The following is a 144179-nucleotide window of genomic DNA, read 5'->3' as shown; positions in this document are numbered from 1 at the left end:
TTTTTTACACATGGAACTTTGGGGGACATTCCAAATCCAAAGTGTAACAGCAAATACAATATTCAATCCCCTTAAAGTGAAAGTATATGTATTTGTAAAACAAAGTATTTGAATCAACAGAGAAAAATCTCAATAAGTAAAACCTCCCCAACTTTTTCTTGTATGTTAAGGGGAAGATTTTTAAAAAATATTTTTTAGTTACAACATCTTTATTTTGTTTATTTATTTTTATGGGGTGCTGAGGATTGAACTCAGTGCCTCACACGTGAGAGGCAAGTGCTCCACTGGTGAGCCACAACCCCAGTCCCAGAAGATTGTTTTATTATTCAGCAATCTTCACTCTTATCTTCAATTATTAGCAGAGTATAAAGACTGAAAAGGGAGGTGTTCAACAGTAATGGTACGCCTTCAGACTGAAGGACTTTATTGATCAGGAGAATCATTTTTATGAAAAAAGAAATTTTAAAATAGCATTTTCCCTGATTTTATGTACTTAATACATTTGAGCAATAATGACATATACTATATTGAAAAGAGGAAAAATAAAAACTCAAATTCTTCCTTAACTATTACTGAAATATATAAAATAGAAACGACTAGATTAGAAATAATATTGAGAGCAGTCTTTTAAGAATTATGTTTCATTGGCATTTTAAGAGTCTGCTGAATTCTTTGAAGCAACAGTGATTGAGTAGTTGAGAAATGTATTCATTGGTAGCCAAATATATTAGTTAATGTTTATTTGTTTTTATAAATACAGTTTTATTTTCTTTGTTATAAAAAAATAAGGAAACATGTTTTGCTAAGTCAATGGAGGGAAGACACTTTGTGTGCAGTAAACAGAGGATGCTTTGATACTCATGGGAACATCAGCCTGGTGTGACAGCTTGTTCAGGTATGTTGTTGTAGAGTTTCTAAAATAAGTCCAAGTAGTGGAAGTGAGGAGTTGGGGTTCCTCAAGGCCTGATGTGTACATTTTATTGGGGACCAGGCTGATATTAAAATAGCACAGTGACAAGTCCAAAGCTTTTTACATCAAAGACCTACCCAACATGGTCATGGTAGTTTCCATACCAATTTCTTAGGTGGTTTTGAGTAGTTTCTATTATTTGTCCAAGGGAGGTGTATTGAAATTCTTTTTTTTTTTTTTTGGAACAGGGAACAAGACAAATGAAGCTGCCCTCTGAGAATGAAACAATAAAGTCAGTCTAAGAAACTATATAGTCAGTGTGAGAGTCTAAAGGACTTAACCCCAGACCAAAGTACCAGGTAGAATACATTAACTTTACTAAAGAAAGGGTAAGCCTCGTCTATGGGAAATGGTCATTCAGCATACCAGAGACTAATTCACATAAATGGGGTCAGTCTGTGCCTGTCCAAATATCATCAAGGGCCCCCTAAGTTCACACTGGAGTGTGATACTATATTACAAATTTTTGGTGGAAGCACAGCAATATTTGACCTGTGTCAGACACTTCACAGACTACTCGGTAACTCATGGTTCAAGTATTGGATTTTATATATCCCTTTCAATGATGTCACATTCTTGGACATTTGGGTTATCAGAAGTTTCTGTGATTAAGAGCAAGTTCCCCATGAAAATCAAAGTGAAACAGGAAATGAGATGGTGTTGTCTAATTTGATTTCAAGTTATATAGGTCTGAGAAGTTATATAGGTTCCACGGACACACTTAAGTAAGAAATTGTAGAATGAAATATGTTACATTTAAAAAATTACATGTGTTGCTTTTCTTTTGGTTGCTATGTTATGAGGACCTTAATATTTATTAAATTATTCGGCCTTTGCAGCTTAATGAAAGAAACCGTTAGGTAGTTCTTTCATCCATTTAGCACTCAGAAAAACAAATTTGAAGCCACTAAGGGCACTATGGGCTGAGAATATTTGGGAGTCTCTGGTATGGATTGAGTGTGGTCTGGTGGTGATGGTCCAGACCTGACTCATCCTTATGGTAGGTTTAATTCTTATTGTGAAGATGAAATCATTCTACTGTGTTTCATTTCAATAAACAATGTATTTACATAACTGACTCTTTCTGGTTCCCATTCCTCATCACTAAGCATCTTTCAGGGTCAATGTCAACTTCCTTCAGAGCAAGGTTACTCTGGCCTGAGAACTTGGATGTTCAGGCCATGTAGCAGCTGTACTGCAAATTGATAAACGAGTGCATTTGTTATAGTGCTGTTTCTCTTGTAGCTGTTTCAAACAAAGAGAATTAAACTCTTGGACAATAATGGTCTAATAAATTTTTAAAAAGTAGCATCTGATTATATATGAGTCTCAAGTTTCTTTTGAGGCTAGTGAGATGATAAATATTTCTGAGTTTGGAAAGCTAAGTATTATTTTCTGGGCCACAGCATTTAATATGGCAATGAGAATCTCTGAGACTCCTTGAAATGCCAACAGGCTGACCTGCTTCAGAGCCTACCCTCTGCCTTTTTTTCCAGTTTAGTAAAATCTGGAGCAAGACTGCCTAGATTCAAATCTGGTTACCACTATCAAATTGTGTGAGCTTGGCTTAATTATTTAAACTAGCCATAGCTTTCTAATTTACAAATGATTATAGTTTATTTACTTCTGAGGGTGGTTGTAAAAGGAAAATGAAATAGTATGAATTCTTATAAAATGACTGGCACAGGCACATATGAACCCTAAATTAATGTTATTTCTTATTTTATTTCCTATTATAAATATTTATTGTTTATATTCCTGGTCATATTTTCCTTTCATTTTTTAAGTCTGTACATTTTTACAATTAACATTAAATCCTAAATTAGACATTTTATGAAATTCCTGACTGCAACCCAAGTCTGTGAATGTCACATTCATTTGAATTTTCATATTCCTCTGTGGTTAGGGAGACTCCTGGGACCAGTTGTGGAAAATTAAATGTGAGGAAACATGAAAGGGTGAGTTTATGAAAAGCCTACATGTAATTCTTCAGTGTTCTCTTCTTCAGCAAATAAGGAGAATGTGAATTACAGAAATTATAGTTATTAGATAGTTGTAATCATAAACTTGCATCTCTTTATAACTTAATTGAATAAATTCACCTGCTAGCATATGTGGGAAATATATTGTGATTGAGAAATAAACACTTGATGTGTTAAGTTCCTGGGATTTGCTTATCTGTTACCATATATATCTACATTGGATACATGTATAGGATATATAATAGATCTCTCTCTCTCTCTGTGTACATATATATGTATACATATATGCATAATATATTATATGCATAATATATATTATATACATGATGTATATAATTCAGACTTAAAACTTTACCAAATTAACATAGAAATATAAATATACAATTTTTTGTGTGTGGATAAAAGATTTCCAGTTGAAGTATTATGTAGAAAATAGGTGGAATTTTTCAGGAGTTATCAATTATTTGTCCTTTTTCATGTAAATATATAGGACAATAAATATACTCTTTTGCCCAAAGTATGTATTGATGGAAGCACAAAACACCTGAACACTGAAGAAACATGCATAAGGCAAAGATGGAACTATTAATATTTTTTCCCAGAGCAACTGAAAGTAAAAAAGGAGCTCTCTTAAGCTTTTTGAGAAAAATGTTATGATTAATGTTACTGATAATTTGGCAAATTTTTTTCCAAGTTTATTTTTTTGGTAACTATACTGACTTGTTCTTCTAAATTTGCATCAGCTTAAAATTCAGAGGATGTGAAGTAAAATTGCCATTCTATGTAAAATTGCCATATTAATGCAAATCAAATAAATCTTGTCTTGTCATTTATAACATGATTAAAGGAGAATTAAACTTATTTCTCTTTCCCTTGCCCCAATCTCCATGAGAGAGGAAGCTATAGCAAGAGCAGAAAGACGCCTTCTAAAAAAAGGCATTTAGGAATTTTTTCCTGCCAGGTGCTGTGGCTCATGCCTATAATCACAGTAGCTCAAGAGGCTGAGGCAGGAGGATCACAAGTTCAAAGCCAGCCTTAGCAATGGGGAGGCACTAAGCAACTCAGTGAGACCCTGTCTCTAAATAAAATACAAAATAGGGCTGGGGGTATGGCTCAGTGGTTGAGTGCCCCTGAGTTCAATCCCTGGTACAAAAAAAAAAAAGAAAGAAAGAAAGAGAAAGAAAAAGGAATTCTTTCCCTCTGATTAATCATACATTTAATTTGACACCTTGTTTGAAGTGTGTTCTGCTCCAAAATCCTGAAAACAACAATATCCAAACTATTCCTCAGAATACCATCCAGTAGAGAAAAAAAAAATCTCTTTGAAATGAGCATATATAGTGAAACACAGGGAAAAATAGGTTTTAAATTTAAAATAATGATAAAAACAAAATACAGTTTATGAAATCAGAAGTTTAAAGTGTGTCATTTCAACACATACTTCAACATCCTTCCATTGTTATTCATGAATTTTATTATGAAATTCCTTGGCTTCACATGAACTAGTTTTACCAGTTCATTCCCTGGATCTGCTTGAGAAATCAAGTACTTGTGAAGTATTTTGCCAATTATTACTTAATATTATAGATTTAATTTCCCCCTCTTATATCTTTACTTGTATAATTCCCTTAACATTTAAATTTATAGATAAAACGTTTTCAACTTTAAAAAAAAAATGGTAATTACAAAACATCTAAAGTACTTAATTTTAATTTTTTTCCACATTTTTATTGGTGCATTGTAGTTGTACATAATGATGGTATTTTATTGTTACATTCTTATACATGCACACAATATAAAAATATAATTTGACCAAAATCACTTGCCAGAACTTTTCTGTAAAATACTTATATTTATAATTATAGGGAGCTCAATATTTCCTCTTGCACTATTCCATAAAAATAGAATTTAAAAAGTCAAGTATGACAGTAGTTTAAAGTTTCCATTGAGCAAGCAAGTGGGGAGGGGTTAGGTTTCTTGTACAAAATAAGACTTTCTGACAGTAATTTAAACAATGAATTAAAGTATTCTCCTCTAGAAGCCATCAAATTGTAAAATCACATCTAACTCTAAAATACTACTTCTAAAACTACTAAGTGTAAGTCATGTTTCAAATGTGTCTTAAAAGATCTGAATTTAAAGCTCATAACTGTCCTCAAATGTTTTAACTTTGAAAAAGACTAAATAGAGTTGATCAACTAATAAACATACAATGAAAATAATAAAACTAATTTTACTATTATATTTAGAAAGGCTGTGAAAAAGAGGTTCAAGAAAGTGGGATTATGAAGGGTTGTAGAAGACAATTTCAGTGTTCTATGGTATATGAGCATGTGTAAATGGAAGCAGATCAATCTCTGGCATTTTCTGGAGGGTCTAAGGGCAGGGTCTTCTGGTGTCCAACTCATTTATAATTTTTAAGTGTTTATTGCAAATGACACTTTATATGTGTTTGTGCAAACTGCAAAAACTTAAAAGAATTCTATAGTTTCTCGCAAATTCTAAAAGCAAAGCAGCATAAATGCAACATCAAATAATTTAAAAAATTATATAAAGTACCAAATAGTTTATAGATAAAATGTAAATTTTAGGTATATCTCCTTCACACTTTATAAAACTAAACTATATTATAACAATTATATCATAAAACTAAATAAGACCTTCGAGAGTCATATTTTATGACTCTCAAAAGGAATCTAGGAATTGTTTAGATGATTAGTTTCTGTCTTTTTTATTTTCTCAAATAACAAAGTTGAATAATAAATAGAATGGAACAATTCCACCTTAGCCAAAAGGTTAATCATCTATAAGGACAGAGATTTACAGTATAATTCAAGGTTCTTCTCCCTCTAAATTGGCTTGTTAACACCTCTTCCAAATGCCTGGCAGGATCTTTTGTTACTAAAGCTCAAAATATCCTATTCTAATATCAGTGAAGAACTCATGAGATTAACTCATGAGAAAACTTCAAGTGTTCAACTAATTACTGTAATTGATCTGCACAGATTTGTTGTGCAAAGGACAGTGGCACATTCAATGACACCCAGTATTTACTGATGGTCTTCCTTTATTTTGGAAGCAGTTGCATGGTATAAAGAGAGAATTGTTCCTAGCTACATTACCTGAAGGCATGATTCCTGTGTATTCATTTGTTACAACCAAGAATACTTTGTCTCTCTGTCTCTCACACAGACATCCTTATCTGATAATGAGGGGAAATATTATCAGACTTTGATTCATTAAAATACATAATTTTCATATAATTTCTAGCTTCTTTCAGAAGACATAAAAGAGAATGTTTTGGAAAGCAAAACATTATAAATAAAAAATATTTCATGATTCTTCAGACATTTAAAAAATGTATCAATAATGGGGCTTGATAATGGAGATAAAAACAATAATTTTAATAAATGGTGATGCATAAATACAATTTTTGTCATTCTGCTTCACATACTTATTAAATATTAAACCAGATTAAATTAAATGCCCAATTTGATTAATTTAACACATAATTACAGATAAATCATCAACATTAGGGAGAGCAATGGCTGCGCTGCTCATGAGTGACATACCATCTACAACAGAGCAGGTCAACATGTGATGTTTTGCGGAGTGGTCTGTGAACCATTTACAATAAAACCACCCAGAATATCACCTAGACCTCCCAAAGTCAGGATCTCCAGGTGGGGGTGGGGCTAGGAATTTTCATTTTTAATATTAGCTCTCAAGGTGATTCTGAAATACACAAAAGAAGGGCATAAGGTAATTTTGTTTCTCAGGGAAAACTTAACTCTCAAAATGAAAACAGAGGAATTAATTGTCACTTCAAGTGCCTTTCATCATATTTGGCACTTCCAATATTTCAAGTTTTTCAAGTTTAATTGCGATATTTCAAGGCATAATTTCATAGGTTAAGGTTAAGATAACAATATTCTCTTCAATCAACAGAGAAGAAAACTTTGACAGATGTATGTAAATTGTTTCAAATGCTTCCAAATTAAGAGGAGCCCTGAGATTAAGAGTAGAATTCAATATTCCTAAAATTCTAGCTGCATACAGCATTTAATTCTTTGCCATTTAGATTCCTATGCTTCCATTTTCTGTAACACCATTACGTCAAGATTCCAGAGTGTGGTTCAGAATTGGGGCAAGAATTTATCAGACCAATTTAGGCCATAACCCCAAAGTGTCTCAAAGTTCTATTTAATTTGACTGTGACAACTAACCTAACTATAAAACTTCAAGAGCATGTGAATAGCCTCCGAGAACCACATTTTGACGTATTTCAAATCAACTGCAGACTGAGCTAAAGACTTGAGAATGTATTTTCTTAGACTTGTTTTTGGTAGGTCACGTATAAGTCAGCCAGAACTTCCTAACAGGTCTGTCTTTTGCTGTATTGTTTTCTCTGGTTGGTGACCATAGTTTCCTGGTGTTGCGTTCTGCTTAACTCATTGCTAAAATTTTCAAAAAATACCCATTTCTTCAACTGCTTACCTCACTACAGGGCATAATCAGTATTAGAGTTATAGTTTAAGCACAGAGATGAATGATGACCTATAAATATATATTTTTCAATATTTTTTTCCTTTTGATGGAGCTAGTTAGAATGTGTTTTTTGAATGCACAATCAGAACAACTAATGTCAATTAATTAAATAAATACTAGAAATTTCTGAAGAGTCAATTGACTGCCTTTGTGTTTAAAGTATTATAGATTAGTGAAAATCTTCCCTTATGCCCTGGTGATATATTCACTGGGATCATGTCCAAATCAATCTTCAAAAGAGGATTGTAGTACCAGTTCTTAACTCATGTTTTGTTTATTCAAAAGGTTGATAGGTGACATCCTTTAGAATAGTCATGCAATACAGTAATATCATTGAACACATTCATTTTTTTGCTTATTTTTCCCAACTACATCCCGTCTTTGATGCTGATCATTTGTGTTGGCTCATTAATTGAACTTTCTTTTGTTCAATAAAATCCCCAAATGCTGATGTTGAATTGCCAGAAATAAGAACACTGATGATAGAAATGGCACCAGAGAAATCATTGCTATTCTTGGCCACAGACATTTCCAGTCTGAACAATAGCTGTTTTCTTCATAGCTTTCACCAATATCATATTGTAAGCAGGAATTTAGTGAGCTCAAAAATGAATGGAAACGGCTGCAAAATATGTTGCAGGAATCACTTGCAGGTAGGCAGGAAATTTGGAATAGATCAGAACAGAAATGTCTGAGTTAAAAGACAAAAGCGCTGACATATCCTCTAAAATGCAGTGTGATTCCACCAGCAGCTTAGCCGCTATTCTCCCAGTTGACTCTGAATCTGTTTCTATATGGGGAATAAAAAGGAGGTCAGAAGATTGGGCTATTTGATGATTTAAAAAGTATTAAGAATACAAGTTTCTTAAAGCTAGAAATATTTTAACATTATTTTTCTCAATGTTAGGAAGTTATTACATTTTAATTTTTGTATATTTTTTGTTTGTTTGTTTGTTTATTTGTTTATTTATTTATTGGTGCGCTGAGGACTGAACCCAGGGGCACTTTATCACATTCCCAGTCCTTTTTATTTTTTTTTATTTTTAGACAGGGTCTCATTATTTGATGAGGGTCTCCCTAAATTGCTGACACTAGAATCAAATTGCAATCCTCCTGTCTCAGCCTCCTTAGCTGCTGGGATTACAGGGTGCACTACTACACCCAATTTACCTTTTTAATAATTATTATTTAAATTAAAAACATTTTATTCATTACAAGTATCCAAGTGGAGGGTTAATTCTAGAGTCTGATGAATATGAATGGTAGAAAATTGGGGAGATTAGAAATAGTATTCTTGTACATAGCTATCCATCTTCCCTGGCTGTTCCTTCAAGGCACAGTTGGAGGTGACACATCCACGAGAAAATGAAATCTGAGTCTAAAAAAAATTCAGAATTATAAGTTTTATTGAAAATACCTATGACCTAGGTAAACTTCTTAAACTTACTCCAATCTACTTTGTCCTTCTCTTCAGATATCTGAAAAGCAATAGCTACTCCTCCGATACTCTCTTCCAATCTTAAACATTCTCAACCCTTTTCTGTCATTCTATGAGGTTTTTCCCAGTCTCCTGTTTACTCCTTAGCAATCTCTGTATTTTGAGAATCAGGATAATCTGTCTTAGGCTTTCTCCCTTGGATCTCTATCATTATCCCTGGAAAAAGGATACAAATAAAAATTCCCATTATTGGATGATAATAGTGTGGAATGGTATTGGGATGATCAGAAAGATGGACTATACACTTGTTTCTTTTTTTTGGTTCATTATAAGTAAGAACTTCTTGGCCTAAAATGTTTAGCTCCAAAGGCTTTTTAAAAAGTAAATCAAATTGAAGTAAGTTTTTATTTTTCAACTTGATTAAAATTACAAAATAATTTGTGTTCCTTACTTTTAATTTTTATGACACATTTCCTTACACATGGTAAATGCTAAATAAATAAGCATGGAAGTGAATTTCATGCTATGAAATAAAAATAATAAGACTGGAAGCCAGGTACAGTAATGTGTGTCTGAAGTCCCAGCTACTCTGGAGGCTGAGGCAGGAGAATCGCGTAAGCCCAGGCATTTGAAAGCAACTTGGGCAAAATAGAGATATCCAATCTCAATCTTCATCATCATAATCACTGGAAATCTGAATAAAATTTGTGTTTAACTTAAAATTTGTCTAATTTGTAAAATGGTACATAAACCTTGCATATTGTTATGATTTCACATCTCCTTTCCATGTGACATACAAATCTACTTTTGATCCAACTATTACTCGTAATAGAATTGATAATACAGTAAACAGTAGCAGCCACATTTTTATAAAATACTTTCGAACCCAAAAGAAACAAATACAGGATGTAAACAGGATGAAGCTTATGATAGAAAAAGAACACAGCATATATTATTTTTTCTGCTAGAATAAACATATATAGTGAGAGTATTTTGTGGAAATTTCCAAATTCCATAAATCATGGATTTTGTCTCCCTGCAAAATTGGTTACTAGACATTTGCTAGTGTGCCACTAACTCTAAGTCATGTTTCTATCAGATGTTGCATAGAACATGATGATAGTGATCTGTGTAGAATAAGTCACACTTCTCCTAATTCCCAAGGTTATTATATTATTATGTTACTTATTCATAATAAAATTACATTAAAGTATTATATTCATTAAAGTGACAGGAAAACGTTATCATTTTACAGGCGACTTAAAAACAGGGAGGGAAATGGAGATTTCAACATGCCCATCCCCTTTTCTCCTTGCCTCAGCCCTGCAGTGACCTCAAACCCTACCTCACCAATCTCTCAAATTCAGGTTTCTGCTGTGTGGGAGTCTCATCAGTGAATGTGCTTTAGCTTGCTGTTATGGTTTGGATGTAAGGTATCCTCGAAAAGCAATGATTGGGTTGTGATAGTCAACTAACCCAATCAGTGAATGAATCCCCTGATAGGGATTAACTAACTGAGTGGTAACTGGAGGCAGGTAGGGTTTAGCAGGAGGAGGTGGGGATTGGGATGTGGTTTGGGGGTATATATTTGTATGTGGCAAATAGAGACTCTCTCTGTGCTTTCTGATCATCATGTGAGCTGGTTCCCTCTGCCATACTCTTCCACCATGATGCCCTGCCTTACTTTGAGCCCTGAGGAATGGAGCTAGCCTCTTATGGACTGAAGTCTCTGAAACCATAAGCCTGTAAATAAACCTTTCCTCCTCTACAGTTGGTCAGATTGGGTCCTTTTAGTCACAGTAGCAAAAAGGCTTCCTAAAACACTTGCACAAACAGTACACGTGGACTTCCAACCTAACTGTACAATGTCCAACTCTCAAGCTGGAAGTTGAGCTTCTTCACATTTTATGATGATCTTAACGTTTCTCAGGTCCATTTAACTACCCCAAATTGGAACTGACTTTTCACATTTTTTGTAAGTTCACACTAATTGAATATCCTTCTTGTTCCCCTTACTTTTTTATAACTCCAAGGAAAAGTGAGAAATTCTCTGCAAGTTTTCATACAGAAAACCCACTTAGAGTTGTCCCTAAACCAATCACAATTATGACCCTTTCAGAGAGTTATAAATTATGGAAGTTGTTTTAAAATTAATTGATTCATATTCATGTACAGTTTACCATGACACTTAAGGCAGTGTTTCTCAAAACATTTTTTTACATTATTGCCCTTCTAAAGAGAAAAATTAAATTAAATATAAATTATTCCTAATGAGAGAACTAAATATTAAGATAAATCATGTTTGGTTAGGTAAGATTTAGGTAAGATTACTCCTTTGAGGGCAACAAACCATTGCAATATCTAAATATTTTTGTCACCCAAGAAGCATGTTTTATCCTGTTGGCAATGCCATCCCTTTTGAGAATGCATAGGTTACATTAGCAGTACTTTTGGGGGGCTAAACATGTACTTAACTCTTCATGCTTACCTCTGAACACCTATTAGTTTCCCTAACTTAGAAGACATGTCTATTATTAGAACATGTTAATTATACAGACATTACATACATTTATTGAACTAGCAACTTTTAGTTCTCAGACTGTGTTAGATACCTAGTTAATTTGCATTTACTTTTTGTCCTGAGAGGATGTGTTCAATAAGAGTCACTAGACATATATGGCAACTTATATACAAATGAATTTGATGAAAAAAAATTAGCTTCACTAATCAAGTTTTCAACCTCAGTAGGCATCTATGACCTGTACATATCATGTTGGAAAGCAGAGCTATTGAACATTGTTGTAGAAAGTTCTACTGGATAGACTGTTCTAGAGTCTCACTACTCAAAGTGTGGTCGATGGACCAGCAGTGCCAGCATCATGTGGGAATTTATTAGAGAAGTAGATGAGTGGTCTCTACTCAAGACCTACTGAATAATAACCCTCACCTTTCATAAGACATCTTGGATTTCATATGAGGATACATCACATGATGAACCTTGTCATAAGACTATAGAGTGCTGTAAAGAGGATATTTTTGAGTCTATCTTTAATAACTTCCTTGTAGGTGCATAAGATTAAAATGTGCTTAAGTTTTGAGATGTAAGCACCTAGAGAAAGTACACTGTATGAGCTTTTTTCATTTATTCAATACCAGTAAAACAATTAAGTCCTTATAAATTTATTTTAATGACAATGGTTATTATATATTTATAAATTTCCAATTCTTGAGTAATGAAACAAGTTACCATTTTCTCTATTTGAAAATAAAAGTCTTTTAAGCTCTGAAACCAGGCCTATCTTATGGGGACACTCAGAAATAAAAAGGAAGGAATCAAATAAGATCTCAAGAAAGTGCTGCTAATTGCAAGGTGCCACTTTTTTTGAATCATGAAAATACTTACTTTGTTCAATGGGAAAAGGTTAGTATATCACAAAGATAGCTTTCTGGGTGAATGGAAACTAGATATCTATATTATCTCATTACATAACAAAATGTAATGAGATAACTCAATTTTAGAAGCAAAGATAATAATGTGCATTCACCATTACATATACTAACCCAAAGATATTCAATATTATTTTAAGTTCCTAAAAAAAAAATCAATTCCCAAAGGTACCCAGCCATTGACTTGACACCTTTGCAACTAAGAAAATCTTGCTTCACATACATTATATGACATCTCATGGCTTATTCTATTAATAACAAATTGCTTTTATGACAATGAAAATTATTAATGTGTCAAATATCATAATTACTTCTGGGAGAATTTTTTTAAGTGGATCGTTTGACTACAATCACATTCTACATATTTTTTTCTTAAATGAAAATGTTCATTTCTTCACAAAAAGCCAAGATTCTATGGTAAGCAGTTCTTTTAAAGATGTATAGGGCTTACGGTTCAGACTGTGAAGATAATTAGAAAGTTCCATAAATGGACTAGCCCCGAATTCCAACTCTTGAGATAAACCAGGGATCCAAATAAAATAAGATAATCTGGCTCAAGCTTTACAAAAGCATGCCAAAATTCCATCTTTAACTGTTTAAAAAAAACACAATATACTTTATGGTGCCAAAGAGAAAATAATCACATTATTTTCTGATGAAGACTATGGTCCACATCTTTCTCTCAAGTGAGATTAATTTTATTTTTCTTCTGGCCCAGTTTCTTCAGTTGAAGGATTACGATCTACAAACCTAATTATTGAAGAAATTGTTCAAAGCAAAATAAAAAATTTTGAACTTCAAAGATCATAAAGCCTCATAAAGATCTTGCCCCCTGCTTGCTTACTCTCACAGAGGTCTTTCCCCTTTTGTTACATTTGATTCTACTTTCTAAAGCCCAAAGGCAGGATATTAGCAAATCTATGTGGGAGGAACCCAAACTCAAAGGCTTCCCACATGAGTCTGCTGTACTAACATTTTACCACTAGGAATTTATTAGTTTATCAGAAATCATGTCGTCTCCAAACATCAGAGTTTTAAAGTCCTGAAGAGACTTTCATATGAAATCTGCTGTAGTCATTCTTTTATCAGATTGCTTCCCTCCAACTGTGGCAGGTTGTATGAGTATTGAGGAATGTCACTGGGAATAAAAATGAGAGGATAATGCCAGAGCCTGGAGACAACCTAGGGATGCCAGGGAAAATAGTAAGGGAGTAGAGAGAGAAGGAAAGGGAACAGACTCAATGTTTATGGATGACCCAACTTACATTTGGAAGCTTTTAGATGCACTAGAGCTTTCTACATTCTCCATCATTTATTTATATATATATATATACACACACATATATATATATACATATACATATATATACATATGCATATACATGCTAAATATATACATATCTTATATATATAACTTATATGTATAATTTATAATATATATATATATATATATATATATATATATATATATATATATATTTTTTTTTTTTTTTTTTTTTTTTTTCCCTGAGCTAAGTATTGGACTCAGGTTCTCACACATGGTAAGTAAGCACATTACCACTGAGCCACACTCCTAGCCCTAACACCACTGCTTTCAAATCTGACCAAGAAGCTTGAATTCAAAATCTGAAGATTAGAAAATTTTGAGGACAAGGCTTTTTAACTAAGTAGATGATATGTTAATTCAAAAAGTTGTACCAAGTTAAGTACACAAAGCAACAGACTTTTCATATGCTAACAAAAATACTTCAAATAAACACTATCTTTTTCTACTTTTGATATTCACAAGGAAAAAAAATTTTCAGTTTAAAAAACCTGCTAACAATTTTCTCAGTATCCATTTTTTTGTGGCCAGGCTAATAGTTGGATTGTAATTCATATATTTATAATTTCATAAAACTTTAATTATAAAGATTATCTTATGTAACTAAAGACAGTACTCATTTTTCATAATTGTTTCTATTGATGCTTCAGGAAAGTGGTTTTTCTTTTTTTAAAATTTTTAATTAGTGCATTAGAGTTACTCAAAATATTGGGGTTTATTGTGACATAATCATATAAGCATGGAATATAAATTTTGTCCAATTTACTCCCTTGTAGTTTCTCTTACCCTACACTCCACCCTGCCACTGTTTACTGCTCTTCATTCTATTTATTCATAGATTTTCTTAATTAGTGCTTTATAGATACACATAAAAGTAAAACTTACTGTGATATATTCTTTTATGCACATAGGATAGTTGTGTCAATTTCATTCCACAATTCTCCCCTTTTCTCTTCTCCTCCCTCTCCCTAAATCCTCTTACCCTACTCCACTGGTCTCCCTCCCATGGAAAATAATTTTTCTAAGATCACAGAGTAGGTAAATGTATAAAGACTAATATGACTGAATAAAAATATGGTAATTAAAACTAATAGTGATTTTCATTCTAAGAGAAAGTAAAATTGTCTACAAATAAGTTATTTGCAGGAATCACAAAAATTCACCTGAATAAAAACAACAAAATATTAACTTAAGACTATACAGATAAATTGCTATGTATAAAACCTTGCATTTAAAAAACCAGGTGTTTTCTGGATCTTTTAGTATGATTCATTAGTATGATGTAAACTACCTTCCATAAAAGATTAATAACAATAAGAGTATTTTTAAGCATTTTCAGAACAATATTATATAGTTTGTGCTTGAATAGAAAATTGTAAGCATTTATTTTGTGCTCAGATTCTCATTAGTTATTAAATCCTGCAGGAATTCTTATAAAATAGATGTGCTGTAGGAAGTACATTAAATCATTTCTAATTAGCACAGGACTTATGTGCTTATATCAGCATTTTTAAAGGTCTTATATTTCTAGACAACTAAAACTTGGCTAGCTAGCATTGTGTTTCTTGGATTCCAAAACTATATCCTAGGGAACATAATAACATTTTAATTTCTACATTCTCTCACAACTCTACAAATACCTGACTTGATTGCACAATTTAGTGATACAGTGGATTGCATAAATTCACTTTTAAATTTAAATTATGAAATGTCAGCTAGAAGTATTCAATACAAAAAAGGAGAAATACTTTGAGTAAGATTATTTAAATTATATTTTCACAGATTATTTAAATTATATTAAAATACACTGTCCATTTTAAGCATATTTTATATTAATATATTTTTCTTTTAAAATTTGTTTTAATTCATATATAAAAACAGAAAAATTAAACATTTCAATGGGGTACCATGTGATGTTTCAATACATGTATACATTTTATAGTCTTTAAATCAGAGTAAATATATTATCTCCTCAAACAGTTATGATTTTCTTATTGTAAAAGCATTCAAAATCCTCTCTTGTAGCTTTTTAAAATATGCAATGTATTATTATTATCATCATTAATTATTATTATTATTTGTGATGCTGGGGATTAAACCAAGGACCTTGTGCAATACCAGGAAAGCACTCCATTAACTAAGCTATATCCCCAGCCCATGCAATGTATTATTATTATATATAGTCACAGTACTCTGCAATAGCACACCAGAACTTACTTCCATTTAACATCAATTTAATACCTGCAGATTACCCTTTCCCCATCTATCCCTCTATTGTGCAAGTATTTTAAACACAGTATTCTACCCAAAACTGTATGAGTCATATCAATGTACTATTAAGAGATGATTCAAGTACAATTTGTTTGGACCCTATTTCTGTTCTGCATATTTTTTCTTTCTTTTTTATTTTTTGGGGATAATTAGCTCAACCTTCTTTCCCATCATCTCTCCTCTTCTTTTCCTCCTTTACACATTTATTCACCTGGTCACATACTCACTTTAGAATTTACTTGTCGCCAGAAATATGTTACATTTTATGACTTATTATTCTTAGAAAACTTTATTCCAAGGCAGGTAGGCATTCAGTCTTACAATTTTCCCTCTCTCAAAAAGGGTAGAGAATTTTGATTTGAATAGTACAAAATTCAGAATAATAAAGAGAAGCAAAATGTCAAGTCTTCTTGATGTGTGTAGTCTTGCCTGCTAGGGAACAAGCTTTTAAATAGGGGGATTTAATATAGGAAATTTGCTAACCAGGTGTTGGAGGGCTTAACAGCAAAGGGAAATACTAAAATAAATGGATGAAGTAAGAGCAGGAAGTAGTTGCCACCCCCAGGGCTGGGAATAAAGGGAAGAGATTAGGGTTAACAGAACCCAGGAGCAGACCTCCAGTGGAGGCCACTGCCTGAATGCAGCTGATACCTCTGGGCAGGAAAATGAAGAGGAAAAGGCTGAATGCTGCACCCAGCTACCACTGATGGGGTGTTAATGACAGGCATCGAAAGCCAACAGGAGGAAAGAAGTCCCTCCTCCTCTCCACCTCTCTGTTAATCTCCCTCTAGTTCCTTCCATTTGTAATACCTAACAAGAAGCCAGGGGTAAAGAAGTCTGACAAGTGTCATTTGCAGAGTTCAGTTCCAGCTTTACAGAGTACACGGTTGAAGCATAGATTTGGAACTTAGTGACAAAGGATAAAAGCCCAGAACAATCATAAAGTAGTTAATTGGCAATATTTATCACGATTCAAATATATTTAACAGAGTCCATTTAAGTCTCATTTACAATAATATTTGTAACTACCTATTTAATACCAATAAAAAATTTTTTAACTATGCAGTAGCAACATTTGGGTACTTAAGTTCATACACTTAAAACTCCTATGCATTATTCATATTCAATTCTTCATTTTATTGAAGTTCTTGAAATGAAAAATTCAAAGATGGTGTTATGGAGAAGAATGAACTTTAGATTTTGCACTTGAAAAAACTAGATTTTAATCTAGCTTTTGTCCCTAATTAATTGATTTTGGACAAATCTCTTAAAAAAATCACCGGAACCTCACTTTCCTCATTGTAGGTTTTTATTTGATGATTTCTAATGTCATTTAAAGATTCATTCATTGAAAGTATGAGATTCAATGAAGTATATAAAAGTAAATTTATTCTTTTTTCCTGAACAGTGCAATATGCTATAGAATTTACACACGACTTTAAAATGTTACACAAACTACGAAGAAATGTTTGATCAATCTATTTGCTTCCAGATACGTATGCTGCTTTAGAATATAAAGCTAAAAAAAAAGAAAGGATTCTCTTTAGTAATAGCACTTTGTTGAAAGAAGTGCTTAATTGTAGTAAAATAGAGTCTTTGTTTTGTACAAAATTATTGCATTATTGCTAAATTAAGAGAAAATGCAATTAATTTTTCCCAGAGTCAGAAGGACTTTGTGAATTATTGTCTTAATGGTGCTTTTCTTCATAAATGTTATGATATGGTAGGGAAATGTGAAATAGTTTTTAAAAAACTCAATAAATTGAAACTAGTGAATAATCAATCTGGTGTACATAAAGGGGCTGAGATGTGGAATAATTTAACATTTGGAAATCTTGCCATTATTCTGGAATGTTAAAATAAAAACCAAAGTGACATTAGCAAAATGTTTCTAAAACAAAACAATATTTAGTAGAGGAACAAAATATTGGAAGGACAGACTACACAAACAGAAGAGAAAAACCTGGAGTCTTTATGCTGACCCCAAGACATGATGATTCTGGATTTTATTAAAAGGAAGAATTCATGGAGCATTTGGAAGCAATCTTTCTGCTATATTATGCATTCATGAGCTATTTATTAGGGTAGCGTGGCTACTCTTGGTCACTATACTCTTTTAAGGGTGTAGACAAACTGGAAAATCTCTGGCAAGAATGAAGAAAATGAATAAATGGCTAGAAAATTATGGCCCAAAGAAAAGTCTAAGGAATCCTGGTGATTATAACAGAGAACAGCTCATGGAGCAGTGCGATTGTTGCAATTAAATGCCATGAAGTATTTTCATGAGATCATAAGTAATTAACATCTTCATACTAGTACTACCTAGAACAAAATGAAAATTTAATGAAAGAACATTTTCTTGTATATATACCCCCACATTAAACTTATGTTTGCTTTTCCTCTTCTTTAGTGATGGAAGTGCTAGAAAGTTATGTTGGTACTCCTTAGGAGAGTAAATTCCCTTGACATATGGAAATAGTTCTCTCTCTGTGTCTGATTGGAGTAGCTTATTTGGTTTAGCAAAGGGACTACACAGACACCTTCTATGTTTGGATGGTGTTAGATTCAGGATATTTATAACAACTCTTAACAGGTTAGGAACTGGAAAGTTCTTAATAAGTGGGTGAACTGGAAAGACGGGATGTACCTTGGTTCTGAGTTTTGAGAGTTATAAAGGAAAGACAGGTCACCCTTAAAACCAGTGTCCTATAGATTCTGGTTCAGATCGCAAAGATAGCTCCTGAAAACATGTTTTGAAACGGTACTCCTGGAGTTAGAGCAGTGGCTACAAATGGCTGTGAGAATAGCAGGAGTTATTGTGTGAATCTGAGCAGTGGAGATTCTTGCTCCATGTTCATTCTGAGGCTGGAACTTTGGGAGATTCATGGACTCAATCACCTTAGCTGACTGTGGAGGTCCAGTTGTGAACAGAGACACCAAGTGGTGGGTAGAAGCAATGGCAGCAGAGGATGGTGAGAAATCAAGCTTTCCCACTTAAAGGGGAGGTGGAAGCCTACCAAGAACTGGGCTTTCCTTCTAATATGAGGCTGTACTGGAGATATTATTGTTTTTACAGACAAGTTGGAAGAGTAGCTATAATATTAATAAAATTATTTTAAAGATAAAGGGAATAATTTAAAGTTTTTAAGTCATGATAAATTGAACATAATTATTTGCTAATTACTCCTGAAAATCATTCATAAATAGCCTAGATGAAATCTAATCATCTCATTTTTAACTCTCACAGTTCCATGGAACTCTACTTAAAATACATCAAAATTGAAATTTTATGGATTCAGTTGGACAGCACTTGCCTAGCATGTGCATGACCCTGGATTAGATCCCCACCATGCCCCCACCCTCCAAAAAAGGTGAAATTTATATTTATGTTGCATTTTTGACAAAGATGTTTCCTTCTATAGAATATGAATTCTACAAGGACAGACACATATATTTCACCTTTGTTTCTTTGACATAGGCTCATAGTAGGCTTACCATAGCTCATCAAACTCTATCACAATGATATTTAAAATGCATTATATACATTGGTTGGTATGTTGCATATAATCAGTAATTATCTAGAGATTAGATGTCAAAGTTGAATAAATTATTAAAGTTGAATAAATTATTAAAGAATGTCTCACAACGAACATCCTAGGCCCAGAGAGTATCTCTGATGATATCTTCCTAAACATTTAAAGAAGAAATCTAATAAGAAATAATACTAAAGAGATACTTGAATTCTCCCAGGAAAAGTTCCAAGTTGTTTTTTAAGTTTAATATTCAAATCTTGTTTCCAAACCCTGGAAAAGAAATTATAAGAAAGGAAAATTACAGACTATTCATGGATATAGATGCAAATATCTTCAATAAAATATTAGCATATTAAATTCGGTGTATATTTATATATACATAGATACCAATACCAGATGGATTTTTTCCATATGCAAAGTTAGTTTAGCACTGAAAAACTAGTCAGTGTGTGTTTTGGTTTGGATATGGAATGTCTCCCAAAAAGCTCATGTGTTGAAAACATCGTCCCCAGTGCAGCAAAGTTCAAAGGTGGAGTTTTTATGAAATAATTGGATTGTGAGGACTGTAACCTCATCAGTGGATCAATCTATTTAGATTAGAATGGACTACAAGGTACTAACTCTAGGCAGCTGGGGTATTATTAGGAGAATTTAGGTCACCAGAGGCATGGTCTTGGGGACTGTATCTGTCCCTGGTCACTTCTTGTTTCTCTTTCTCTCTACTTCCTGACAGCCATGAGCTGAACAGCTTTTCCGCACCACACCCTTCTGCCATGTTGCTTCTGCCTTGGAGTGGCCAAACATGGATTGAACCCCTGAAACCATGAGCCAAAATAAGTCTTTCTTCCTATAAACTATTCTGTCAGGTATTTTGGTCTTAGTGATGGAAAGCTAACTAACACAGTGTAATTTACCACATTAAGGAAAAAAGGGAGGAGGGGAAAAGGTTTGCATTAGCAGAGTTAGAATAATCTTTTGACAAGATTCAACATTTACCCATAACAAAACTTCAAGAATATTAGTAATAGGAGAGCAATGTATTAATCTTTAACTAATTCATAAGATTTATAGTATCTTATAATAGTACAAAGAGCATAAAACAAAAATTTTACAAAATCGTAAAATGATTTTAAAAAGTCTAAGTAATTTAACAAATGTCACTCTCAATATTTCATTCAACATTGAACTACACATATAGGCAGTAAAATATGACAAGTAAAAGATGGAATATTTGAAAAGAAAGAAAATAAATAAAACCATTATTCATAAACATAATAACTATGTGTTTGAAAATTATAAAAAAATTATAAAGAATTAAAATTAATAGTAGTTAAGTAAGGTTACTAGATGTATTGTTAATCTACAAAAAATATTTGTATTTCAGCAACAAAACAATAACAAAAAGTGAAATGGAGAAAAATGGTATCAATATGTTAGCACCAGGAAACATGAAGAACCATGAACTAAATCTACCAAGACATGCCCAACTCTTATACACTAGAAACTAAAATTCTGATTGAGATTAAAGAAGACTAAATAAATGGATAGATATTTTTATTGGAGGATAGAGTATTGGAAGGCACAGTATTATAAAGTTGTCAATTTTATCCAGAATATGTGTAGATTCAATACAATCATAACCCAAAATCCCAGAAAGTTTTATTTTAAAATAAAATACTGGTAAATGTATTCTAAAATGTATACAAAAAAGACCAACATTAGATAAGTCAATAAGTGTTGATGAAGAAAAACAATGATATATCCTATCAAATATAGCTATAGTAATTTAGTCAAACTGATACTGGTAAAAGGATAACCAAGCTGAACAATGGAGCACAATAGAAGTCCTAAAAATGGCCCCTACTTACTGTCATCTGCGGTGGGTGCTCTGAGATATGTACATGCCATTTCTCCCATAGAAAATGAAAAAGTTATTCTCTCAGCTGCTAAAAATGTTTCTGGAAGAAGGATCTCAACTACCTACTCTCTGGGGATTGTCTTGGCTCCAGAAAACTGACTCATTTAAGCTCACACCTACTTCTGGGGTTAGCCTGCATCCAACATAGGGTCATAAAGACCCAGTCCCCTTCTTCAACCAAAGAAATTTCTAAAAGGTCCTAAACCTGTCTGTGGAATCCATGAAAGGTTTTGTTTGGACAGCTTCTTTCAACTCAATTTTGTTTTCTGCCCTGGTTCTTTTGTTTTTTTATCTCTTTTACAGTTGAGGAATCCCAAGAATATAACTCTTTAATAAATGTCTGGCAAGCTAATCTTCATCTCAGAATCTACTTCATAGGAAAGCCAAATTGCAGCAGTTAGTGCCAGGAGTGTTCAAAAAAGCAGATGCTAAAATGTGATTTCAGAGCTAGATTGTCTGCTCTCTGGATGGAGGATGAGAACAGACTATTGCAAAGTCAACCAAGTACTAGTCCCAGATGCAAATGCTGGGCCAGATGTCAGCCTCTTTGCTACGTTGAAATAACAGGTGCATAGTATATAGCCATTGATCTGATCAATGCATTCTTTCCCATTCTTAGCTGAAGAGAGGATTATAAACAAATTGCACATACTTGGAATAGACAGGACACATATAAACATTTGTAATTTTGTCCCTGTGCTTTGTTAATCTCTTGCACTGTCATGATATAGTCCAAGGAGAACTATACTTCTGGATATCCCACAGAAAGTTACATTGCATTATGCCACTTTCCTAACTTGAATGGAAAGCAAGAAGTGACTCATGGATGGGAAGCTTTGATAAAACCCACATGTTCTAAAGAATGGGAAACAAACCCAATGAAGATTCAGGCACCCAATACATCAATAACAGTTTTAGGGATTCAGTAGTCCTTTACTCTTCAAAGCAAACAAGAGATTATTCCACTCTGTCCTACCCAGGAAGGACAAACCTAGATAGACATATTAGAGTCAAGGAGGTACTCAGATGCCACATGTAGAAATACCTTGACTTGTATGGTGTCAGATTTTCATTGCTGTGACCCAAATACTTGACAAGAATGCCTTAGATAAATAAAAGTTTATTTTGGCTCACAGTTTCAGATGTGTAATCTATCGTGAGCCTAAGTCCATTGCTCTGGACACAGGGTGAGGCAGAACATCATGGCAAAGGGTATGGTGGATGAGCCTTGCTTATCTCATGGTGGCTGGAGAGCAGGGAGTTGGGGGGGTGGAAGAACCACAGGGAAAATGAACCTTTCCAGGACACAACCCCAGTGACCCAATTCCTTCAGTCACTCTTCATCTGCTTACATATACAACCCAGTGAGTCCATTCAAACTAGGATGGACAAATTAAGTTACAGCTCTTACAGTCCAATCATTTCTCCTCCAAACATTCCTTCATTAACACAGTTGTTTTGGGAAAACACCTGATATCCAAATCATAAAACTCTCCCCCAGCCCCAGCAAAAACATGGCCATTTCACAATGTGAATTGCATTTAGTTCGTATCTAAGAGTCCAATAGTTTCAGCAGTTCCTACATTGCACAAAAGGCCAAACTCAGAGTTTCAGTTAGATTCAAGGCAAACTCTTGGTTCTGAGCCATAGTGTAAAATTCAAAAGCAAGTTACATATATCCAATGTATAATGGCACAGAGTAAATATTCCTATTCTAAAAGGAAGGAATGGGGCAAAGAAAGAAGTGATGGGACAAAAACAAGATCACACCACAGTGAGGCAAATAGGCCTCTAGCTCCACATATAGTATTTAAGATACATGGAGGCATGATGTGCTCTCCAAAGTTCCATTTCTTTGGCCTTACCAGTTTCAATCCACATGACTTCTTTTTCAGCTTGGCTTTCTCTGTAGCCAGGAGCATTCCTTGGAATATGTTTCACATTACTGGCATCACTTAACTCCTGGGGTCTGCATTAAAGCTTGGGATTCACCTTCACAGCTTCATGCATCATCCAATTCCCTTGGGCTTCCAATCCTGCTACTCTTTGCCTGGCCTCCCACGCTTTCCTTTGAAATCTCAATGGAAGTCTCCATGACCTCTAAATCTGGGACCCCACACTCCTGCAGAACCAGCACCATGTGGATTACACCAAGGTTTACAAGTGGCTCATGCAGTAGCTTGGCCCTCTGGCATTCATAGCAGCCAAGAAGCAGGTGGGGGAATGGGACCGACCATAAGGAATATGCTCCCTTCCAGGGCATGCCCCCAGTGACTCACCCCCCCTAGCCATGTTCCACCTACCAATACTCATTTAGTCCATTTAAGCTGGCATAGAATCGAGTGTTATGGCTTTCACAAGGCATAATCTTTTCAACTCTGAACAGCTATAATGCCACTTTCTGAGTGGCTGAGCATTGTGAAACAACTTTGTTGGACTCTGGGCACAGGCAGGGTGCTGCCAGAATATATTCTCAAAGTAATTTCCCCTTTTAAATTCTGAGCCTGCAATGAGTGTGGTCTTGCAAATTCCTGAGATGCCCTCAAGTCATCTTCCCTATTACTGATGGGCAAAATACTTAGTATCTCTTTAATAGTTGTAATCTCTTCAATGATCACACATTTCTTAGCCCTAGTATTACATGAGCTTTTCTGGTTAAGCTACAAGCTTTTACATTATTTCAGCTCTGATTTCTGCTCCTGATGATCCAAGTAAACCTGGCTAAAAATTTCCAGCAATACCTATTTTACAGCCTGAATGCTGCCATGCCAGATTAATCAGTGCATCACTTTTAAATTCAGCCCCACACAAAGTCTCAGGATATGGACAGACATAGGCAAGTTTTTTGCCAGAATGTAACTTGATTAGCCTTTAGTACCTTTCCCAGTAGAGTCCTTAATCCTCTCTGCAACCTCATGAGTATAGTCTTTACTATCTGCATTCATACTGACATTCTGGTCTCTGAGTTCCCACTAGAATCACTCATTAAACTTTGCTTACAAAATCTTGAGTTCTCCAGCCTGAATCTTCAAACTTTTCCAAGTTCCTCCTGCAAACCAGTAAAAGAGACTTCTGAAACACACAGACTAGTCACAGCAATGATTCCAGTCTCAGAACCAATTTCTGTGTTTGTTAACTATGTGTTTTTGTGACCAAAATACCTGACAAGAACAACCTAGAGTAGGAAAAACTTTATTTTGGCTCATAGTTTCAGAGGTTTAGTCCATGGTTGACTGAGTTCATTGCTCTGGGCCCAATATAAGGCAGAATATCATGGCAAAGGGCATGTAACAGCTGAGTGCTGTTGCATTCATAGCAGCCAGGAAGCAGGTGGGGGAATGCGACCACAGAGAATATGCACCCTTCCAGGGCATGCCCCCAGTGACTCACCTCCCCTAGCCATGCTCCACCTACCAATGCTCATTAGTCCATTTAAGCTGGCATAGACTAGAATGTTATGGCTCTCACAAAGCATAATCATTTCAACTCTGAACATTTCTGCATTAACACAGGAGTTTTTAGCAAAAAGCTAATATTCAAAACACAACATTGGGAATACACTTTTACTTGTATATAGGAAACACAAGAGCCTTCCACCTTGAATAGAATCACAACATGAAAGGGCTCTGTGGCAGTCCTTATGGTCCTCAGACAGACTGCGACATTTATCCCTATGATACTTAATGTATCAGTAGCAATCGATGCTGTGAAAAGTTTATGGGAAGTCTCAAAGGGAGAATCATAACATAGAAACTTAGGGTTCTGTGGCAAGGCCATGTCATCTTCAGTGGATAATTATGTGTTTTGAAAAGTGGCCTCTGGTGCATTACTCTACTCCAGTGGAAACGGAGTGCTTTATCATGGCACATTACCTTGTGGCCAGAACTGCTCATCATAGATCTGTCAAATCTAACATGAATGAGTTCATGTAGCAGTAATAACCCATTGCTATCATCTAATGAGGTCATATGCTGGCAACAATACATGTGAAATGGAAGGGGTACATCTTTAGGATCAAGGATGAACAGATCTGAAGGCACAAACTAGTTATCTGGAAATGTAGTTCAGATTCCCATGTCACTCACCACTACTGCACAGAGCCTCTCTCAGCTCACACTATGGCCAAATGTGAGAGCCATTATAACAGGGAAGAAGAACAAGTCAAGCTTGATTCCAGGTTAGCATATGAGGGAGAATCTTTCTAATGGGCAAAATGTTGAGTAAGTTCCTGGTTATTACCTGGTATAAAAAGACAAATGGCTCTAAATGAGAGCTATATGTATGGTTCATTGTCAGTGGAAAATGTCCAGTTAGGAGTTGGGAAAGGTAAAATGGAAAGATTTGCAAAAATGTATCCTTGAGAAACATTTGAGTGGACATATGGAATTGGGTAGTATGCATGAAAATCTTTACATCACATGCTAATGAGTATGAGAGATGTTTATCAAGAAAGACTTTCAAAACAAGAAAGTAGACAAAATTATTCAGTCAGTTGACACCAGGGAAACTCCGTCATCAGCCGACTCAGTGCTGGCATGATGGATACATAAATGAAATAGTCATAATGGCAGGGATGGGGATATGCATAAGCCAAGGAATGTGGGTTCCCAATTACCAAGAATGAACCACTCCTTCTATCAAATATCTAGTCTTCCAGAAACAGAAAACAATATTCATCCTTCTATATAGCATATTTCTTTCGGGGTATCTACTAGTAACTGGCAGACAAATTGACTGCATAGGGAACACTGGAAAGGGCCAATGATTAGTTTTGGCAGGAAAATTCAGCATAAGAATTTGCATTTTTTATGAAGGGTCTCAATAAACACAACTGAAGAGGGTCCATCAGCATGAGATCATTTATTACATTGCATCAGACAGGAGCTACCTCCTGGATGAAGAAGGTGATGTGAGCAGGACAAGAAGTATACTATGGACAATGCCCTGCTTCAAAATTAAGGACACCCTCTCCCTAATCTGCTAAGAACTCAGTGCTAGAAAAGCTTTTAGTTGTCACTCCCCTTTGGGTATTGCTCAAGGCCATGTTTCTTTTTAGGAGCAGCCTAAAGACTGATCAATGATGAATTACAAAATTGTTCCAACTCAACATAGTGCTGAGCAGCCATCTCAGCTCCAGAGTGCCCTGTGAGTTTTGTTGATGACTTTGTTGGTACTGCCTTTCAATATGACTTCTCCCTCTACTCAATCCCATTTCTTTCTCCTGTCTTTCATAGATATTGATTCTAGAAGCATTCCACAATAAATACTTGGCATGCTAAGTTCTGCTTCATGGTCTTTTTTTAAGGGAACCCAGCACACACAAATGAGAAAAATAAAATTTTAATTGGGATGATACCATTTTTCAACGAATAGTACTGTCTCAGTTGTCTAATGAGTTGGGAAAGAGTGTTTTGACCCTGACTTCAGCCATACACAAAAATTAATACCAGAAGATTTCAGACCAAAAGGTCAATGATAAATCAAAACATTTTAAAAGGAAAACATGAGAACATTTTCTTATTCTTGGAGGAGACAAAGTATCCATATATAGGCCATAGGAGATACTAATGATACTAGAAGATTTAAAAAGGAATCATCTGAATTTAAGGACTTCTGATCATTGAACAATACCTTTAAAAGAGTTGAAGGCAGGTCATGGAGTGGTAGAAGATACTTGTATGTCTCTGACAGTGGACTCTTCAATGCACTAAGAGTAACAGTCCAACAGAAAAATGCCAGATATTTTCCAACAGAGGATATACATAGGTGCTCCAGTTCATCAGTCAATCCAGATATAAGTTTAAATAAAAAGACATTATGGAATGGCTAAATGAGAGATAAAAACATTGAATATTAAAAACTATACTGAGTAACTGAACTATTCATACACTTTTGGTGTTTGTGTAAATTTGTCAATACTTTGGGAAATTGTTTAATAAAATTCACTGTAGTAGTATGTATGCCCCCAAGTAATAGCACATGTATTCATCAAGTATTTGTGCTACAACATTCATATCAATTCTTATAGTAGTCCAAAATGTAAACCACCTACATGTTCATCAACATCTTAGTGTGAGTAAATAAATTAAAATATATTCAGGCAATGAAATACTAATCATTACTTAGGATTAATAATCAAGTTCATCAATATAAGTTAATCTTACAACACAATTTTAACAAAAGAAGCTAGACTCAAGTATATATATACTTTTTGATTCCATTTAGATTAAGAACACATAGTATACAAATGATTCCATTTTTATAAATATCCTTAACAGAGTATAACTATATATTATATAAATGGCTCTGCTAATTGTGATTTTATATATCAAGAAAGTGATTTGTTGGGAGATGAAGTGAGTCTAACAGGAGATGAAAGAAGAACTTCTTGCTCTATCAGTGCATTGAGTTAGTGAAGATTCATTCATCTGTTCAAAAAATTGACTTTCTGTATGTGTACTAAAGTTCAATAAAATTTAGAATATTTTAAAATCCATGCTAATTAAAACTACATAGTACTGTTCCAAAACTTGAAATTTTGATTAAGGGGCCACAGTACAGATAAATCCAAAAACGATTTTTTCCTGACAAAACTCTGAACATAGACTCGTATAACTGTGTTCATTCCCTATACCTACCCCAAAGTGAACAAGAACTGAGGGAGAAAATCTCACTAACTTAAGATGGAAACAAGAAATTTAGGTTCAGAAATTCTGATCTGCTTCTCAAAATTGCCATGTATGTTATTGTTACCATAGAAGCTAAGAATTTGGATTGTATTGTGAGATTATATTGTATTGACCACTTCTGTCAACTTCTTCCAAGTTTGTTTTAGATATCACTTTATATACTTTAATTTAGCTTTAGATTCTAAACTGTAAATCAGATTTATATTTAGGTATATATAAACTAGTCATTATATATATGTAAACATACATATAGCATGTATTAATATATATGCACATATTAATAGTATAAGATTACAAATCCTTAGGCTATGGTAACTTGTTATTATTTTTTTGTGGAAAATCCTAAATTAGCACTGATTGTGCATGAAACCTGGGGAATATTACTTAACTTCCTTAGATCTCATTATTACCACCTGTAAAAATAAAATAAAATGGTACCTAATTAATAATTCATATGAAATCTATGTGCCAAAAATATAATATTGTATCATAAAATAGTTTCAACAATAATGGTCACTTTTTTGAAAGTATTACTTTGACCTAGGTACTTATTGTCTTGTGTCTGTTTTTTCCTTTATAAAATTGTATTAGCATGCCTTATACACAATTTAAAATATCATGCTGTACCCCATTGATATGTATAATTATTGCATGTTAATAAAATATTTTTAAAAATTTAAAAAACAGCAATGGCACAACCATAAGGATTTTGTGAGAGTTGAATATGTTAATGTGTAGACAGTACTAATGTAATGCCTGAAATAATGGAATCCCTTCATTAGTTATTTGTGTTTGTCAGATTTCTGTGGCTGTGACAAAATACCTGAGATAAACAACTTATAAGCAAAGAAGATTTATTATAGCAGATGGTTTCAGAGGTTTAAGTCCATGGTGAGTTGGTTTTGTTGTTTTTGGGCTTGTGGCATGGCAGAATATCTTGGCAGGAAGTGCATGGTGGAACAAAAAAATACTCATTTAATGACTGCCAGAAAGCAGAGAGGGAGAGAAAATGAAAGAAACCAAAATCCCCTTCACTGGCACACCTCCAATGACCCGACTTCCTTCCACTAGGCCACACATCCCAAGATTCTACCACCTCCTCATAGTACCACAAGTTGATGGTCAAGCCTCCAAAACATGGTCTTTTGGGTTATACTTCCAAACCATAGCAGTCTGGTATTGTTATTTTATAGTTATTCTGGTCAACTAGTCAATCTACAGTGACTATTTCTTACATTTCCTCTATTCTCCAAACCTCCACTTTCCTTCTCCCATTTTCCTACCTTATCAGATAATAATTCCTTATACCTAATAGATAAAATGGAATTCTCATCTCTCATTCAACCTGCAGATATGGCCATAGTCTCCACGTTTTCTGTTATACTGTGTGCCTTTTTAAAAAGCTTCTTCCTCTCTTTTTTGTCTCCCTCTTTTCACTCTGCTCACTAACCTTCATCTTAGACAGGGTTTAATAAGAGGAAATTCTCTAAAATATGGTATTTATTAAGGGTCTCCAACCTTATATGTTAAATGGCTAATACACAGCTATTTATTACTTTGGCATCTGATGCTTTACATGAAGTCAGCAGCACAAACAATAGAAAAGGAAAAGTGTACAAAAGATGAGAGAGAACAAAACCGAACTAGAGCCCCTGAGGAGAAGCTGGACCCTGTATCCGTCTCTTCCCACCACCGAGCCACCACCTTTGATATTGTGAGTGACCTATAGAAGCTGGACTCCTTTGCTATGGAGCTATACACATGCCTGGCCCAGGAAATTAAGCCGGATGAGGAGACCTGGCAGGAGTTGAAGGTGTCTCACACCAACAAGGAGGATCAGAAAACCACATGTGAGAGCTGCCCCAGTGCAGGATATTCTTAGTGGACCTTCTGAGCATGGAACAAATAAGGCTATTGCTTCGTACTGCCATCCCGTCTCACACAAAATGCCTCTTGTGGTCTGGACTCATTTTAAACTTTGCAGGATAGGAATTAACAGAACATTGCAGTTTGCTCAAGTACCACAGTACAAATTTAACACAACCCTTCCCCAAGGAAGATGACAAAAATTCCATCAAGTTCGAAGTGCGGAGATGGCTGGGTGATGTGTTCCTTCTCCATGAAGTCTGGCTGTGTTTCCCTGTGGTCTAGAAATCTATGAGCTTAGAAAACAACAATAGTTGTCTGCTACTCACTATTATAGTTGTTATTACTTACCCCTAACATATGCATATATCCACAATGGAGAGTAGTGGAATATCACAATAATGAACGCTCCAATTTGACAAAGGGAAACTGAGGAAACATAGCAGATGCCAACCTCAGAGCAATGCTGAGATCCCAGTGGCTGCATGGGTTGATTTCTTTCCTGACTCAAGGAGGATTTTCTTGGTGAATCCATGATTTTCTTATACTTTGTGGATCCTGGGGGGGTTCTTGAAATTTATACCCAATCTCTTATTCTCCATGACTATTTCTAAATTGAGAATTGAGGAGTATTTCTTCCATGGAGGAAGTATCTCCTGCAAAATGAATTTTTTGCTTTTGCAAGTTTGGAAACCTAACTTTAAAAAAATAATATTGTTGTTAATAGATTCTAACTTATATGGAGTTTATTTTGGTTTCAGTCTGAAAATAACCTAATTTATTTTTTCCCCAAATGTAGCATTGATTATTCAATTATTTATTTATTAATTCATCTTTTCCATGGTAATTTAAAATGTCACCTTTATATAAATAAACTAAACTATTACATATACATGAAATTATATGGACCCTCTATTTTATTGATTCTTTTATCTACAATGCAGTGGCTTCAGCCAGGGATGATTCCCTCCACTAGACCTTAAAATAATTTGTGATATCTAGAAATAATTCTGTATTTTATTTTTCCTAAGGAAATTCAGGGCTCACTTTTGTGAGCTAAAAAATAAGGAAATAATATCTATATATGTGTATGAGAAGCTAAAGTAAAGAAATATTTATATCTGTGTATGAGAAGAGCTTTTTAGGTATTACTTTGTACCTGACCAACCTAAAGCCCTCAAATCAATAATCCCCTGTTTACTCTCAATATGATAATATTATGATAAATTGTGAAAATAAAGAGGCCTATTTTTTGAAGTATATTTCTGTCTACATGTCAATATAGAGATAATAAAGCATGTTGCTTCAAAGCCAACAGAAATAAGATTAAGTACACTGATTGTATTCATATATTAACCAGTTTCTTCTAAAATTGTAAACTTTTAAGGTACTTTCTCCTTCTTCTTAGCTTCTCATTTTCTTCTAGAGCAATTTTCACTTAGAGTTACAAATTTGTTAAAAATAAACATTTAAATGTGCATGACAAAATCAGGGAGGCTGCAGTAAATGTCATCTATTGCAAATTTAAAAATATACTCATTCATCAGACCCAGTTCTGAAACAGTCAGTATTGCATTTACCTATTTTATGAAGTACACTGTCACTGATTTGGCATCTGGTTGAAACATCCTGTCATGGTTTTCAAATGGAAAGAATTAACTCAATCAATTGCACATATTTTCTCTATGGATTATACTCACCAAAATGGAATGGAGATAAATGAAGAATTTTTATTAAATAATAAATAAATTATTGTATATGGAAATTCCTCCATTTCTTTTGAAAACACGCCAAAATAAACACACACACACACACACACACATACACACACACACAAACACTCACACATTGATTTCCTAATGAATGTAGACTCAACTGTCTTTTATTACATTTGTTTTACTAAATATAATATCATTATATTATAATAGAAAAGAGATAACAAGTGTGGTGGTGCACACCTATAATACCAGCAACTTAGGAGGCTGAGGCAGGAGCATTGCAAGTTCAAAGTCATCCTCAGTAACTTAGCAAGGACCTAAGCAACTTAGGGATACCCTGTCTCAAAAAAGAAAAAAATATGGCTGGGGATGTGTCTCAGTAGTGTCTCTGGGTTCAACCCACATATGAGAGAGAGAGAGAGAGAGAGAGAGAGAGAGAGAGAGAGAGAGAGAGAGAGGCAGGAAGAAATAAATATGTTGTTCTTATAACATTTAAGTATGTGATTCATCTAGAAATTTCCTGAAATCCATGAACAGAGATTTATATGAAATAGCTATGATTTCTGACGACCATGCTATAAATTTCTTGTAAAGATAAGTGGATGAAATATTTTTGCATTCATTAAGTGGAAAAGATTCCCTAGGGATCCTCCATACAATTTTTCCTCTTTACTCCCAATATAAAATACAAGCCTGTCTGTACCTCAGTAAATTCCTGAACTCTGTTTTTGTATTTGTTTTGGGGTTTTTTTTTTTTTGCAAATACTTGTCTTCTTTTCTGCCATGAGGTTTCTGGTGGACCAAGGATTCCAGTGCTATGATTACAGGGCTATTGTTTGGATCTTGAATGTTTCCCATAGGCCCATGGGGTAAAAGATTGTTCCCCAGCCTGTGACACTATTGGGAGGTAGTGGAACCTTTAAGAGGGGAGACTTACTTTCAAGAAGTTAGGTTGTTGGGAGTGTCCCTTGATGAGGATAGTGAGTCCCTTTCTGTCTCTCTCTTTGCTCTGGACTACCAGGACATAACTCATTCTCTACCACATGCACCCCCCATGTTGTACTATGTTGTCACAGGCTTAAAGCAACAGGGCCAAATGACCTGGACTGAAACCTCTGAAACCATGAGCCAGAATAAACCTTTCCTCATGTGAAGTTGGTTTTCTCAGTCATTTATTTACCTCAAGAGAAAGGTGACTGATACCTGCAATAAGACCAGTAGAGGTGGAAGTTCCATGAATAATGTTGTTTGGTGTTAGCAGCCATTCTTGTCAATGCTATCTTTATTATGTACAAAGGTATTGAATAAATATTATTGTTATAAGGCTAGTTATCTATTGAGGATATACTGATGGACTAGCATTCAAATATTTTACAGAATTCATTATAGAAGAGATTTAATTGTTTGTTTGTCTGTTTTGTACTGTGGATTGAATCCAGGGGTGTTTTTACTACTGAGCTAAATTCCCAGCCCTTTTTATTTTTTGTTTTGAGACAGGATCTCACTAAGCTGCTGAGAGTCCCCCTTAATTGCTGAGGCTGGCCTTGAACTTTGATCCTCCTTCCTCAGGCTCCTGAGACCTTGGGATTACAGGTGGGTGCCACTGCACCCAGAAAGACTTAAATTTTGAAATACTCCATAAACAACTCCTTAAATTATTTGTGCAGCTATTTGAAAAAACTTAAAGGAATTACTATTGCACAAAATGGAGAAAACAATGGACTATTATTATAGAATCACAATGTTACTATCAGTGTCATTCATTGCATTATTTGCTTAATGTATTTTAATGAAGTTTTTTAATATTTGGAATAATTCAAAGTCAACGTTTTCCTCTGCTAATCACACTTAAAAGCAATATGGCCATGTTTTAACACCTACTTAAGATTCCTCAGTGGATCTTATTCTTCAGAATGAAGTAAGAATAAACTCTAATATATGTTCAGTATTCTCCATTATTTGATCTTTCTTACTTCTCTGGCCCTAAGGTTTCCCATTTTCTTTCTTAAAGTTCTCCAAGCACACTGATGTTCTGACTATTTATTGAATTCATGCTCTATTCAAATGTCCACATGCACCACTATCTTTCTGTTCAGAATAAAATATCTGCACCAGAAGAACTTCGATCCAGCTCACTCCTAATTATGTTGCAAGATCCCTCTCACTTATCTCCTTTAAGAAGTCTTCCTGAGTCCCCCCAACTGGTCCATGTGCTCCCAGAGTGCATGGACTCACTTGTGATGACTCTTCCTATGCTGGTTTATAAACATCCTTTATACTTTGCCTCATTTTACTTTAGAATCCACTTTTTATGAGTTTTTTATATTATGGATATTTGACCCATCATAGATATTAAAAAATATTTTTATTAAAATGAAATTTAATTGAAATGAGCTATGTGGTAGCCCTTCAATCTTAATGAGTAATGATCTTTTTCTTTTAAGTAGTGTTGCCTGATATATTGTTCAAGCCTTCTATTGTTTGCATCTTCATAAACCATCCATAACTAGATCCTGGGTTTTATTAAACTATGAAGGAAAGTATAGGAAACTACTTGAGTTGAATTAATAAAGAAGATAAATGGAACATACGGATAAGAGATGGATCATCATCAAAATTACAATGAATGATTTTGTCTTGGGATAAGAAGTTTTCACTTGGGACTCTCCACTTTGACTAATGACCTCCATGAATTCTTATGGAATCTCCAATTGCCACTTGATGACCTATATAAGATGTTGAAAATGTCAGACCTCGTTTTTTATTAATATTTGTAGAGTAGGCAGATCTATCAATCATTTTTACTAATTCTATTTTCACTTCAGTACTGTGTTTTGACTTCCATGTATTTCTTTTAAAGTTCTAGGCAGATATTTTACTCTAAATAATTTATGTAATTTATGAAATAATTTATAAAAATAAAAAGGCCAGGATTTCAATCCTGGCTCTAATACACAGAAAAACTGAGATATGATATTTACATCCTGTGTTAGAGATGTTACACATAATTCTTCTGGTACAAAGTAACCAATCCATGTGGGCTGTCAGTCCTTTGCACCCCCTCACCCTATTTTTCTTTTTCATTTTTTTCCCCATCTTACTCATTGAAGATGATAGATTTCAGCCTTCTGCACTGGTAACTGCCCTTTTTCTCAAACAGTCTTTTTTCTTTACTTTCATGACACTGCACTTTATTTCCTTGGCTGTAATAATGTCTTTTTCTGTCTTCCTCTAAGTGTAAGCATCCTCAAAGACACAGCAAGACTTCTTTTTCTGTATCTTCTTTTAGTGTATCAGTTGGTATTATGCCTTAAATTACATCTCTATCCTGCACTTTCTCCTAAGTATAGGGGTTTTCATTTCTAACTGCCTATTAGATGTCACCATCTGGTGCCTCAGTCTCAATGCACCTGAACTGGAATATTTTATCCTTCTTCCCACAAGTGTACTTCCTCATTTATTTCATATTTCTATAAATATCCCATTAGCCACCTAGGTGTCCAACTTCAAAATCTCTGCATTGTCTTTGAGTGTTTTTCATTATACTTCTTATTCAATCACTTTCCAAGTTTGTGGCTCCTTCTTTTTTTTAATCGGTTGTTCAAAACATTACAAAGCTCTTGACATATCATATTTCATACATTAGGTTCAAGTTGGTTATGAACTCCCAATTTTACCCCAAATACAGATTGCAGAATCACATCGGTTACACATCCACATTTTTACATAATGCCCTATTAGTAACTGTTGTATTCTGCTACCTTTCCTATCCTCTACTATCCCCCCTCCCCTCCCCTCCCATCTTCTCTCTCTACCCCATCTACTGTAATTCATTTCTCTCCTTGTTTATTTTTCCATTCCCCTCACAACCTCTTATATGTAATTTTGTATAACAATGAGGGTCTCCCTCCATTACCATGCAATTTCCCTTTTCTCTCCCTTTGCCTCCCACCTCATGTTTCTGTTTAATGTTAATCTTTTCTTCCTGCTCTTCCTCCCTGCTCTGTTCTTAGTTGCTCTCATTATATCAAAGAAGACATTTGGTATTTGTTTTTCAGGGATTGGCTAGCTTCACTAAGCATAATCTTCTCTAGTGCCATCCATTTCCCTGCAAATTCCATGATTTTGTCATTTTTTAGTGCTGCGTAATACTCCATGGTGTATAAATGCCACATTTTTTTTTTATCCATTCATCTATTGAAGGGTATCTGGGTTGGTTCCACAGTCTAGCAATTGTGAATTGTGCTGCTATGAACATCAATGTAGCAGTATCCCTGTAGTACGCTCTTTTAAGGTCTTCAGGGAATAGTCCGAGAAGGGCAATATCTGGGTCAAATGGTGGTTCCATTCCCAGCTTTCCCAGGAATCTCCATACTGCTTTCCAAATTGGCCACACCAGTTTGCAGTCCCACCAGCAATGTACAAGAGTACCCTTTTCCCCACATCCTCTCCAGCACTTGTTGTTGTTTGACTTCATAATGGCTGCCAATCTTACTGGAGTGAGATGGTATCTTAGGGTGGTTTTGATTTGCATTTCTCTGACTGCTAGAGATGGTGAGCATTTTTTCATGTACTTGTTGATTGATTGTATGTCCTCTTCTGAGAAGTGTCTGTTCAGGTCTTTGGCCCATTTGTTGATTGGGTTATTTGTTTTCTTATTGTTTAATTTTTTGAGTTCTTTGTATACTCTGGATATTAGGGCTCCTTCTTTTGAAATACATCTCACATATATCTTCCCCATTTCACCTGCTGGTTCAAAGTCTAGTCCACAGCCATGTCTGGTGTCCATTACAGGATATTAAATGTTCACAGTTTATATAATAGGTCTGAAAATTTTCTATCTTCAAAATGAGAGAATAAATGAGAGATAAATTAATATTGTAAGTAGTTATAAAAGTGTAAGAGTTTTTCTTTGTTCTATTTTTATATTTGCTTGTAGTATTTATATGGCTGAGTTGTGTCTCCCTAAAATTCAGAGGTTGAAGTACTAACCTTGGGTATGCATAATGTAAATGAATTTGTAGATTGGATCTTTCAAGAGGGATTAAGTTAAAATAAGCCCATTATGGTAGGTCCCCAATTCAATGGTGCCCTTATAGGGTGTCATATGAGGAGAGAAAGAGACACCAGTGATGTGTGTGTACAGAGGAAGGTCAAGGCAAAGAGACCGCAAGAGCACAGCCATCTGCAGGCCAAGGAGAGAGGCCTCATAGGAAACCAACTTTCTCAGCACCTTGGTCTTTGATTTCCAGCCTCCAAAGTTGTGAGAAAATAAACTTCTGTTGTTTAAACAATCACACTGGAATTTTGTACTGCTGACCTAGTAAATTAATAAAACATTTTTATTGGTAAGGTATTTTCCTCTACAGTGGGTATATTGGTGTTATTTCCCCAATACACAATAAGATTAATTACGTAAAATGAACAACAAAAAAAGTAATAGTAAAATAAGCAAAAGCAAGCACAAACATAGACATAAAGCTCAAAGGCAGAATACTTTTTACCCACTGTTTTATATTTTTTACAGTAAATAGAAAGTTACTTAGCATGCCAGTTTATCCCTATTTGTTCAATAAATGGTACATGAAGCATCAAGTTTATAAAATGAAGTGAGATATAGAAGTATCCATTTCATTATTTCTTGACTTTCTGGATTATTTGCATCATACTAAAAATGAAGCTAAGCCACCCATTTTTCTTTATTTTTTTTTCTTTTAGTCAAAGAGAATGTACTAGATTTAGTAAAAGAAATTATTCCTGTAAAAACTCCCTTTCATAAAATAATATGTCAGTGGTATTTCGCTATCTGGAATTATCAGCTCTTGATATCCTTCTATTCACAGTTTTAATGACTCTTTCCTGAGTTGCTTGCTTAGCCTTCTGCAATTCAGTCAAGGAATACTCAATGAATTTTATTTTTAAAATACCACAGAGTTCCTATTATGTGACATGAACAGTGCATTTAGATGTAGAGGATATAATAGTAGGTAAGATAGAAATAATTTCTACTCTTGGAGACATTACGTTTTAGTAGAAGAGATAAACAAGTCAATAAATAAACAAGATAATTATAGACCGTGACAAAGGTTATGAAGAAACTAAACAGCATAATAAAATGGAAAATGATATGTGGTGCTAATTTAGATCAGGGAGTAGAAAATTCTGACAAAACATTTAAAGTAAAGATAAAGGACAGCATTCTAGCTCTTAGAAGAACTGGTAGAGGAGCATTCCTTATAAAATGCACAATTACAAAGGTTGATAGCTAAGATAGTATTGACTTTTTGGTCTTCCAAAAAGACAAAGAGGCCAGTGGACTGAATTCAACGTGTGAATTGATAAGAGGTACATGAAGATTCGGGAAACTGAGTAGATAATAGTGGTTTTTATAAAAATAATAAAACCTAGAGTGTGAGAAGTCTGGAAATATCTGAGGAGGATTATATCTTCCTATTTTGGAACTCTTGCAGGATCTTTAAGTGGAGATGTCTGGAAGTAGTTGTTATATAGTACTGGATCTCCCTGAGAATTCTGGGCTAGAAGAGATTTGGAAGTCATGGATTATTGTAGACTGAACATTTGCATTCTTCCATAATTCATATACTGAAATTATAACTCCCATGTGATATTAGAAGGTGGATCTTTGGAAAGAAATTAGGCTACAAGAGTGGAGAGTTTGTGAGTGAGATTAGTGCCTTAAAAGAAGCAGCATCAGAGAAGATTTCTCTCTCAGTTATGTGAGGGTATAAAGCAAAGAGGAGCATCTGAAAATCAGGAGTGGCACCTACCAGACACAACATCTGCTGGTGCCTTGATCCAGAACTTTCCAGACTTCAGAATTATGAGAAGGAAATGTTTGTTTTTTAGGAACCCAGTCTATGGTATTATGTTTTGGAAGCCCAAACTCAGATATCAACATATTCAGATGGTAACTGTAATGATGGAAGTGGATAAAATGAACATAAAGTTTACATAGAATGAGAAGAGAGGAGGGCCTTTAAAAATAAAGAACCAGCAGTTCACTGGGGGTGGATACTCTGTGAATGAAATGAAGAAATGGCCAAAGAAAGCAGAATAAAGTGAAAGGAAGAAAATTTTTAAACTAAAAGAAAAATTCACCACAACAAGAAATGAAGTCAACAATGAAAGAATACTCAAGTATGCTGGTGTGAGCATTTGGAGTGAAGTGGAAGACACTAAATTACTATATATTCAAGAAAGGAGGGGCTAGAGTGTAGCTCAGTTGTAAAGCACTTGCCTGGTATGCACAAGGGCATGGCTTTGATCCCCAACCCTGAAAAAAACAAAACAGTGTGTGCAATGTGTGTGTGTGTGTGTGTATGTGTGTGTGTTGAGAGAGAGAGAGAGAGAGAGAGAGAGAGAGAGAGAGAGAAGAAAATGAAGACAGATAAAGTCAACACTTGAAAGTTTGGCTGTTAAAGACTAGGAATAAGACGTGATAAAGTGTAATCTGGGGTAGACCAAGGTTGTTATTTATAAATTTTGGAAAGCCTAGGTATGTTGAAAGATAAAGGTAAGGGGAAGTGAGAGAAAAATTGATGTCTCAGAGGTCCTCCACATACAAGAGGTGGTAAGACTCAAAGTATAGGATCAGAACTTGACCTTAGAGAGGAGAAAAGAGATTTTATTTTAATTGAATAGAAGGAAACAGGATATTAGCAGGTTATTGAATAGACACTATATGATTTATAATATTTTGGCTTACACTTTCTCATTTGTTGAGACTGAGTAGGAAGGTAGGTATTTGGAAGCTTGAGGAGAGTGTAAAATGCATGATATAAATAGGGAAAACAAGAGCAAACATGCCAAGATTGCTAGCACACAAGGGCTCCTCTATCATAAATGTTGTTCAATTATCATGCTGAAGAATTAGCCTGGCAACTCAGTTTTGGAGAAAGAGTCAGTTGACTTCACCTAGGATTGGATTTTTATCAAGAGAATGAAGCGGATAGATAGATATCAGTAGAAAGTAAGTTATTCCTTCTGTTGCATAATCACAATTCATGTTTCCTTCCATGCCACTGAAGTGAAACAAAAGAAAACAAAATGCACAAACCCAAACCATTCATCTGCTGCTCTCTACCCTGTGGCTTTCCTGCATTCATTACTCAACAACCAGTCATCACCCTTTCTGAGCATTCTGATTCACTGATATCTCATATATTCTTTGGCCTTCCTCTATGTCCTAAGACTTTGATGAAGACCTTTGTAACGTCTTCAGTAGTATTCCTGTTCCTTGTTTTCTTGCTCCTGGTGGCATCTTGAAATAGCTGTTCAAGAAATCATTCTACACAAACAAATCTAATTAGCTCTTCTGCAGATCCTTCCCTTCTTTCTTACAGTCTGTAAAATAAATGTCGTAAGTGGGCACTTTCCTAACAACTCCTCCAGCTTCATGTTGTGTCACTCTAGCCCTTCCCCATATCATAAATTCTTTATTTTCCACCAAAATACAACACTTTTGAGAGCTATGAGCATATCACGTGTTCTACATCTATGTCATCAAACATGCTTTCCCATTTGTTAGGAATTCATTTTTCCTTTTGGTCAATCTGGTACGTTAATTTCACAAAATCCAATTCAAATATAATATCAATGAGAAATGCCACTCTGCATCTTCTTGCCAATAATAACACACTCCTCAGGTTCAGAAAGCTATGAGTATCTTGCCTATAAGCTTTTTCTTGTATTATTGCAGTTTAGTAGTATCTAGTAGTAATATCCTACAAGAGAGTGAGATACTTAAGAAGTGGGATGGTATTGTGTTTGACTCATTTTAACATTAAAAGATGGTTATGACATTATTTGGCATGATCCCTAAGTACCAGCACCTCTTCTTGCTCATTGTTAGTGGAACCACTAATGTTCTGTTTTCAAGGCTCAAGTCTCAGAATTATTGTGAAAATCCCTACCACCCATCTTATACCAATTCCTCATAGCAACAATCTTACTTGTTGCTAAGATTACCACCTTCTATTCTTGTTCTTGGTAAATTCTTTAAGGCATAGTACTTACCACCTGACTGAATCTTGTTAATTTCTTCCTTGTTGATTATCTTATTATTATTTTACCATCTGAGCACTCAAGATGTAATGATCAGTGCTGAATCATCTCTTGTTGCTTGCAGTAGCTTCAAATTGATTGTTTGCTATCTCTCCATGAGAACTTCAGAGTCATTTAGGGAATTTATCTTGTTTTATACTTTCTAGTGAGTTATATAGCTTGTTTCTTATTAAGTAGTTGCCTATTACTTCTTCAGAATATCACCAGCATTTGATCATTTCTATTGACTTCCATGTCCGTCATTTAATCTATCCTTCACCTCGTGCCATGATTATAGTAAAAGAGGCTAGCAAGGCTCAGTATCCTAGTCTCTTATTTTACCTGTTTTCCTGCTCTCATGTAAAATTGCTTTCACTACCCCTTTAACCTGCCAGAAATCTATTCTTGTGTGTGTGTGTGTGTGTGTGTGTGTGTGTGTGTATATATATATATATATATATATATATATATATATATATATATATATTTTACATTCAGCAGTATTTTATGAATTATATTTCTTTGAATCCTAGTTTTTTTTGTGTATATATAAACATACACATATATATTTAAAACTTAAAAATCAAAAATCATTTTTTGGTCAAACATGTTTTCAAGCAGTGGATGTCAGTTTTCTTGAGCTACCTTAACAGAAATCACATAGATTAAATGACTTAAACAACAAATATTTATTTCACATTTCTGGAGGCTGAGAAGTCCAGGATTTTGGATTTAGGTGTCAGTTTCCTGGTTCATACACAGTAGTCTTCTTGCTCTGTATTCATATAGCACAAGGAGGCTAAAGAGCTCTCTAGGTTCCTTTCATGAGGGCACTAAACCCATTCGTTAGGATTCATCCTCATGAACTGATTACCACCCACAAATCCTGTGACCTAATACCATCTCATATGTTGTTTGGATTTCAACAAGTGAATTTTGGAGAGAAAAAAAAAAGTAAATCCGTTGCACTGGGTTTAATAGTATTGACAAGTTTCTGTATTTATGACATAAAAAGTTAATATGCTAAAATACTTAATATATTTTTAAAAGAAAATATAATAGATACATATTTTATTTTAAAAATTTTGTTCTTTTTCTTTTTTCCCCACAAAACCCCCTGAGGTCTAATGTTGAATAGAACACTTTAGGAAATGCTAGCCTACTGAATTTTATCTGAATATTTATTCTGGTCTCATTTTTTTCTAACCCAAACTAATGTTTTATTGAGTCTTTTCTTGGCATCTTCCCCAGACAAGCCAGCCTCAGAACTGGGTCTTTACCTCTGTTTTCCCTTTGCTGATGCTATTACCTTAGGACAAATGTTCTGCTCCTTTTGTACCAGTACTGCATATAAATACTGTTGACAAAGAAAGCTTTTAAAATTAGGTTAGAGAGATATAATCTTTAAAAAAAATCTCCAGCAAGCTTATTTGATGATGATGATATGATGAGAGCTTGCTTGGTGAAGCTAAATTTAAAGTCTTATTTTAAAGCCTCAATAATTTAATAAATGTCTTTATTTTTTACAGCCTATTTAATTATATTTTTAGGGTTGTTTAAATATATTTGTAGGACCATTCTTGGTTCACTTTCTTATTTAAAAAAAATACTAGAGTGCCAGTGCTGATTCATCACCTCACATACCATATATATAAATTATAAATGGAGTTTACTGATGTGGTTAATATGAAGCATTTCCCACAACGACAGATGTAGTGTTCGTACTCTACATGGTTGGATTTTCAGTTGATCTCTCTTGATGTACTAAACCACGAGGAATAAATTGTAACATGGTCCTTCAATAATACTTCTGCAATATTAATTGCTTACCTAAATCTTGAAAACTGGAGCTACCAACAAAATCAAGATTGACATTATTGATGAGACTCTAAGACAGAGTTTTGGATTGTTTATTCAACTGAGATTATATATCTATTTTGTATACAAGAGGAAGAGATATTGCTATAAACATTTAAGACTTTAATTCCTGGCTGGTAGATAAAATGACCTCTTCCTCAACCTGCAGGAGTACTGATGGGCATGTTCAAAACTTGTTCGAAGAGACAACTAAAACCTCCCTCACACATGGTAAAACTGTTCTTGGAAAATATCTTGTTTGAATGTAAGATTTTGGCCCCAAATTACTAGTAATCTGCTCCTGCCAGTAACTCAGCATTACTTCAGAAGAATGTTTAGTTTTGAGCTACCAATGTTAACTACAAAGTAAAAAGAATAAATAACTCACACAAACTGATCTGTGGATGATAATTGCTTAACTATATCTATCTCCATGTAAAAAGCTTTGACTAAAATCCAGGAGTATATAATTCATACTAGACTAACTTTCATAACACTGCATAATCAATATATTCAGTGGTTTCTAAGGTAAATTCTTAAAATGCAGTACTCACATCACGTCATTTACATAGGAGTCAAAGTTTTTTCTCTCCATTTTTTTTTGCTAAGATGCTAAGAACATAGGACATATGTATACCTAATTTACTTAAGCACAGTGAATCATATGATGTAAGTGCTAGCCCAGTGAAAATTCTGACACAGTATTATTATAATCGTAATGTGTGTTTAAGTCTGTGTAAATGCAACCACAAATAGATCTTCTCCATGGGAATAAGGACTGGTGGCAGATTAAGTTTAAAGTGGGCATTTGATTGTTCTGAACTATTTCCTAAATTACATGAAACAATATAATGCTACAATTTATAAACAGGAAAATGATCATATTCATATTTCATATTCTTTGATCTTATTGTACTATCACAGAACCATTTAAGTAAAAAATTATTCACATATTAGTTGATTTTTAAAGCCAACCTGGAGTTGGAAGAAAGAGCCAGAGCTAGTACTAGAATATCCCCTTTGGCTTCAATTTTCTTTTATGCATGCAGAAATTTTTAGAAGTACTTTTGTGTCTAAAAACTAAGCCACTTTCCCTTACCTACACGCAACTGGAACTACAAACATTTTTTTACAGCTCAGAATTGAACTCAGGGCTCCACAAATATTAAGCATGGGCTCTACCATTAATTTTACACCCTCGATCCTTGGAAACAGAGTTTTAATGACATAATAGGATATTAAATATAAATAATCCTATGCTTCCCCTTCCAAATCTATTATCCTGTAAGTTAATTTCCCTTTCTGAACCTTTTTTTCCTCATAAAAAATGTAGATATAAAAGTTACTTTACAAAAAAACTTGAAGTTTTTAAAACATAACACAAAAGGTAGACTTTAATTAGTAAGGAATTGATAAAATGTGCCTATTATTGCTTAAAACTTAGATTTAAAAATATTTAAGAGATTTGAGAATATTTCAAGGATAATATACTGTGTCAGGAAAACATGGAAGTGATCTTAGGTTATCAAATATTATTTTTATTATTCTAAAAAGACTGTCTATACAGAATCTCCTAATGTAACTTCTAAAATTCATGAATAGTATGAACAGAGGCTGCACTAACCCATTATTTTCTCATTTCCTGTTGCAAACTTCTCTTTATTATTTATACTCCCATTATCTATTTTGAGAAATTTTTGAAGATGATGATTTTGGGAAAAACATCTGGGTATGCCTTTCTTACAAATATCTGATAGTTACATCCATGGAAGTTTTAATGAAAAAATTTCATGAATGACTATTACAACTCAAGCTATCTTTAAAGAATCACCACAACTCATACAAAGGAAAAATAAGGAAGAAATTAATATTTAAGATGTAAGTATTACAGACATATCACTACTTAGGTAGCGATGAGTGATAGGTATTTATGTCATGTGAACAAATGATTTGGTAAGAATAATATTTATTTCTCTAATATTTGAATTCTTAGTCTAACACAAGATATTTAGGGTTGAAATTAGGATTCATGATCAAGTAAAATAAAATTGATATATTTTAAACTAGGTCTGTGTACATTGAAAGTAGGGTTCCATTGAACGTTTTCAGATAAGCATACAAAATATTTCTAGCATAGAGGTCAAGAAAATAACCAAAAACTTGAAAGAAATGTATAACAGGGACCCATCAATCAAACATTTAACATACAATTAATCAAATAGAAAGAAACAAGTATGGAAGAGGTAATTCCTTGTGGCCCTTCTTCTCTGGACCAGAAATTAAACATCAATGTATCTCTTCAGACCTTAGAACAATTCTGTAAATATTTTTCTGTTGTTGTTTTCATTTTGCTGATAAGAAAACATGAAATTTCAGAAATTTAAGTTAGTAGGCCAAGATTTACTATTCATTCAATATTTTTCTAGATGTTTGGATACCAACAATGAATGAGAAGAGACAAAAACCAAACAGACAAACAAATAAGCAAAACTCTGCCTTTGAGCTTAAGCAAGGAGAGTTGCAGCAAACATGAAATATGTACACCATATTGTTATGATTTTGATATGAGGTGTTCCCCAAAAGCTCATGTGTGAGACAGTGCAAGAAAGTTTAGAGGTGAAATGATTGGAGGAGGGGCTTATGAGATCCTTAACCCAATCAGTGCACTGATCCTCTGATAGGGATTAACTTGGAGGTAACTGCAGGTAGGGGGTTGGAAGAGGTGGGCCATTGCAGTCATGCCTTTCAGGTTTAAATTTGTCTTTGGTGAGCTGAGCTCTTTCACTGTTTCCTGATTGTCATGTTCTGAGCTGCTTCCTCTGCCCACACCCTTCTACCCTGATGTTCTGCTTCACTTTGGGCCCAGAGCTATGGATCTTGGCCATTTATGGACAGACACCTCTGAAACCACGAGCCCCCAGATAAACTTTTCCTCTGTTCTTTACTCTTCTCAGAATTTTTGGTAACAACAATGAAAAAGCTGAGTAAAGCATATAATATATTAGAACACAATAAGTACTGTGAAAAAAAGAGAAAAGAAAAGCAGGTCAAAGGGGATCAGTAATGTTCCAATGAAGGAGAGAGTCTGCACTTTTAAAGATGGTAACAAATGAGAAAATTGAAAATGTTAGGGAGTTAGATATGTGGTTGTCTGAGGAGAAAGCATTTTAGGCAGAGGGAATAGTTGGAGCCAATAATATAAGGTGGGAGAAGGAGGAAGAAGTAAAGAAGTCAGTTATTTCATGGAGGCAAATAACAATTGGTTCCTTTAGCATTGTAAACATTTTGATTTATAATCTCAATGAGGTACTCATTGCTGTATTTTGAGTTGAGGAATGATGTGATAGGATACATGGTTTGTTTAAAAGGGATCACTCTGGCTGCTGGGTTGAGAAAACTCACGGATGAAGGAGGGCAATGGATGAGGCAGGGAGAGCAGTTAGAATGCTGATGCATAAACCCAAGTTAGAGAAGTTGGTGGCTCAATTCAGGTTGGTAACTAAAAATAGTAAGTAGTAGCTGGATTCTGGATATAGTCTGAAAGAGAACAGGATTTCCTTACAGTTTGGATTTGGGTGTAAGGAAGAGAGAAATTTTGAACAGCTTTGCAGTTTTTGGCTTAAGCAACCAACCCAAAGGATAAAGCTGCGGTCAACCAGAGAAGGAGCTGAACTTAGAGAAATTTTAGATCCAGTTTGGACATGTAGAGTTTGATACATTCATTAAATATGAAAGGTTAGAAGCTGAGGAGTCATTTTGATAAACAGAGTTTGGAGTTCTGGAAAGAGGTTTGGAGAAGTAAATTTGGGAGTCATGAACATGGTATTTACAACCATGTTAATTGATGAAATAATAAGAGTGAATATAGAGAAAAAAAACTAGAAGAAAGTACTTGACATGACTGGGGAAAACATTATTTCATAGCATTGCTTTAGAAGCTTACCCTTTTACATTATACTACAAAACAACTATATAAATTGTTGGGAGCAGTGACTGAATTATGGGTCTTGAACTCTCCTGTGGCAGAGGTGATGCCCCTCTGGAGAACTCTCCATGTGAAAGCACCAATCAAAGATTGCCCAGTTGCTAAGGGAATGCCCTGTTCAAAGGAAAAATCGGTGCCAGCTTCAGAATTTTATCAGTTCTTGACCCCAAGTTCAAATGCCAGCTGCCCAAGGGTAGAGACTTATGGGTGTAAGCTGATAATTATAATTGGGCTGCATAGAAGTTTATCCTTCACTCTGAGTGCTTTGAAGAAATTTTCTCACAATAAATCCTTTTGACGTTTGCATGCATATAGTAAATATGCGGAGCTTGCTTGTGGTCAGTGTCCCTTCATCTAAAACCTTCAGCTAAACCACAGAGCCCTGGCTTTTTATCTATTTTTGTTTCTATTGTCTTTTCTCCATCCCCTCATCTACCACTCTGCTTAGCCCTGAATAAACTGTCCTGCACTCCATGACAATAAATATAGGTAAGCAGATCATCTTAATAGAAAAAAATATGTTCAAAATTATGACTGTGACTGCTTGATGGCCTATAAGAAATTCTTGTAGGATTCTAGTAGGTCACCAACTACATTTACCAACCTTTGGGCAAAACAACTCATAGACCCATCCTGAGTTGGATATGCTTTTCTTATGAATAATCTCATTGCCCACTATAATCCTCCAAGGTTGCAGAGCTGGAGCCAATAATGGAGAGAGTGAGCAAGTCGACCATAGAGGTTTCCAGCATAGACGTTCTTTCAAATGTTTCCATAAGATTTTGTACATAAAAGATAAGTCTATTATATTACAGGAATCCAAACATCTTATTATTTCCAACACTTAATAATTCCTTGATTACTTGAAAACTAGGTTTAAAGATTTCTTTAGCTTCTGAACCCATGTGGTTGCATGAAAGCTACCATATTCTTTCTTATTTGGCCTGTTCTCCAAAAGTTATATCTTATGCAATTTATGTTATCAACATCATTCTAGAATTCAAACTCCTATCCTGATCCAATTTGGAGGACTCCAGATTGTACAGTTTTTCAAATAAAATAATGACCACTTAGTAATGTAAATAATGACCACTTCTTAATGACCATTACTCTCATGTAGAATAATTATTTTGTAAATCTTATAGAACATGGCTATTCTTTCTCATATGCAATGGGTCAAAACATTTATTAGTGGGTACATTAGTAGGTCTACAAAACAATGCTAAGCAATGCTTACTTGAGACAATGCTTTCTTAAAAAATCAATTTTACATATATTTACAAGTTTATAGGAAAACCATGTCTGTTATTCAAGAGTTTTATATCCAAATAAGACTATTTTGTTTATTGTTGTGGTACTGGAGATACAACCCAGGGATGCTCTACTACTGAGAGCATTTTTTTTTTTTTTTTTTTTTTTTGAGAAGGACTTCCTAAATTGCCCAGGCTGGCCTGGAATTTGCAATCATCCGGCCTCAGACTCCTGTGATGCTGGGATTATAGCCAGCACTATCACACCTGGCAAGGGCTACTTCCTAAATAGCGATGAATACAACAGCATCTTGCTGTTGGTAAAGATAATACCTGGTCCAGATGAGTAAAAATAACTCGAGTTTCTGGTAAATTCTTTTCAAGATTTTAACCTTAAGTCAGTCTCTCAGTATTTCTGAGCTTCGGTTTATTCATCTGTAAAATGGGAAAAGGGGCAAAAAACTTGCCCAGGACCACCCTTTGGGCCAAATGTGATAATAAGGGTGAACAATGTTCTCAAACCGCCAAGCTAGGTACAATTGCTAATTATGTAACAAATTTTAAAAGCAATTTTACCCGTATAGCTATATTGTGCCAGTAATTCTGATCAATTTAAGCTTGCTTATAAAGGTCAGGCTTTTCCTAATTGGAGCCATCACTCTGAGATTTAGATGCCAGGATTCCAGGCAAATATGAAATCACACAAACTACTTTGCCCTTTTGGTCCAAGAAGGTCGTTTGTATTCTATCATGCTTTTTCCTGCTAGTGGTCAAAAACTGACCTTAAATAATTCCAGTCCCAAGAAAGGGATAATTATTATTACTATTTTCCTTTTTGTTCCAACATTGTCCTCCTGGTTATCCCTCCCTACCCTATTTAGTCCTTTAAAACGCGCAGCGACAAAATCGCTCTGCTTAGAACCCCCCAGGGCTCTCGGAGGGGAGGTGTCGCGTCCTTCCTGGCGCGTTCGGGATACCTCTTCCCTCCCGCGTCACGGTGCTGCTTCAGCGCGGCCCCCGTGGTCCCCGCAGCGGTCCCGACAGCGGCGCGCCACAGCGCACGCTCCGCGGCCCGAGCAGGCGCGTCAGCCGAGCTCAGCGGTCGCGCGGGCGGCGGGGACGCAGCTGACCCCGCTCTGCGCCCGCTGCACCCCGGCCGCCACCGCTACCTCGGCCCCGGGCCGCCGCGATCTCGCCTGGCGGCTGCGGGAGGGGCGCCTCGGGTAAGGGCCGGGGGCTTCACCCAGGAGGGAGGTGCAGGAGAGGATGGGCAGGGACAGCAGCGGAGGGTCTGGGAACAGGAATTAACGCCTCTGCGGAAAGAGCGGGTCCAGCCTGGGGTGGCGGGGGCGCGGGGAGCACTGCGGCGTGCAGCGGGAGGCGGAGAGCGCTGCCTGCCCAGCCGAGGGGGGCACAGGGCACAGGGCACAGGGCCGCTGCAGCCGCGTCACCGATGCGGTGGCGTCCACCGGGACGCTGGGGAAGAAGGTGCGCAGAGGGCCGCGGATAATTAGGGAACGCAAGATTGGCGGGGTGGGCTCCTGGTGGAGTTATATTTGTGAGGATTCCTTCAGTCATTGCCACTGTCTCTTTTGAAAGACTGAGAAGGAAGCCTGAGAGCAGTGTGGAATTTTTCTCTTGCTTCCCCTTTGAACCATTTTCTTGGGGGAAAGATGTGGACAAGTACCTGCTGCTGGGGCAAAAGTGACTGGAAGCAGATGCTTGGGGTAGGATGGAGGAAGGGAGCACTCAAGGCTATACGTTGACTTAGAGCCATCAGTTGCTGTGGGTCTCACCAGGTCCTTCAGTTGTGTTAGGTGTAAGGGAGATGCCCTTCTGGCCTGCATTGGAAGAGAGAGAAAAAAAAAATATCCTGGGAAAAAGAGTTGAAAAACATGACATAGAAGATGCAGATTTATGAGGGTGAGATGGAAATTAAGTTAGTGTTCAGGAACCTGACAAGTCTTGTACTCTGCGGAAAACAATGAGAGAGAACAATTTATGATTTGACAATAAAGAGTCTAAAAGAGGTTCAACTATTCCAATGTTAATAGATGCTTAAAGTTTTTTTTTTTTGATGCATTAGACTAGGAAGAATTTAATTCTCATTTGAGCATTAACACTTTATTAAAATGTAGCTAAAAAGATTATTTGAAGAGTGTAACCACACTTGTATTCTTTCATGTAATGTTACCTCCAATTTCTAGAGAAATCTTTTTGATGATGAATGTTCGTATCCCATAAGCGTTCTAGAAAGCTAACAAACTAATATGTACTGTTTTGGGGGTAAAAATAGCTTGCAAATTTCATGTGTATAGCTAAAAACACAATGAACTTAGAGTAGGAAACTTTGATGCTAATTTTTTTCCTTTATCTCAGTTGTTTAATACTTAGAATTAAAATATTTTATTGTTTTTGAAAAACTTTACATACAAAATCCAAACAACATAGACATTTTTAAAGAAAACAAAAATTACCTCAAAGGTACTAATCAGAAATAACCATTTTAATGTTGTCAGGCATCCTCCTAGGTATCTTCTTAAACATTTTTTATATACTGTTCAATTCAATATCAGTTTACAATTTTATATAACCCTAGAGTGGAAATTTTACATAGTAACCTATTATACCTCATTGGAATCTTATTTTGTATATATCATTATTTCAACTGACTTTTACTACTATATAAAAACAGACTTTACTACTACCATATAAAAGAGACTTTAAATATAGAGTGATATGTAACCATGTGGGATTGAGCAATGAGGATTTGATATACAAATGTATTTGCCCTGTGGGTACTAAGGATCATAATTCTTAAGGGGACCATTATATATTTATCATTTGCTTTATAAATGTAAACATTTTCTTGTTCTTTTATAGATCCAGCTCCTGAAATTAACCTTTCAAGATGAAGTTTTTATTGGCAATAGCCTTTTTTATTTTAATTTCCTTGTGGGTTGAAGAAGTCTATTCTAAAGAAAAGTCTTCAAAGAAAGGAAAGGGGAAAAAGAAGCAGTACCTATGCCCATCGTATGTTCTTCATGTCTTATATTCTTACATAAAGACATTTTAATGCATTTGTGATAAGAGCAAGGTGGTTTATTAAAATACACGTCTGCCAAACTTTTCATATGAAAAAATGACAGTGTGAAATGAGGTTTAGAATGTGATACCTAATTCTCTGTGTTAAAATTTTATAAAGTTTCGTTGGTGCCATGAATTTATATAATTTTTATATGTCCTTTAGTAAGAAAAAATTTACTATTGCTTTCTTATGTGTGCAACTTAAACTAGATACTGAGATCTCACGTTTTGATAAGCACTAATTTAAAAAGGTGATTTAAAAATACTTAAACATATTTTAAAATGCGTGTTCCTTAAAAATCAGATAGCCAATCTATGATTTCAAAATCCTTTTAGTTTATATTAATATATGAAAGAAGAAAATTTATATGGTAAATGAAGTTTCTATTTTAGTAAAGGCAATTAAATATTAGGAAATTAGGATATTTTCCAAAAAGCTTGTCATTAAATGTGATATTACTTCATTTACCATATAAATCCAACCCTACAAAAGACAATATTTTGCATTTTAGACTCTACTTTTATAGAAAAAGCTAATATTACTGATTAATAAAGGCAGATATTATTCACTAGTTAGAACAGTTGAACAGGATATACATAAATAACTTTCACAAAATGTAATGTGTTTTTCACAACTAATGCAACATGTGCAGTGATCTGGAATAGAAATTAATTTGCTATTACAGGTCATTTTTCAATTAAGATTTCTTAAATGTTACATTGATCATAGACAACTTTTTATTGCAGCATCATTATTACTTAAATATTTTCTATTATACTTTTATTGATGTTCTGTAGGAAGCATTAGGGTGTTGGGTGTGGTCACACACTCCTCTCATTACAGGAATTTGGGAGGCTGGGGAAGGAGTATCACAAGTTCCAGGCCAGTCTCAGCAACTTCCTGAGGCCATAAGCAATTTAATGAAACCTTGTATCAAAATAAAAATAGAAGGGATGGGGATGTTGCTCTGTTGCTCAGTGGTTAAGTGTCCCTGGGTTCAATCCTTAGTACCCCAAAACAAACAAACAAAAAATTAGAGTATATTTGGGGAAGTATATTTTGTAAAGAAGGCACATTGGTATTGGTATTCTGCGATTGGTATTTATGTAGTTATATGAGATTAAGAGTCTGGAGTCAGCATCATGGAGACATAAAGCCTAGCATTTAGCAGAGCTCTTTATTAAAGGATATTTCTTGAATTTCACCTTTGATACTTCTATTTATTTAACAGTATGATGTCAGGGCCAAATATTTAGATGTCTGACATCATGTCCCTGAGTTATACACGTCCCTCCTTGGCCATCTGCCCAGTTGAATATCAGTTGGGGATAGTGGCGGCAGGTTCAGGGTTAACCACATTTTGCAACCATTACCCTCCTTCACTGTTGCAGTTTTTGTGCCATAACCAAGAGATGAACATTTGAGGGAAGTGGATGTTGTCAGGTATAACTCTTCCCTAGTTAAAGGACACATGTTCATGTTAGAGATTCTTTAAAGTAACCTTTTTTTGATTAAGGCTGACATACTGACACCAACTCTGGTAAATGCTTTGTTATCATGATGATTCCATGTGTGGACTTAAGTCCTCTTAGGTCAGTCAGGTTTCCCTATGTGATGAAGATGACAGGGCTCTGTTCTTCTCCCTGTGCCCTGCCTAAATCAAAAGTCATGATTGGATTTTTATGAAAATTGTAACAGCAAGTCTTAGAATTACCATGTATCTTACAACAGTGAGACTTACATATACAAATGGACTATGTGTGTGTGTGTGTGTGTGTGTGTGTGTGTGAGAGAGAGAGAGAGAGAGAGAGAGAGAGAGAGAGAGAGTTTGAGTCAGATCAGAAACTGTCCTGGCTTTTTAAATTTACTTTTTAAACCCATATTGTTTTGGAGCACTAGAAAATCATAAATTGATGTTATTTTTTTTTGATATGTAAGTGAAGCAGCAATACTAGGCTTGATAAAATAAGTGATAAATTTACTTCCAAAGTTTTAGAAAATTAATATGGATTAACAAATAAGAAAATTTAAATTTGTAAATATATTTTACATAACTCCTTGGGTACCATTACTTTTTTATTTTCAGCTTGAAGTTGATGTTGACTTTAGTAACATTGGTCTTTCCTCTGCTTTTCTCTTCTACCTCAGTGACTTTGTCCAAATTCATAGCTGAAACTGCCATAATTTCCTGTTAACTCCTAAGTCTCTGTGTCTAGATCTCTCTGAAGAGTGTTACACCTGTTTATCCTGACTATCATGACCTTGAATTCAACGTGAACAAGTGTGAATTCAAAACTCTTCCTCACCACTCCTAACATAATAGTCCCTTTCTTACAAAATGGCACCCTCCTGCCTTTGCCATCTAAACTAAAATCCTGGGGATCACTATAGACCTTCTCTTTGTATTCAAGCTTCTCAAATTTAGCAGTCATGCAGAGTTGTCAATCCAGAGTCTTTTTTTTTTTTAAGTTTTAGATGGATCCAATAGCTTTATTTTATTTATTTATTTTTATATGGTGCTGAGGATCAAACCCAGTGCCTCACACTTGCCAGACAAGTACTCTACCACTGAGCCACAACCCCAGCCCAAATGCAGAATCTTTACCATCTCTGAAATCTCCTTCATTTCCATTTCCATGTACACATTGCTTTAATTACTACTTTCCACCCTCTTTGGTGGACCCTTTTTTAGTCTCGGTGCTTCTTATTTTCTTCCATTAAACTCATATCCCAACCTGACTCTGCAGCATATTTCCCAAATCTTAAATCTACTTAGGCTATTCCAATGTTGAGATCCGTAAAGCGACTGCATAGCTCTCTGGATGAGGTTCAGATTTCTTGGCTCCACTCACAAGGCTCTTGATCTGGTATCTGAGATACAATAGTATCTCCTCTATCCTGGCCCCTGTCTTACGAAGCATACACATGAGCCATGTCTTGTCTATTTTGATATTTTACATCTCCCATTGTTCTTTGTTGTACCAGTGCTTTGCCTCTTTCTCTTGCCTCAGTGATCTTTTCCAAATTCAAGTTCATGGTTATTACTGTGATTTATTCACTATTGATTCCTAAGCCTATATGTCCAGCCCAGAGCTCTCTAAGGACCTACTACATTACATCCAACATGTTAATCTGACTGTCTCATTATGACCTCAGACTCAAACTTGAACTCTGTTGCCTCCTTTGGAAAACTTTTCCTAATTGTTTTTTGTTTGTTTTTAATTTGAGGTACTGGCGGATTAAACTCAGGGCCTCATATATGCTGTATAAGTGCGGTACCATTGTGCTAACCTTCAGTCCCCTTTCCTAATTTTTGATAGTGTGATTTAGATAATCACATTCTATACCTCCAAAGTTCTCTGATTTCCTCTCATGTTTATAGTATTTTATGGTAATCATAAGTTGTAATTGTCTGTTTTCCCCATTAGATTTTAAATTCCTTAGCATCAGCGTCTTATTTGTCTTAATCACCAAAGAACAGTGTAGTGCCTGACACAAAATATACATCTAATAAAATTTGTTTAAAGGCTCAGTAAAAACCTGAAGACCTCCAGGCATGGTGAGGTATACCTGTAATTCATCAACTGTGGAGGCTGAAACAGGAGGATTGCAAGTTTGAGGACAGCTTTAGCAATTGAGCAAGGACCTAAGCAACTTAGCGAAACCCTGTCTCAAATTAAAATATAAAACGGGCTGGATTTGTAGCTCAGTGGTAAAGTGTCCCTGGATTAAATCCCTAGTATTCCTCCCCCAAAAAGGCTTTAAAACCAAAAGATCTTTGACTACCTGTTGTTAAGTCATTATATCTGGTTTTTGTTAAGTCACTTAAAAGTAACTCATGATCCTTATGAATAATATTTAGAAATATAATCTCAATATAAAGAAAGCTGTATGTTGACAAGTATGTGATTAGTGGGGCATCTTCATTCTGGATTATGTTACCTGGTAGAATTTTGGTCTCATCATTAAATATACTTTACCAATGAGTAAAATAAAATTTTACAAAGGAAATACTCATCCAAAATGAGGATATTTGATTTTGGGATATGTAGTGAATATGTTAGGCAGAATTAGGAAACCATTATGATCCAGAAGGGCTAATGTGACAGGCTAGGTTTAATAAGATTGAAATATAAATTATACTTTGTTCCATACATCACTGTGAAAGAATAGAATGGATTTAAATAGCTTAGCAGAGTGCATTTAGAAAAATATTAGATATTGTAATAATGACACAAATGAATGTGTCTGTACATGTGTAATACTTAAGAAAGAAGTTAGTGTTTCTATTTTAATAATTCCATGTTAAGTATATTGATTTTCTTACTAGGATGATTTAAAGCAAAAGTAATAGGGATTTCTGCACTTCTAGTCAGTATTTTCAGGAAAGAAAAATAAGAATGATATAAGTAACTATAATCATGCCACATTAGGAAGAGCTGAAAGGCCTGAGATAATTGATAGTTGTCTTCAAATTTTTGAAAAAAGTGTAATGGAGCTCAGAAAGTAGACTTTGACTTGGTACCACAATTGAAACCAGGACTAATGAATAGAAGCTACAGGGAAAGATTTTTGGCTCCAAATTAAGAACTTTCTCATAGAGATCTGACAAAATACAGTTGAGTAGAAAGGGAGGTAGTGAAGTCCCTATTACTAGAGCCACTCAGACTTGGCAGAAATGCTTTAGAGAAACATTGAACATTGGATAAGTAGCTAGGCTGGATGTTGATATTTAAGGCCATTTCAGTTTGTGAGATTTTTAAGATTCTGTGATTGTAACATTAAAATTGATTACAGCCTTATGATTGTCCAATAGCAAAATGACCTGTAAAAAGTCGTTATTTTTTTTAAACAAATTTTAGCTGGATTCACTTATTTAAATTGATCTGCCTTTATTTTTGGTGCATCAGCATGGAAAGCTCTACTACCTAAGATAAATATATCTTGGTCATGTGTTAATAATAAGGATTTAGTAATCCTCAGTGACAGAATTTCTTCTTGAAATTTCGTGAATAATCAAGTTCTTAAAAAATGCCTCTTTTGAATTCAGAAAAATCTTTTCTACTTTACTGACTTAAGTCAGAAAAAATGTGTCAAGCTACTAAACCTCTTGAGAAATAATCATCAGAGGATGACAAATATAAATGATCTAATCAATGCCTACCATAATTTATAAGAAGGCATAATAATATGCGTTTGTATTTGTTTGTATATTACATATTAAGCCACAACATACCAAAATATAGTTTCAGAACGTTTGATTGAATAACAGCAATAAAAACCAGAACAGAATGGTCTCAACAATAACATCAGAAAACTCCAGGAACACTTTGCTGTTTTTGTTTTTGCTCATAGTAGACATAACACTTTTTTAATACTGAACTTGTCCAGGCTGTGCAATGTCTTGGCATCATTTTTGCCATCACTGAGCTAGGGGAAACTTTTCCCTTTTGTTGAGGATTGTTCAGATTGCAGACGTCTGCTAGTTTATGATAAGTGCAACTAATATGTTTACAAGATGTGTTTGAAATTTCTCCTCCCAAATCGCTCTCATTTTTGGCTCATACTCTATCTTAGGTATGAGGAGCTTAATAAGCTCTCAAACATGAATGATGCTTTTATATCAGTGTGTTTTTATGTTAGTGTGTATTTATCTTATCTTCTAAATCACCTTTCCTCCAAACTGTTGGCGCTGTACCTTTAAAACTTGTGGACATAATCATTTTTTTTTTTGGGTTGGATTCTATATGCAGTTGGGAAAAATGTGACTTATTTATAGTAGTTTGTTCATAAGCTAAAAACATGGTGTATGTATTTAAAGGTGTTTGATATCTGTTATGAGAATTTTTTGTCTACTGCACAGAGATATTGTGCCATTTAATGATAGTATGTGTGCACTTGAGGTCTATATGTTGTGGGAGGGGAAGATTAATGATTTATCAAAGCCATTATGTGTTATCTCAGGACTGTGTCAGTCATCTTCTTGTTCTGATTGTTCTATCTAGTATTATTTAACAGACTAAATGAATTTCAAGTTAATACCAATTTCTTGCTTCCTCATAGAAATGCTTGATACAGTTATATTGGCTCAAAGATGAAAGACTGATTGGGAAAAGATATAGATAATCTATAAAATAGATACAAATGAATGTTGCCTATATTGTTATTAATACTTATCTAGATCAAGTTTTTTATTTTTTGCTAATGTTCGGTTTTGTATTTTCTTACTACCTATTGAACAATCGCACTTTAATGGCAAGCTGTTATTTTAATGATAATCCCCTTTCCAATTAATTTGCCAGGTTTTGAAATTGGCATCCTCATTTCATCAGCTACTCAAGCATGAAACTTAAGTGGAATTTTCCCCTTCTCTTAAAATGATCTCCAAGATCATCATGTTCAAGTTTTTCTTTAGTGCATCTCTTCTTATCATCTTAAGCATTTTCATTACACCATTTTCCCAGTTATTCACCCTCTTTTTTTCTTTTCTCATTATTATCCACCTTATTATACTGTTTGCATTTCCCTCTTGCTGGTCTTAAGTTCAGTAACCCACAGTTTACCAAAACCCTTTTTGTCCATATTGCATATTTTGATATTTTATTATTTAATTCTTTATGTGACAATGTCCTTCGTTTTCTAGTTGAACTGTACTTGGTATTAGTTAACTATGTTGTAAATATTTGAGGTGAGAGAGTTATATATGCTGCCTGTTTCAAAATTCTGTGTATATGAGCTCTATTCATGCTTGATGAATCAAATGGAATCAAATGGGTAACTGATTATATAGAAAAAAAATCATAAATTGTTTTTTGATGGGTCAGTGGCTCACTGGGACTGTTTAAAAGTAATACTTCTAAAGTTGTACAGTTTAATATTAACCTTATGCATCTACTTACTAAATTATGATGAGAATTGTAATAGAACAGAAAGAATACTGCCACATCTCAGTTAGCACTGTTTTGATTGACTTATGACATTCTGTGAGCCATTTCATTTATCTGGGTCTCAGTGGTCTGCCTTGTACAGTGAAAAGTGTGATCTCAGTAGTTTCTTAATTTCCCTTATTCATTCATGGCAACTATACTGTTTATGATATAAATTTATTTTTATGCTTGTTTTTGAGCATTTTTGTCAGTCTATTTTGTTTTCCAATTTTGAACCAGTCAATCCTGGAAAAAAATACTCAAAATTCTATTTCTTAACCAAGCTAATTGCAAAGGGATCTAATTTTAGAGTTGATTTACCAAATGTAGGTTTTTATAAGGATTCCAAAGTAGAATAATGCATGTGTCAGTTGAATTACCTACCTTCTTAGCTGACTGCATTTTCACAAATTAAGATGTCTGTGCTATTTATTTGTTGTTCTGGAGGCTAATAATTTCTGTGATATTGCAAAGAATAGAGTACATTTATAAAAGTCTCCTGTGTTCTTTATGGGCTACTGCCTAAAAGAGACATGTGACTGCCCTTTACAGAGAGCTGAGAACTCTTTAAGTAAGTTCCTTTACCATGGACATTTACACTTTGAATTCATAAAGTAAATTATTCAAATTTATGTATATATGAATATTTCCTCTGAGTAATAATGTAACTATGAAATAATATTTCTAGAGCTCTGATTGGAATAACAGTAAAATGCTTACTAAGTCATTAATAGAATATGTTGGATAACTTGAAATGTCTGACCTTTATTAATGCTCAGGTAAGGATACAATAGTAGGAACTCATGATCATTCAGGAAGTTAACTGCTTCAATTCCTGATTCCTGAGAATAACCTCATAGGAAAGATTGAGCTATGAATGAGGAGATGAGTGATGTTCTTTGCATCAGAATTTAACTCTCAGTGATACCTCGGACCATAGACATGGCTGACAAGGTCATCTGAAGGTCATAATGCAGCATTCTTTATTATCATCTATATGTTCTGCTTTGACCTTCCTGGAATATAACATTTTTAAATTTAATTTTACAAGTGTGTATGTTCTCATTTAGAATCATTATTAATTGTTTTGTGCTATTCTCTTCTTGGCTGGGTCTTTCTTATGGTTCCATAATCCTCTTTCTTTTCCCATAGCAATTCTGTTTTCTCTGACCATGCACTTTCAGCCCCAGCCCTATCAGTCTTAGCATGAAATTTTAACTTTTACTTCAAAGAAAAAGAAGAAAAGTCTTTGAGCAGGAACTCAGCTGGTATCTGTTTTTACTCCAAAGCTAACAAATGTAACAATATTTTTCTTTTTCTCCTCTGCTGTTACCTTAGGAGAAAAGGAAAAGAAGAACTTCTTTTGGTCAAAGCCCTAGGTCCCATCTCCTCCATTCTCTCCTGCGTCATCTCTTATCAGCTTACCCCAGGCCTCTCATGTTTTTAATTTTGTTACACTATTTGGTAGTTTTTCCCCTTAAGGACTTGCAAACATACTGAAGGGTCTCTTGCCAGAAAAAAATATGTAGTTTTTTATATTCCTATTTCATTCACTTGCCCTGGTCTGTTAATTGCTCTATTTTTTTGAACCAAAAGGGCCTGCACTTTTTTAGTTCTCCTTCAGTATTCTTTCCATTAGTTGAAGTTCCTTAAATTACAAAAGCCATGCATGATCTTTAAAACAAATAAAGCATTATGTGCTTTTTAATTATTCATCTATTAATACTGATTACTGTCTCTGCTGTACCTTTTGATAAAGACATTTATCTGATTCCTTTTAAATAAATCTAGTGACTTTCTTCAAGTTTTTATTATTACTTGATAAGAAATACTATCGTCTCCATTCTGAAATAATCCCCTATTTTATCTGCTCTACCTATACTTCAAGAATTTTGGTCATTTCTGGGTCATTTTTCTACCTCTCTGACTGGAACTAATTTTCATCTTCACTGACTGTTCCTCTGTCTTTCTTGTCCGGAAACTTTGAGTTTTAGCAGATATTGTGTGCTTGTTTCTTTTAGTCTCTTACTCATCAGTTTTCCTCTTAGTAATTTCCAGTCATGTCAGTGTTTATGCCTGTATGTTCACCTCTATGTGTAACTACTCTTGTGATTTCCAGGCCATTATCTTCATCTTCCTCTTGGACCTCAAGGTTAAGGTATCAAACATCTTAAGCTGGCTCTGTTTCTGAGTTCCCTGGCTCTGTATCCAGGCTTTCATGAAAAATGTCAGAATCATCCTCAGTTCTTTTATGTCCTTTTATCTTTATCATCTCATCATGACTCATTCTGTTGATTCTTGCTCAGAAATGACTCTTGCATCTGGCTGTTTCTCCCCATCCCTACTGCTGTTGTCTTCATCAGGCCCTAACATTTCACCCCGAGTCTGTTACTGCAGTTACGTACCTACACTCCTGATCTCCATCCTGTCCTCTCCACAGGTTGATACTCTACAGCAGTGGACCTCAATTATTTCCAGGAACCCTTTATATAATACATCTAATATATAATCTCGTACATTTTTAAGGACACAAAGAGCTCTAGCGTATGTGGGTTGTATCTATTTATATTACCTTATTACAAAGAGCATCAACTTTAAATAATATTTATTCACTATTATTACAAATAGAGCATCAACTTTAAATAATATTTATTCACTAAAATATTTAAGGGCTGTGGTTGTAGTTCAGGATAGATCATTGCACAGCGTGCAGCGGTCCCTGGCTTTACCCTCACACAACACACACACACGCACACACACACACCATAAACCAAAGCCAAACCACTGAAAATAAGTGTATCCATTAAATACTAACATGAATAACTTATTTTATGAAAATAAATTATATTTTCAAAATCCAAAGAAATAAAATAAAAGAAGGGGCTTTTTTATTCATCGGTTTAATGACCAGCTTCCTGAAAGATGGAAGGATTCTCATCTGCTTCTGTATTCAGTTCATTATGATAGATTGTTTTGGTTGAAGTATATGAAGAAAGTATGACCTAATGCAGACATATAATTGAAAGAGGGAAGAATGTTTTAATAGCCTTTTCATAACTGTGAATGTTCTTTAATGTCATGCCAAAGTTTAACAAGTGATAGTTCCCTAAAAGAGGGTTGCAATGTGAATGTGAAATCAGATGAGTGAACGTTTTGTTCTGTTTCATTGAAATTCACTGTTCTCTCTTGCACATTGAATGGTTTCTTTTGTTCAAAAGTGATTTTATAACATCATGCACTGGACATTTGGAAAATATTGGTTTGCTGGGGTTTATTTTTTGCAAATCTTCCAAATGCTGACATATTTTATTATACAACATCAAAAAAGTCACATTCATCTTATAATACTGCCTATCTCACTGGAATTAGTCTGTAAATATTGAGAAACTGTCAAAATCATGGTGGCAATTATTTTCTCTAAAATTCATATTTTTGTTTGGAAATTCAGATTCTGTCACTGAAAGCAAATAACTTTCGGTTGTTTTCCCAAAAGTACAAGCTCCTTTCATTCACTTTTACAAGAAGTTTGCCCAAATATTTATATCCGAATTATTATAGTTTTTCTATGATGCTCCATGAAAATGGACTTTCCTGAGGAGTACCTATTTATTTCTGATGTTAAGTAATCACTCAACTGTACTTTTCTCAGAAAAAAATTATCATAATTTGGAATGCAGCAGAAATGGTGTCTGGATATTCCACATTTTACCATGCAGAATATTAAAAAGTGTTGATATAAGTTTCAGAATTCCACAAAATTAATAATTTTTTTAAACTTATTTCTTAGTAACATTGCTTAGGAACACTGTCTTCAATTTTTTGCTTGGATATTACTGTGGATATGTGGTGGTAAGGAATACAGTTACATTTAGACATATAAGTATTGTTTTCTTGATTTGTCCTATTGCTCTATCAGTTGTTTTTGTACCATCAGGGTAAATGTCAACATATTGAAAAAGTAAATAATATTTTATTTTATTATGAAAATAATTTTGATTCTGTTGACTGGGAGTGTCTTGGATAGCTCAGGGGTTGGTGTTCCTCACTCTAAGAACTGTTACTCTTTTGTGTCAACATTATTTGTGATGCTTCGTATGTATCTGATGCTTTATTCCCTGCTTTGGGCTAGCCTTCAAGTTTCTTTCCCATTCTTCTCTGCATTTCCATCATATTTTGCCATGCAGCACTTCTTAGTATCCCTGTATGGCCCCCTCTTGGTGAGCCCATTCTGTTGTGCATTCTGTAACTTTTTCTAGCCATTTGCCTGATCCCTTTCTCTTACTCTGTTGCACCCCTCATTACCCTTCTAGTGCCAAACAAAAGTTATCTGTTGTATGAACTTCCTGCCATTTAATCTGTACAAAATGAGTGCTAAAAATATAAAAATATATCACATTAATATTGATAAATTTCAAGTAAAATTAGTTGAATTAATACAGAGGGATAATCAATGGACCACAAAATTCAAGGAATAGAGCTCCCATTTACTCTGCTAAGGATTTATTGTGTTTCCTCATATAATCTTTGTTGGGTCCTGATTCATAAACTAAAGGCATTAGCAATATGATTTTATGAATTTCTCAGTGTCATTGGGGAAAACATTTATTCTGCAGTTTTAATATGTGGAAACAGTGCTGTCTTGAGTCAGAAGAGACCTGGCGTCTGTTTTAGAATGAATTACTATATGCACTTGTGACCTTGAATAAGCTATCATTTTGCCTCTTCAGATCTCCATTTTCTTATCTGCAAAATGGAAATGATCATCTTTATCTATTTCACAGAATTCTCAAACTGTGTAGTTTGAAATTATATTTGAGAGTATTTTCTAAACTGCAAAAGTTCTACAAAGTGGATTACCTATCTTTGTTATATTAGAGTTTCCTTTAAAGAGGCCAAAGGAGTTTTGCATTTTAAATAGTACTTTTAGTCTCATTCTTCTGCCATTACTTAAGATTATTTGTAAAGATAGAAAAACTAATTATGGGGAAAATATCTGATTAGTGGCACATTTGGCAGTCAGTCTTTGTTCTTTTCATTCCTTATCCAAGTTTTTTCATTAATGTTCTTGCCACTGTGTTTATATTTATTTAGTTACTACCTTCACTAATGGGAACAAATTTTTCATGTTCATTGTCATTTGGCCTTTGTTTATTTTTATCATTTTCAAGCAACATGTGGGCTTACTTATAGCCTTTTACTGAAATTTAAAGTTCATTGAAGTTCTTTTTAAATAACAGAATATTACTTTCTGAACATACAATCTTATAATCTTCCTCTTCATGTGTATATATTTCACCAATAAAAAATAATGATGAGTTTGATTAAAGTAGTCAATTTGAGAGTTGACTACCAATGGGAGTTTTATAAATAAGAAGTCACCCTGAGCTACTGTGGTCAAGAAAAAGCATCTGATGCCTTCCTTCTTCATAGAGCATGTGTGCATTTAAGGAAGCAAAGTATGAAATGTATTGCAGTAAAAGTAGGTAGGAGATGAGGGAAACCAGGAGTTTAGTTTTGAAGTTTGAGGTATCCATTAGATATCAAAAAGGAAATGTCAGTTAGTTGTCAGAAATTCTGGAAAATGGTGCAAGCAGCAGGCATAAGTTTTGAGAGTTAAGTTGTGAGACCTGATGAGATTGCTTAGAAAGTAAATTAACTAGAAATGCAAAGGTATATGAGAAATAATTATTTGGGAACAGGTTGTGGAAATGAAGAACAGGCAAAGAAAAATGAAAAGAAACATCAAGGAAGTAAGATCAGGAATAAAAGTGTGAGGTCTTTTACTAGGAATTCAAGTGAAGTTAAGAACATGTTAGGGGTCAACAATATTAGATACTTGTTAGGTCAAGAGAGCTAAGGTTGGAAATTGGCCTTGGAGTTTGACAGCATGTGTGACCTTGACAAGGATTGTTTATATAGGTGGTGGTTACAAAAGTCTTAGTAGATCAAATTCAAAAGATATTGCAAAGAGAAGAAACAGAGACTGTAGTATTAACATTTGTTTGATGGATTTTGATGTAAACGAAAGCAGAAAAATTGGCCATAGTTGAAGGAGAGGTAGGATCATCGGACAGGTTTTTAACAGATGAGAGATAATAAAGCATATTTTTTATAAGGTGATGAAAATGTTCTAGTAGAGAGGGAAAATTTATGATGCAAGAAAGAGAGACAATTTCTGGAGTGATTCCACAATGGCAGAGATTCTCAGACAACTGGAAAGTATGACCTTGAGTAGCATTTTCTTCTCTTTTTCCAGCTTATCATGAGATTCACAATGATAGAGAAAAATTATATTATCCATTGTTTTGTTTAAAAGCCATATTAAGTCGGGGAATATAATGAGAAATTTCATATGATAGCATGTTAGCAGCACCTTCCAACTCTAGCATTTAATTAGAACATACATTCAAAGCAAAATGCCTTACTTGAGTGGTTGTAAGAGTCAAATGTTCTGATAAAAAATAGAATATCAGATGTTTTCTTTTAAGGCTCAATTATATAAGCACAAAGGCTCTGCAAATTCTGTGTAGGTTTTAATTATTGATCCTTCTGCCAAATCATAGATAACTGGTTGTGGCTCCTCATTCGGCTCAGGTTCCAGATTAGTGTATGGAGCTTCAGATTACTTATGGAGGCCAATTTCTAAGAAGTATTTATGAATTACCTTTTAGTAGTATATGAAATCTTAGGGGAAAAAGCTTGCTTGAATGGAATCTTAATTGTCTTAAGATCTCCTTATGGATATCAGATAAAATTCTTAGTGACTTTGCAGGGAAAGGAATAAGATTTCTAAGATACGAACTCTTTGTATCAGAAGTTAAGCTAGGTTTTCTTTGAGAACTTATTATTTTATTTTATAAATTTATGAAATGCCATGTGATAATTCATTATATTTATATGGTAGGTAGTGATCAAATAAGAATAGTGAACATTTCCATATCCTAAAACATGTTTTTAAATGTTGATTAACACAAAATAACTGTACATATTCATGGGGCTCAGTACACATATACATAAGCATGCATGCGATGCTTTACAATAGGTACCAATAAAATCAGGGTAATATTTTTCCCAGCTCCTGTTCATTGTTATTTTGGAGGACTTCAAACTCATCTTTTTCACTTATTCAAGGAACATGTAATAGGTTATTGTGAACTATAGACCTCCACTTTTCTGTAGAACACTAGGACTTCGTATGTCTCTACAATTGTGTTTGGAAACCTATTATCCCTCCCCTCCTCCCTTCCCATTCTAGTAATGACTGTTATATGTTATATTGGAATTTTTTAAAATATTTTTTTAGTTGTTGATGGACTTTTATTTTATTTATTTGTATGTGGTGCTGAGAATCGAACCCAGTGCCTCACCCATGCTGGGCAAGTGCGTTACCACTGAGCCATAACTCCAGTCCCAATATATTGGAATTTTTTAACATCCATGCATGAGAGGGAACATGTAGAATTTATCTTTCTCCATTTAACCTATTTCACTTAACATGATGTCCTCCAGTTCCATCTATTTTGCCACGAATAATATGATATCATACTTTTATGGGAAAATTATATTTTATTGCATATATCTATCACATTTTATTTATCATTTATCTGTTGTTTGGCATTTAGGCTGATTCCATAGCTTAGCTATCAGGAATCTAGGTTTTCACATAGAGACTTTTTAAAGCTCTGTGTAGAAATGAACAATTATTGATGAAACAATTGGTTAGAACAAAGAACCTTAATTAAACACAAGTTATTAAATCTAAAACACATAATGTTCATAACTCTTAAAATATTAGCTCATGTGAAATTTCCTAAGTTTCTACTTCAAAATATATGCATAGCTACATTTATTTACCATAACCTTATGTATTTGAAAGTCTTTTGTCTTTATGCTAAGTCCTTCCAGATTCCCAAATACAGACATGATCACTGATTTTTTGCTATTAAGGAACACCCTAATTATTGCTATGGTCTGGACATTGTTTGAATGTGTCTTCCAAGAGTTTAGGTACTTAAAACTTAGTCTCCATGGTAGTACTGTTTACATAGTACAACTTTTAAATGGCTTTGCATAGCATAGGGGAATCAGGTCATGGGACCACCACCCTTGCAGGAATTAATACTGGTTTTGCAGAGTGAGTTAATTCTCATAAAAACAGGTTTATAAAGGGAGGCTCCCTGATGTGTTTGGCTCCTTCTGCGCATGACTAGTTCCCTTTCTGTTTCTCTGCCATGTTGTGGTTTAGCTATGGGGACCAGGACATTGGTGCTATGCTTCTGGACTGCCAGAGCTTAAACCTAAGTAAACCTATTTTCTTTATATAGTAACTAATCTCAAGTATTTTGTTATAGCAACACAAAATGTTCTAATACAATTACTTATACATAATTTTCAAGTAAACTTTTGTATTCATGTTACTTATGTAGTCAATGTATTTGAGCAAGATGTGCATTTACTAGTTCTATTTTCTGTTTAAATTACCACTTAAATCAGTTAAAAGTTAACTTAGTATATTAAAAAATTAAAGGAGACTCTTTCACTCTCAGTTATGGCTGAATCCTAAAGTCAAGAATAAAATAACAGAACTAGGAACCCCTACGATAACCCCTGATATCCTACGATATCAGGATTCTGATCTCTTATGTAAGTCATGCCACAAAATTTTTTTGCATAGAAGCTGAAAGTTGGCTTTATTTCCTTTAGTGCAGAATTGACTCCAGTGGCCTAAAAGGAATAAGGTTGGAGAGACCAAGTGGGAGACATTCTTTGGAGGAGATTCTGGTAATGCTGTGGTTGTTTTCGTACTATCAGTCATGGGAATGGGAGGAAAGTGCCTTTCCTTTTCCCCAAACCTAATGAGAGGGACTTAAAGGCAGAATTGTATCTCCTCCTGTTTTGGGGGGATGCTCATTGAGGGCTGGTATCTGATCCACACTGGAGAGGTCAAAGGCAGCCTGTGACTGTAAACTAGAAAGCAATGAAGCAGACAGAAGAGGGCTGCCGTGGGAAGGGAATGTTTTCTGTCAGGGAAAGGAGCACTTGAATATTTACTGTAGCTCAGATTTAGATCACAGGAGAGAGACCCAGAAAGTGAGAGATCAAATAAGTAAAGTGTCAGCTTGAAGTAGGAAACAAAGAATCTTTACCTTAAAGAGCCAACGAGGGTGGTGGAGCCCCACAGTGACTGCCATAGTCTCTGGACTGCAGAATGCCTGCAGCTGAAGGTTGGAATTAGCTGTGAAGAAAAGAAAAAAAGAAAAAAAAAAAGGAAAAAAGGGCTTTGGTAACTGAATTTTGAGCTTCTTGAAGAGGGATTTTGAGAAAGCACAAAGATACTGTAAATTATCAAGGCAGGTGAACAGAGGGAACACCAGCCACGCCCCCAGTCCCAAGGCAGCTTCCCTGTCTCTGGAAGGTCTGGCTGAGAAGGAAGGAGATTTCATTATTGAATCAGACTCAAGAGTTTTTATTATTACCAGGTGTGCACATCTGACTTATGGCGTGGCAATCTTAAGTGGTTCGGAAAGTGCCAGGAGGAACTGTTTTTCTCATGAGAGACTGGAAACGTTATGAAGTCCGTAGGTAGGAGATGTCATCCAACTGTATTGACAAGTACCAGCTTGCAGAGCAGGTTGGGATGGCTCTGGGGGAAAACAGAATTCCTTTATAACTAAATCCTATAGGTTCTAGTTTATTCAGTCAAAGGGGACATTGGTTTCTAGACAATGGTTGATAGGAACACAGAGGCTTATCATTATCTGTATTCAAGATGGCAGGTCTTCACTGAGAATCACAACCACATTTGTCTCCTCTGTTTGCTATAGGGTTTTTTTGTTGAGGATTTAGGTCATTTTTTTTCAGACAGGTGGGCCTGTGGTTGTTATAATGAAGTTAACAGTTCAAAAGAGATTATTTTCTTGTCTGTTACAAATAATGTTACACATGTGAAATTATATGAAGATCACCTGCAAAGAGTGGTGAATGCCAACAGAGTAGGTATTAGGGGTGGTATTTTAGGGCTTTTTCATTAGGTTCATTAGGTTCCTGGACAGGAGGAAAAGCAACTTTATCTGCAGCGTCCTTCGGAATGAGTTGCTCAAGGGGCTGTGAAATTTAAATTACTCATTTCAGTTCTCAAATCCCATCCTCTCTTTACCTAATTTCTTCTTTTTCAGTTTTTGTTTATAGTGGCAAGGAAAATACTCCCTTTTAAAACTTGATCCCATCAATTTTTAGAGAACAGTGAAATTACTGTAGGAATATAGTATGGATATATAGTATATATTTATGTAAAAAAATTATACTTAACCAAACCATATATTGAGAACTCTCAAGAAATTGGATCTTGATAGTTTTTTTCTGAGATCTCACTTTTGGAACATAAATTTCTCTTCTTGGTATTACTGTGAATTGTTTATCATACAAATGTTAGATGCTATTCTAATCTCCTCACATACATTGTTTAACTTAATTATGGAAATTTTTTTTGTGAATAACTGATTTTCTGAGATTATTATCTCGACTTACAAATGAGCTAACTAAGGCACAGAGATTAAGTGTCCAAAGCTACACTGTTAGTCAGTAGTATACTAGGATTCAAATCCAAACTCTGTTTCCAGAGGAGATATGCTTCATTCCCAAGGCAGTCGAGCTAGGTATTTTTTTTTTTTTCCTGTTAGGTGACAAAGAAAGCTTGCCTTCGGTCTATAGATTAGGAAGACTGAAGTGATATGCCAACAATTTAAAAAATTACTATAAAACTATATAGAAAAATAGATATATAATAATGATGTGCAATTCAAAAAATGATAATAAAATAAACACTATGTACATGTTACCCAACCTAAGAATTAAAACATTACTATTATTTTAGTTCTAACTGTACAATACACAGTGTATATTCACCACAAATGCTAGCTGTAAATTACATAGTCATCTATTTTTCTTCTTAATAGAGTATTTTGATGGATTATGCAGTAAAATACCAAATTCTGTCTACCTGATTTTTTAAACTCTCCTTAAAATTGAGCTATAACATTCAGCAAAGTATGCAAATCTTAATAGTATAGTTCAGTGACTAATTCAATGACTTTTTCCATTTAGCTCATGATTCTTCAACTCAGACAAACATATAGAACACTTCTATACTCTAGAAAATTCCCACATGCCATATTCCAGTTAATACCTCCTTCCAAAGGTAAATTGCTCTTGATTTTGATTGTGTTAGATTGAGTTTTCCTCTTCTTGGCCTTCAAATAAGTGGAATGATAACTGTAGACACTCTTGAATGTGCCCTCTTGCTCAACATCTTGTCTGTGAGATTTCATCCCTGTGGCTGTGTAGCAGGGGTCAGGCCCTTCTCATTGCTCTTTAGTGTTTAGATACTATCTTTACCCATTTTATTGTCGAATGAAAAAACAAATCCAGATACAGATGAGGGGCTTTATTTGAAAAGAGTGTTGCAGTAGGGAGAATGTTCCAACTGTCAGACCTGTAAGCCTCTCCAAGATTAGCAGAAAAGGCTTCTTCTCTCTTATAAGAACACACAAGGCTTGGAGGAACTGAGAGTTGGGAAATGGGATGAACATGTGGCATGACTGAACAGTGGGTCCGAGAAAATTGAGGGGACCATGAGAAAGAAGCCTAAGTCAAATTTGATCAAGTGAAGTTGATGAGCATTTCATTCAGATTGGTCCACAGGAACAAACAGTTAAGCTACCATAGATGAGACCATGCAGGAGTTTGGAGGCTCTGCGTCTGGTTTTGCCTTAGGTGGACAAGGAGACCACCTGCTGGCCTCATCTAGGTAATCTGGGGAAGGATAATTGTTTGCAGTAAGATGATGCTTCATGTAACAGAAAAGAATAAGAGTATTTCTAAATGTTATTCCTGTTCCAGGAGCTCAGATAAAGTTCAGCTATCACTGTAATTGCTAGTGGTGAATATTCTCAATTTGGGCCCATTATGATTAAAGGCATTATGAACAATTTTATACATGTACTTTGGGTATCATATACACTCATATCTATGTTAGACATATTCCCTAGAGTAAAACTTTCGTATCATAGGGTATGTAACTTTTGAAGATACGAACAGTTTTCCAATTTTACTCCTATCATCAATGTATGAGAATCTCTGTTGTTCCACAACCTCATCAAAATTTGATATTATTGGCATTCATTTTAACTTTAGCTGGCCCCTTTTATGAGGTTGTTTTTCAACTCTTTGCTCATTGAAAACTTGTTGATTTTTTTATTGATACGTAGGAGTTCTTTATATATGCTAGATCAGATCTTTTTTCAGATACTACATGCATAAATATATATTGCTTAATGACAGGGATAGGTGATAGAAATGCATCATTAGCTGGTCTCATCATTGTGTGAAATCACAGAGCACACTTACAGAAACCCATATGATAAAGCCTACTGCACATCTAGGCTGTATACTATTGTTCCTAGGCTGCAAACCTGAACAGAATGTTAGTATACTGAATACTGTTATTATAAAACATGATAATTATTTTTATGTCTAAACATATTGAAACATTGAGAAGGTGTACTAAAAATACAAAACTAAAGGTTATAAAATGGTATACATGTAGAGGGCACTTACCATGATTGGATCCTAGAGGAAGTTGCTCTGGGTGAGTCTGTGAGCAAATGGTGAGTAAATTTGAGGCCTAGGATATTGCCATGCACCACTGTGGCCTTTATAAGCACTGTACACATGGGCTATACTGAGTTTATTTTGAAAATGTTACTTTCTTCAATAACATATTAACTTTAGTGGAAATTTTTACTACATGGATTTTTATTTTTAAAAACTTTTTTGTAATAATATTTCACTTGAAACACAAATGTTGCATATCTGTGTATATTTTCTTTCTTTATGTCATTATCTTCTAAGCTTTTTCGATTTTTAAAATCAATTTTTTTTTCTTAAAAATTAGGACACAAACACACATGGTAGCCAAAGCATACACAGGTCAGACTCATCAGTATCACTGTCTTCCACTTCCACATCCTGTCCCTTGTCCTTGGAAGGTCTTCAAGTGGCAGTGACATGCTTGGAACTGTCATCTCATGGTAACAATGCTTTCTTCAAGAATATCTCCTGGAGGATCTGCCCAAGCTAATTTTACAGTTAACTTTTAAGAATATAAGTAGGAGGAGTACACTATAAAATCAAATTTAAAAATATAGTGGAGTAAATACAAAAGCCACTAACAATTGTTATTATTGAGTGTTATGTATTATACAAAATTATATGTACTATACTTTTATAAGACTGTCAGCTCAACAGGTTTGTTTACACCAATATTGCTACCAATATTTGCATAACATGTTGCCTGAAAACCGTCACTAGGTGATAGGAATTTTTTTCAGCTCCATCATAATCTTACATAGCATTTGCATTATATTAGATATTATAAGTAGTCTAGAAATGATTAGTTATATGGGAGGATTGTATAGGTTTCATGCAAGTAGTATGCAGTGTTATATAAGGAACCTGACATGTTTTGGTTCCTTCTAAGGTTCTGAGTTGTTTTAAAATACAGTACATTATACTTCATTTTTAATCTTTTAGGCGCTCATCCAGAGCTTCTTTATTTGGGACATATACACAAGATTATTATTCTTGCTTGCTTGTCTGACAATTTTAAGAAGGAAATCTAGTCCACATTTTACTAGTAAGACTAGTAAAACCTAGTCTTACTGCCCACTACTTCTTCTCCTAGTCACAAGGAGGAAGGAAGTTTTCTCTCCTCTTCTCCAATTCTAATGCTAATGAGACTTGGATCTTATTGCCTCCAATTTTCTGGGAAGACCTAAAACTGGCATTAGCTTTCTCAAGTTTTATCTTCGAATATACTTGATCTTTCTTAATATACTCAGGTTTTGTATTATAGACTAATGAAAAGAAGAATGCCAGCTCATCTCAATCCAACGCCCATCTCTAGTTGTCACTCTTGTTTTTTCTTTCTTTTTTTTTTTTTTTGAGTCCTGATGGTCAAACTTTCCTTTCTTTTTGGAAGGTGTGGTGTGTATAAAAGCTAGAGTTAATTTAATTTCCAAAGCTGAAATATGTAGAAATTGTATTCAATGATGTTTTCTCCTGATGGTGTTTACTGTTAACCTCTTTCCATACGCCAGATTATCTTTAGAAGAAAACCAAGAATTTATATTTTGTTCCCAAGTAATAGCAATGCAGGTAGTTCAAACAGTAGGCCATTATAACATTTAAAAAATGCAACCTAATTTTTAACTGATTTTCTTTCCTGTACCAAATAGAGCCATAATTGGAAAAATCATTGTGTTATATATATACATATCCAGCTTGGTTCTTAGGAAGCATTGCCTAGGGATTGTTTTCTTAAAAAATAAATAAATAAATTATGGTAAAAACACTTAACATGAGATCTACCCTCTTAACACATTTTTAAGTATATAGGATTGTTAACTCTAGGCACATTATTGTACAACAGATACCGAGAACTTACTCATCCTGCATAAAAAAATTATTTGATGTCAACATCAATCTTCCACTTTCCCCTACTCCAGCTCCTGTACTCACCATTCAACTCTCTTTTTCTACAAGTTTGACAATTTAGTTACTTCACATAATTGGAAATCAATGGTATTTGTCCTTTTGCGACGGGCTTACTTCAGTTAGCATGATATCCTCAACATTCGTCCATTTTGTTGCACATGGCAGAACTTCCTTCTCTTTTAAGGCTGAATAATATTCTGATATATATATATATATTATATCACTTTTTTGTTCACTCACCTGTTGGTAAATAGTTGGGTATATCTGATTCTTGCCTATTGTGAATCATGCTGCAATGAATGTGACAGTGCTAATATCTTTTGGGAATTATCATTTCAGTCCTTTGGGATAAATACACAGGATTGTTGCCAATGTATATGGTAGCTCTATTTTAAAATTTTGAGGAAGTTTCGTACTGTTTTCCACAACAACCGCAAATTTTGCATTCCTACCAACTGTGTGCGCGAGGGTTCCGATTTCTTCATATTCTTGCAAACAAGTATTTAATTTTTTTGGTTTTTGATAACAGCTATTCTAATAGCTGTGAGGTGAAAACTCATTATGTTTTGAATTTGCATTTCCCTGATTAGTGACATTGAGCATCTTTTCATAGATAATGTTGGCTGTTTCTGTGTCTTCTCTCAAAAAATGTTTAAGTCTTTATTACTTTTAAAAACAGGTTATTAGGTTTTATTATGATTGTTGTTGTCATCATTATTGAGTTGTAGGAGTTCATCATATATTTGGGGAATTAATTTTTTATTAGATATGTGGTTTACAGATATTTTCTTCCATTCCTTAGGCTATATTTTCAGTGTACTGACTCTTTTGCTGTGCGACAGTTGTTAGTTACACTTGTCTAATGTGACTTTTGTTGCCTATGCTTTTGATATAACATAATAAAATCATTGCCAAGAACAGTGTCTTAAATGCCTTCTCTTATGTTTTCTACTGGAGATCTTACAGTTTCAGTTCTGTGTTTTTGGATTGATATTGTGTTTGTTTTAAGAGAAAGGTACAGTTTCACTTTTTGCTTAGACCATTTGTTAAAGAGACTGTTTGTTTCCCGTAGTGTATTCTTGGCCTGCTGTTGAGGATCAGTTGACTATATATTCTGGAATTATTTCTGAGCTATCTATTTGATCCTTTGGCCTACATATCTTTATGCCAATACCATACTGTTTTAATTACTGTACCTTTATGTTATACTCTCAATTTGGGGAATGTGATGTCATAAGCTTTCTTCTTTCTTAAATTGCTTTGGCTATTTGGAGTTGGCCCTTTGTGCTACCATATGAATTCTAGAATTGATTTTTTCTATTTCCATTGGGATTTTGAATTGAATCTGGGATTGCATTGAATCTGTAAATCTCTTTAGGTAGTTCAGATATTTTTAAAATGTTAAAGTTTCTAAATCATAAACATGGAATGTCTTTCCATTTTATTGTGTCTTTGATTTCTTTTTCATCAGTGTTTTATAGATTTCAGTGTAAATATCTTTCATTATCTTAGTAAAAGTTGTTTCTAAATATATTATTCTTTTTGATGCTATGGTAAATGGGATTGTTTTCCACATTTTCATTTCATGGAGTTGAATCATTGATGTATGGGAAAGCAACTGGTTTTTGCATGTTGATATTGTATCCTGCAACTTTACTGAATTTATCAGTTTTAACTGTGTGTGTGTGTGTGTGTGTGTGTGTAGTCTTTAGAGTATGTTATAGATAATGTCATGTGGTATGCAAAGAGATATTTACTTTTTCAATTATTATACTTTTTACTCTCTCTACAGTAGGACTTTTAGTACTATGTGGAATAGAAGTAATAAGAGTGGACATTCTTGTCTTGTTCTTGATTTTAGCATGAAATCTTTCAATTTGTAATCATTGAGTATGACTTTAGCTATGGAATTTTTATGTATGGCCTTTATTATACTGAGGTAATTTCATACTATTATATTGAGGTAATTTCATTCTATTCCTAATTTGTTAAACATTTTTTTAATCATAAAAGAATGTTAAATTTTACTAGATGCTTTTTGTGCATCCATATGATTAGATAATTTTTATCTGATTCTTATTGGTGTGGGCAATGTGTACATTAATTGATTTGGTATAAACTCTCCTAGCCTCTCAGGGATAAATGCCACTTGGCCATGGTATATGACTTAGAAAGTCTTAGTGTTTTGGAAGATTTTGATAATGATTGTCTTTAATTTTTCTATAAATGTTTGCTAGAATTTGCCAGCAAAACCACCTCTTCCTGGGTTTTTCAAAATATTTTTTTAGGTATAGTTGGGCACAATACCTTTATTTTATTTGTTTATTTTTATGTGGAGCTGAAGATCGAACCCAACTAGTTATAGGTTTGTTTAGGTTTTCTCCTTCTTCATGATTCAGTGTTAGTATGTTGTATTTTGCCTAGAATTTTACCCATTTCTTCTAGGTTAGTTAGTTCATAAGTAAAGTTTCTCTTATAATTCTGTGCATTTCTTTGACATCAGTTGTACTGTTTCTTCTTCTAATTCTGAGTTTATATTTTGAGTCTTCTCTCTTTTTACTTTGTTGTTCTAGTTAAGAGTTTGTCAATTTTGTATATATTTTATATAAAGCTAACTGTTCTGTTGTTTTTTTTCTATTCTTTATTTCATTTTTTTCTGCAAGTCCTTATTATTTCCTACTTTCTGATACCTTTAGATTTACTTATTTTTTTTCTTTTTTCAGTTCTTTGTGTGTACTGTTGGGCTATATATTTGAGATCTTTATTCTTTTTAATGTAGGCGTTTACCACTATCAACTTCTTTTTAAGTGCTGCTTTATTTATTTATCTTTGCTTTCCATGTCTTCATATATTGTGTTTCTGTTTATCTGAAGAACGTGTTTCTAATTTTAATTTTCATTTATTCTTTGATATCTTGTTTGTTCAAAAGTATTTTCTTTAATGTTCACACATTTGTGAATTTTCCAATTTCCACTTAGCTATTGATTTCTAATTTCATTCCATTGCAGATGGAAAAGACACTTATGTTATCACTCTTCTTAATTTGGTTAATATGACTTTTTCTTTGTAAATGTGGTATATATACATAATGGAGTTTTACTCAGCCATAAAAAGAACTGAATTATGGCATTTACAGGAAAATGGATAGAACTAGAAAACGGCATGCTAAGTGAAATAAGCCAGACTCAAAGTAAAGGGTGGTATGTTTTCTTTCATAATCTTCTAGCAAAGAAGCTAGAGAGGGGAAAAAAAAGAAAACAAAAGGAACATTGTGAAAATAGGACTAAGACCAACAGAGTAGAGGGAGAGCACCACGGGGGACAGAGGAAGGGAGGGAGAGAAGAAGCACAGGAGAATGAAGTAGACCAATGTATGATATGAACATTTGAATATATCACAGGAATCTCATTATTTTGCTTAATTAAAATACACCAATAAAAATTTTTAAAAAAATTATTTTTGGACCCTACATTTGATCTATCTTGTATGTTCCATGTGTGCTTGAGAACAATGTATATTCTGTTATTAGATAAACTGCTGTGCATTTGTTATGAGTATTTATTCCATAGTGTGGATTAAGTCCACATTTTTGTTGATTTTCTGACTAGTTGTTTTATCAGTTATTAAAAGTGTAGTATTGAACTCTCCTACTATTATGATATTGCTATTATTCTCTTCTGTTCTATCAACATTTTCCTTGTATATTTATGTGCCTCTGTGTTGGATACCTATATATGTATTATTATTATTATACCTGGCATATTGGCTCTGTTTTTCTCTGTCTCTTATGACAGTTTTTTTAATTTAAAATCTATTTGATTTAATATAAATACAGTTTGCCCTGCTCTAGTTTAGTTACGATTTACATGGAATAAGTCTCTCTAATTCATCACTTTCAACCTATGTGTGTGTTAAATCTAAAATAGACCCCTTGTAGAGAACTATGGTTGAATAGTTTTAAAAATCCATTCATCTGTTCTGTATCTTTTGACTGAGAAATTACAGCCATATATATAGATTTAATAATTAATGGGGGGGGGGAATGTGCTATTATCGCTTGGTAAATTGTGTTGTCTTATTTCTTTATTCTTGTTTTCTTCTCTTGCTCTCTCTGTGTGTGTATGTGTGTGTGTGTGTCTGTGTAAATGAGAGGGGGGATTGTATTCATGTGATTTTTGTTCTTTTTTTGTAACTTCTAAAGGTATTTTCTTTTTGATCATTAAAGTGGCTTAGAACAACATTTTAAGTATTTAAATGTTTTCAATATTTTACAGTCTATGTAAACCTGATGATGACATTAATAACATAAATGATTCCACGGTTTACTTTTTCCCTCTCATTTTGTCAGTGATATCATTAGCTTGTTTTGTATTTAAATAGCTATTTTTGATACATAAGTTTTATATTAAAGTTAAAATGATTCACCCACTCATATTATAGTAATACAGTCTATATATTTCACTTTACCAACAAGTTTTACACTTTATTATGCTGTCATGTCATGTTTAGTGGTCATTCAATTAAAAGAACTCCCTTCAGCATTTCTTGTAAGGTGTTTCTAGTGATGATTAACTTCCTCAGTTTTTCCTTGTCTGGAAAAGTCCTCAAATTTCTTTCATTTTTGATGGACAGTTTTTCCAGGTATAGTATTCTTGTTTGGCAATATTTGGTTGTTTGTTTTTGTCATTGTCTTTTTTTCTTAGAGCACTTTGAATATATCATCTTACTGCCTTCCGGCCTGTAGGGTTTCTCTAAAAAATGTCGTGATTGTTATATAGAAGTTTGCTTTTTCATGACAAGATGTTTTTATCTTACTACTTTCACAGTTCTTTGTCTGTCTCTTTTGACAATTTGATTATAGTATGCATAATACTTAATTTTAGGTATCAACTTAACTGGATTAAGGATCACCTAATGGTAAAGCATTATTTCTGGGTGTGTCTCTGAGGGAATTTTAAAGGAAATTGACATGTGAATTATTGGACCAAGTTAGAAAGATCTGCTCTCAAAGTGGGCAAGCATCATCCAATCTTCTGGAACCCAGGAGAGAATAGAAAAATCAGTGGAAAGGACGCGAGTTCTCTCTCTGTCTCTCCTAGAGTGTCCTTGGACATCAGAATTCTAGGCTCTCTGGCCTTTGGTTTCTGAAACTTACACCCAGTTCCCAAGATTCTTGGGTCTTCAACCTTGGACTGAAAGTTAACATCATCAGAGTCCCTGTTTCTGAGATTTTCAGGCTTAGACTGAGAGATGTTTAGTATCTCTCAGATGAACCAGTATCCCTGGTTCTCCAGCTTGCAGATTGTCTGTTTTAGGATTTCAGCCTCTATAATAGTATGAGTCAATTCCCTGAGATAATTCCCTTTCATATATCTATAGGATCTATATCTCTCTGTAAAAGTGTATATCCTATTGATTCTGTCTCTCTGGACAATCTTTATGAATATAATGTATCTTAGGGTATATTTCCTAGGTTTTTTTTTTTTTAATTTAGGATTCCTGGATCTGGATATCCAGTTGAAGAATTTTAATGGTTATTTCTTAGAATAAGCTTTCTGGTTCTTTCTTTTCCTTTTGGAGCATCCACAATGCATGTGTCTACTTGATGTTGCCTGTAGGAAAGACCGAAAAAAACAAAGTGTTTTACCTACTATACTTCGCATTGACTACTATACATCTGATAACAGATGTGTGAGTGTGTGTGTGTGTGTGCACGTGCACACACACGTGGGCATGTGTGTGTGAGGGGGCAGCCTGGTTCTCCAGTAGGCACCAGCTACCTATCCTGTAATTTAATTGTGACACTGTCTTTCTGGATATGGTATCAAATTCTACAGCTTGAGGGTTCTAAGAGGAAGATACCCTCCTCTTATTCAGATGCTAATTACAAGGCCTAGGTTGTCACTGATATTTCTGATTAACAGCTGTATCTCAGGGTTTCATTGGTCCCCTTTTGGGATTCAATTAATTCCCTAAAAGCAGCTTATAATACTCAGAGAAACACTTTCATTACACTTACCCAATTATTAAAAAGGAATATTGATGAGAATGCAAATGAAAGAGATGCATAGAGCGAGGCATGTGGAAAGTGGCAGGGAACTTCTGTGGTATCCCCTGATATACTACCCTCTGAAAGACATATTCAGCTAATCTGGAAACTGTCCCAACCTAGTTCTTTTATTTTTTATGGAGATTTCATTACACAGGCATGATTGATTAAATCACTGGTCATTGGTCATCAATTCAAAGTCAGCCTTTCTCCTCACACCTGAGGCTGTGTTGTGGTTGGTGCTAAAACCTGTAATCATAACTTTCTGAGAAACTGCTTATAACCTGAGGATATCCAGGGACTACCATCCAGCAGTCATGTCATTCCAAAGATTTTAGGCACTCTGCCAGAAAATGAGAATAAAGAATAAATACACACACACACACACACATACACACACACACACACTTGGTCTTCCCCATTCCCTGACTGCATGGACTGATCTTATACAGGAGAATATCTTTACTAATCAATTTGTTCAGCTCTTTGTGGGTTTCTCAAACCTTCCTGCTAGTGAAAAACCACTGTCCTTTCATCTTACTGCCCCCAGATGTCTAGAATATTTCAGGTCCTGTCTGCCCTCCAAGATAGATAGGTCAGAAGATAATCCCTCATATAGTTCTTGGAGAAGTTGGATCTTTGATCAACTTTTCCTTTCTTAGGGAGAATCAGGAAGCTGGTGTGTTTTTTTTACTTGCTCACTTTATGTTGACTTGGGAAGATTTGTTTTGAGTCCTGTATGCTGGTTCAAACAACCACTTCCTTTTCTAGAATCTTCAAGGGTTTAAGGATCTTAGACACTGTCAGTCTTCTGAGAAAGATGAGATAAAATCCATTCCTTGTGGTAATACCAGGAAAAGTTAGGATGTTAGATGTGTGGTCCAGCTGTTTCCCTCTTCAGGGTGAAGCGGACAGCTGGGGTTTACTGCTTCCTTGCTCTGCACCGAGCTGTGGCAAGTGCTGCGTGCTAGTCAAACTTTCGCTGTTATTTATTTATTTTTCTGTAACCCCCAGGACACTAGTGTATTCTGAACCCCATCAATGTTCCCACAGAAGAGAGACAGAAGCCAGTACTTCAGATAGAAAGCCCGCCTTTTTTAGAGAAATTGGGACACCACATACATCATCCAGCTTCTTTGCTTCTCTATGAGAAGCAATTTGCAGTGGATTCCCCCTCATCACTTTGTACTAGGCTGCAGTGAGGAATGTGGCAGGAGGGTGTCTCTCCCTTTCTTACTGGTTACATGTAGCTGATTTCATACTTTCCTGGGGTGCAGAAGACTCCAAACTAGTTTTAGACTTTCCACAAAGGACACTGATCCATGTATTGCTGTTGAATCTGTGACCATGGAGGGAAGGGAAATCTGGAGATTCCTGCTGTGTGGATATGTTGGTGTCACTGCTAGTCAAGCTTTGCAACATGTCCAATGCACTTGCTCGTCATTACTAGTCTACCTATTCCAATCTGCCTTCTACCTCTTTCTTAATCAAAAAATAGTACTCTTGTTAAATCTCATGGGGAGTTTTCATTCTCATCTTAACCTCCAGTGGTCACCTGGCCATTTTAACTAACCATTCCATGATATTTTATTTTTCCTTGAGTTTTTTTGATACCTCACCCTTCTGGATTTACCTCTTCTGGGGGAGTCTCTCAATTTATCAATTGTTGGCTTATCTTCCCGTATTTGCTCACATTTCATTTGAGGATTTTCCTAGTGTTAGAAATAATTAGTTTCTAGAGCTCCTCAGCTAAATCCAGTGTATAGCCAGGATTGAGAATCATTAGACAAGTTCTATTAAAACCAAGGTTTTAAATATTATTTTCATTTAAAATAATAACTGTTTTTTTTTTTTTTGATTCTCAAATGTATAACCAGATGTTAATGTGCAGGGCATAGAGTAAATACTCAAAATTTGTTAAGTGAAGAATGCCTAAAGTAAAAGAGAAATTTATCATTTTGGTGGCATAATTGATTAAAGTTTTCTGTGTTTTTAAGGAAGCTTAGTTTATTAGTCCATTTTCTGATGCTATAACAAACTATCTAGGAAGAGGTACTTTATTTTAAAAAGAGGTTTAGTTAGCTCAAGTTTTAGAGGTGAGAAGTCCAACTCACCACATTCAGCAAGACCAGCATTAATCTCTTCTTAGGATAATGCCCCTACGATCTAATTGTTTTTCCCTAAGCCCTATCTTTTAAAGTTCTACTTTGCCATGCTGGGAAACAAGTTTCCAGCACATGAGTCTTTGGGGATCACTCAGATCATAATCCAACCACGGGACTTAGTGTTTTGATGTTGTATGTTAACTTCTTTCATAGATAGACTCTGAGATGAAGATTTGCATGAAAGGGATTGCTTTGGGGAACAACAGCTCTTAATTATAAGCAAAGTGGTTAAAACACAGAAACAGTGTAGGTTTTATCTGAGTCAGTGGTCCATGCCACACGGAGCTTTGAATCTTAGATAGTCCTTCAGAGTTGTCTCAGTTCATAGAAAGGGACACAGCCATTTGCATCTCCATTTCAAACATTGGATACAGGCTGCCACAAGGCAAGACAAGTTACATCAGGCCTAGGGTTGTAACTGATATTTCTGATTAACAACTGTATCTCAGGGTTTCAGTGGTCCATTCCTTCTGGAAGGCTATTCCAGAAGAGACTTAGTTCCAAACCTTGAGCAACCAACATTCCTGGGAGAAGCCTCACTTCTGAAGGGACATCGTGATTGAGTAACACTGTATTCACTCTTGGTAGAATCAGATTATCAACTGAAGAGGATTTTAGAGACAATCTAATTTGAACCGTTAATTTCAAGGTAAGTGTACGGAAGCTCACAGTGATCTGCTTAACATCATATGGAATGGAGCTGCACCACTAGTCTCTTGAATCTTGGGAAATGTTTTTCAATTACACTAACACTTAACTTGGATGTGTGTGTGTGTGTGGGGGGGGGGGGGTTATCTTATAAACATTTTTCTTGGGCCAAGAAGGAAATATTTTATATTTGTACTATATGTAGAAAATTAAGGAAAAAAGATTCCATTACAATAGAATTAGAAGTTTTACTGTATATTTGTATTTGCTGGGCCAGATTAAACCCTGTTATGCAAATGGGAAGTGACTACACAATAATGTATTCTGTTTGGGTTGAGTTTTAAATATGATTCCTTATGCCATGTGGTTTGTATCTCAGGAGGAAATCAATTAGAATAAGTGAGAATGTATAATATTTTACACTATTTGAGAAACATACCATCTAAATAGGAGATACTTCTGCCATGTTGTTCAGAGAGTGAGTCATCTCACATGTGATATGAAGTTAAAAGTGACCAAGGTTAGCCTTCAATGGCCTTTGGAAATTGCTGGTTCAAAATCTAGCATCTTTCCAAATAAATGTTTCTACTTAATGAAAAATACTTTTATTTTAGCCATGAATGATGTAATGGTATAATTGGAGATATAAAAGATTTGATAATGTTTCCACAGGCTATGACAGTTCCTTCAGCCCAAATGGGGGATAAATAAAATGAACACTGAGGAAAACTGTTCTTAATTAAGATTCTTGGCCCATAAGAACCCAACAGACTTTGTCACACACATACACATACCATAAACACATTCTTTTAAAATAAATTTAGACTAAACTAATGGTATAAAAGTTATCACTTACTGTCTGTATTCATGACCTTCTATTCATAGTTTAATCCATGAAAATGAATGGAAAATAAATATGAAAGCTGTCAAAAGAGATGGCATGTTATGGGATAGATAGGAAAATACAAAGCAAATAAAATACTCTATAATAAGCTCACAATGATCTATATTCATAAATAATTACTGATATTTATGAAGTATTAAATTCTTTGAATGTCTATCTGGTTATCTCTCTACCTACCTGTATGTCTAAAAATTGTTCTGTGTAGATGTAAATGTCATGCTGAACTTTCAATAAGTTGATATGAACAGACCTGTGACAGGTTTTTTTTCATAAGCCTCAGCTATACACATTATCAAGACGTGACTCCTATATGATCACTTGCTTCCAGGTAAGACTATGGATTTTGAAATAAGAAAGTGTCATCCAGTTTCTTTTTTGCCCTTTCCAGCCGTGAGGAGTACTGGTCAGGAACTTTATAGACTATTCATAAATTTCAGTTAGCCTGGCATTTTTCTCATGATTAAACGGTCATATGCTTTAGGGAGGAAGACCAGAATGGGTTAAAATGCCATTCTCATTACATCTTATAAAGGGTACATTTTTTTAATATGACGTCACTGTTGATGTTATTCTTGGTCATCTGCTCCGAGAGTGATTGTCAAGTTCCTCTATTGTAAAGTTACTCTCCTGTCTCCTTTTACATCCCAAACCATTTGGTAGGAATGAAGCATTACACTAAGGAGTGGGGTGTTCTGTTCCACTAATTTGAAAGCAGAGGTTCTATACCAGTTATTGGAATTCTGCCTGGGAGATGTGCTGTTTTTCCCCATTTATTTATTTATTTATTCATCTATGTTTACCAGTTTGGACTCATATATTTCTTTTTATACTTTGTATTATAATCCAGCACTATTTTATTTTGTCATCAAAATCATTCTGACTTTGACCACTGAGTATCCTGTCAGTTGACCTTTGTGTTCCACTTGGACATCTTACCATCATTGTGAGAGGTCACTGTAAAATACCTCTCCCCACCTTTCCTGTTTAAAATATTCTCTTCTCCCCTAACTTTATAGGATATCAGCTTTTAAAAAAAACAGTGAATAATAAAGTCATTGTTGCCACTATTTGCAGTTGTATTTTTTTTCTTTGATATGATTTCTTTGTGAGTTCCTTTAGTTTGGTATTCAGAAAGGCATCTACCATCTAAAGGCTCACCCAACAAAGATCCTTTGTGTTTTCTTATATCTTCTGGTGTCTGGGAAGAACAATTAGCATTTACCAAGGCCTCCCACAGAGTTAGCATCTCTTCTATGTGAAGATGAATGATTATATCTGTTTCTTTGAAGAATGGTATCTTAAATTAGTCCACAGATATAGGACTCCCAAAGAATTGCAAACCTTGTGTACATTTTTTCAGGGAAACATGGGTTTCATTGGATTCTCAGATGTGTCTGTCACCTAACAAAAGAGGTAAAAAGTCATTTCCTTAGAGCAGAAAGAAAATACTACTACCTATACGCTTTGCATACCTTGTTCTTCCCTTATGTCTGTGGCTTTGTGGTTACTTTCACTTATGTCCAGAGGAGCCCCCACCCCTAGTTTACTTACAGTGCCATATAACACACTGCATTCAGGTCTGAGAGTTCCTGTGACCACAGTTGGTGCATTTATAACTCTGAAAAAAAATCAATCCCTTTAGACTTAGACTTTTGGTTTGAGGGAGAAGATTAAGACAATATGCTCATACAGACTTGTTTTGAAATAGTCACTAAAGGGTCATGCAAAAATAAGAATATTCTAGAGTTGAAGGAAAATTCAGCCTTCCCCCTTTACAAAGAAATTTCTGGATTTTGCCCTCAGTGCTGGAAAACATTATATCATGCAGCTATACAGCCTGACACATTCCTTGCATAACTTTGCATATTAGTAATGACATTGGTTGAAGTTTAGGCAAGTGAACAAAAGCGGACTGGTTGTAAAAAGGCTTTTGATATGAAACATTATTTTCTCTAGTCATTTGATCACTTTGTCTTAGTAGAGTAAGTTATTTTCTTAAATTAGTATCATATTCTCAAGAAATAAATCCTTTGTGATAAATTAGAATTGTTAGATTTCTTGAAATCAAACATAATAATGTAGTCAAATGGATAAAGCATTGGACTGAGATTCAGAATATGAAGATGTTAATAATGGACCAGGCATTAAGTGTGTGACCTAATCAAAGTCGTTTAACTCTTCTCCTTCCTGCTCATTTTGCCTAGATGATATCACTTTCGAAATTGTAAGGCATTTATATATAGTAATTTGCAGGCATAGCTATGTTCATCTAATGCTTAAACATTTTCAACAGTAGAGATAGATGATTGTGATTTTAATACTGATAAACTAAAAGATGTGATTTCTATTTTTTTTCCTTAGGTGGGAAAGAATCCAAAATTCATGCTTGTGAATATAAACTACATGGAATTCCATTTAACTTTTAAAGTCTCTGAATTTCTAATATGAAAGTTGATTAAATATTTATGTCAGGTTACCTGCAGCAGAGTCATGGAAATTCAAATCGACACAAATAAAGAATAGAAGAGAAGGGGCTGTGTGATACTTGATAAAAAAAAAACTCTTGGGTTTTTTTGTTTAATTTTCTACAGATTTTGTCAACTGGGGCATAGTTTTGTTGTTAACAAACACACATTTGTTTTTAACCACAGGGAGAAATAAAATTTGGAAGTGGCTAGTATAATGCTGAGCATTTGAAGAATAGGCCAATCCATATTCTCAGTACCAATGATTTAAAAAAAAATAATTAGTAAGACTAATTGTTTTAGTCAGCTTTCTTTGCTGCTGTGAATAAAAAGACCTGACCAGGAAAACTGTAGAGGAGGAAAGGTTTATTTAGGGGCACACGGTTTCAGAGGTCTTAGTCCTTGGAGGGCCAGCTTCATTTCTCCGGGCTTGAAATGAGGCTGAACATCATGGTGGAAGAATGTGGCACAGAGAAGCAGCTCCTAGGATGATCAGAAAACAGAGAAAGAGAGAGACGCCACTCAACAGATACAAATATATTCCCAAAGCCACACCCCAATTCTCTCTTCCTCTAGTGGTACCCTGCCATTTCAGTTACAACTCACTTAATCCCTATCAGGGAATTAAATCACTTGGATTAAGACTTTTACAACCCGATTATTTCTCCTCTGAACCTTCTTGCATTGTCTCACATGTGAGCTTTTGGGGGACACCTCACATCCAAACCATAACACTAATAGAACCCAAAGCACATATATAAACCCTAATTAAATATCTCTCTGGATGACATCAAATAAAAATTACTGGAGGCCTTTTCTTGGGACCCAACTTCTGATTCTGATTGTTACCCATTCCAACAAAATGGGTAACAATCAGAATGGAGCCACTCACAATGAAGTCCCACATTGCCAAACTAACTGGGATAGGAAATTGGGGATACAAAAAAGATATACTGATTCTTAAAGGAAGTGCCCAGGAGTCACTAAAATGCAGGAGACATCTGTGAACCACTGAAATGCAAGAAGGTGCTCATAAACAGTACAACTCCTGATCAACCCAGGTTATGACCTTGGTCTGCACCCTTGACCCCTATTCTTGTCTGCAAAAGTAACAGAAGGGCAGTGGACAAGTAGGGGGAAAACTGGCGTGAAATTGCTTAACCTCTCCCCAGTTTAACCTCTAGTCCAGCCACTAGCCAACCCTTCCTCTAAAAAACCCCAAACCAACAGGTTGCTGGGGTGTTTTTTTTTTTTGGTTTTTTTTTTGAGGCGCAGTGTTGGGGATGGGTACCCAGGATTGAACCCAGGGTTGTTTAATCACTGAGCCAAGTCCCCAGCTAAATTGCCAAGGCTGGCTCTGGACTCATGATCCTCCAGCCTCAGTCTCCCAAGCCACTTGGACAATAGGCATGTGACACCAACCTGGCAAGGTTTGCTGCTTCTTATTAAGATAGCACATGTTCTCCCTTGCTTGTGCTTCCACATTCCTAAGCAAACCTCTGTCTAGGCCTGATTGGCACATGCTCAATTTCTTTGCCTTTACTTATGCCAAAAACCCTGCTGGTCCTGAGTCCAATTCCCCTTCTTTCTGGGAACCCCTGGGATCCTTCTTTAGAGACACCTCTTCTGTGACAAAACTAGAGGTTTATTTTCCTTCCCAAGAAATTAGTATTAAAGATTACTGTCAATTTCCTAAACAGGTTGGTTTCAGTTGCCATAATAATAAATGCCTTTTGCCTTAATCCTTATACAAAAAAAGTAATTTGAAGTAATCTGCTGTTAATCAATTGTTTTTCTATTACTCTGACCCTTTGTCCCTCATGTAGAGAAAAATAACTCTGAAATGAACAATTTACCTTGTTTATTTATTTATTTTTTCCACTTTCTTCCTATCTACCCAAGAAAATCGTCTCTGATGAATTCTTTGGAACATTTATGTTATTATTTTATTTTGCAATGAAGTGTTGTCTGATTCTATAGTTGAAAATAAAATCAATTAAGATGTTAAAACTCAGTTGTTGTAATTTTGTCCTTTGACAAATGTTAATAAGAAGATAGATTTAATTTCATTTCCTTTAGGTCAGCATTACTTGGAATGAGAATCCTAACTAAGAATAGCCAATATTTATTCTCTCTCTCTCTCTCTCTCTCTCTGTATATGTATGTGTGTGTGTGTGTGTATCTGTATGTTGTTTTGCTTTTGCTTTTGATGATGCTTGGGGAACCCAGGATCTCATGTATGCTGCGCAAAGTATTCTATCACTGAATTACAGCCCCAGTCTTATTCTACCATCTTAGAAAAATCCCTTAATCTTTCTGTGTCTCAGTTTCTTCATATACTATGTACTCTTTCATTTTATTTACTTAACTCCTGCTCTCTCCTCTACCAATCTGGCTTCTTTCTTTCTCTCCATGATGTTGAAATTTACTGGGAAAAGTTGGAAGATGTAAAGTACTTGAACCACTGTGTATTTAATACTAAGCAAAAACTATGGAGAACCATAAAAGTATGGGAGTCACCTGTTCCTCAATAACCATACTGTTTGCATTGTAGTTAGTACTTTACACAGATATGAAAAAAAGTTACAAAATAATTGCAAATGGTATATTTATTAGTTTGTGTTCATTGGTATAAGGTGCCATGACTGAGGAAAAATTTTAGAAAATTGATGTTTTAAAACAATTTTAAGGACATTGGGGACAGTTTTGGTGGTATGTGCCTATAATCCCAGCGACTTGGAAAGCTGAGGCAAGAGGATAGCGAGTTCAAAGTCAGCCTCAGCAACTTAGAGAGGCCTAGGTAACTTAGTGAGACCTTGTCTCAAAATAAAAATACATAAAATGGGCTGGGGAATTTTAGCCCTCCTGGTTTAATCCCTGCTATAAATAAATAAATAAATAAATAAATAAACAAACAAATAAATAAACAAACAAATAAATAAAACATTGTGTTTAGAGCAGCATGATGGAAAGTATAAATCTTAACATTCAGGGAACAAGGATCAATTCTGTACCAATGCATGGAGGAAAGATGAAATTTGCTGCTGAATTAGAAGGCTGGTATTTGAATTTGATATAGCTTATAGGTAGAAAAAAAATTAGGCTAGGAAGTTCTACTCTACAAAAATTGGTGTTAATTATTTATGTTGTTTTTTCCTTGCTTTGAAGACATATAAAGGATTTTATATCAGGAGGCACAATAACAGGCTAATTGATCCAATACAAGTGCATTTCATAATCAATTCTGTTTCCTCATTTGAATGAGAAAACTTCAAAATGTGATAGGTTCAAACACCAGTTTGCATCCAGTTTCCAGTTTCACCACATACTCTCCTTCTCTGTAGAGCTTCCCATCTTTTGAAGGAATCACAATGGGCTGTAAGGAGGTTACAGTTTCACCTGCAATGAAATAGAAAATGTCATTACCAGTGCTGAAATCCCTGAAGCTGTGATGTGGAAGCTGATAGGGACATAGGAAGCAATTTTAAAAAATCTACATAAGCTCCTGAACCTTTGGGATTTTAACTAATTTATTTTCATTTTTGATTTAATGTTTTACACTCTGAGTCATTTCTATTTGAAAGAGTTGTCTGTATCAAATCATAGTCATTTTAGATTTTTAAATAAACTTTGTGCTGTCATATTTCACCTGTAGTGGTTGCTCGTATCCAAAAATTGTATGATAATTAAGTCAGAATAAAATTTCCTGATAGGAAAGAGTTGATTTCAGTACAAAGCCAAGCCTGTTGCAACAAAGTTTGCTTCACACAAATTAACATAGTTTATGAAATTAAACCTTTTTGCCTTATAAATATATATAGGCAATGCTAGATACTCTAAGAATAGTTTTAATCTTCTTTGTGATTGTCATGAGCTTTTTAAATTTTGTTTTGTTTTTTTTTTGGGGGTGGTGGTGGAAATTGATTATCCAACAAAACATTTTGGTGGTTAAACAAACCAAACCAAAAACAAAACCAAAAAAATTTCCCTTGGCTTCTGAGGGAAGCCTTTCTCTTTTATATAAGTTCTCTGAAGCAACCACCTATTTAGTCATGTCTCATTATTCAAAGAGTTAAAATAGCAAAAGTTAAAATAGGAAAACATGGCAGGTTTTTTTTTTTCTTTTTAATAAAAAGCTAATGATAATACATTCAGTAAATGAATAGCTAGTTATGTCTTATAGCTCTGTAGAGCATTTTCCTCCCATGACCTAACTATCCCCCCATATATACACACACACGTGTGTGTGTGTGTGTGTGTGTACTTTTTATTCTTTTTTTTTTTTTTTTTTTTTTTGGTGGTGGTGGGGGGAGGCACCAGGGATTTAACCCAGGGTTGCTAAACCACTGAGCCAAATCCCTACCCCTTTTTATTTTGTCTTTTGAGACAGGGCCTTGCTAAGTTGCTGAGGCTAGCTTTGAACTTGTGATCCTCTTGTCTCAGCCTTCCGAGCCACTGGGATTATAGGTGTTTGACACCACGCCTGGCTTGGACTACTATATATAACTCAGTAATCAGAACATTCACTGTGTCTTGAGAAATATCACTCTATAAATGTTGGCATGATTGTTTTTATGAATTCTTAGGCTACATCACTAGCTATAATATCTCATAAAATGACCACTCTCCTTTGCTTAAGCAGAAAGTTAATAATATGTGTTGTTCAAAACTGTTCTTGGCTCTTTTTGACTTAATGGGTTGACTCTTTTGTGCTTTCCCAGATTTTGATTGTGGGTTGTTTCAGGATAAGTAAGGATATCTGATTATTAGAAGTGACTTGGAGTTTTTAGGCCAGTGTTTTGAGCATTTAGTAAAGTAAGTGCTAAAATACTTTGTTGTTATTTTTATTTTATATACAAATATCTCTTGGGCTTCTTAAAATATTTGCTACTGCTCATTCACTTGTATTTGGAAAAGCCCTGTCATAGCTGTGAATTTGTCTTAAAAAAGCCAAATCTTTTATCCCGTTGAAAACAACCCATTTCTGTTGCTTGTTGTTTCGTACTCATAAAATTTTCTTTTCTTTCTCTTATAGTCAGCAATCAGCAGAGGATCTCGCAAGGGTACCTGCCAATTCCACTAGCAATATCTTGAACAGACTATTGGTCAGTTATGATCCTAGGATAAGACCAAATTTCAAAGGTTTGTTGCCTGCCTGCCTGCCTCTAAAAAGAAACTCTTCATTCTTTATAAGTTTAAAAATACATTTTTGTGATATACAAAACAATATGATTTCAAATTGACATATAACTGTACTGTAATATGCTTTTAAGTTCAGAGCAATTTAATGCTGACATAGTCAATGATAAGCAATTTTAAGAGTTTAATATGGTTCTTAGTTTAAGAAAATAAAAAATGATGTACCGTGAAGAGGCTAATTCATATAATGGATTTTTTAAGTAATAATGGATTTTCTAAGATTTTCTGTGTATTCTTAACTTTAGTGGTTAAAAATTTTTAAGTTGCATACAGCTCTGGATTTCATTTACAGACACAAAAGTTATAATCTGTAGAACAATCATTTACCCATTTAGAGAAAAAAGAGCAGTTCTGATATTTACGTAAGTTCTCTTTTACTTTTGTTAGTGTTTCACATTGATTAAAAAAAATCTCTTTTTGCTGAAAAAATGGCCATATGGTTTTTAAAACATGTTAACTTTATGAATAAAAGTGACTACATGTTCTACAACAGAGATTATTTTTATTCCAACAGAATATTATCATTTATTACACATTTCAAGAACAAAAACTCTACTTCAATAAGTAAAAGTCATGAGTAGATTGTATATTTGTATATTCACCCCAACATTTTTCTTTAATCCTCTTGATGAATTAGGGAAAACTATGTGGAAAAAAATTTCCTCTGGAAAACTATAATTCTTATTGTTGGTTAAGGACAGGTATTAATGTAGATCAGATTAACATTATAAGGCTTGATATTTTTTTCTCCTTTGCAGAAAAATGGTCTGCAGCTGCTTCTAGTCAAGTGAAGTTATACAACTATGTTGTAAAAACAGGGGGGTTTGTTCATTACCAGAACCTATTCAGTTACTTTCAACAACCGCCATGGTCTGGGTTGTCACATGTCCACCATATATTGATTCCCCACCTGGTTTTCATCAGGCAGTGGTTATGTGGCTAAAAGGCTAAATTCACATTTTCTCTTTGATAGCCCAAACAGCAGTCACAATGATTTGAAAAAAAGAGAAAGAGTTGCAACATTATACCTTAGTTCTCACTCCATGAACTTTCAAATTATTTTCAAACAGGTCAGTCAGAAATCTTTATAATGGTTCTGTTACACATCTTGTTAACTTTGCATTTTCATGAATTAAAAATTAAACTATAGTCATTACAAGTAAAAGTTATTGAATAGTATTATGCCATTTGATTTAAAAATCTGGAATAATTAGAAAAATTAAAAATGAACTATTTTAAAAATGATTTTTAAAAGAATAATTTGCATTTTCATAGAGCTAAATGCAGTAGGCCAATTGAAGCATTTTTTAAAAGTTAAATATATTTTCTAGAGTTTTGCAAATTAGGAGAAATATTTCTGAATATCAAACATTATAAAACACAACTCATTTTTATTTGTATTATGATCCTTACTTAGAAAAATATTTTAATATAGTTGTGAACATATTATAGTAAGACCATAGATTTTGCATCTCAGTGTGGATGAAAAAATACCATATCAGGAAGATTCTGATCAAGTTTTTTTTTTTATAAATACTAAATATATTCTTAATTTTTATTCATAGGCATTCCTGTTGATGTGGTAGTGAACATTTTTATTAACAGTTTTGGATCCATTCAAGAAACAACAATGGTAAGATGACAGTTTAATATCTTTGTCAAAATTTTAGAGTAAGTACAATTATTTTAGAGTAAGTACAATTAATTTTAGTGTAATTACAATTATAACTGAAAAATAAGGAGTCACTGTAAGGAAAATATGTGTTCTTAGTATAAATATCTGAATTCCCAGGTTTTGTTAAGCTAATGACTATATACTTTTGCAATTCAAATTTAACCTTAGTGTTGCACTGAAACTTAAAGTTTTGCAAAAATTAATGTATTCTCCCTGAAAAGCTATGACTTGCTGTCATTTGGGAAAAGGATTTATGTAATAAAAACTCTTGAGCAACAGTTTTTTTTTTCTTTCTAATATGTTTATATGTGTGAGCCTCCAAAAATGCTTTACATATTCACAGTTTTTTCTTACAGTTTCCAGAGGAGAAACTTTGTTTACTCTGAGATGCTAATTTAGTGATGTGTGGAGCAGGGAACTGTGAGAAGCAAAGAGGAAAATTTATTTTCATAAAATAGGTACCAGAACTCTCTGAAAAGATAGAGAACCAAGGCAAAAAGGCAATGGAAAGACAGATGAAGGGTGAGAAATGGTGACTAGGCTACCCCCTCTCGGAGAAAATAGAGAAGAAAGATTTGGGAGACTGCCCTTTGCCCATGATGATTTATATTTTAGGGACAAAGACCTCTATGTTTCCTGAATGTTGTATAATATAATTACCTCTAAGTTCTTAAAAGATATTCTAAGTATTGTTATTTTTTGTATATATTCCTTTAATTCCCTAATGGATGATAAACCTCTTAAAGTTAAAAGTAATATATTCTACTTTTGATTTTCCATAAAATATAGAAGATGCTAGACTATAGGTAATGAATACATATATAATTTCTTATATTAGCTAATATTGAATGAATAAATGAATGAATAATTTCTATTCTTAGCTTTTTTAAGTAAAAGGATTGCCATTCAAGGTTTTAGAACATTAGATCTATTCCCTTTTTGACATAACGATGTGCAGGTATGATACTTGAGGTGAGAGAAGGAAGACCCAAGGGTTTTTTTGTTTGATCGTTTGAGATAATTAGATTTTATACATTAAGTAGTCATACCAGTTTGGATAGTAAGGCTAATAAAAAATGGTTAGAGTACAGTATAATCTTTCCAGGAGTATTGTGAACTAGAGAAAGAATGATTTAAAATATTTACTTCTTTATTCCTAGTAGAAGCATAGTGATTATATGTTGTATTTAACTTATGATACTCATCAGTATATCTAATTGTGATATGAATGTTATTTTTAATTTTTATTTTGTAGGAGCACATATATAAGTCCCCAAAGAATTGCTATTCTTGGATAGTATGGAGATACATTTAGAGAATTATTTAAAAGAAGATTTTGGGATCAAATCCAAAGTTCACCTCCAGTGACTTTTTTGTTCATTTCAACGATATAGATCTACATTATTGATCACTAGAAGACTTCTCTGAAATAAGATATAACTGCCATATATCATTGAGGAGACTAACATAGCACTTGTTAATTGAAAACGTGCTTTGTATAAACACATTTCTATGTGAGAGTAAGAGATAACATTTCCTAAAGGCATAGTTTTAAGTGCATCAGTACATCTGTTTGATTTCCATGCTCCTCTCTGAACCCTGTACATCTTGCATGCCACCACTTACACCAACCTCAAACACCACTATAAAGATGTTGTGTCTTCTTGGGAATATCCCCACTGTTTACCTTGGTTGCCTCTGGAATCATATCTGAGGTGCAACTAATGCCAGGATCATTTTTCTTGTTTAAATTTATTCACATGAGTCAGAGCCCCACATGTGTCATTAATGTATTTATTCTTTTATAAATATGGAATACCTTCTAAGTATGAGGGACCTAAACTTCTCTAGGTCCCATGAGCAATTATGTGACTGTACTGAGTTGAATACACCTGGAAAAACAGATATTAGAAAAGGAAGAACTTTTTACAGATTGAGGATTGTAATAAATATTTCATCATTTCTAATAATCATATTCTCCTATACAGACCCAATATAGTAGCTTGTGGGAAAAAAAAATTATTCCTGGGTTCAGATTCTCACCATGGAAGCTTTGCCCATACTATTTAGTCCCATTTCCAGTGAGCTCTTATCCTCTAATCAGATCCTATTATGGCTATTTTCCTCATTTTGACCTATTTTTAATCCATCTCTTTCATCTCTAATTATTTTTACTTAAATATGATACTTTATATACTGTATATATTTTTTGTATATATTACTTTAATTCCCTAATGGACTATAAACCTCTTAAAGTTAAAAGTAATATATTCTACTTTTCATTTTCCATAAAATGTAGAAGATGGTAGACTATAGGTAATGAACACATAAATAATTTCTTATATTAGCTAATATTGAATGAATAAATGAATGAATAATTTCTATTCTTGGCTTTTTTAAGTAAAAGGATTTGCAGAACAAATTTAAACACTAGATTAATTTTGAGCATTACTATAGAGTATTAATTTTGGAAATTTTGGAGGGAGACCTTTCTCCAGAGGAGTTAAATTATTTATTTACTGTTTCTTTTGATCAGATAATCTGGATGAAAATTCGTCTATTCTACACCTCATGTTGGTGGACACAGCCTAAGTGTTAGAATTAGAACTATAGTCATCAAATAGACTTAAATATTTTGCTGTATCCTAATTATTATATTTTTGCTTTCAGTAATGTTTACTTCATATACCTCTATAAAATTTCATAGACTTATCTTGTGAGGATGTCAGATTTTATAGGTTTAATCCATAGATTTATTCAGCCTTGTTGCTTAATAGTTAGGAAAGGCACAAATTGCAGGTATATAAATAGCATTAAAATGTCTTCTAAGGTAATAATGATCTAGACAAAACTTGTTCTTCATGACTTGTTACACTGATCAGAATCAACAGTGAAGACTCAAGAGAGCAGCTCAAAAACACATTCATTCATGGGTAGAAATTATCATGAGAGGATGCCTTTAAAAGCAAACAAATAAATACAAAATAAGTACAAAAACAAAAATGTATAAAAAAAAGTTCCTCAAAAAGAGGGATTAGATTTGTCTAAGAACAGAATATTCATTCATGGAAAAATAATGGTGGACAGTATGTGAGTTTCTATCAGATAGAACTGTGCTTGGGTCTGTTGGATATCTGCTGTGTTACACCTTAAACAAAGGGGAAACACTACAAATTTAAAGCAATAGTATTTTGCCTGGCACTGTAACTATTCAGTGATAGTGACCCTATGCATTTGCAACTGTTACAATATTTCCCAAGAGAATCTAACCTTAAAGAAAGTGCTGAAGAAAATAAACCAAACTATTTATGGGTTTAACAGTAGTCTCATTGTATACTTGTGGCTCTATTTCTTAATAGCCTCCTAGAACTCTTCCTTAAAAGGATCATCTGAAATAAAGAAAATCCTAACATTTTGGAAATTTCAATATTTTCACAACATTTTCCTCTCCAGTCAGACTTTGTTACCTCAACAAGCAGTTGCTTATATGCTTATTCCAGAAAGCACAATGCAGAACACAGAGCCTGGGGGTAGATAGAACATTTAATTGCTACTAGTCAGGCAGCAGACAGACATGGAACAATTTACAAAGGGAGAGGTGCAACTCCTTTCTCCAGTGTTTAAAATTGATTATCAAACAACAAAGCATTCAAGGTAATCAGCATTGACATTGTGGTCAAGAAATCTTAGCCAATTACATTTGGAAAAATTCCTTCCCACTTACTTATTTTTGTTTTGAAAGCCAAATAATATTGGCTAAACTAAAAGTAATCTCACACAATTCACAAATTGTACTTGTGTAGTGGAGGAAACACTACATCCATATTCATATTATTTATGTGCTTTCATATCTCTGTGGTTATAAGCTCCTTTAGCCTGATTTTTTTTTTTTTGGCAGGGGTACTGGGGATTGAATCCAGGGGCACTTAATCACTGAGTCACATCCTGACCCCCAGCCCTTTTGATTTTTGATTTTGACACATGGTCTCACTAAATTGCTTAGGGTCTTGCTAAGTTGCTGAAGTTGACTTTGAACTTGTAATCCTCCTGCCTCAGCCCCCTGAGCCTCTGGGATTACAGGTGTGTGCTACCACGCCATCCTTCAGCCCGTTTTATGGTCTCATTCTGTAGCTTTATAGTTCCTATTTCTTATATCTGTATGTTCATTCACATTCTACTATATAAATTTTTTGTAAGGTATCAGTATTAATACTATAAGTGACATTTACTGACATTAATAGTAGGGTCACCCAAATTATCACATAAGTGTTACATCACAACTCAAAGTTACTAGAACAGTAACTTCTAATTTTATCAGCTTTTGTGGTGCTATCTGTGACAAATGAAGTAGGTGCATTCAAGACTGTGAGAAGAATGATTTGTTAGACTCTTGGTGGCATCTGCTCTATGTTTACAATATTTGTTGATTTTTCTATTCATTTCCTACACTGACTTGAGCCAGTGGGATTTTCATAAATGAAAATATGAACTATTGCACTCATGGGGAAAAATTGGGCATTATGGTTTATTGTAATAATCTATACACAGGCACTTTGTCTCATCAGAAATACATAAGAGCTCTTTCATAGAAATAAAAGGCTGTTTATGCAATCCATTTTCTTTCTTTAGTTTAGGCATGCTTTGTAATTATATTGAATTATTATTGCACTACAATTCATGATCCTGCCAGTCTTTCTGTGCCTTTTCGCTGCATGACTTTTTGTTTGTTTTAATAATAGACTTCAACTCATTTTGGGCAACACAGCTGTGCTTGTCAAGAAAAAAAATCATATTTGAGATCAGTTTAAAGAGCTCATTTCAAGTTCTTTGCAATTGCTCATCTTTGTTGTTGCAAAACAGTGTTTCTTTGTGTATATATATTTAAAATCTTTTCCTTAAAACATGTCTTAGTTTACTATTCTTTATATTTTGTTCCTTTTGCTATGAATTTTTAGCATGGTTTTATTTACTATAGAATATTAGACATATTTTCCCAGTTTTTAAAACATTTCTTCTGGTAAATTTTATTATACATCTCAGATATAAAATCATAAAACTTAAAATGACTTTATATTCATTTTATTCATATTATTAATCTTCAGGAATTATATTCTATGGTAGGCTGAATAATGGTCCTGCAAAAATGTCCATGTCCTAATCACCAGAACTTATGGCTATGGCGTTTGTCATAGTCAAAGAGACATGGCAGATGTGATTCAATTAATAACAGGGGAAATTATTCTGGTTCATCCAAGTGGGCCCACTTGTAATCACAGAGGCCCTAATAAGAAAGACACAAGGAGATCCAAGGCAGTAACAGTTGCTGTGATGAAGGAATCATAAAGGTGGAATGGTTTGAGGAGGGGACCACAGGTCAAAGGATTCAAGTAGAATTCTCTTGAAGATGAAAACAGCCAGGAAATATATTCTTTACTTAAAGCCTATGCAAGAACCAGATCTGTGCAAAGATACCTTAAATTTAGCCCAAGGAAATGGATTTTGGTCTTCTGAACTACAGAATATAAGATAATAAATTTGTAGTGTTTTAATTCACTAAGGTTTTGGTAATTTTGTTACAGCAGCAGTCAGAAACTAATATATATGCTGAGAGCAATATTTAATAATTTTTTATCCCAAATTCTCCTGTATAGGTGTCCTATTATATATAACCTTCTTCCTAGTCCTGCAGCAGGGTTTTGTGATCGTATCTAACTGTTTCCATACATAGAAATGTCAGACTAATCAGTTTTTCTTTAGTGATTACTAAGCCCTCTCCTTAAAGTTAATTCTCTAAGAAATTAAGAAAGAATAGATGTTTTGAGTAGTTAAAAATACTGCATTCCTATCCCTTTATCAAAGTTTTATTTTTTGGTATATCTGAAATTGAAAAATAACATAATTTTTATGGGTACTTTTATCTGTATCTTTTTTCTCCTACTTCTATTATTCAGGAGCATTGATAACTAAACTTCCTAAGTTAGAGTATTATATTAGTTAATGAGGAAGGATGAGAAATGCACATTGCATTTTTTCTTTTGAGTAATTATTTTATTAACTGTTTACAATAGTTGTTATCAATAGATAGGTGAAAATGAAATTAATAGTTTGAAGATGATAAACTTCTAACCTGTTAAAATGTCACAAAAGTCTTTTCTTCATTCAAATATTGTTACATGAATCCTGAGCACTTTCTGCACACTCAGTCCTATCAGGTCACTACTTACTATGGTCTCTTTGTGTCCCTCCAAATTTCATATCTTGAAATCCAATCTTTTGTGCAATAGTATTATCAGGAGCCATGTGAACGGGATTAGTGCCCTCAATTCAGAAGCTAGAGGGAACTTGTTTGCGCTTTTCACCATGTGAGGATACATACAGAAAGTGCCATCTATGAACAGTAGCTTTCACTAGACGTTGACTTTGGACTTCTCAGCCTTTAGAACTGTGAGAGATAATTTCACTTATAAATGACCCAGTCTAAAGTATTTTGTTATCATAGCAGGAATACAACTAACACCTCCACACAGGGTGTTTACAGTCTAGTGTGGCATATTGGCACTACCTGAGACATTCTTAACAAAAATGAGTTATAAGCGTAGGTATATAAAAATGTGAATATTTGTAAGGTGATATTAAGACATATTTAACTGAAAACTTTAAAAGTGATATTTTGAGTAAAATCGCTAAAATATCACTTAAGAGATTTTACTGGCATTTTTGTTAACTTATAATTCTTATGTAAAACTTCGAACCTCACTAAAGTCTAAATTTTAAATCTTTTCGAATCAGGCTTGTAATAGCTCAGTTGACAGAACTCTAATTATAATGCTGCCAGATGCTGTGAGATGCTCATCACTTTTATTTTCTTAAATGCTATTTTTTTATCATAAAGTAGAGAAAATAAAATGAGTTGATGATTTTGTATTGTAAGAGTTAGATAAAAATGACATCCAGCAGAACTAGCCTAACTGCATTACAAAATATAGATAAAAAGTTATTAGTAGTCAAATGCCATTAATGAAACCTAACCAGTTTTACTGTCTTGTTATGAAATGTATTATTGCCTTGAAGAAAGAATTTAATTTGGTTGTTAATTGATACTGAAAAATTTGGAGAACATCCATTTTCCAGATAATGACTAATAGTGTGCCATTTGGAATGAACGATGAATAGTATTTGTCACCAAGCACTTTAAAAACAATTAAGTAATTTCCCACTGATAAAAAGCAGTCTGTTTCTGATGGGGAATTTGTTCATTGAAAAATAAATAACAGAGCTATAATTATTGTGATTGAATAATTGAAAATGAAAATAAATGTTTCAAAGATAGTTATCTTAATATAAAGCATTTACAATGCCAATAAGTAGCAATTATTTGGAAATTCTCATTAAACATTAACCAAAGCATACTAATGAGCTTTTTCCTTTTAATGAATGTTGAACCCAAAATATTAATTTAAGTTATGAAATTTTATCACAGTCTTAGAAGATCTGTAAACTTACTGTAACTTGTATTGAAACATGATGGTCTGTAGCTACAAAAGTAATAGAAAAGTATCTTTGTAGTTCTTTCAAAATAAAACAGTAAAACATAGCCAAGAATGATACAATGAGTAAGGCAAGGAAGCAGGTGATCTCCAGTTTTTGGTGATGCTCATTGGAATATGACTCTGAAAGTTATCCATTAAAATTAATTTCAAAAGGGTTGGAAAAGAGACCTGAAATTTATGAAGTGTACAGAGCTTATAATAGTACATTTTAAAGCAAGAAGGAGAGTTCAGAAGATGCTACTGAAATTGTATTTTAGCACTGTGTTGACAGTTGTTGCAAATAAATAAATTACTGTTAAGGATAATTGTAGGTCAGTGTCCCCTGCCCAGAACAAACTGAATTATTTATACCATATAAAGAATTTTATTTTGTTTGTTTCTTTTGATACTGAGGATTGAAACCAGGGGCACTTAACCATAGAGCCACATCCCCAATCCCTTTTTTTATATTGTATTTAGAGACAGGGTCTCCTTCAGTTGCTTAGGGCCTAGGTAAGTTGCTGAGGCTGGCTTTGAACATGTAATCCTTCTGCCTCAGCCTCCTAAGCCGCTGGGATTTTAGGTGTGTGCCACTGCGCCCTGCTGAAGAATTTTTTTTTGAATCAGAGAAAATATATTATTCACTACTATAAAGCAATAACAGAGACATAGGGACAGCTCCTAAAAGGGTGAAACATTTGTTTAGTACTTAATATCTCCAGGTTCATTTCATGTACTATACATATATCATGTCACTTAATCCTTATTAAAACTCTATGTTCTGTGTCATTGTTTTTCCTGCCTTATTATAAGGAAAGCATCTTCTGTTCACTCCTTAATCCTCTGCAATCTTACTTTGAATATGTCACTGTAGCCAAAAATGTTTTTGCTATACTCTTTGGTAGCTTCCTCAACTATTGGAAACCATTCAGTTTGTATGTGGCCTTCTGTGGCACTTGCTGCTGTTGACCATATCATCAAATTTTTGAATTTTTGGTTTGGTAAAATAACATTCTCAAGGTTATTTATTTATTTTATTATTATAAGTCTCCCAACCAGCTCTTCAAAGGCTTGCTCTCCTCAGGCTTCTTTATTTGTTTTATTTTTTTCTTGCCTTTTATTCTTACTCTTTTATTCTGTGTAACAATTTTGGATAAGCTCTATCTCTGTTTGTTTTCCTTGTAATATAACTTATCCATCTTCTATAAGCTGTCTAATTTTACATACTCAAGAATCTAATAAAAAAATTCAGGAAAAATATTCCCAAACTGTGAATAATCAAAAATATTACTATTTATCTTTTTATTATCATCTAAAACATAAAACCTTGTCTAATAAGCCCATCTAAAGGCCATGTGATTTTCCAGGATAGTGTTATTTTGTTTGACTTTTCACTTTTTATTTACTAAATTCTATAAAATTAGGTGGCTTATAGAAGATTGATAAGCTACTAATCATAATCAAATATTTGTCAAAATCCATAGGATGTACAAAACCAAGAAATCTGAAGTAAGTTGTGAGCTTTGGGTAATAACAGTGCCAAGATGTTTCCTCCATTGTAATCCATGTGCCTTTCTGGTGTTGGATGTGGATAGAGTAACTGGGGACAAAGTATATATGGGAAATTTGTGAATTTTCTGCTCAGTTTTGCTGTGAACCTAAAACTATTCTAAAATATAAAGTCTCCTTTTAAAAAGTGAAAACAAAATGTTCCATAAACAAAATGCATATAGACTTTCTGATTTAGAGCAGTTTAGGTTCCCATGGGAAAACGGTATTTTTGTTACAACTCATGAACCTAGTCAGACACATCAAAATCATCCAAAGGTCATAGTGACATGTATCCACCATTATGGTGTCATACACAGTATCAACTGTGCTTCATCAGTTCATCCTTCCTTCCTCTTTAAATCCTAGCAACCAAAAATAGTTTTTTGGTCTCTCCATGGTTTGATCTTTTCTGAGAAGAGTCATATACTTGAAAACATACTATGTATTGCTATTTCATATTTACTTCTTTCACTTTGTAATACAAACTAGTGTTTTCTCCATATCTTTTCATGGTTTGAGAGTTCCTTTCTTTTTAGCAATATTCTCATTGTCTCTCTGTCTTAGAGTTTATTCATCCATTCATCTACTGAAGTATATTTTGGTTGCTTCCAAAGTTTTATAATTATGAATAAATCTGCTCTAAATATTAATGCACAAGTTTTGATGTTGATATAAGTTTTCAAGTTCTTCAGATAAATACCAAAGAGTTTGACTCTTAGATCTTATGGTAAGAGAAGTTTTAGTTTTATAATAAACCACTAATGTGTCCTCCCAAATGGCCATGCCAATTTGCAGTTTTTGTCAGTACTGATGAGAGGTCCTGTTCCTCCATGTCCCTGACAAGGTTCGGTGGTATCAGTGTCCTAGATTTTGGCCATTCTAATAGGTGTGTTGTGGAATCACATAGTTGTTTTAATTTCCATATCCCGGATGACATATGTTGGACTCCTTTTCGTATGCTTATTTGCCATGTATATATCTTCTTTGATGAGCTGTATGTTCAGGTCTTTTGGCCATTTTTAAAATCAGGTGGTTTTCTTATTGTTGAGTTTTAAATGTTTGCATATTTCTTGGTCTTGATTTTAAATCTTTCCAATAATCACTCCCAAACCTCTATTTCTTGTTCAGCCTTCTTTTTAGGGATGATCCTGATTGTCATTTTTGTAGCTTAACATTTAATGATTGCTTTGTGTTGTTGATGAAAGTGCTTAAGAAAGGATGATTTATTGATTCTTTAATTTAATTTAATAATATTACTATTATGGTTTAGATATGAGGTTTCCCGCAAAAGCTCATACATGAGACTATGCAAGAAGGTTTAGGGTGAAATGATTAGATGATGAGAACCTTAACCCAATCAGTGAATTAATCCCTAATAGAATTAACTGAGTGGTAACTGAAAGTAGATAAGGTGTTGTTGGAAGTAGTGAGTCCCTGGGGGCATGCCTTTTAGTACATATTTTGTCCTACTTGAGCAGAGCTCTCTTTCTGCTTCTTGGTGTGAAGTGCTGAGTCCCCTCCCTCCACCACATTCTTCTGCCATGATGTTCCGCATCATCTTGGGCCCTGAGGAATGGAGTCAACCATCTATGAACTGAGACCTCTGAAACCATGAGCCCTCAAATAAACTTTTCCTCCTCTAATTGTTCTTGTCAGGTTTTTTGGTCACGGCAACAAAAAGCTGACAAAAACAATCACTGTCTGTCAAAATTCTGCTTCTCTTTAGTAGCCTCCTAGACTTTGATACTCTAGCCTTCCTTGGCCCCTGGTGCCTGAAGCAATCATTAATTCTCTTAACAACTGTCATTTATTCTTACTACCTTTATTGTCTTTACCAATTACTTTCTTACTTGTGAACCAAACCAATTATTATCTAAACTGCATTAATAATTAAACTAATGAGCCTGGAGTGGTGGTGCATGCCTGTGATCCCATCAGCTGGGGAGGCTGAGGCAGGAGGATCGCCAGTTTAAAGCTAGCCTCAGCAAAAGTGAGGTGCTAAGCCATTAACTCAATGAGACCCTGTCTCTAAATAAAATACAGAATAGGGATGGGGGTGTGGCTCAGTGGTCAAGTGCCTCTGAGTTCAGTTCCTACTACCAAAACAAACAAACAAAAAATTAATGATTAAATGGAACATACAGTTAGATATTTTACTCTATTTCTCCATGAAGGAAGTTTGCTTTGTTAATATATCTTATCAGTGAAAACCGAGTAAGTCTACAATGCTTTGAACTTAATATACTAAATGATATAAATATATTTTTGAGTTGTGTGAGAATATTGATAGGATTTCAAGAGAGACACTACTAAAATTACTATAATTTTTCTTTAAGAGGAAAAATAATTTTGCTATGATTTCAGATGAGTTAACTATAACATTTGGGAAATAGGTAGACCATAGAATTGTGCTACCAAAAGTATGTATGTTGTGTGTATATATGTGTGAGTGTGTTTGGAATTTTTAAGGATAATTCAGTATAACACAGAATTAATTTCTGAACCTCTACCCAAATATTATAATGACTTATTTTTTAATTATGCAAAATAGCCTGTGGTTAATTAAGTCAGAACATTATTTTAATTCCTGCCTGATATCTGGAATATTATTATAAAATATGGATGTAATGTCCTTAAAATTAATTACTGATAAGCAAACTAGCATATATTATGAGAAGTAATTGTTTTGGTCTAAAGAATACCAATGAGGTCTTAATATTTCTACTTCTGGACATCAATATAATATTCTAGTAAAACAAAAAGACCCAATATTAGGCTAAAGTAAGTTGTCCTTATTTTGGAAGCCACAATGGCAGAGATGTCTGGAAACTACACCCAACTAATGCTGACTCTTATCAAGAATCATTATGGTATTTATTTTTCATAGTTTGCTATTTCTGGAAAGTGTTCAAGGCATATAAAACAAATGACAAAATTGAACAAAATGTGCAAGACTCAAGTAATGACAGTTACACCAAAATATGAGAAAGAAATTGTTAGTGAAGTTATCAATAGGAATAACTTGCAGTTTCCTACCTGTCAGGAAAAAAAAAGAAAAGAAAAGAAAACATGAGATACTTAACTTTTATTTTTCAGTAAAAGGAAGCATTTAAGAGCATCAGGAGAAGGTTTTCATAATAAACTCTGATTATTAGGTGTATTTTTATAAAGCACTTATACTAAATAAGCTTAGCACTTAGTAAATATCTATACAATCATGTTTGTAAGGGATGAATAAACAAAGAAAACATTAAATAAATATGTAAAAAGGAACTCATCTTGTATGCTTTTACACAAGGGTCATTGACCAAGATATGGGACTATAGCTTCAATAACAATTTTATAAAAGACAGACAACATCATCTAGCTTTTTCTTATACTGATCCTTGAAAAAGTCACATGATATTGTTTGATCATATTGTTGTGAATGCTTAGATTAAACATATCAATTTAAAGATATAGTCATCTGACAATATACATTATAAAACATAGCATTTGGAGAAGGTAATAATATAGTTTTTTGTCTATAAAATTTTAGAATACCAATAAATTTTGCAGATCATTACAAGGATTTTAGCAAAAAAATTTGAAATGGAATACTGTTGAATGCTCAAGATGATTTTAAGTGGCTTTTAAATGTGTGCTTTCACTAATGTAGTATAATTGATATTTTATTAGAAAACGACTGTAACTAAAGTATATTCTTTTTTATTTAATTATTTTTAATTTACATTTTTATCAAGTTATAACTTCTACATGGTTAAAAAATACACAAATCATAAGTGTATAAATCAAATTTTTACGTGCCTATTTGACTGGGGGTTCAGGGATTCCTTCTTAAATGGAGAGCCATTCATGCCTGCATGGAATGGTTTATTTGACTGGGGGTTCAGGGATTCCTTCTTAAATGGAGAGCCATTCATGCCTGCATGGAATGGTTAAAACAGTTCTGCCAGAAAGCAACAATGTATCTGCTGGAAGCTTCTTCACATGAAGTAGCCCTTCATCTTGGACAATGCTTGAGTTAAATTTTGCACAGGTGACAACTGTAATCCGATATGGAGTTGTCAATTAACTGCCATTACAAATTTTATGCATTTTGTGCATTATGATACAAAGTTTATGTGGCTATATGGTGTACATTTTCATTTTCTGTATTATAGGGCTTCCTTGATTTTGTGTTCATCGAGATAGAAAAATGTTATTTTTTCAGGGGTATGAATGTGTTCAATGTCAGTTTGTATAATCCTTAACTTCGGAACTATCTGCATATGATTTTTAGAAATCAACTTTTATGTTGAGTTTTTGAAAAAATATTTATTTTAATCAACATATGAATGGTACATATTTATGGGATATAATGTGACATTTCAATACACACATACAATCAGAGCAGTGTAATTACCACCTATCACCTCAGTATGTTGAAATTTTTATGAATATCTAGTTTAGATTTGTAGGATAACAGTAGATCAAATCTTATTTCACTACCTGTAGTTCAGGAAATGCATATTGTTATTTAGTGCCTTATCCTTCTCCAAATGCTGTATAGAATCTGGATATAAAGATTTTATTGGTGAGAGTAGAAGCTCCCACATTTTTCTCGAGTTACTCACTACTCATCGCTTACTTTTTATTTGTATTTTAAAGCACACATATTTATGTCCTGTGGATATGTTTTAGGTTGTATCGTGTAATAAAATATGATCTATTATTCTGTCCTATTTAATTATTTGGGATTTGATTTGAAGTTTATGATCTAATTCATTTTGATCATGACAAAGTCTTTGGAGGAATAGTATTGTATGGATTTTAGATAACTAAAAACAAGGAAGGACCAGACAGTGTCATATACCTGTAATCCCAGTGACTCTGTAGGTAAATACAGGAGGATGGCAAGTTCAAGACCAGCCTCAGCAATTTAGCAAAACCCTCATCAACTTAGGTAGAACCTGTCTCAAATTAAAAAATAAACAAACAAACAAACAACAAAGAAGTGGGTTCAATCCTCAATTCCAAAAAATAAAAGAAAGAATAAAAGAAAATAGGAAGGCACTAAAATAATTTATGGCTTGAATTCTTTTATAATAGATAAAAAATTAATTTTTTATATAATAGATAAAAATTTAATTTTTTAATAGATAAAAAATTAAAGTTAGAAGATCTGAGCATGATGTTTCAATACTGAATTTGACTGTATATATTAATAACTGACTGTATATATTAATAACTCAATTTGCACCAGAACCTTATTAGCAAATATAAAGTATACTAAGATATTATAAATCTTCCTAGGTTCATATACTTTCAGAATCTATATTTCTTATAGAATTAATTTTTGTAAAGTTTTAAAATTAAAATTACTCAAGCAAGTAACTGACTTAAATATCAAACTACTTAAATGCATTTAAAAATATTTTCTATGTATTTGAATGAAACATTTATGAAATTAGCATCTACTCTGACCTATTGTTTTTTTGGTTGTTGCTGTTATTTTGTTTTGTTTTTGGTACCAGGGATTGAGCCTAGAAGTGCATAACCACTAAGCAACATCCCAAGCTCTTTTTATTTATTTATTTATTTTATTTTGAGACAGGGTTTTGCTAAATTGCTTAGGGCCTCGATAAGTTGCTGAGGCTGGCCTTGAATTTGCAATCCTCTCTCAGCCTCCTGAGCTCTTGGGATTACAGGCATGCACTACTATGCCTGGCTCTGATCTGTTTTGTATAATCTCCATCTTATTGGCTATTGATCTCAAACTCTATCTATAATGACTTACACATGTGGGTACCCCAGGTAGTTTTTCTCTGACCTACCACAGAATATATAGTAACCATTTGTATCTACCTTCTTCCATCTACTGAAAGAATATATAGTCACCTTCTATATATGTGGATTCAATCAACTACAGATGGAGATTGTTGGGGAAAATGTTGCATCTGTATTGAACATGTACGAACTTTCCTTGTCACCATTCATAAAGAAGTGCATATAAAAACTGTTTAGAAGACATTGACATTGTATTTTATAAGTAATCTATAAATGATTTAAAGTATACAGAAGACTTGCATCAATCATATGCAAATACTACTCATTTTATATGAAGGACTTGGGAATATCCATGAATTTTGACATCCACAGGGAATTCTGGAACCATTTCCCAGGAGACATCAAAGGACTATCGTGTGTGCGCTCTATTTATAAGTTGTTGTGATCTTAGTTAATGTCAGAGGAGCAAACATATTTGTGCTACTAATTACCGAAATACTTTTTTATTCTGGTGTTGAACATGTTCTTAGAAATAGCAATTCATATAAACATTCATTATTTTTTAAAATAATTGAAAATAGCAATAAATACACACATGCACACATTTATTTATTTTTTCCCAGGACTACAGAGTTAACATATTTCTGAGACAAAAATGGAATGATCCCAGGCTGAAGCTACCTAGTGATTTTAGGGGCTCAGATGCACTGACAGTGGATCCCACTATGTACAAATGTTTGTGGAAACCTGATTTATTTTTTGCAAATGAAAAAAGTGCCAATTTTCATGATGTCACCCAGGAAAATATCCTTCTGTTTATTTTTCGGGATGGTGATGTCCTTGTCAGCATGAGGTACTACTTTATACTTAATATCTGTCTATTTATATTTTTCTTTTCCAATCAGTGGATCACAGAGGAACATATTAAATTATCTCTGATTTCTCTGTTCCTGCTTTCAGGTTATCCATTACCCTCTCATGCCCTTTGGACTTGACTTTGTTTCCCATGGACACACAACGCTGCAAGATGCAACTCGAGAGCTGTATGTAAATAATGCCATTAGTGATTATGGAAATAAAATATTTATGTCTAGAAAATATAATCTACTAACATTTTACGTAACAGTGATAAAACAAATAATTTTGACCATTAATGGTCATTTGAATAATTTTGGAAAATTATAGTTATTCTTTTATTCCATTAATTTGTATGGAGATAGACAAATATTTTCTGTTCCAGTTTGATTTTAGTACAGTTGATATGGGTGCATACCCTTCTAACCTAACTCCAATTGCTGTCTTCATTTGAATGAGTAATAGAGAAAAGGTAAAGAAAAAAGTGGTGTCCTAACTAACTTCTCTATAATGATAAGACCCATTTTCATAGCAGGAAATTTGAAAAACACTGAAAAATAACTCTGTAAATTCTATCAATTATTCACTTTTATGAATGTGTAAAAATATATTTTGATGTTTTTCAAAATTATATTTTTAATGTTCCCATAATCATTTTTTTTAGTTTATAAAAGATGTGCTAGATGTATTAATTGAAATTTTCTATGAAACATTAATTAATTTGCTGTGGTGCTTATCCTTTGAAAATAAAAGTAGCACATACATCTTGACAAATTAACACCAAAATTAACATATGAAATCTTTAGTCTGAATATCTATATACAATGACCTATTTGGGCAACAAGTGGAGAATAATAAACTTGTAAAATGTAAATATGCTTGCTAGATTTTATACTTACAGTTACTTTGTTAATGGGTCCTATATTTTTTGTTAATGGGTCCTATATTTGGACAATAGTTATTGCTTTCAAACTATAAAATGAGCTTTTTCACATATAAGTATATGGATGTGTGTACATATTTTTATATCTGTTATATGTATGTGTGTTTTATATCTGTTATAGATATGTATTTTTATAAAATATTTCAACTGTGCATTTACATTTTAGTTATATTAGTAGATGCACTAAAATATTGAATTTAAAAAATAGATGCACAATAGGTATCAATGGTAGGTTGCTCTATGTTGTGTAACCCTTGAATTGTAGCCACAGTAACTGCAGCTAAAAGATGCTGAAATGATATTATAATGATGTCCATTTGAGAGATGGTTTGATTGCCCTTTTATGTCCTGGTTCTTTTTAGTTATACATGACAGTAGAATTCATTTTGATATAATTATGCAAGTATGGTTATATCTTATTCTAATGAGGATCCCATTCAGATGTACAGGATGTTGGGATTCACTATGGTGTATTCATATGTATATAAAGGGAAATGGTGATTTCTCTTTTGTCATGATGCAACTCCTATCCTGTCCTCCTGACAGGATTTGTCAAAAAATTAGTTAGTTCAAATGCTTACATTCCTTTAAAATTTTTAGGGTTTCCTATTGCATGATTAGACATATATGTATGCAAAAATCTTGTATCATTTATTATCATTTTATTGATGGAGACTTAAGAATTCTGACATATAGAAGTGAATTGCTATATATGATGCCCTAAGATTTGAACTATTAAAAATATGCTGGTTAATTAAACTTACTCCTTCTTTAGGGTAATTTTCTGTAACCATTCTGCTTATATTTTTTATGAATGACCATTGATTTTTAACTCTACATTTTTAACTACAATAAGAGTGTCCTATTTTATTACCTTTATTTAATATTTGGAGTATTAAAATATTGAGAAACCATTAATAATTATATTTCATTCTAACAGTTTCATTAATTTTTGTTTATAGTTGGTTACACAACTGATGATTTAAGATTTATCTGGCAGTCAGGAGATCCTGTTCAGTTAGAAAAAATTGCCTTGCCTCAATTTGATATTAAAAAGGAGGATATTGAATACGGCAACTGTACAAAATACTACAAAGGCACCGGTAAGTGATAGGATTATTTTAAATAAAACTGAGGTCTATTTCAAAGGTTCATTTTAATATTAATAGACACTAAAGGATAGAAAAGAATTAAATGTAAGTTCTGTACAAGTATTTTATATTTATATTCATATACTAAAACTTACACAGAATTATGTTCACTGAAGTTTTCTGGTCTTTTAATTATGAGATAGATTTGCTTTTTTTATGTAATTCTGGTCGTAAGAGGTTTTTGATTTTTTATTGTAGTAATGCAAACTCTCCCAGGCATTGGTTTTCATACATGTCACCAAGATATTCTACTTCTGGTGAGATTCAGTTTGGGGCTAAATATTTTTGGATATGAACAATGTAATCCTTGTGTATTCTTCCATTCTCTTTTGAACAGTTTTTAAGTGGTGATTTGCCCACTTTTAAATTTTTTAAAATATGGATCTTTGGGCTATACAGAAACCAATGAAAGTGGAAGGTAATTGGATATCAGTGAATATTCCCTGTACTGTCTTCTTGGCCTAAATCATAGAACAGTGAGTTATGAAAAGCAAATTATCTTTATTTATTAAAATATGTTGAGATCTTGCAAAAAATAAGATATTTGCTATTCAGTACTGTTATAATTAGCATTCAACTTTGTAGTCTAGTGAAGTTATAGACATTGAGGCTTTGACTAGTGAATATAGTGTTATTTCACTTAGCAACATAAATTTTAAAATGTTGAAATTTTGAGCATTATTAGTAGTAATAATCAGTTCAACTTGTGAGTTGCCACATAATTCTAATTCTGTATCAAGAAGTAAATCATGCCAGAAGATATTCAGGAGTAGATAAAAGTAAAGTTTAACTGTATTGCAATATTTATGTTGTAGTAGTAAAAGGGTATATAGGTTACTCACGGAGACCTTAGAGGATCCAATGTTTCAGATAAAAGGCCACCATCATGACATTTTCAAGTACAAAACATAATTTAAAACAATCCTCTTGATAGTAAAACAAGAGAGTGAAAGTTTACGTATCTAAAGCATTATAATAAAGACAACAAAAGAGAAAAGGGTATATTAGTTAGCTTTTTGTGGTCATGACCAAAATGCCTAACAAGAAAAATTTAGAGGAGGAAAGAACTGTTTTGGCACATCTTTCAGAGTATTCAACCCATGATCTGTTGGCTGTGTTGCTTTGGGCTGGAGGTAAGGCAGAACATCATAGTGGAAGGTTGTGGTTGAAGAAAGCAGCTCAGTTCATGGCAGCTGAGAAGCAGAGAGAGAGGAGGAAGCTGAAAGGAAATAAACCCTTCCAGGGCATCTTGTCCTCAGTGACCTACGTTCTCCAACTATGTCCCACTTCTCAGTGCTCCATTCAGCCATCAGTGGATGAACACACTGATGTTGTCAGAGCCCTTAGGATCCAAGCAATTCCCAGAAGCCCTCTCTCTGAACATGTGAGGTTTTGAGGGAAATTCCAAATCTAAACCATAACCCTTAGAAATAAGATAAGTAAGCATCTATTGTCGACTTTCAATTACATTGACATATTATATGAAATTTATGTAATCCTTTCAGTAATGGTGCTTATAGTATATTAGCTTAAGAGAAATAATAATTGAGTATATTGCTAAATAATTATCAAGTTTTTACAAGTAAAAAAACTGAGAGTTCTTAAAAATTTGACCATCATTTGCTTATCTCTTTGGAGAAAGGTTTATTCAGGTTCTTTGTTTATCTGAGTTGAGCTGTTGGTCTTTCTGTTACAGAGATTTTTTTTTTTCCTCCAGTAATGGGGATTGAACTCACTGGTGCTCTACCACTGAGCTACTTCCTGAGCCCTTTTTTTTTTTTTTTTTAATTTTGAGACAGCCTCTCACTAAATTGCCCAGGCTGGCCTTGAACTTGTGACCCTCCTGCTTGGTCCCCCTGAGTTCCTGGGATTACAGGCATGAACACTGTGCCTAGCTTTGTTGTAGAGTTCTAAGAATCTAGTATTTTGGATACTCGATTTTTATCTGTTAGGTTATTTAGGTCTTTGATCCATTTTGAGTCAAATTCTTGTGTGTGTGTGTGTGTGTGTGTGTGTGTGATGGTGAGGATTAAACACAGGGCCTCAAGTTTGAGATAATTTTTGTAGATGGTGGGAGTGCCTAAACTTCCTTCTTTTGTATGTGGGTATCCAGTATCCCAGCAGCATTAAATAAAAGGACCATGTTTTTGCCCCACATATTGTCATAGTGCTCTAGTCAAAAAACAATTGACTTTAAATATAAATATATAAATAAACTTTCAATTCTATTCCATTGGTCTTTTTGTCTAAACTCTTGCCAGTTTTCCACACAATCTGGAGTACTATAACTTAGTCATAATTATTGAAACTGGGATGGGTGAATCCTTTAGATTTCAAGGTGGTTTTGGCTATTTGGGGATCCTTGAATTTTCATGTGAATCTTAGAATCAGGTTGTCAATTTTTGCCCAGAAAGTAGCTGGGATTTTGATAGGGAATGCAATAAATCTGTAGGTCAATTTGAGGAGTACTGTCATCTTAACAATATTAAGTATTCAAAAATATTAGGTTGTCAAATACTCAATGAATCAGCCATAGATAAACATAGATTATTAGATATAGAAGTGATCTTACAGATAAACAGTAGCTAGCTCCTTTATTTATTTATTTATTTATTTTGGTGCTGGGAATTGAACCCAGAGGCGTATAACCACTGAGCCACATGCCCAGCACTTTTTATTTTTTATTTTGGGACAGGGTCTCCTTAAATTGTTTAGGGCATTGCTAAGTTGCTGAGACTGGCTTTGAACTTGCAATTCTCCTGCCTCAGCTTCAAGTTGCTGAGATTACAAGCATGCACCATGGCACCCTGCAAGCTCCTTTATTTAACACATATAATAACTGAAGTGCAGGGAAACTGAAGGACTTACTGAATGTAAACAAGCAAATTTACATCAGCCTTGGCACTAGTCATAGTATTCCTTCACCCATCCAAACTCCTTCAAATTAAGAAGACTAGAATTTAAAGGAATTTTATAACCCATCTAGTAATGAAAAAAATTATCTTGAAAGCCAAAAAAAGTGTTTGGGGATTATTTTATAGTAATATATATTTAGTAGACAGCGTTTTGAGTTTTTACTATGCTAGGCATTGCTTTAAGTGCTTTGCGGGAATTATACTATTTCATCATCACAGTAATCCTCTGAGTTAAGTATTTTATTATCCCCATTTGACACATTAGGCTAATGAAGCAAAGACACTTAGCTGAGGTCATACTGTTACTAAGTAAAGCACTAGAATATTGAATTTGATATCATTACACAATTTGTGGAGTCCTGTTATAATTTTAAAAATTAGTTATCTGCATTCAGATTATATACTTAGCATTTCAAAATGAATACTGTCTAAATTTCTTTGATAAATTTGAAGACTAGTTTATTGAAGTTTTAACTATCATTTAGAGAGGAAAATAAAGCTAGCAATTTTATTTGTAATTTTGTTTTAGAGCACAAAGTTATTTAATAGCATTGAAAATACATAGTTTTTTTTTTCTTGTCTCACTTTTAAGGCCTACTTAAAAACATCTCCATTGGAGACTTAGCAATGAATAAAAGACAGGCTTCTGCTCTTTATAGAGCCATAATCCAGTGTGATAAATAAATACAATAAAAATTCATTTTAGTTGTTAGAGGGAAATAAGAGGTTTTAGTGTGGTACAAAGACTTGGGAGGATTAGTCAAAAGTCATGCATAGGGTTTTTTGTGGTATTCTTTGAGAAATCATAAATAAGTCACTGAAATCTCATTAGCTACAGAAAACAATAAAGAGCTTATGGCTAATATAATATTTTTTGACACTTGCTGTGTTCCAGGTACTTCATCAACATCTATATAAGTCATTATATGAATATAAGTGAAACATTTTAAGGTTGGTTAGTACTTAGATATTTATAAAAATCGGACATTGAATGCTGAACAATGTAAAATAGTAGAAAGATACAATAGAGCAATATATATAAAGTGATGGCCATTATTCTCTTTAATTTGTATAGAAATAATGACTCAACATTAACTTTTTTAAAAATATGCTTTTCTATGATGAAAGAAATCAGAAAGGTAGAGAAGTATTTGAAAGTACTTAAATTGGTAGGCTGAGTGAAAAATGAAATAAAACCTTACAGGAAATAGAAAGTAAATTGAATTTGCCCAATGAACATTTATATCAATTAACTGGCCACCTGCCTCTCATAAATGTAACAGTACTAGGGAAAGATAAAAAAAGATCAAGAAATGTTTCTCATCAAAGTTTATGGACCAAATCACTATAATATCAAACATGTATTTTATTGCAGAATGCATCCATGTCTTGTGAGGCTCCCCTTGTGAGTAACTTTGCAAAAGGTACATGCTAGAGACTTGCTTCAAACACAGGACTTCTGTGATTTAGGCTGTCGTTTAAACAGAAGGGGATGAAATGTAAAATTTTATTTTTAACATGTGCTGCTTTGTGGTAAATTATAATCTTTGTGACAACTGAGGCTACCTAAAATATATATAATTTGTTTAGAAACCTTTATGTATCATGCTCCATTTCCTATGTGGTTGGTGAATATAAAATAGTCTGAAGAAGCGACGCTATTTCAAAGCAGAGTACTTCTGAACTGCATTTCTTAATGGGAACTGATCTTTCTTAATTGCAGTAATTGTAATTACAAAAGTTTATATTTTTGAAATATTACACATGATTGTTGAAAACATATGTTCTTGATTGGGCAGGAAGTTAAAATGAGTGGTGGGAAACAGGAAAGGGAGGGAAATTTTTTATTGTTTTGCTTTTTTCTATCTCATAAAACCTATGAATGATTTAATATATTGCCTAGTTTTAATGAAAATAAAATTTAGAAAGAAGCTCTGCACTTTTGTTTTTTATATAATACGGGAGTATTTGGCATAATTACAGTTTATGTCAGTTACAATCAATAAATTGTTTTTGTTTCATACTATTCCTACTACCTTTAAAATCTGTCAGAGGCAACAAGGATTATAATTCATAAGAAAAAAATAGATTTCTCACTTACTTATTAAGAGGATGTAAATAATCTTCCTTTTTGTAACTGCTATTAAGAAGCTATTGTGTATAAATACTGCTCTCGGTACTATAATGTATAAATATGAACATTTTTCTAGCATTAGAAATGGGTATAATCATCCTAATTAGGAAGACTAGGTAAACTATTTTTTAACTGTAAAAGAGTAAAAAGTAACATTATACTTCCCCCATTAATTGTTTCCCTTATTCTCTGTTCATTTATTTGTTTCAATAATTTTAAGTAATTATGTACAGTTTAAATTGAAAACAATTGGAGAAATTTTAATTTTTTTGGTATTTATGCATAATCTCACTTTGATTAACTGGTAAATGACATTGTTTTATCTAAAGTAGGCATATTAGGCATTAAATCTAATGTGTAAGTTTCTTTTATTTATTTATTTTTTAAATTTTCTTGCATACATGACAACAGTGGAATGCATTATAATTGTAATTATCCATTCACAGCACAATTTTTTCGTAACTCTGTATATAAAGTATGTTCAGGCCAAATTATGCCATTATACATGAGCTCTATTATTATTATTATTATTATTATTATTTGCACTACAATTCTTAATACACCTTTATACCACAATTTATCATATCTCTGTTTGTATATAAGGTATGAATTTCTAACTAAAAGGGTTGAAGCATTTAAAAATCACCTTCAGCATCTGTAACTGTGTCTTGTGTTTGGAGTGCTGTGAGATTTGTCACTTATTTTCTTAAAACAGCAAAGACTACCATGAGCCTGCCTATAATTCATGATTAACTTTGGGACTAGTTGTCATGGCAGTTCTAGAATTATGTTGTAAAGCAATTTCTGCATTTGTCTCAGTGTGTGAAAATGAAAGTCCTTTCCCCCCACTAGAGTGCATCCAGAGGGCCTAGAGTGGAGGTGGGGAGGGAATGGAGAATAAGACCAATGTTGGCACTTCAGTCTTTTGTGAATATAAACTGAAAACATCAATTTCTTCCCATTGCTAATGTTTATCTCCAAAACTACTTAATAATAATAATAATAATAATAATAATAATAATTATTATTATTATTATTATTATTTTTAACCAGGGTACCAGGGATTGAGCTCAGAGACACTCAACCACTGAGCCACATCCCCAGTCCTTTTTGTATATTATTAGAGACATGGTCTCATTGAGTTGCTTAGCATCTCACCTTTGCTGAGACTGGCTTTGAATTTGATAAGCAGTGGTACATGTGGCTAAAAATCTAATGCGGGGAAAGGATTGTCCAAGAGTGTTTCCTTTTATGCTTGTTGTGCTTTGATTTACTGTTCCCTGTATGACTCCTACAGATCCTTTTCCCCAGTAGTACTCTCAGGTCAGGAAGGGTTGAACTGTTGGAGGTTCACTGCACAGAGACTTAAATACCTAGACATTGCTGTTGTGGAGCAGCAGGTGGGATCTGCTTCTCATGTTGCAGCATTGACTTTGTGAAATTGACTTGGATAGAAATGTCTTGTCATTTATGGGTATGTTAGTTATTTTTACAGTAAAATGTTGGTGCAAACCTCATACCTATAATGTGTCTGTTTCTGAAAGGCTACTACACGTGTGTGGAAGTCATATTCACCCTGAGGAGACAGGTCGGGTTTTACATGATGGGTGTCTACGCCCCAACCTTGCTGATTGTGGTTCTTTCCTGGCTTTCCTTCTGGATCAACCCAGACGCAAGTGCTGCCAGAGTACCCCTGGGTAAAGTATTCTACCCTTCTCCCTCATGTCAGGATTGTTATGCAGGTTGAACATTGCTAATACAAAAATCTGAATTTGAACTCTGACTTGATACCACAAGTAGAAAATTTCACACCTGACCTCAGGTGATAGATTATCATTGGTAGGCAGGTGCACTAAAAATATTGTACAAAATTACTTTCTGATTATGTGTTTAAAGTGTATATAAAATGTAAAGGAGTTTTGTATCAAGACTTGAGCCCCATTCCAAATATTCATATAAAATACAAGAAAATATTTTAAAATAAAACAAAATCTGAAATATGAAACACTTTGGATTTCACTTAAGCACTAAAGGACCTGTATCTGTAAATAACTGATGATATAATCAGCTACTTTGAAACTGTGGCTCTTGGAATTGATGGCATCCTATTTTTTTTTTTTTTGTAAGTAAACTTCTTTCAAAATTTAATAATGAACTAGATTTTCTTAATATTTATGTTTTGAAGCCTTTTTTTCGAATACTCGGGATATTTGAAGCACGTAATCTATCTTTTTCAATAATTATTGATATGTAATTTTTACCTATTATTGAAATCAAACATCTTCAATAGTGTCAAAGTTAAAAACAGCTATCTTGATGAAAATCTTTTTCAATAATATTATATACATCTTATAATCTTAGGGTATACAGTAATGCACCACATAATGATATTTCAGTCAATGATGAACTTCATATATGATATTACACCCTGTGGCCTAGGTGAAAAGTAGGTTAGTCCATGTAGATTTGTGTATGTATACTCTATGATATCCACACAATGACAGTGTCACCTAATGATGCTTTTCTCTGAATATAACCCTGGCATTGACTGATACATAAGTGTAATGATATGAGTTATCTTTTTATATGACTTAACATAAGAGTTAATTATCTTTCCTGTTTTTTCCTGCTCCTCAATTTATTATTTTTAATAATTGATGACATAGAAACATCATTAGCCATTCTTTTGAAAATTGTGTCTATGTAAGAGTTGAAAAGTCATTGCTTGAGAAAATTAGCAAGAGCCCTTCCTCTGGGTAAAGTGAACAAATTTGAAAATATGGACATTGTGACATAGATTTTTGATTGCTTTGGAGTGTTCTAAAATTTTTTATTTCTCTGTGTCTGTGTGTTTTCTGAATGTCACATGGAATTCATATAGGTGGACTGTGATATTTCTAATTTTTTCATGAGTGATTTCTTGTTTACATGTGATATTTCCTTGCATTCAAAAGACCAGTGTACCTCTTGTTTCTAACTCACTGGAGGAATTAAATGAAGTACAGATTTTAAAGATTAGGAAATCAGGAAAGAAGCAATGAAAAGGACAATGTTACCTGAATAAGAAATTTCATGGTTTACATTTAATATTAAACCACAAAGACCAAATTGATATCTTAAAAAATAAAAAATGTGGGGAATTTCATCTTAAGGTTAATGATGACAAAATGACAATTGATAGATTAATTAATTCATTATAGGATAAAAATCAACTATGTAGTAAATTGTATTGGAGACAAACCAATACAAGAACAAAATCCCTCTAGATTTAAATTTTTAGACTTGTCAAAATTATCATGCATTTCTCCCAAATAATCAATTTATATTGAAAATATTTTTGCAATCTTGCAGTGCTATCTATTTAAATGTTACATTTCCAAGGGTACTTTTGAGACATCCATTCTTTTAATATTTCTTTAAAGGATTTTTCTCTGCAAATCCCCATTCTTTCAGACTTCTGATATGAGGTCTTTGAGCTTTCATTTAATATTCAGGTGGTTCTGTTATATGGGGCAGAAGTATCTTATTGTTTTGTAATTATTTTGTTTTTTGTTGCTGAGGATTGTATGCAGGGTCTTGTACATGCTAAGCCCATGCTCTACAACTGAGTTACACCCCTAGTCCCTGGGGCAAAAGTATTTGCTGGTTGAAAGTCAGTCTCCAGGGCCAAACCTTCCTTTGAATTCCAGCTCTGTGTTTACAAGAAAAACAGATCTAACCACTTTAAACATAACTCTGCTGAAATGTCAGTTCAGGGATGATAAAAGATATTTGTCATTGTGTCCTTTGTGGGATTTAAGAAAGTAGAATCATGGGTAACTTCAAGGTTCTTTCTTTGACAGAAAAATTAGAAAGATAATGTGAACATTAACCAAGATGGGAAAGTTTGCAGGAACTACTGGGAAGATTAACAAAATGAGTATAAAGTTCACATTATATACTCAGAAGTTAATTTTAAGCTACCCTTATATAGTGCTTTACAGTTTGAAAAATACTTCATATATTTTAATTTATTAAAATATTTATTTAGGGGGCTGGGGTTGTACCTTAGTGGTTGAATGCTTGCCTTATATGTGTGAGGCACTGGGTTCAATCCTTAGCACCACATAGAATAAATAAATAAAACAAAGATATTGTGTCCACCTACAACTAAAAAGAAATTTTTTAAAAAGAATATACTTATTTTGTGCTATTTTCAAGGTACTGTTCAAGAAGATTGGGATGTAGTTCTCAAAATAAATAGCTAAAAATAAACTGCTAAAAATAAATTGTAGCTAATAAATTTTTCAAAACTTCTTAGTTCTAATGAGTTTATATTCTTTTGAGAGGAAAACAGACACCAAATAAATACAGTATGTAACATGTCAGTGATATAAGGAAAGCATCCTCCTTACCAGAAAAGGCCTTAAGGAGAGATAATGTTGATAAAGAAATGAAGGAAGTGAAGAAATAAAAGAGGAAGTTATCTAAGAAAGAGTGAAGAGTGGCCTTGGTGACTGTCATTTGAACTGGAATGAGATGAAATCTCAGGAAAGTTCTTATTTTCTTTTGCCTAGTTACCAAAGATGTTGAACCTTTTTTCACATACTTCTTGGCTATTTGAATTTCTTGTTTTGAGAAATTCTATCTAGTTTATTAGTTCACTTATTGATTGGGGTTTTCATTTTTGTGGTAGTAAGTTTTTTGAGCTCTTTCTATACTATGAATATTGATCCTCTATTTGAAGAGTATCTGTCAAAGATTTTCTCCAGTTCTGTAGGTTCTGTCTTCATGCTCCTGTTATTTTTTGCTGTGCAGAAACTTTTTAATTTGATGCCATCTCATTTTAAAATTCTTGCCATTACTTTCCTTCCTGAGCTTTAGAGTCTTATTGAGAAAGCTATTGCCTGTGCCTACATGTTGGATTGTTGCCCCTGTGTTTCCTTCTAGCAGTTGAAAAGTTTCTGGCCTAATTCCTAGGTCTTTGATGCATTTGAGTTTGGCTTTTGTGCAGAGTGAGAGATAGGGATCTAGTTTTATTCTTTCACATATGGATGTCCATTTTACCCAGCACCATTTGTTAAGAAAGTTGTCTTTTCTCCCATGTATGTTTTTGGCACCTTTGTTAAGAACCAGATAACTTTATCTATACAAGTAATAATAAGGGCTGGCAAGGATGTGAGCGGAAAAGAGCACCTACACACTGGTGGTGGGACTGTAAATTAGTACAACCACCCTGGAAAGAGCAGGATTGAAGCCACCAAATGACCCTGGTATACTACTCCTCAGCTCCTCAGTATTTATCCTAAAGAATTAAAGTAAGCATACTATAGTGATGCATGACTACCTATTTATATAGCAGCCCAACTCACAATAACCAAATTATGGAACAGCCCAGATGTCCCACCAACTGATAATGGATAAAGGGAATATGGTGTATATATACACAGTGGAGTTTTATTCTACCATAAAGCAGAATTAAACCCTGTCATTTGCAGGAAAATGGAACTGGAGAGCATTTTATCAAAGGAAATAAGCCAAACTCAGAAAGTCCAGGGTCATATGTTTTCCTCTCATGTGTGGAACCTGGACAGAAAAAAAAGAAAAGAAAAAGAAAAGGATGTCATGAAAGTAGAAAAGAAAACATTAAGTTAGAAGAAAGGAGCAGGGGGATAGAGGAGGGAAGGAGAGGGGAGGTACTGGAGAATGAAATTGATCAAATTATGTGCAACTACACATATGTCTCAATGAACCCTACTATTATATACAATCATAATATACCCATAAAAACAACAGAACAAACAAAAAGAGCAGTGAGCACCAGAGGCTACATCACTGAGGCAGGCTCCTGGCGGGAGTATTTGGTGAACAGTAAAGAGGCCAGCATACCTGGAACAGAATGAGGTAAAGGTGGAGCAATGAAAGATGAGGTCCGAAAGATTAGCCATGGTGAGGGTTGGACCACAGAACACCTCTGAATGCATTCCGAACATTATTCAGAGCAACATAAGAACCTTCTAATGGCTTTAAAGTATGATCAGACTCCAATTCTAATCAGTTTTTTCTAAAGGGAGTATTGGGGATTTAACCCAGGGGTGGGCACATAACCACTGAGCCACATCCCCCAGCTCTTTTATTTATTTATTTTTTATTTTGAGATACATTCTCACTAAGTTGCTTAGGGCCTCACTAAGTTGCTGAGACTGACCTTGAACTTGCAATTGTCTTTTGTTTTTGTTTTTGTTGATGTTGTTGTTGTTTTATGAAGCAGGGTTTATTTAAAAAGGGGTAACATAGACTTCTCCTTATGAGGGAGGGAGAAGGAGGCCACAGCTTGTATCCTGGTATCCCAAGAAGAGAGGTATTCTGCCCTTTTTATCTGTCCTAGGCTTCCTTTATTCTCCTGCCTTTTCCCCCTTATCTTTCCTCCTTCCTGCAAAAGTGACTAGGCCCAGGAATGCTCCATGGGATGGCCCTGACTTGCCACAGCCTCCCAAGTCACTAGTAAAATTAGCCAGGTTGGTGTGCACCACCAACCTGGCTAATTTAAATCAATTTTCACCAAATTCAATGTAGCCTACTTTATATTCTGATGGCAGGTAAAGGTGAAGCAAGGAAAGCAGTAAAGAGGTTCCTACTAAAATCCACGTAAAGTGACCGTTCAGTTCCTTTGTCCATGTATTGATTGGGTGCTTTTATCTTTTTCTTTCTTTTTGGTTTAGTTTTTTGAGTTCTTTGTATATCCTGCAGATTAATGGATTAATGCTGTATATGAGGTGCAGGTGGCAAAGATGGTCGCCCATTCTGTGGGCTTTCTCTTCACATTCTTGATTGTTTCCTTTGCTGTGAAGAAGCTTTTCATCTCATTGCATTTATTGGTTCATGATTTTACTTCTTGTATTTCAGGAGTCTTTTTTTATTATTATTATTGACAAAAGGGCACTAGTAAGCCTTTTATTTTTTTTATTTTTAAATTGTTCAGATTAGTTATACATAACAGTAGAATACATATTGACACATCATACATAGATGGAGTATAACTTCTTATTCTTCTGGTTGTACATGATGTGGAATTACACCTGTCATGTAATTATATATGCACACAGAGTAATATTGTCTGATTCCTCTTCTGCTCTCCTTCCTACCACAATACTTCCTCCCCTCATTCCTCTCTCCAATCCAATTCTAGTCTAATCTAATCTGATCTGATCTAATCCTTTCCTGGCTACCACATCTGCCCCTTATTGTGAATTAGCATCTGAATATCAGAGAAAACATTTGGCCTCTAGTTATTTGGGTTTGGCTTGTTTTGCTTACCATGATATTCTCCAGCTCCATTTATTTAACTGAAAATGCCATAATTTTGTTCTTCTTTGGGCTGAGTAATATTCCATAGTGTATATGTATCACATTTTCTTTATCCATTCATCTGTTGAAGGGCACTTGGGTTGGTTCCATAGCTTAGCTATTGTGAATTGAACTCCTATTGATAGTGACATGGCTGCATAACTGTAGTATACTAATTTTAAGTCCTTTGGATATATGCTGAGGAGTGGGATAACTGGGTCAAATGGTGGTTACATTCCAAGTTATCTGAAAAATCTCCATACTGCTTTCCAAAGTAGTTGCACCAATTTGCAGTCCCACCAGCAATGTATGAGTATACGTTTTCCCCCACATCCTAACCAACATTTATTCTTGATAATTTATTCTTGTATTCTTGATAATTGCCATTCTGACTGGAGTGGAATGAAACCTCAGTGTAATTTTGTTTTGCATTTCTCTAATTGCTAGACATGTCTTGGATAAACTTTGAATTGAGTTTTGTCAAGGGTGAGAAATAGGGTTTATATTTTATTCTGCTACAAGTGGATTTCCAGATATCCTAGCGCCAGTTGTGGAAGAGACTATCTTTTCTCCAACATGTTTATGGTGTCTTTGTCTAGTATGAGATAACTGTACTTTTATGGGTTTGTCTCTGTTTCTTCTATTCTTCTCCATTGGTATGAGTGAATCTTTTTCACTCATACATTTAAGATACACTCATACATTAAATCTGTTTTGGTACAAATGCCATGCTGTTTTTGTTACCATAGCTCTGTAGTATAATTTAAGGTCTGGTATAGTGATGGCTCCTGTTTCACTTTTCTCACCAAGAATTGCTTTGGCTATTCTGGGTCTCTTATTTTTCCAAATGAACTTCATGACTGCTCTTTCTATCTCTATGAACATTTTTGGCATTTCAATAGGAATTGCATTAAAACTGTATAAGTGCTATTGGTCGTATGACCATTTTGACAATATTACTTCTGCCAATCTAAGAACATGGGAGGTCTTTTCATCTTCTAAGGTCTTCTTCATTTTTTTTCTTTAGGGTTCTGTAGTTTTTCATTGTAGAGGTCTTTCACCTCTTTTGTTAGATTGATTCTCATGTCATATATTTGTCAACAAATATATGAAAGAATGTTCAACATGTCTAGCAATTAGAGAAATGAAAATCAAAACTATACTGAGATTCCATCTCACTCCAGTCAGAATGGCAATTATCAAGAATACAAATAACAATCAGTGTTAGTGAGAATATGAGGAAAAAGATACACGCATACATTGCTGGTGGGACTGCAAATTGGTGCAACTACTTTGGAAAGCAGTATATATATTCCTCAGAAAACTTGGAATGTAACCACTATTTGAAACAGTTATCCCACTCCTCAGTACATACCCAAAAGACTTAAAATTAGCATACTACAGTTATTCAGCCATGTCAATATTAATAGCAGTTCAATTCACAATAACTAAGCTATGGAACCAACCCAGGTGTCCTTCAATAGATGAATGGATAAAGAAAATGTGGTATATATACACAATGGAATATTACTTGGCCTTAAAGAAGCATGAAATTATGTCATTTGCTGGTAAATTGATGGAACTGGAGACTCTCATACTAAGTGAAATAAGCCAATCTGAAAACATCAAAGGACAAATGTTTTCTGTAATATATGGATGCTAATACACAATAAGGAGGTGTGGGAGGGCAGATAATAGAAGTTCATTGAACTAGACAAAGGGGAAAAATGGAAAGGGAGGGGAGATAGAAATAGGAATGACGAATGAATTGGACATAACTGTTCTTGTTCATATGTGAATACATGACCAGTGAAACTCCACAAATACAGCTTCAAGAATGGGATCCTAATTAGAATGAGTTATACTCCATGTATGTATAGTATGTCAAAATACACTCTCCTAACATGTATATCTGAAAAGAAGAAAGAAATTTAAATGTAGCCACTTTATTCAGTATATACCTGAACAACAACTAAGTTGAATGTTCTGCTTACAGTACAGATTCATTTTAAAATATGAATTTTCAAAAGAAAACAAATCCAGATAAATATTCATGGTGTAGTCTAGAAGCTAGTAGTACAGGTGCTAAATAGTATTAGATGGTGGGTTGTTTTCTATTTCCAGTTTGGAAAACATTGAGACCTATATGAACATTGAAAATACAGTTCTATTAATTACTTCTTAGTTTTTCCTCAGAACTGAGGATAATTGCTCTAATAGCAAGATGCCTATCAAATCATTATATATCTAATATTACTTCATCTTCAGAAGTCATTATATTTCTACTACAAAGTTTCTATATCTAGTAGAGAGTATCTTAGGTTCTTGAACAATTTAATAAAACTGACACCTTTCAGAAGCTTTTAAAATTATGTAATTAATAGAATATAATTTTAGTGCTTTAACCAATATTAATAATAATATAGTGCTTATCCCCTAAACAGAAGGGAAATGAGAGTTCAGTATACTTTTTATTATTGTAGTTATATATTCATTAATTCTTAAAAGGGGCCACGTCTAAGAAGAATATACTGTACTCAGCCGAGTAAGTGAAATGGACTCAGAGAGTCAAGTCTAACCTGTTAATTGAGTTGACTTAAAGTGAGTCTCCTTTGAGAGTGAATGAGGTTTCTTCTGACCCATTGTGTTACTGGTAGCCTGTGTCAACAGGTCATATTTCTGCTTCCCTTTTCCTGAAAATATGAAGCAAGGGAGAAAGTGAGAAGGGAAAATTGGATAGAGGGTAGCAATTGAGAAAGAATCATTTTTGGGATTCTTCTTTAGGACTTTAAAATTACTTAATTTAATGTGTATTATGCTAGCTTTAATTACTTTAGTTAAATTGACTTAAGTTTTCATGTACAGTTAAAATTATGTGTAGTAGAATTCTATTTCTTTTGTTGAAAAGTTGTAATTAATTTGATGTCGTTGCTGTTGGTTATTCCTGAAGCGATCAGAAATATTCTCTACTTTGTCTTCTCGATCGGATCTTTTTTTTCAAATAATTCTTATCAGAAAATATATTTGTATATTTGATTTTGTTCAAATTTGGTTGTTCATGAGTGTAAATTCCCTCTGTAATTGAAATCTCTCTAAAACAAAACTGAAAAATGAAATAATCCTCTTTAATCAGAGAGCTATGTATTTCCTCAGATCCCATAGAACAGTTTAGACAACTTCAGTATTTAAACCAGAACCAAATTGTGTTTACATTGAATGTCTGTTTTTAAGATGTTAAGTATTTACAAACATCCCAGAACATAATCAATAATCTTTTTATATATTATAAAAGCATGTACACATTATTTCTTCTAGTCTTTGAGATTTAGAAGGACCTAATGAATTGTTTATGGCTCATTGAAAATTACTGGGGAGGAACTTAGTGAATCATCAATGAGTGCACATCATTTTTTAGGGATACAGGCAACCTTTAATTTCTGTTTCTGTTTCTGTAGGCATCTTCTCTGTCCTGAGCTTGGCCTCTGAGTGCACCACCCTTGCTGCTGAGCTTCCCAAAGTATCCTACGTGAAGGCCCTTGACGTTTGGCTCATTGCTTGTCTCCTCTTTGGGTTTGCTTCACTGGTGGAGTATGCTGTTGTCCAGGTGATGTTGAACAACCCTAAAAGAGTTGAGGCTGAGAAAGCCAGAATCGCTAAGGCTGAGCAAGCAGATGGGAAAGGTGGAAATGCAGCTAAAAAGAATACTGTGAATGGTACAGGGACTCCTGTGCATATTAGCACATTGCAGGTAAGAATGACATCATTCATTGAAATGATTCCCCCCCATCCTCTCTGCAGTGTCAGGAGAGAGATACTGTTCTCTGTGTGAAAAGATGTGACAGAATTCACATTCACTTACTTTTTTTCCCTCACAGATGAAAAGGAATTGAGCCCAACATACATATTGGGCTAGATAACATTCAAAACATTTAGGTCAAATACTACTTAACAAAATAAAAAATCAGTGACTTAATTAAAAATGTCTTGAGGACTTTCCACTGAGTTTAATGATACAACGTTGTATATTCAGTTTGCCCGAACTAGGGCAGTAAGTCATATTAGAAATATTAAAGGTATGAGAAATTTAAGAAATAAAGACAAAGACATGGAAATAAGTGAAAAGCAGGGTCCCAAGGGGTGATCCAGCTCTGATGGAGGCTGGATATAACAAAGGGAATGAAAACCTGAGCATTTATTTTATAATTATGGGTATTAAATGGTTTCAGTGTGAAAAACTTCTTAGGGTAAACAGGATGAAGTTGAGAAAAACAACACAGTTGGGGCATAGCCCGCTAAGCCCATCTCTTCTACCCCTGGGCAGCTGGGACTTGAGATCAAGGATTTTGAACTAGTGAATTCCATAGCAAGCAAGGAACTTTTCTATCGACAGGATCAAGCTACAAATGAGCTTTCTCCTGGAGCCCTCACATCACAGGGTTCTCAAAAGTAGGTCTCAAGGTCCAGGTTTCACATGATTTATTAACTGCTCACGACAACTTTGTTTTCATGGTTATAATTAAACAGGGAGATCTTGCCAGAATATGGAACTCCCTATGTTTCTCATCTGATAGACCTTGGTGAAAGGACAGAGGACCACACTGACCTTCCATCCGTAATGAGACTTGGGGGAACCAATGCCCATGATGAAATAACCGACCTGTTCCCCATAGAGTTAGAGAACTGCCTATAGAATACATCAGGCAGGCTACTTACTTATTGAGGTGCCCACAGGGAGGGAGCTGTGTAGTCCAACCATTAGTGGCTAGAGAATTGGATAGGGTTTCATTCCTTGACCTTGCCTTGCCACTTGATCATGGCATTAATATAAGAATGGTAGGCATTGCCTTCAGAGTCAAATAATAATATGTTCTGGAACAACAGGCAGCTTCTTTGATTAAGGTTTGCTGTCTCCCTACCCTAAAGGGCCCCTTTTTGATGTCTTCTTGTAGGGAAGACTAGTTAACCAGGAGACCATTATCATTCCATTAAGAATGACAAATTTCATAGCAGACTAACTAATTCACACTGTCCTCCAATCTTAAAAATCTTATCTGCTCTGCTTATGTTCAGACCCCATACCACTATATAAGTTTGCTGACCACTACTACTCTTCCTACCTTAAATGCTAGACAAGTATGCCACATACATATTTTTTACATAGAAAAGCGAATGAACTATAGTGCTGCGTACAGCACCTTTGTTGTTGTTATTATTATCATTATACTCATTTTCCGAGCCTAAAGCCCAGACCATCTGCAAATCCTTTAGCTGCTACTTTTGGGGAGGCTTCTTCAGATTGTATAACTTTTACATTTCCTAATACACTTCATAAAGAGTAATGAAAAAAAATTCATTAATATGAAACTATCATGGCTTTGATAAAGGCATGTCTGTAATATCTCTTTTCCCACCCTTTTACATACCCTTTTGCATCCAGCATGTCTATATCATTATATTTCAAGTGAGTGTCTGGTACACAACTTGTAGCTGGTTTATGGTTTTTGCTCTGCCAATCTCTAATGTTTTAGCTGGTTTATTTAGATTATTTATACTTAATGTAATTATTGACATGTTGGGATTTCAGTCTATATTTCATTTTTAAGTTCCTGTTCTGTTTTTGTTTGTTCATTTTCTCTTTCCTGTTTCATGTGGGTTACTTGAACAATTTTTAGAGTTTCATTTTGAATATTCTATATTCTCTTTGTGTAACTTCTTTAGTGGTTGTTCAAGATACTATATCATGGATACATAACTAATCACAGTCTACTGGTGCCATCATCTTAACAAGCTTGTAGATGTGCAAAATCATGCTTCCCTTGACATCCTTTTATCTACTTCTTTATAATTGCCTTAAATATTTCTTTTTTTCTTTTTTTTAATGTTAAGTATTTTATTTTATTTTTTTATTTTTATTTTTTAATTTTTTATTGTTGGTTGTTCAAAACATTACAAATTTCTTGACATATCATATTCCACACTTCTTCTGTGTACATTTAGAACCACATTAAGCAGTGTTATGATTTTTATTTTCTTATAAAATATAATTTATGAAATTCAGGAGAAGTAAAGCTTATTGTATATTCTTACTATATTTTTTCTTTCATTCTGATATTCCAAGGTGATGTTTTATTCTTTTCTTTTTGTTTAAATAATTCTTTTATCCATTTTTTTTTTTGGATAGTTGTACTGGTGAGAACTCTTGTTTTCCTTCATCTGAGAATGTATTGGTTTTTCTCTCATTCCTGGATGATGTTTTCTCTGGGGATGGGACTCTGATGTGACACTTCATTTCTATTAGCACTTTACCAGTATTGTGCCACTTCCTTCTGACCTCATGGCTTTTTATGAAAATGTGACATTCTAATTATTTTTTCCCTATAGGAAAAGTGTCACTTGTTTTTGCATTTCAATTTGTTCTTTTTTGGTCTTTAGTGACCAGAAGTTAAATTAAATGTTTCTGGTATTTTTTTAGGTTAATCTTCTTTGTGATTTGTTCAGCTTGTTGAAAATGTCGATTTATGTCTCCTGTTTATATGTAAAGTTTTAAGTTATTATTTCTTTGAGTACTTTTTCAGACATGCCCTCTTTCTCCTATCTTTCTGACTCTGATTACAAAAATGTTAGAGCCATTGTAATATTTTTATGTCCCCAGGCTCTTTTCATTTTTCCCCATCTATTTTCTTGTGTTATTTTTGAGATGAGATAATATCTTCTGTTATACCTCTCAGTTCACCAATTCTTTCTTCTGCCCCTCCATTTTCCTGTTGATACCATCCATAAGCTTTAGGATTTACTATTGTATTTTTCAGTACTAAAATTTACCATTTGGTGTGTGTGTGTGTGTGTGTTTTCTGCTTGCAGTTTGCATTTCTTCACTGAGGCATTCTGTTTTTTTTTTTTTTTTCATTTTTTTCAAGCATAATATGATAGTTCACTATAGCATATTTATCACGGATGCCCTGATATCTTTTTCAGATTTTGCATGTTTGACATCCACTGAATTTTTTCCATTCAGTTTGTGATTTTTTCCAGTTCTTGTCATGATGAATGATTTTCAGTTGTAAACTAGACATTTTCACATTATATTATGAATTGTTGAATATTGTTTAAACCTGTTTCGGCTGGCTTTTTCTGACTCTGTCCTTCCAGGAAAAGGAAGTCCAGGTTCACCACTCAGTAAAAGTGGGATTGTTACTACTGGGTGGGATGGAGAGTTCCCCATGTGGTCTCTATTGACACAGCAGAGGGGTGCCTTCTGACTGCATGGTTGGGCTGCTATGATCTCACCCCAATGTGGAGGAGAAGGAGTACCTTGTTACTGCTGGGTGGAGATAGAAGTCCACGTCTTCTATATAGTCTCTATGGACACTGCACAGGGAGAGGGGCCTTGTTGCTAATGTACCAAGGTGGGAGTTCCTCAAGTTTCCATCCCACCGATCCCTCTACCTTGAGCTTTGGTTGAGATCTGGTGCATAAAACAAGGATGTTCCACAGAACAGATGCTTGTTTTCCAACAATGCCATAATCAGTTCCATCCACTGGTGTGTTATGGGGTCTTAATAACTGCAGAAATTCCCTAGTAACAGAGTACCAATGTGTGGATGATCTTGACATCTTAATGTACTCTGTCAAGTAGAATATTGATGGAAGGAGACTAATTGGAAGCAGCTTTTTAGAGCATTATAGAGCATATTAAGATTATTTATGAACATGGATATGAAGGAAAAGAGAATCCCTGAAATATTAGACTCAATTATGTTATTTTAAATTTATCTTTCAAGCATTAAAATAATAACCCAGTGAATAAAAGTTCAACACATTTAAGAACTTCTGTATTTTAATTATGTTTTTAGCTGCTAATAATAACATGGCTTCTCTGGATTCTGAAACTGCTATGGCTTTTTGCTATAAAAATCAGAGAGGTGCTTACATAGTGTAAGAATTGACCAGAAATTTTAATCTCTGGAAATAAATGTAAATTATTCTTAGTCTCCATCAGAGAAAATAAACTTTCCACAATAAATATTATACTCAGGTAATATTTTTATTTTGAGACAGATTTCAAAATGATGAGTGTAAAAATAAATAAGCTTGAATGTACACATCAAACCTACATAAACTCTGTAACTTCATTTATAAGATTGCTCCATATTGGATGCATGAAAGAAAGTATAATAAAATGGAAACAATTTTTAAATTCTATTTTTCTGTTTTCTTTCATGATAGTGGTTTTCCTGTGAAAAATATATTTGTGGTTTTGGATTCAAACTTCATTTGTTTCAATGTATTTCACTTTTCCAAACATAGCCTTTTGCCAAGTAATTTCAATCAGGTGCTATGTCATTTACTTTTATGTGGAATGACAATAGTAATTAATGGAAGTATAATGTAATTTGGACTACAGAAATTGAAGCTCATTTCCAAATAATATTGTGCTTGCTCAAGAAAAGAATGACTTTAAAAGGTAGAAAAGATAAACAATAATTTAGTCTGTTTTTTAGTATGAGGTTTGTGGCCTGCATACAAAAATTTTATCATCATATATACATAATTGTCTAGACTTTTTTCAAATCTTAATGGTAAATACTTTCTCAGCTATTTTAATATTTGGGTCACTAATTTGATAGTTCACTCATATTTCTCCTTTTATGGGTATTATCACCCTCTCCACAGCACCTTTTCTGAGTCATACACCAAAGGTTTTATGAATAAAATGCAAACAATATGCATGCTCATAATTTGGGAGTAAATTAAATAATAAAAGCTGCTATTTGTCCACCAATGAGATGTTGTTTTTTTACATAATGATGATTTGGTTTTGAATAAGGATTGATTAACATTTGATAGATGCAAATTATTTCCTCTGTATCTTCTGTAGAATAAATCTTATCACCATGAAATCATGCCTAAGTCTTCATATCAAGAAATACTGCACTAAATATTTGCTTTTAAATGCATATCAGTGGAAACTTAAAAGGACCACAAAAAGTCTTAGAGGCTAAAGTTTGAAGCATTAGAAATGTTTTATCTGCATCATTTTTTTAAAAAATTCTTGGCAACTTCTTTATTGTGCTACCTTGTTTTTGCTACCAGTAATTTCAGAAGTGACAGAAATTTATATGATGAAAGTAAATGAGGCATATATTCATACTAAGAAACAATTGAAAAATTATAAATTATAGATTAACACAGCCATACTTATTTTTAGGAATGTGCAGATTTTTTTTTCAAATTTTAAGGATAATACTTTCTCAGCTATTTTAATATTTGGATCACTAATTTGATAGTTCACTCACATTTCTCCTTTTATGTGACAAGTGGGGTTAGTAAGTGGGGTTATTATTTTAAGCAGTTTATTTCTTTCCATAATTCAACTACTGAAAATGGTGTTCATACTACCAGCACTTTTATATGTTCATGTATATATTTGATATTCTAATAAGGTGTAAAGTATCAACTTTTTGTATGTGTGAAATCTCTGATGAATGAAACAAAAGATCAGCCAACTAGTTAATGAATCATGACTTATTTAAAACCTCAAAGACCCTCCCCCCCTCCCTTCAGTTGGGAAACTAATCTTACTTATTCAGTTGTATCATATCATTAAAAATTATTTTCCACTGGCATGTACACACACATACACACGAGCACAAAGAGTACTCTAATCGTTTGAATATAAGAATTCTCCAATATATCTTTGAGAGAGGTTTCAGTGAATTAAAAGGGTAAAAATCTTAATATAACCAACCTGAAGTTTTTTGGACTGCTTTTGTACATTGCTTTAACCTGAAGAAGTTATTCTTTTAGTTTCATGTCTATTATATTTAAATAATCTCTCTGCATAAACATAGTATTCTATAGCCACATAATAAACTGTATAGGAAAAAAATCTTTAAATTATTAAAATGCTTCATCAAAGATTATGGTTATATAAACAAAAAGATTTAAAATTTTGAAATATTCATGTGTGACATAGGTCACAATCATATAAATTTGGTCGCATGTTTAGCTACTTACAGACAATAAAATCACATCTTAAGCTGTTTAATAAATTCTGATTTATAATAAGTACATTTCTACAGTAAAACCATTTGGTCTTGTTTGTGCAAAAGTAAAAATAAGTGATAAGGAGTTATGCTTTTGAAGTCTATTGCAGAAGCTAGAGTACTCCTTTGTTTTGCAACGTGAATTCTTTAGTGCAACTAAAGCCTTTGATGTCCAGAATTCTAAAGGGAGAAAGTTAAGACTGGGATTCCCAGAATCCCTGAATTTAAAGATTGCTCTGAGATTCTGAGGATAATGGGAAGATTTCATACTTGGAGTCTGTTCTTAACTTCTGCTCCAATCAAGGCAGTGATTTGCTCTTTTAAAAAGTTCACTGAACCACATAGAGGCTGACACATGCCTTAACTGGCACTGGAAACTTGAGCTTTCCATGTGGTCTTCTGTCTGGGATTCTATCTGGAGCAACAACAGAAAAGGTACATGTGTGTGCAAGTATGTGTGTGTATGTGTGTGTGCACATGCTTGTGCATGTGCTTACATGTGCACACACAGTGGTACTTACATGGTGGATGAGTTGCTAAAAATAGTTTTAAAAACTCATTCTGGACAACTTCAGTGGGACAGTGAATGGGGGCCAAAGGTAAACATGTGAGTGTGAGTGTGTGCATGTGTGTGTGCTTCCTGAAGTCATATTTAAAGAAATTAGACTTTAGTTGTTATGCTCGGGACTCTTTCTCTCCACTAATCAGTCCTGGAACCTGTGCTGGCACCCTCCAAATGTAGGGACAGCTCTTTTAGGCTCAGTGGGGGTCTTACAATAGATAAATTTTAACTGCATATTTAAAAAGTGGGGTCAGGGGAAGATCCTCTTTCTTCACTTTGGCCTACCAAAGTTAAAACAAAGTCCCCATTAAACCACGATGAGACTGTGTTTTCATGTGAGCTTATAACAAACAGTCTCTAAGCTCAACATATTGGTGATTCACATCTTTTTTTTCTAAAAGTATTTGAAGTTGCAAAGGTGAACTTTTAACTCCCTAATTATCATTCCTCCTTATCAATATGTTTTGTGCATTTTCTACAGTTTTATTTATATAAACATTTTTCAATAAAATTCTTACCCAATATATAGATGTGAATAAAGTGCATAATAATGAAGCCAATATTTGTTTGTTAACTTAAAAAATAATATAATAAATTTCCATGATTGGAAAAAAAACTAAATATATAATGTCAGGAGTACATATAAATGCATTTGTATGTGCTTTTTAAAAAATGAGCATCAATTTGTTATTTCATCATTTAATTTTTTATTTTTACTATTTTACTGATACATAATATTTGTACATTTGTGGTACAATGTGATGTTTTGATCGTATACAATGATCCCATATAAATATAATGGTTAACTCAGAGTAGTTAGCATATCCAAGGTCAATAAAGGAGTGCAGTGTTATTGTTTGATGAGAGGCATAAATTCTGAGGAACTTACTTTTTCAGTTAGCATGTCTGGATTATTTGTTGCTCTCTATTTCTGAACACTTCCATCCAGCACTTGCTCAGGAAATGTATGTCAAATAAAAGATAGTCTTCTGATACCTAAATTATTGCTGGTGAATAAAATTTGTTTTGTTTTATTTATTACATTAGGCCTATTTTTAAAATATAGCCATAATCTAGTAAAGGTAAATGCAATATACAGAATGTGTTAATATATTAATTATACAAAGCATGCAAAATATAGAGTAACTGTAATAAACAGTAGATAATAAGGTGGTTTCCCTTTTCAGTAAAAAGTTGCTAAATGTCAATAATGAAGATTCCAAAGACAAATCACAAAACTCAGTTGTAAGAACAGAAAAAAAAAATTAAGCAACTGAGTCATTAGGTCACCTTTCCATGGACTTTTGTAATAGTGTTATTCTAGGGCATTGGTGGTTAAACTGTACCTTTAATTTTTCTAAGCACATTTCTGATTGCTAGACAAGAGTTCAGTGAGAAAGAATTATTATGTGTTTTATAAGGAAATGATTCAAATTTAAAGACTAATAATTCAATAATCTCTGTACTGTATGATCTAGGTGAAGTATATAAAATTTCTTTGTATTTTCTCTGTGATAGTTTTGTGCAACTTTAACAAACAAGTCACGAATGCCTACCACTAGCAAATCTTTGCTTTGTAATTGAGACGATCTTTTACTTCTTATTTGTACATGAGGTTTGACCTGTCTCATTAAAGGGATAAATGCCTGTTATTTATAAACAACCCTATTTAGAAATAGGAGCAGTAGGGAAATTCAAGATTAGAAGTAGGAGATTTCTGTTACCCATACATCATAGCAATATTATCTGTACCGTGATTGCATACTGGAACAAGGATGAATTTTTATTACTTGGTCTTCAAACTGAGACAACTCTTACAAGCCTAATGTAAAATAACCAATCAAACTTTTATTGCATGATACATTCTTGTTATTTAGGCAATATTTCAAAACCCTAAATGTTAACACAATCTGATAGTTTCATTAGTTGTTTACTATCTCTGTTGGTCCTTTGTGGTGTAAACAAACACCTTCTTGTGCAAATCAGCCATTTTAAAAAAATACTTTTGAAGAGGAGTGTTTTGTAAGTAGAAAATTTTAGATGTACCATCTAAATGCATTCTGTTCTTAATTTTTTATCCTCAGGTTGGTGAGACCAGATGTAAAAAGGTTTGTACTTCTAAGTCTGACCTGCGATCTAATGACTTCAGCATTGTTGGAAGCTTACCAAGAGATTTTGAATTATCCAATTATGACTGCTATGGAAAACCCATTGAAGTCAACAATGGACTTGGGAAATCTCAGGCAAAGAACAATAAGAAGCCTCCCCCTGCCAAACCCGTTATTCCAACAGCAGCAAAGCGAATTGACCTATATGCAAGAGCACTATTTCCCTTCTGTTTCTTGTTCTTCAATGTTATATATTGGTCTATATATTTATGATAATTTTTTCCATTTCTATCAAATAAAATCCCATTTCATTGTGACCAACCCAATTCATAAATGCTGATCTGTGAAAACTTTTGCATTTTCATAGCAATATATTGCATTTTGGATGCCATTTGATTGTAATAAAATGTGGCACCTTACTTTTGAATGGCAGCATGATCCTGTAATGTCTGTGCTCTAATATTGATGTATATATGTACAGCAAGCATATTGCTTTAGGAATAAATGAAGGATAAGCATACTACATAATATAAATCCAAACATTTTTCTTCGGTTAGTGTAAACTGCAAATACTTCAGATATTTCTGATAAAAAAATGATGTGCACGCTGATTCCTGTTATGGTCTCTATTCTAATATATGTAGTATTTCCAATTTCCTTCCTTGTAACTTTCAAAGAAAACCATCTTATTCTTGTATAATTTTAGATGGTATTATCACAGATTAAGCCAAGTAGTGTTACATATTGTTTAAAATTTGTAAGTAGAAATATATCAGTTATAATTATGCAGGCTCTGTGGAGAAATAAAGTTCCAAAAGTTATTAATTTGTAAAATCAGCTCATTTTAAGATGTGCCTGTGTTGTCAAATTGCCAGATAATAAAACACAGTAAAGCATTTTTGAAACAAAGAAAAACCCACAGTTACATAAATGCGTACTGGATTCTGACTTCTGATAAAGAAAAATGCATAAGGATAGATACATCAGTTAAATATTTACCATAAAATTTATTTAAACCATCTTAAAACCCAAATTGATTTTCATGGATTTCATTTGTTGAGAGAGTACACAAAAGCATTGTGCCTTAAAAGAGTTTTACATATTTTAAATCAGAATGCAGTGACAGATATATGATTTCACATGTTTTTTAAGAAATCAAGAGGAAATAAGTACCCTATTACTAGAAGTAACTTAAATTGGAAATAAAAAAAAAAACATAATCATGAAAGGATATTAACTATTTTATTAAAATGCTTACATATTTTAAGTAAAATTGAAAATATTTTCTACTTTATTTTATGTTTTATGTATTTGAATATTTGGGGATATGTTACAAAACACTTAAAGATTATGTAAATGATATCTTTGTTTATGTTAGACTTAATTTCTACTTGTATTTTCTCTCTTGCCAAAAGTCTAGACGACTGAGTTTTACTTACTTTGATCTTGTTCCAACCTGAAAATAAGCACTAAGTCTCCTTTTATGAGACCCCCCCATTTTCTAATAATATCACATCCAATGCTCCTTTTTATTTCTGCCACAGCCAAAATTAGAACTATCAGTAATTCACATAACATAAACGTAAGACCAAAGGAGTACACTTACATTATTTGGAGAGTTTTGTTCCAGCTGAATGTTTCTATGGCCAACTCAATAAAATTATGGCTCGTGCAAATCACTGTTTGTAAATCAATGCTATTCAGTTCATTGAAGACATTTTTAAAAGATTATTGCTGATCATGAGCTTTTTAATGGGATATAATCTCATCTTCTCTAGTCCTTCAGCACCCCCTAGTTGCAAAAGCATACCCATCTTAAATTTTAAAAATGCCGCAAGTAACCATATAGATGGATTTCAGTATCCTATTAAGACCCAAAGTAACAGCACTCTAATGGAACTAGGGTAGGAAAAACAGGATCTTGAATAGCACTTAAATCACTAAAAATTTTATTTGCAAAAATTATATATTCTTATGTTTTATTTATTTTTACAAATTGTATTCATATTGGGGAGTTTGACCTAGAGTTTTAAGTATATACTCTAACATACTGAAGATGGATCTCATTATATAGAAATATATTTGTTGAAAATAAAGTTGATGAATTTCTTTTTTGTATCTCCTTAAGATCAATTTTAATACCAAATTATATATAAATAGCTATCCCAGGATTAAGTGTGTATATATAACTTCCATCAAAACTGAGAAGTGTTACCAAGAGTTTAGTAATTTAATTCCAGGGCAGTTCTCACCTGTGTACATTCTATGGTATATATTTCTAAATTTGTGGGATCTCCTGTACTTCAAATCAAGTATCTTCAAAATAAAAATTATCATCTGCCTCATGAATCAGTAGGTTCTTTTATTTCTGTTAAAGACATTGCTTATTCCTGTCATAGAGTTTCTCTTCCTTATCACACTATATATTTTCTCAAGTCCCAAGTCCTATATATTCTCTCTATGGCTCAGAAATTAAATTTCTCCCAAAGGCCATGTGTTTAAGGAGTGGTAGCCATTCTGTGGCATTATTGGAGAATAGGGGAACCTTTGAGAAGTGGGCCTTAGTGGAAAGAGATGAGGTCGTCAGGGACGTATCCTTGGAAGGGGATATTGGGACCCCAGACTCTCTTTGCTTCCCAGCATCCCTGGTTAACATCTCTGTTCCACCACATGCTCCACACCGTGATGTTCTGTCTTGCCACAGGCCCAAAAGCAAAGTAACCACCCAACAATGAACTTAAAACTCTGAAACTGTGAGTCAAAATATGTTTTCTTCCTTTTAAGTTGATTAATATTTCATCTATGTCACAGTGACAGAAAGCTGACTAACATTCTCCATTTTACACTTTCTATCTCCTCCCCATTCCTAATGACACTGTCCTAATGAACTTTCCCACTCTACTTAATCAGACTATATCAGCAGTTGACAGTCTCACTCCACTAAAACTCTATTTCATTTTGAACTAATTTTGTGAATTTTTTTACTTGTGAATTGCACAAATGATGCATTAATATATTTATGTATTTTAAAACACATGGGCGGGCACAGTGGCACAATGCCTGTCATCCCAGCGGCTCGGGAGGCTGAGGCAGGAGGATTGCAAATTCAAAGACAGCTTCAGCAACATAGTGAGGCTTTATGTAACTTAATGAGACTTTGTCTCAAAATAAAAAAATATATATATATTTAAAAATGACTGGGCAAGTGGTTCAGTGGTTAAGTGCCTCTGGGTTCAATCCCCAGTTCAAAAACAATAGAGTAAGCACTTGATGTTCCTGCCATAGCTTTCTTTCTATGAACTAGTCTCTCTCTTGCCCAGGTATCACCTTTGATTTGAAACAATCCAGATCTTATTCTGGGTAATTCATTCTCTATCTAATTTTTAAATATAAAAGGCAATTTAACATCATGTGGTATACCATAAAAAGATTTTGTTGTATGAATTGTTTTGCAATTTCTTTGTTGTTGTTTTTATTTACTGTGTATTGGAGTTCTTCCCAGGTGGGGACATATAAGAAGACTTTCATAAACCTAACTTCTGTCTCTTTTTATTCTGAATGTACCTGAATTTCATTTCTTTTTAAAGTGGAAATTTAGTTTGCTTTTTTTTCTAATAAAAGACAGCAATATCACAATAAGTATCTGTGTGCATGGATATGTATATTTGTATGAAGCAGATGTCAAATATGGAGTTGCTGAATTGAAAGATAAAAAAACATTTTAAATTCTGGAAGATTCTCTCAAACTTCCCTCCAAACAGATGCTAAACCATGTAAACCATAATCAGCCCAATCTCTGATCTTAGTTCTCACCCCATGTCATGTTGTTACTCCATTAGTCTTCTTTTTTTAAAAAAAAAAAACTTTGTTTTACACCAGTTCAGACGTTTAAAAGTACTGGAAAAGTATTACAGAGAATTCTGTGTGCCCTTCATCCAAATTTCCCCAGTATTAATATTTTCTCATGCTTGCTTTATTTTTCTCTCTCTTCTATGTGTGCCCCCACTTTTTTTTCCTGAAACTTTCAAAATGAAGTAGCAGATGGATGTCCTTTTACCCCTACAACTTTAAGAGTGTTTCCTAAAATACAATGGCATTTTCTTTCATAACCAGGGTAGTACAATGTACCAACATCAAGAAATTAGCATTGATTAAATGCTATAATCTGGAAATCCAATTTGAATTTATAAAAGTTCCCATTAATTTTTTTTGCTGTTGTTCAGGATGCAATCTAGCATCACATGTTTCATTTAATTGTCATGACATTAGTGTCTTTGAAATAGAGCTGTGATTACTGCATTCTCTGGATCAAATATTTTTAGTGCCTTTTGCTGCCAATGAATGAAATAAAAAATTCTCATAAAATGTATATACAATTATCTCTATTAATATTGAACTTATGTCTGTAGCCATTTCTCATTCCTATTCTGCTCACATCCTAAAATCCAACCAAAATGATATTGACCATTTTATATCTCATTTAAGTTCAGCCAGTCTCTTTCCTTTTAGGTAAGTGCTTAATTTAAAGTTCACTATTTCTTTGAAATGGACCAGTCTTGAATGTCAAGAGTCTTCAAATACTCATTTAAATAATATGTATTTTATTCAACATTAAATGTTTTTTAGTCAAATGATTTCATGTTCTGTGAATAATGAAATTGAAATATTTTCTATTACATGTGCTGTGCTCAAATTAAGTGGCTCTAAAACCCACTCAGTTTATCCTCATCTTCATTACTGAAGATTTCAATGAACATACATTGTTGGATATAAAATTTTAAACTATCAGGCCTAAAATGAGAAGTAGTTTGAAATCTCTTTTGTAATCTTTACTGAATACTTTCATGGTAAGATATCATTACTTTACTTTAGAACAGAAGATTTACTCAAGTTATGTTTTCAAATTAATTGCATATATATACAATATATTAATGATTTAGCCTTCATTAACTTTCATTTTTTAATGAAACTGGATCTTTCAAGGGGCTAGGGTCAAGTTCTTTCATTCATTAGTCATATCAGTAGAGTAAGAACACCTTACACATTTTCCTGTCATTAATATTAACAGAAAATATGATGTCATATTTAAATTTGCTTATACTCTTAGTGTTTATATATACATATGCATAAACTTATTATTTTATAACTTAATACATTTTGTATTTTCTATATATGTACATATTTGAATTATACATAAATATGTATTATTTTATTATGTTCTTAACCAGGTAAAATAATAATAAAAAAACTTATGAATTCTGTTGTAGTTAAGTTTTTGGTAAAACAGTTTACTCCCATAAGTATTTTTCGATTTCTGAAATCTCACATATCACACTCAAAGGCAATTCCTTTTAAACCCTCTCAGAAAGAAATACTAAACAAAAAGATTGTAAATCAGTAAGAGTTTATAGGATGAATAAAACATAACTTCCATTCTTAAGTGATATATAGTCAACAATGGGAGAAGGACAAATATACTAAATATATAAATCACCATAATACAAATGAAAATATAATGCATATTATTAAGAAACATAAGAAGACTGAACAAAATCATTTGTCTAAAAGAAAAATAAAGAAATACTTTAAGATGACTAAATAAAAAGTATTTTATAACAGATCACAGAATTTTGAGGCTAGAAGTTGGAAGTTCATTGAAACTAAAAAGAAATGCATGTTGCAAAGTGAAGAAACATTGCAGTAAAAAGTCTTAAAGTGCTATTTGAATTTTCTATCCTAGTTAACATTGTTGAGGAAATAATGAGCAGTAGAGTTTCCTGAGCTGGTGATGTAATGCACTTTAGCTAATGTTTCTTAACTAAAACCCACATCTGATCTCAATCCTATAACCTGACACAATTTTCAGCAAATCCCGATTTGCAGCCTGAGGCACTTGCAGTTCAATTAATATCATTGAGAGTGAAGTAGCCCAAAGGAGGGCAGAGCCCCCCACTGTTTAGCAAGAATTGCAATGAAACTGCAGGTTCATTGCCAATTACCTCAATGAATAGAGATTTTATGAGTCAATTAGTATTGCCTGCCCTGTGCCATTGATGACAGTAAGAGAAACACGTTTTTGTGAAATGGCAAAGTAGGGGAAGATGCAAATCATTTTAGCCTTTGGAAAACTCAGCTCAGCTTATTGTATATTCCCACTGGACAGACTGTTCTTTTCTGTCTGAGAGTTGTAAATGGGGCAGAAGGGAAATAGAATTTGACAGTAGTATATATCTGTCTGCCTCTCTTTGATGACTATACTCTGAGCATAAGACTTTTGGGAAACTTGTGCTTAGAACGTGAATGACAAGTGCAGCATCAGATGTGCTTGCTTAGTAACAAACTGCAGCATGTTTCCTAAGGCTAAGTCGGAGTCTGCTAGCTTGTCAACTACAAAGATGATCTTTAACATATTAACTGAGAGCATATTATGTGGAACTCATTAAGAGGGAATAACCTAATAAATTCTGCCTTGGACTATTATAAAGCCTCTTTCTAAACACAGCTGCATTTTTCCGGTTCATTCATTCCTAGGCTCAAAAGCTCTTTCATTTGAAAATCACTAGTTTCCAATCAGCCCACTGGCATCTTGGAAACTTTCAAATTTGAAGGTGAATTAATTAAAATGTACAAATTAAAGTGTGAAATGTTCTAAGGAATATATGTGGAACATGCACCATAGCACAATAAACTAAGGAGCTAAATTAACCTGAAAGCCCATATCACATATAAACATAGGGGGCGATAGGAGAAGATGGGAGAAAGAAACTTGGATTGGAAATACTGGGTTATGAATCTGGGTTCGTCATTTATAATCCTGCTGATTTTGTCAAAGAATTTTTGTTTTTTTTCAGTCATCCATTTTTTAAGAAGGGATAAACAATAATATAAATATTATAAATTATAATGTTTATGTCTGTCTTTTATAGTGGTTAAACCAATGCCTTGGACATAGTCTGGGCTACAGTCATACTAGTTGTATAGATCTTGGCAAGACATTTAAATGTGTGAACCTCAGTTTCCCCACCTGTATCTTTAATAAAATGACAACTTCATACATTGTGACAATTTAATGTGTCATTATATACACAACATACAACAGAGTTTCCAGAATATAAGGATGTGAAATTATTTTTAATTATCTTGTTTTATTTCTTACTATTACTATGCTATTTCTAGCAGTAAATTACTATTAACAACACATTTTTTTCAAAATGTCTTTATTAAAATGACAGAGCCATTTTGACAAAAGATGCATACTACTTTTGCTTTTTAGATACCTTAGCATTCAAATTCATTGTTATCAATGTAGAATATAATTTAAAGGTACATACATTAGATAAAATTATAAATTACTTGTTATTTTTGGAATAAGCAACAGAGTCTTTGGAATACTGACTTGGAATTCTTAATTAAAAGGTTGTGGGTTATTCAATATAACATAATAATGCCAGAAAAAAAAGAATTTTCAAATTCGCATATTTAAGAATAATATGTCATACAGTTTACAACACAGAAAAAGAAAAACATAAATAAATGTGAATGTTTCTGAATCTTTGAAAGAAAACATAATATAGAAATTAAGCTTCATTTTCTTATATTAATCCATGTGTGGTAATAACAAAAGGTAATCACACTCACAGTGACTATCCTGGAAAACCCTATGACTCTAAATTTCTTTCTGAAACATAGGTGGAATATTAAATTATGTTTAATAGAATCATAATATTAATAGATTTTATCATATTCTAATGCTTTGAAGTTCCAACTACTAAATATAATGGTTATTCTCAATTAACCCAATTCTGTATAATGAATTTATACATTAATTATAAATGGTAATGTTTTGTATTCTGAACTCATCCTTAAAATGTATGAAGCCAACTTCAACCTCTAACTATTAAAACCATATTTAACTCACACTAAGGCAATATATTTTGTATTACAACCACAGTACTTGTCCATTTTACTGAGAAAAAGTTTTCTGAAGTGTCTTAACATTTCAGACAAGTACAGTGCTGGACAGAGATGAAGGTAAATAAATTAATGTAGTAAATCAATTTCAACTATATATGCAAATGATGAGACATGAGAAGCAAATATCATAACCTCCAGAACAGAAAAAGAATGTATAGTGTGACTGTATAGTAACTGCCGCAGTCCGGCTGCAGCAAAATAACCGGGGGGTGACGAGCAACTTGTGTAGATTGATACAGCAGGAGTAGGAGCCCTTTATTGTAGGACAGGAGCAGTATTTATACATTCCACACAGGTTATCTTATTTAGCATAAACTAGATACATCAGTCAACCAATAAGAAATCTGCACACTTAATGGCTCACTGGAGTTACTTTACAAACCACTCCCTCTGGCATTTTGCCAGGCGCCATCCAGACTTGTTTACAGACTCTAACATTTCTTTGGCAAAATGCCAGGCGCCATCCTGACTTGTTTACAGACTCTAACAAGTAACACTTTGTCCCATCTTGGAAACTTTCAATACCTGGGGACTTTAAAATGCCTTTAGAAGCTGTCATTTGTTGTTGTTGTTGTTTTGGGGGTCAAAGAAAAATTAGGTGAACAGAGTTTGAGATGTACTGCATAGAATAATTTGAAATAAAAAGGCACTAGATCCAAAAGATATGGATGAATTATTAATAAAGGATTTCATTAACAATATATTTGCTAGGTAGAATCTATTTCAGGTCAAGAGCATTTAAAACTAACAAACATAGATTGTTTTAGTCATACCATGGTAAATGTCCTTGAAATTTTATGAGGTTAATATATATTAACCTCATAAGAACTCTTAGGGATAAATTCCTGTGTATGTTTTTAAGGGGTAGTACACTTTATTTCCCGGATTTATTTTGTATTCTACCTACAAAACAACAAGTTGAGATGAGAGTGGTGTAGATTAACACAACATCCACGCACATATGACAAACATGAGATACACACACATGTTTGTATATGAATATGTCTGTGTATGTATATATAGACATACTGGATATATTTGTATAAGTGTACATATACACACACAAAAATATAATAACATCAATTGTGTTCTATTTGTAACTAATACATACTATATTTTTCCCCTTTTGAAGTTCTGAAGGCTATTTTATGTATATGTGGAACAGTTTCACTTAAGGTTACATTAGGAGCTTTTTGCCAGAATGCCTATTTAAAGATCAAATAAAATAAGTGTGTGCTAATTGATATGAACCAGATGGCCCACAAAGAAAAACTTAGTCTCCACAGATTGTTCCATTTATTTATTTGTGTGTTTATTCATTTAAAAACACTCCCATTCTTGTATGTACCCCAGGCTCATTCTTCTTCACCTCATAAAATGAACTATATACCCTTCCCACCCCCCTTCATTCCATACATCAAAAACAACTCCTGTTTCTTCCATGCCAAACGATCCTGAGAGGAAACATATCCAGTTGCCTCCCTGTTCACCTAGTTTAGTTCTTTTGAACTAATACAAAATTCAGGCGAAATTTAATTCCTTTCACCTGGGCCAAGTCACTCCTGTTCTCCTGGGGTTAGGAGACCTGCAGAAATTTTGTTAGGGTATCCTATCTGGTACATATTCATGAGCTGCCATTCTTGATTACAGTCCCAAATCCAACTCGATTTCCATTTCTGGGGCTCAGACTTCCCCTAGTTCCCTCCTTCCCATATATCTTCCTTGGTGCACTTTGGAATGCCTAAGTCTTTCTAAAATTTCCAACCCCAAGTTTTATTTGTTCTG

The 144179-nt window shown here is 33.9% G+C and overlaps 1 protein-coding gene across 1 annotated transcript; it reads left to right on the top strand.

Moving 5' to 3' along the window:
- Positions 1-50770: 50770 nt before the first annotated feature.
- On the top strand, positions 50771-134693 carry Glrb (glycine receptor beta). The gene is made up of 9 exons (XM_027926678.2): positions 50771-50892; positions 89693-89799; positions 91422-91489; positions 107004-107233; positions 107341-107423; positions 109141-109281; positions 115923-116075; positions 125160-125452; positions 134397-134693. Exons 1-9 carry the CDS (start codon positions 50771-50773, stop codon positions 134691-134693), a joined length of 1494 nt encoding a protein of 497 aa, XP_027782479.1.
- The last annotated feature ends 9486 nt before the right edge of the window (positions 134694-144179 follow it).

This window comes from Marmota flaviventris, chromosome 7 (assembly GCF_047511675.1).
Source record: "Marmota flaviventris isolate mMarFla1 chromosome 7, mMarFla1.hap1, whole genome shotgun sequence".
Classification (NCBI taxonomy): domain Eukaryota; kingdom Metazoa; phylum Chordata; class Mammalia; order Rodentia; family Sciuridae; genus Marmota; species Marmota flaviventris.
The sequence above is the reverse complement of the archived record's forward strand: the minus strand, read 5'-3'. Positions and strand labels throughout refer to the sequence as shown.

What these genes read in the sequence shown, in the direction of transcription:
- Glrb (XM_027926678.2), top strand. Translation starts at nt 50,771, where the DNA reads ATGAAGTTTTTATTGGCAATAGCCTTTTTTATTTTAATTTCCTTGTGG. An exon ending in GATAAGACCAAATTTCAAAG is followed by an intron (nt 89,800 to 91,421) that starts GTTTGTTGCCTG and finishes TTTTATTCATAG; the next exon opens with GCATTCCTGTTGATGTGGTA. An exon ending in GATGTCCTTGTCAGCATGAG is followed by an intron (nt 107,234 to 107,340) that starts GTACTACTTTAT and finishes TCCTGCTTTCAG; the next exon opens with GTTATCCATTACCCTCTCAT.